Source organism: Miniopterus natalensis, chromosome 11, assembly GCF_054644295.1.
Source record: "Miniopterus natalensis isolate mMinNat1 chromosome 11, mMinNat1.hap1, whole genome shotgun sequence".
Taxonomy (NCBI): Eukaryota; Metazoa; Chordata; class Mammalia; order Chiroptera; family Miniopteridae; genus Miniopterus; species Miniopterus natalensis.
This window is the reverse complement of record NC_142091.1, coordinates 59,826,252-59,970,430: the sequence shown is the minus strand read 5'-3', so window position 1 is coordinate 59,970,430 and position 144,179 is coordinate 59,826,252. Positions and strand designations below refer to the sequence as shown.

At 39.3% G+C, this 144,179-nt stretch overlaps 1 protein-coding gene across 2 annotated transcripts; it reads right to left on the bottom strand.

Moving 5' to 3' along the window:
- Positions 1 to 52,989: 52,989 nt before the first annotated feature.
- Positions 52,990 to 123,711, bottom strand: HIPK3 (homeodomain interacting protein kinase 3). Of its 2 annotated transcripts, XM_087821805.1 has the most exons (17): positions 123,513 to 123,711; positions 105,136 to 106,231; positions 74,147 to 74,270; positions 70,602 to 70,721; positions 69,888 to 69,974; positions 69,199 to 69,383; positions 68,105 to 68,264; positions 67,379 to 67,502; positions 62,956 to 63,077; positions 62,568 to 62,692; positions 62,317 to 62,478; positions 62,098 to 62,160; positions 61,516 to 61,809; positions 61,093 to 61,233; positions 59,385 to 59,623; positions 57,981 to 58,108; positions 52,990 to 57,151 (listed from the first exon to the last, which is right to left on the bottom strand). In XM_087821805.1, the coding sequence occupies exons 2-17, from the start codon at positions 106,227 to 106,229 to the stop codon at positions 56,675 to 56,677; spliced, it is 3,645 nt and encodes a 1,214-aa protein (XP_087677931.1). In that variant the 5' UTR covers positions 106,230 to 106,231; positions 123,513 to 123,711; the 3' UTR covers positions 52,990 to 56,674. The 2 variants fall into 2 exon arrangements, with proteins under 2 accessions (XP_087677931.1, XP_087677930.1); XM_087821804.1 differs by lacking the exon at positions 62,098 to 62,160 and having other exon boundaries at positions 123,513 to 123,710.
- Positions 123,712 to 144,179: the final 20,468 nt, after the last annotated feature.

The following is a 144,179-nucleotide window of genomic DNA, read 5'->3' as shown; positions in this document are numbered from 1 at the left end:
AATTCCCACAGAAAAAGTTTCAAGGCAGGTGAGTTCACAATAAAAAAAATCACTAAAAATAAGAGTAAGTCACTATGAGTGAAAGTTATCAGAAAACTTCAGATTTTTGCAATGATCGGATATAGATGACTGTGTGTAAAGAAATAATAGAGAGAATTAAAGATATGATGAAGACAACTGACTACACAATTTTTTAAAAGAGCTAAATAGTTTCTTAAATATAAAATATAATAATAAAAAAAACCAGGTATGTAACATTGGCTATAGCCAAAGACAGATTTTATGAACCTTCAAGTAGACTTGAAGAAATTACTCAGAATGTAGCACAGAGAGATAAAAGTAAAATACCTGGAAGAAATTAACCTGCTCACTCTGGAAGCACAGAGTGAGAAGGTTTAACATTTGTCTAATCAGATTTCCAGGAGAAAAAAACAGGGACACTGAGGTAGAGGCAATATTCAAAAAAATAAGGGCTAAAATTTTTAAAAATGAAGATGTGAAGTATGAGATTGAAAAAGTACAATGAATCCCAGGTAGAATAAATAAAAAGAAATCAGTATCTAGGCATGAAAAACTTCAACCGTTAGTGAAACTGAAGAAACAAAATCATGATGAGAATAGCAGCAGTCAGAGAGAAAGAGCAGGTCACTCACACACACAGAGCTCACTTCTTAGCACCAAAAATGAAAGGAAAATTACATCTCCAAAAAGTGGAACAGAAATAACTGTCAATTTAGAATAAGCTAAACTAGTTCTCAAGACAAGGCTGAGAGAAACATTTTCAGGCAAACAAAAATGGACAGAGGCCATTACTAACATTCTCACTACAGGCATTTTAAAACAATGGACTCAGGAAGAAGGAAGGGGATTCAGAGGGAAGCTCTGAGATGTCAGGAGGAATTTTAAGCGGTCAAGTGTGAATGCCTACAGTTGAACAAGTCTTCTCTGTGAGTCCACCTTGGTTGTGTTTTGAGACTTGGCCAAACTATGCTAGTTGGAAAGGGAGGGGATCTGGGGGCTTATTACTCACACTAAAAAGATAAACTCAACATGGCTAACCATGAATTGCTCAACTAAGAAATGTTGGACATAATTTAGTCTTTCATTTCCATGCAAGCTGTAATGCTGTAATTTAATATAACTCCACAGTAGAAGGGAATTCTATTTGCAAATGAAAGCAAACTCTTCAGGGAAAACGCCTAAAACTTAACATTTTCAAGGGAACAGGAATTTCACCAAATCCCTTCTGCGAGATTATCATTAGGCCCCTTTTTGTTAGCACCTTGTTCAATGACTTCCACCTTTAGCTGAGTCTATCTGAGACTGGTTCTCTCCCAGATGCATGGCACATGGTGACTCGAATTGCGCAGGCCCACGAGCTAACTCACCAAGACTCTCCTTCTCAGGATTAGGATCCATTTCAAAGAGCAGGGAGAGAGATTGGGAGAGTCAGAAACAAAACCAGTGTATAGGACGGCATGGAGATTTTTTTCAGCTCTAAATCACTAACTGACCAGGACATGTTTAGAAATGACCAGTGACCAGCGTATGGTGGCTCTGACGGTTCTATGCAAAACAAGAACCAGTGTCTGGAAGCCCCAGGGTTTCATCTTTAAAGGACCTTCAAATCCCTGCACTTTGATCACAGAGATGCCGAAAGGGGAAAAGTCAAAGCAGAAGAGCCCTTCTGACCCCATATAAGGTGCTCTCAGGAGCTACAGCAAAATAGTGTCTTCTGACTGACAATGGAGACTCATATACCCAGGTCTCGGAGGGATGTTTCTGGAACTGAATCCAGATCTACTACCTTTCTTGAAATAGTATAGCTCCTTCTAAAATGATTCCCATCTTACAGATGAGGGAAGGTTCAGAGAGGTGATGCAACATGTCTCTGGTAAGCAGCAGAAGAGTGAGTGAAACTCGGAATTGCCTGGCCTCGGCGCCCACAGTGTCCACGACTCCACACCTCCTGGTCCATGGCTCTTCGGTGTCCATCAGAGCTGCCTGGCAGTGATCATGCCAAGTTACCTAGTAAGCACCCTTTCCTCTTCTCACGCGGCATCTTCTCATGCGGCATCTTTTCTCTTTTAATCTTGGCTAAGGAGATAAAAGCCTTTTTTCCATTCACATCCACAGAAGGCCACCACCCCAGAGTAAATCCACCTTGTCAAGCTAATCCATTTTTTAAATAATACATATATATAAGAGTGCTCTAAAAATTCTGACGTGCTTTAGAAACAGAACATAGCATTATTAAAATACCACACTCGTCTATGCGGGCCAACTCATCGGAGAATAGTTCAGGACTAGAATATTATAGACACAAATTTTAATGCTGAGAAGGTAAGACAGCTAGAACTACTCTACAGAGGCTTAAATCAACAATTCTGGTGTTTAGGTAAACCTTTTTCCTTTCACAAGCAAAATGTCCATTTTCCAGAGGATCACCATGCTGGAGTGGAAGGATTCCTGGGGGGTGGCAGGTGTTAAGAAACCTGGGCTCAAATCCCAGCCCTGCCCCTAACTAGTTGGCTGTGCTCAGGCTCGACAGCAGACTCCTTCGCTTCCTTCCTTTCCGTCCTTCCTCCCCCATCTCAGTTTCCTCCTCTGAAAGGCAGTTTGCTGAAGCAATTAAGAGTGAGGGCTTGGGGGCCAGGCTGCCTGGGTTTGTGCTCGGCCTCCGCCATTACCAGCAGGTGACCTGGGACAAGTCACCCCGCCATTCTGCACCTCCCTTCCACCATCTCTACGAAGTGTGACAACACTACCTACTGTGGTGGTTAATTTTACACGTCGACTTGGCTGGGCCATGGCGTATCCAGGTGATTGGTTAAACATTATTCTGGGATTGTCTGCGAGGCTGTCTCTGGGTGATATTAACACGTGAATGGGCATCCCCCCACTGTGGGGGGACACCATCCTATCCTTCCAAGGCCTGAAGAGAATAAAAGGCTGAGTAAGAAACAATTCCCGCTCTCTGCCTCGAGGTCTTCAAGCTGGGACACGTCTTCTTTCTCCTGCCTTTCGACTCAGACTCAGACGGGAACTAAACTAGCTGCTTTCCTGGGTCTCTGTCCAGCTTTGTGACTGCAGATCTTGGGATTTCTCAGCCTCCGTAACTGTGTGAGCCAATTCCTTAGAATAAATCTCTCTAGGTATGAAGGTGTAGGTTTGGGTATAAGGATAGGTATAGGTATGGATATAAGCACAGGTATAGAGATATAGAGATATCTCCTATTGGTTCTGCTTCTCTGGAGAAACCGACCACGGTTACTTTGGAATTAAATTAGCTAATACTCTGGCACATCATAAGACCTCAATAAATATAGTTAGCCACTAGACATTCAGCATCCTAGTCCTATGAGTCTTTTTAAAAGAACCATAAAATGTGTAAAAGCAAGAGCCTTATCAGTGGGAGGTGGGGAAGAGGGTTTTTAAAAAGGTAGATTTTTAATTTATCTTTCTTGTTGAAAGTTTTGTAGATGCCCCCCCGCCCACTGACCCCTTCAACCCCCTCCCGCCCCTTCCCAGTCCTTTACCACATCATTGTCTATAGCCATGGGTTATACATATATGAACATAAGTTCTTTGGTTAATCTCTTCCCACCACCCTCCCTTTCCCTCTGCTATACCTCAGTCTGTTCCATGCTTCAATGTCTCTGGGTCTATTTTGTTCATCAGTTTATTTTGTTCATTAGATTGCACATATGTGAAATCATGTGATATTTGCCTGAGAATTGTAAAAATTTAGGTTACTTCATGTGCAACACAAGTTTCCTCATTTTCCTTACTGGAACAGACGTGTGATTTATAGTGACACTGTAACTATGGTGATTCTATCAAAAACTACAAAAAAAGAACTGATGCGAGGGTCTAAATTACAGCCCCATTTGTCTCCTCACCTTTGGTCTTACTGCCTCTTTCTAAAGCAAATGTCTGTCCCAATCCTGTTCAGGTGGCCTTTGAATTTGCTGAACTTAATTAAAACAAGTCAAGACACTAATACTCACACATTAGCACTCAGAGTTAATTGGCCAGATACAATGCAATTCTTTTTACTGGGAAAATCAGATAAACACCCTTAGAAAAGCTAAAAGGAAGGGCACACATATTCTGTGGTTAAGAGAGCAGGTTGAAAGATAAAAATCTTAGGCTTTTCCAAGTAACCTTTTATCTTCCCAGTTTCCGGAAATAGCACAGCTTTTCTTTTGGCCATTTCTAGGAAATGAAACGCCAAACCACCATCTGCGTTACAGGCTGACATCGTTCCTTGGTTCTTTTCAAAATCAAAAGATGACATGGGCAGTTCATCAGAACGACCTTCTTCCGGGAACCAATCACACAGACTGCTTTTATACATTTTGGTGGCTTTCAAATTAAATGCCCAAATGGAATTTTTAAAATCTATTTACCACAAGCTATTCAAAGTACCTAAAGAATCTTTTCAAGAGTCCATATTTTCAATGTCTATAAGCAAAGATCATAAATATAGAAGGAAAGGTACTTCCCACTCAGTATCTCAGCAGCTTTACAGAGGACAGAACTATCACTGTGCCCACAAAGGACTGCAAAAATATTTTCCAGTTATGAAACTCACTAGGACTGTATTCTCAAACATCTTTTTAAAGAAAAGTCATTGAAGGTGGACTCTCTAAGTCATCATGAGGCAAGGTCGAGTGGAATCAGATTTCCTTGGTGCTACCTCAAAAGTTCATTCAACAAATATTAATTGGCCACCAATTATGTGTCTGGGTCTACAGTGGTATACAAAACAGGAATACCCCCTGCTAACTCAGAGCTGCTTCTGACAGGGTCCAGGTAAGTCTGATCCTATAACATGGCAGAAGCTCCTATGGGACCCTGCAGGATGCTGACATCCCAAAGGGCACAGCAGAAATCATCTGGAGAAACTGAGACAAAAACAGAGAAAGGCAGGTATGAACTGTTTCAACAGCTCTAGGAGAAACTGCTCCCAAGTTACAGCACAACTTGCTTAACATGAAATTATGCAAAAATAAATGTAAATGTAAAACCACTTCTCAAAATCAAAGAAGAAATAATTGGCTAGATCTTACCTAACAAGTTATCAAAGTACACCCTTGGGATAAGTTCAGGCCTTTTGGAGGTACGCTTTTCCTACATGCTGAAATATTTTATTAATCAAGGGGAAAAGTCTCAGTTACATAACATTTATCCCACCTACATCACTCCAAACATGGCTTCTTATAAGTAAGAGTCTGATCTGCCATTTCCCAAAACTGTTTTGTGAAAAATAGGTGTTATGGGTGAAAACAGGAAGAGAGAGACAGACAGAGAGACAGAGAGAAAGGAAGTGGGACAATATGGCAAAAATATTCTCTTCTTAGAGATTTATAATGAACATTAGCATATTACAAACTAAGAGAAGTCCCAAGTATCTATGTTGCTGTAGTTGACATATTATAAACACTGAGACTATAGCAGTGAACAAAAAACAAAGTACTTGCTTGTATGGAGTTGACATTCTAATAGGGGATACCAAGCAATAAATAAGTGCTAAGGAGAAAAAGTCAGCAGAGTAAGAGAGATCGGAAAAGGGAGAATATTTTTTTATACAGAGAGAGTGGTCAGCAAAAACCTCATTGACAAAGTGATATTTGGACATAGACAGGAAGAGTGAAAGCCATGTGGCTTTCAGAAGGAAGAGCACTCCAGGCAGAGGACGCAGTATGTGCAAAGGCCCTGAGGCAGGAGTATGTTTGACAGGTCTGAGGCACAGCAAAGAGGCTGATGTCGGCTGGAGTGGTATGACCAAAGAGGGGAGTGATAAGAGACAAGATGGAAGAGGAAGCCAGGGCTAAATCATATAGAGACTTTGGCTCAAACTTGGAGTGTAATGAGATGCAATTGGAGGTTTCAGAGCAGAACTATAAGATGATCTGACTTACAATTTAACAGGATCTCTCTTGCTGCTGTGTTTCACACAGAATAGATGGTGGAGGCAAGGGGAAACCACTTAGTAAGCTACGTCAAATTCCAGCTGACAAATGATGGTGCTTTGGATCAGGGTGACTGCAATGCAGGTTGTGAGACATGATCAGAATCTGGACGCCTGAGAAGAGAACTGGTCAGGTCTTCGGTAGCATGTCCCCTGATCTGGGTTTGTCTGATACTTTCTCATGATAAAGTGTCTGTGCATTTTTACTAAAAATCCCCCAGATGTGATGTTTTGCCCTTCTCGGTGCATCAGAAGAGGGGGTCCATGTCGATACACCTCCTTACTGATGCTGTCCCCTTTGATCACTAAGTTAAGGTGTTGCCTGCTGGACTTCTCCACCTGTATCACATTTGACGCACACTGAGGTAGAATTCCAGCCTTTCCCCTGATCAAATGGAAATAAGTAGGTGTTTTCATCCACATTCCCACATCTGTATTCCACTAAATGTAATGGATCTCAGCATCCAATGGGTTTATTTTTGTTTCTTCTTTTAATCATATTGTAGAGTATTTTATCCCCAAATATGTTTAAAAGAGAAGAATTTTAGCTCTATCCTCAACCCACAGCACCGGCTCCCTTGCTCATTCAGCCACATTCAGCATCGCTTCACCCCAAGTCCCCTATCAGGACTCAGGTATCAAAATAACACTGACAAAGAACATCAACCCCATGATGAGCTCTGCGCACAAGGCTCTTTACAAACATTCTCTCTCTTTCTCACGACTTTGAAGATATATGTTATTAGCTGCATTTGAAAGAATGAGGGAAGCTCAGAGAGTGTCAGTACTTTGCCCCATATCTGAAAACCAGTAAGTGGGAGAGCAGAAATTCACGCCCAGGCCGTCTGAAGCTCAGCCTTCTGACGCAACGCCAAACTGTAATATTAAGTCTGATCAGCGTGGGAGGAAAACAGCTTCCCCGCGGCTCAGCCCCAAATGCTAACCAAAAAAATGTAATCCCATAATAATGACAACTACTTTTTAAATGGGGTGTATGTGGTCCTTCTCTGGATCTTTTCTTTTTAAATTCTGTAACAGCTCTGAGACAGGCAGTACGTACCCCATTTCACAGAGGTCAGAAGGAGCAAATCACATGCCTAAGAGCCAAAACCAAAACCAAAAACCTAACCCAAATCTGGCCATGCTCCTAAATTACAGAAAATACAACACAAAGATACAGTCAGCAAAATCCAAACTAAGAAACTCTGTAAGACAAACCACCGAGTTTCCAGAGTAGTAGAGGGTGCTACAGTTGAAACAAATTGGCCATTAGTTAATAAATGGGGGGGGGGGGGTGTGTATTATACTATTCTGCATATTTTTGTGTATATTTGAAATTCTCCATAATAAAATATTACCCAAAAAATGCCCAAGACCACACATACTATAAATGAGGGGCAGTCAGGAGTTGAACTTAGGTGATACAAGTTCAAATGCCACTTTCCTCCCACTCTTGTTCCTGCACCTGATGTCTCTCCCATATATTTATCCCATTTCAAACCTTATGTTCCAAAAGGAAATGCCACAACAAATCATTCATATAAGCCCACAGTTTCTTCAATGAAAGCTACAGTACAAAGTACAAAATATAGCTGTCAGAGAAACAAGTTCTAGCAGGAAGATCCCCTGATACATGTGGTGACACACAAACACTTTCAACACCTGCACTTCATTTGCTGCGAACTCAGAGCGAAAATCAGCAGAGAATGAGCCAACCAAGAGAACCAAGAGTCCCCTAAGTGACAAATCTTTAAAACAGACCTTGAGAACCAAGAAGAGCTATTTGTAAGAAACACAGAGAAGATTCTCTCTGCTCTAGATAATAACACCTATGTAACACTTTAAAAAGTACCCTCAGGTTAACTCATCTTAGGTTCTCAAAAGTTCTTTGAGATAGAGTTAGATCACATATTAACATCTCTGCCCTACAACTGAAGCAAATGAGATGTAAAGAGGTCAGGAGTTGATACCTGGACAGGACTCAAAGCCAAGATTTCATTCATTCATTCATTCAACAAGCACTGACTCCCTACCTGTTTTCTATTCTAAGTGCTAGGTATATAGAGATACTGGAGATCCAAGTGGACTAGAGGAGTTTAAACTTTCCCCATGTCCTGTATACAGAGTTCGAGAGAGAAGCACTTTCCCCAGCCCCTTCTCCCATCCAATCCCCAGCCCCTTCTCCCATCCAATCCCCATCCTGAGTCCCACAAACATCCAGGATTCTGCAAAAGCAGGTTGGCTCTGGATGGTTCCTAAGGGGCACTGTGTATGTAAAGCTTGAATGAAGATCATTGTCCTCTGGGTTGAATCTCTTCTGTCTGCCCTTCTCATCAGAATCCAGAGCAGGGTATGTATTTCCACATGTAATAAAAGACCAGATCAGAAAAGGAATAGTGTCAACTTCACCCACAGATAAACGAGTCACATTTATGTCACTCAACTAATAGTTATTGAACATATACTATGAGCCAGGTACATGGGGGACCAAACTGATGACTATAAGTCTCAGCCGTCCAGGAGCCTACATTGAGAAGGAGCTATAATCACATACTTAATAGCCAAAGGGACAGTGTTGTTTGTGTACCATTGGGTTTTTGACACTTAACGATTTTGAGAAGCCGCAAGCTTTTCTTATTCTTTTCCTTATTTTTAATGGCAATGTCCTCTGACCTACATCTCACAATAAGCCACATGTGCCTAATATATTGTAAATTTAACTCAGAAAGAGGACGGGGCATGGGGAGGTTGAAAAGGCTGTCTTACGATTGATCAAAATATAAGGACTGGCATCTTATTTTTTTTAAAAAGCTTATTTTAAAAGAAAAGCATGTTTTAGGGATCACATCCAGCTGGGGGGAGGGGTAGTCTCAAGGCAGATGAAGCTTCTGAAGAATACCTGGAAGGATGAAAGCATCCTAGCAGGTAAGCAGGTGTCGGAGAGCATTTCTAGTGCAGCAGTGGTCCAAGCAAAGTGACAAAGGGCCAAGAAAAGGGCAAAAGATACCCTAGAAACATAGGATGCAGTGCATTTGGGAGGAAGCACACAGAGAATGGTGTTTATCATGTGTGTGACTAAGGGTCACCTGGGGATGTTTATGGACCATCCTGTGACTCACTCAGGGATTCTGATTCAGAAAAGCAAAAGGGTGGGTCCTGGGAATCCACAGGTATAGGTGGACCAGGATGACATTCTGAGAATCAGTGGTACAAGAGGCATGGTGAGAGACCTGGCAGGAGAGGTGGCCACGCTTGGCTCCAGAACAGGTACGTCACAGGGTAGGGATTGCATAGACAAATGTCATATGATTGCTGTGATTAGAATTATACCTGGAGTGTGATTCTCAAAATGTGGCCCCCTGTTTAGCAGCACCAGCAGCACAAGGACCTAGGAACTTGCTAGAGATGCAAATTCTCAGACCCCACCTCAAATCTACTAAATTAGAAACTCTGGCATGGGATCCAGTGATCTGTGTCTTAACAAGCCCCTGGTAATTCTGATACCTGCTCAAGTCTAAAAAGCACCGCTCTGGGTTCATACTGGCGATGGTGTGTGATGGGGAAAACTGCATGAAAATTCTCACCAGTTCCATTCCCAGTTAACTTCACATTATTACTGTTATCACCCCTTCCTCCCCTAAAACATGGAGGGCAGACTGCAACCAGCTTGCATTTGAATGACTTACTAATCTGCTTTATAAATCACTAACATTCAATGTTTGACCAAGGGTCTGTTAATGTATTAAAATGACGGTGTTCAGTCAGTATTTCTCACACTTGAATGTATATATGAACCACCTGGAGATATTGCTAAAGTGCAGATTCTGAATCCGTAAGTCTCAGACAGGGCCTAGGATTTGCATTCCTAACAAGCTACTGCTACTGGTCTACAGCCCACGCTGGGAGTAGCAAGAAATCGTATGATTGTAGCAGTTTAAAAGCCCCTGTGTTAGGACACCACCTCCCCAAGTAGCTGGGCTTTCCTCTCAGATCTGGTCCCCCCTCCCTGTGGTCTGTTGCAACAGCCCCTACACACACACACACACACACACACACGCTGGGCTTTCCTCTCAGATCTGGTCCCCCCTCCCTGTGGTCTGTTGCAACAGCCCCTACACACACACACACACACACACACACACACACACACACACACACACACACACACACACACACACACACACACGCGCTCTCTGTCTTCCCTTTCTCCTGGTCAGCCACTGAGTCAGTACTTCCATGGGCACAGTCTCCTGAGTGAGAAGAGGGGCTTTTTGTGTCCCTGATACCTAAGGAGGGAGTTAACGTGCCTCCCCTGGTGCTCTCCATGCGCCTCCAGAGGGGCTTCGGCAGGCAGCAGGCCCTGGCTCATTTGTTTGCAGAGCTAACTATCCATTATTTACAACATAAACTATTAGCTTGAGCTTCTTTGGTGGTTGCAAATCAAGTCATTCCTCAGGGCTGGAGGGGCCCATCACACTCCCACGAGTTCCATCAGTGGGAAACAGTGAAAATCCCAGCTGGGACCGCTGCACTAGCTCAGCGAAGGCTCGGGGCGCCTGCAGACAGCACACCGCTAGCTGGGGGGCGTGGTGTCAGCTGCTGCACGCTGCTCCAGGCGCTGCTCCACCGGCTCATCAAATAGTTCCTGGTTATGAAACATTTCTGCTAAAAAACTGCAGAGTTGCGGCTCAACACTTCACTGTAAATATCTGTTAACCGCAACCATCAAGACACAGATTCTCTGTTACTTCAGGGTCCATTTTCTGGTTTTCCCTGCTGAGCAGCTCAATTCCCACTCCCACCGTCTCTCCCCAAAAAGGTATTTCTTACATAAAACTGTTTTATGAAGACCTACATGACCTCTGTAGAACAGCTGCACTAAAATTAATAAAAGGTTTCTGAGATATAAATCAGGAGTCAACATTTGAGCTGGATGAGCGGGGAGTAGCTTTGAGGATGCTCTTTCTGTGCACGAGATCGTAAAATGATGATTTAACCACTAGGGGATATTTATCACAAATACTGTCAGATGATGTACTGTAAAATTTATGCATCTAAAAGCTCGAGTGTACAATATAAAGAGATTGCTCAGATGGTTTGGACGTACTGGCCCAGCTCCACTGTTTTATCTCATGGAGGTTTAATATTATAATATGTTCTCTTTGAAGACTTCCTGTTGAAAAAAAGCCATTCGACAAATTATATTTAATGTGTACACTTAACAAAGGAGAAAAAAATCACACCATCCCGATGACTCTAATGAAGGAGGGAGAAAGTCTAAGGAATAATAAATCTGACTGTAAGGAAAAGATGAGGGAAAATAGGCTGAGAATAGAAACACTTTGTGCCTTCAAAATGGATTCAAAAACCACCACCATATCCGTAGTGTAAGCAGAAACCATCAAGTATAAAGATGGGCTAATAAAAATTTCAAGGCATAATTATAATTAGATAGCTATCCACCAAACCCATTACTCAATTCTCACAAAGCTTGCCACTCAGCACTGAAGCAATCATAATTTGTTTTTTAGATTGGCTGTTTTTATTTCTATATTGAGAGGCAAATGTAAGAGAAAGCCGTCAAGGGTGTAGGGAGAGCTCCTGACATGGAAGATAGGAGACCTGAATTTTAGTCTCAGACTCGCCTACAATAGAAGCTAAGACGGGGAACATGGCCAGTACCCCACTGCTTCATGTTAAATTCCCTTTGCCATTGTTTTCCTGGACCTTCCATGCCGTGCTGTCCCCGCCCCTCTGCAGCCCTACTAAGAGCTGCTTATCCTTTGCAAACATACAAACTCTCCACATGAGTCCTTTCATCTCTGAGTACTGACCCAGACAACCTCCAGCACAACAGTCCTGGGCCCATACACGGCAGAGGCCCAACAGCTAATTAAACCTTCCAAGAAGACAGAGGTGTCTACCCTCCCCCCAGCATATCGATCCCACGTCCAGAGTGCAAGCTGGGCCACTGGTGTGAACTTGGTACCTCTCAGTAACAAAGGAAAGATTCCGCAAGCCACTCGGCGCATAAAGCCACGGTGAAAATTCTGAGAGGTCACGGGCCATGTCAGTTCATTTATTCAACAAATATTTACTGAACTCCTAGTGTGGATGTTGAGATATACCAACAAACAAAATAGTCCCTACCTTCAATGAGCTGGGAAGGAAGACAATAAACAGCATATGTCAGGTGGTGAATGTTGCTACTCTAGAGAAAAGCAAGGCAGGGTAAGATGGATGGGTAGCTCCCTGGGTAGGGTGGTTATAGGAGGAAATCTCTGGTGAGTATTGGAGCAGAAACCTGAGAATGTATGAAATGTAGACATGAGATGTTATAGGGAAAAGCATACCAGGCAGAGGGAACAGCAAATGCAAAGACCCTGCAAGGACGTCAGATGCAAAAACAGCAGGTAAGGTCGAGGAAATGGCCAGAGGTAGGGAGCAGATAGTACAAGACAATGTTCTTCGAACTGGGGGTTACAACCCATTTGTAAGTCACAAGAGCAATTTATCAAAGTCACAACCTGCACCTTTAAAAATGAAATAGGACAGAATCAAGTAGAAAGTACTAGTGTGCACTGCCTGTAGTAAGGCTAAGTACTGTTCGGTGAAACTTTGGTGATGTGTGTGTTTTTGGTGATGTGTGTGTACGCATGTGCTTACACACGCATGCATCTGTGCTGTGGTACAATATGAAACGTGCTTCTCACAGTGAGTTAGTCAAAAAGTTTGATAAACATGCACAGTGCTTTACAGATCTGCACTGTGCAATATGCTTTCCACTAGCCATGGGTGGCTATGTAATTTAAATTAACAAAAATGAAATAAAATTTAAAATTCAGTTCCTCAGTCGTACTAGGCACATTTCCAGGTGCTCGGTAGCCGCATTGTGGCTAGTGGCTAATGTGCTGGACAGAGCAGACATAAAACATTCCCAACAGAACACAGAAAGTTCTCCTGAAGAGCACAGTTACAGCTCATTCCATCTCTGAATCTGTGACCCTCTGTCCCGATAGAATTGCAAGTGTGTCCAAGATGATCAGATGAATGGGTTTTCTGAATAGAAGGCTGTGGATTTGTATTGTCTCATAATCCAGCTGGTATCCAGCTGGAGATAAAACCAAATATACTGAAAGTCACCCTGACCCCCACCAGCCATATGCATGGGCTGGTGAGAACCAGTCTGCCTCCATTTCCTTCTCCACAGAGCAACAATTAATAAAGAGCCACCTGTTGTTTGTTTTGAATTATAAGGCCTTACTAAAAGGAAAAAGAAACTACAAAACCCCAAAGGAGAGCACTTCAGGAATGGGCAGCTGACCAATTGTGATACAACAGTGTGATTTTTAAAAATTCATTTCCTGGCTCTGAAAAAGGGCTGAAACCAAATCCAATGAAAGCATAATACTCCCACATGGGACTCTAATGGTTATCAATCAATGTTATCCGAAGAGGCAGGGACACATCACGTAGAGGGTTTTCAGGACACCTAACTCAAGTATTCACTGCTTGATAGTGTCTTTTAAATGCAGGAGAATCATCCGTGTTTGTGGCTCCTTCCTTCTGGCTCTCTCCCATGGCAACAGCGGAAAGAGACCTACTGCTGCAAGAGTCTTATCTCGGGCTCTGACTTATTATGTAGCTTAGAAAGGCAAAATGACTATGCAGGCATGAGCTGTGTGGTCCAGGGAGAAAGGACTGGGACTGGGCTGGTCCGCTGGGTACCCCAAACATATGCTGCTCCCTCTTGGAACGAGCAGGAGCAATGCTCACCTTACGGTCACACCTTTCCTTGCAGCAGGGCCTTGGCCCTTCCAGCTGCATTCTGGACGATGTACTTGCCTCCTGGGTCCAGGTATAGGCAGGCAAAGAAGGGTCCCCAGTGAGCATGCTACACAAGGATAATACATCCATACATTCGAGAGCCAAATTCAGAACAAGCAGTCTGACACCTAAGACTGGGAGTGGGGTGGAATATCTGAAATTGAGACTGTGTGAAAATCCATCCTGTATGGGCACCACATTCAGGCAATTCAGCTGCATAGTACGCAACCCAGTGTCTAACTCAGTGCCTAGAATATGGGGGGCACTCGATAAATATTTTTAAATGAACAAATGAATGATTGAGTATAAAATGTATAGTGCTCTGTACTAACCTAACATGACTACAACTTCATTTGTCTTTCTGAACTGGAGCACGAAGCAGGGAAAAGCAGACTTGCCTTACATAAAATTTCACCAGTCTTATCAGTATTGCACAGAGGAAAGAAACTGTAAAGGAAAAGATTCATTGATTTGACTATATTAAATGTCAGATGTAAAAAACACCATAAAATTTAAAAGGCAAATAATAAATTGGGGAAAATACCTGCAACAAACGATAAAGACGGAATATTATGACTCTATAAAGAGGTCTTGAAATTGATGAGAAGATATAAAGTACCTTAGTAGAAAATGGGCAAAGGATGTGAATAGATTCTACACACACACACACCCCACAAATAGCTAATAAACACATGAAAAAACAAAGTTCAACTTCTCTACTGGTAATTCACATTAAAACAACAATATAAAACCATTTTCAACTATCAAATTGGCAAAGGTCTTCTGTTGTTTTGCTTTTTAATGACAATGCCTAATACTGGCAAGAGTGTGGAGAAATGGGTTTCCTCCTACACTGTTCATACACTTATGAAAGATAATTTGATAGCATGTGCCAAAAGCCTTAAAAATGTGCACTCCTTTTGATCCAGTAATTCTATTCCAGTAATTTATTCTAAGGAAATAATCAGAGACATAAGCAATGATTTATGTGAAAGACATTCATCAGATGTTTCTGGTAGGGGACAACAGAAGTCACCTAAAATCCATCAGTAGAAGGGCTGTTAAGTGAACTATTTCACGGGCCTATGATAGAAAATATGCATCCTTTTTTTAAAAGTCTTTTTACAATTTTCACAATAACCGAGAGTTAGAAGAAACCCAAACATCCATCAAATTGATGAATGGATTTTAAAAAGTGGTGTACACATACAATGGAATATTATTCAGACTTCATAAGGAAGGAAATCTAGTCACATGCTACAACATGGATGAACCTTGAGGATATTACACTAAGTGAAATAAGCCAGACACAAAAAGACAAGTACTATAGGAGTCCACTTATATGAGGTATCCAAAGTATTCAAATTCATAGAGACAGAGAGTAGAACAGTTGTTACCAAGGGCTGGTAACAAAGGGGAGTTGTTTAATGGGTACAGAGTTTCAAATTTGCAAGAGGAAAACCTTTGGAGATCAGTTTCACAACACTGTGAATATACTTAACACTACAGAACTATCCACTTAAAAAGGGTCAAGATGGTAAATTTTATGTTGTGTCTCTTACCATAATTTTTTAAAGCCCTTTTACAAGATTTTCTAATCATCCATGGAGTATTCATTTTATAAATTGCCACACTATAAAATATACTTCATGCTAAATCCATACTGCACATAGCTTAATTTTTGTGTGATTCTGAAGGCACTTAAGGATATTGCAGAATTCATTTATAATGATGATCTTCATAACTACCAATTACAGTTTTAATAGACTTCTTGGCTTGTGTGCTAATTGAATGTGGCAGTTAATAAAAATACTAGGTAGTAGATTTGCTGAATTAAGAAATTTTAATGTCACAGATGCTTTGCCAATGGCCACCTCAGAGTTTTCCAAGGCATTTCCAGGGAATTTCAAATATTCTGTTTCCAGAAACACCCAGATCCCGGAGATTATATGTTCTTATACACAGATTCTTTGTCAGACCTTTGCTCCGCCTTCCTTTTTGTAAATGTAAACACCCTAACAAGAGACACTAGACATATGCACGAATTCTCACCCTCTACAAGGCAGGCTCAAAAGACAGCCCTGCAAAGATGAATGCAGCGTCTGGACCTTGGTATGGCGCAGAAGTCCACACCAGCAATTTGTATAGATGAGCTGTTAAATTTTTCTATATAATTGTCATTTCTTTGTTTCCCCAGTGCCTGAAAATGTTCCTGGCCTGTTAATTAGGAGAGATTAAAATTTATCCAATAAATAAGTGAAGATAATTAATTACATAGATTGTACTAGACCATAAAGTAAAAAGACTAAAAGTCATAGGAAATTTTGAATACCTACCTATTATGCTAAATGACAGCGTAACAATCCTAGCTGCACATTGTTAAGTGAACACATTTTCTCCCAGAATTAATTATTCTAAATCCAGGTCATGTTCCATGGGCCACTCACTCTGCAGAATGTTAATAGGTATTGATAAAAAGGATTCCACGTTGGAATAAGTTTGGAAGATCCTAGGTAAATAAAACAAAACTGGCTTCGTTGCCACCAAACTTCTAAGCTCTAGAAAGCAGGTGTCCAATGCAGCGTCTCCCTAAACCATCTGCAAATGAAATGCTTTTAAATGGGAAATCTCATGAGATTCATGTTCCCCAGAGTCAACTATGGAAAATCTTCATATTCCCTCTTGGAAAGCCTTCGGTGATGCCAGGATTATGTATGACCCTGGCAATGGAGTGTATGCATTAAGACTATAACTAGAATTAGATTACCTAGGTTCAAATCCTGTCACTATCACTCACGAGCTGGGGCAAGTCATTTAACCTCTCTGTATCTCCATTTCCCTTGTTTGTAAAAAGGAGAGAATAAAAACCCCTATCTCACAGCAGGTTACTATGAGCAAATGTTAATACTAATACTTAATATTTGCATATTCAATAAATTTCAATAAATTAAGAAATCACAATAACAAGTCGAACACATATCAATAGACTTGGGAATAAGTACAACTGACCCTCCCCTGGTGGGAGAAGCCATCAGCTCCCTAACCATGGGTGATCTGCCTGCCATGTCATCAGTCACAGGGCAAATGACCAGCACTGATTAATACAGCCAGCTGATTAAGTGGAGGCTTGTTAAGACACTCCTTTACTATACAACACTATATACTTCAGTACTAAAACTAGAGCAAGACAGCACCCAGAAACACCATTTCCTGCCTGATGGTAGAGCCTAGCTACTTTCCTAGCATAGTCCAGCCCACACGGTCTTATTTATAGCAAGTCTGCAAGGATGTTAGTAATTCAGGGAATGCCTATATTAGCAAGATTTAGCCAGTACACTTAGTCTGCAAAACAAGCTCCAAGAACAATACATGTAATTCTTTTTACAATCTGGATATAAATAATAGGAGTTATTCATATAATAACCCAAGAAGACAAGTTTCCAATATCTACTGGACATAATGTTGGATAAACATATAGACTTTTCTTTCTGTGCAGTTCATATAAAATATTCATGTAAGAAGTAGAACATTAGCTGATTCAAATATCATCACTTTTACTGGCTATAACACAAGCTTAGAAACCTTTAACTTTAATGGAAATTAAAAGCTTTGCATTTAAGATGTTTTCACTCGGACCTTTCAACATTAAATTAACAAGAAGCACCACAAAGCAGGAATGAGAATGCTTTACCTCCACGACGCCACGTTTCAGACCTGCGACTGCAGGGCAGACGGTGTTTCACCTTCAAGGCCAGAAAGGATCGGGCAGGACAAGACGTCCTGGGCAAGGCTCGAACAGAAGGTATGGTAGAAGCTCAAGCAGAACCTCTGTCCCCACAAGCAGCAAGACAAGACTCAAATGGAGGAAGTTCTGTGGGCTTTCCGTCCATCAAACCTAAGTGTCCGCCTTGATTTCTCAATAATTCTCAGTGATGCCCAACCTGTGCGTGAGAGTGAAAGTGAGCCTTACTCCATACAAATGCAGTGCTCTGGGAAATGGGAATTCCTGAATGGGGCCCGAAAGCCCTGACGAGAAGACCTGACTCTTTAAAAGAAAAACTGTACCCCAGCCGGGCGTGGCTCAGCGGTTGAGCACCGACCTAGGATCTAGGAGGTCACGGATTCGATTCCTGGTTGGGGCACATGCCCGGGTTGCGGGCTCGATCCCCAGTCGGGGGCGTGCAGGAGGCAGCCGATCAATGACTCTCCCATCATTGATGTTTCTCTCTCTCTCTCCCTCTCCCTTCCTCTCTCTGAAATCAATAAAGATATATATTTTTTTTTTAAAAAAAGATCAAATACTTTTCAAATGAAAGGGATCCTTAGTCACTCACACACATACATTTAAAAAAAAAAAAAGGAAAACTGTAACAAACTCTCCCTTGTCATTGAAAAAATTACCTGCACTTGAATCCCTGCCATTTGAATCTCACAAATCAGTAGAATAAAAATTAAATATAAGTAAAAATGAAAACAAAACAGAGTTGGACAATCAACTAAGAGTTTATAATTTTTAATGTTGTCAAGTAAAGACATCTAAAAATTAAAACAAAACAACAACTACTAACACAAAAATCCCACCGTCCATTAGCAGAGAGGATCGCAACCCTGGCTGCACAAGAGAAGCCCCTGGGGAACGTGGACCCCATCCCAGGAGGAGGCCTGCCCCAGGACTCTGATCTGTCATCTGAGGAGGAGCCAGGACATTACTGTTTCTAAAAGCTCCCCAAGTGTTCTAATGTGCAGCCAGGTTTGAGAACCATCATTTCATAAACAAACGGACATTTTAAAACCAAAACAAAGTGAGGCTATAATCTCAGGTTATGGGATGGCTATTAAAAGTAAATAAAACTGTTTGCCACCTGGCCTGGCAAACAATTCACTATTCCCCAAACACATCTTGCAAGCCCTGGCTTCCTGTTGCTCCGGCTGCTCCCGTTTCTTGGAACTCCCTTGTGCCTTCTGCATAGGCCCAAGCCTACATCCACTTCAGGGACAAAGTCAGATGCTACCTACTCGTACACCCATCCATGTTCCATGCATCGGTCCACAGGGAACCCAATAGAATTTAAAACACAGTATTAATTTCAAGGGGTGAGATGAGGTCAAAAACTGAAAAGCCAACTTCAACATCAAAAGCCATGAAAACTGAAAAACCTCGGAAAGCAGAGCATGAAATACGTTGAGACAGGGGTTTCAGGATCAATATGGTTAACAATGTCCATTACAGTAAGACATCTGTAACCAGAACTAATCCAGGCACTACCTCTAACTACCTGGTGATTATCGTTACCATTTGGGGGGCGATTTCCTAGGCACTGCCCAGGAACATGAAATTCATTATCTCATTTAACCCTCACAACTCCAGGAGGAATGTATTTACTGTCCCCATTTACAAATGCAGTCCTCATCAGTAATGCAGTTAAGATACTTGCCCAAGAGCACCCATCTAGTCAATGGCTAAACCAGAATTGGAGCCCACTCCTTTGCATTTCCAAAGCTTGTGAGAAATCTCTCTGCTACAACCCACTGCTTCCTTTAACAGTAACTTCTCTAAGCATTAGCTTCCTTTTCCAAGAAATGAGGGGGCTGGTCTTAGTGATTCCCATGGTGCACGCTCCAAATCTAATATTCCACAGTTCTGTGAAACAGGACTGAGGAGGCAGAAGTAAAGACACAGCAGAGGGCCACGAACAAAAAGAAACAGAAGACAGAAAAGCAGCAATAACAGACAGAGGCACCTGAGAAAAGACAAAATGGCTTTTGTGGCCCCCACTAGCCCAGACTCCCTTGGGTTTTTTCCTGGCGGTTTAAGTCTGTTTCCTACTCTGAGATGGGTGTTAGGTAACTTTATCCTCTATTGAGTTTTCCTTCCCGATCTCATCCCAAAATGCCCTAAGGATTTACAGAAAACCACTATGGAAATAAAAGTACAGGGAAGAAGAAAAAAAAGCTGTGAGAACACACTAGTAAAGCTAGCTTTTGGGGTTTTCATTTAAAATTGAGAAAGAGGATTATGATAATTATCAAATAAAGTCATTCAAAAGGGGTGTTTTCCAAAGAAGGGGAATAAATGAGTAAGAACAGAAAGGGAAAGGCAAGCAGAATGACCTTGATTTAGCAACTGATCTTTATTGATGTTCTTTCACCTTCTTGATTCTGGGAAAAGTCACAATCCAAAGTGTGTGACACTAGAGCGTACCCTTAATGAAATTAATGGATTAACAAAAATGTCAGTGAAGCACAAAGGAGGAGGGAACTATCTTGGAAGAAATGCTGCCTCCCCTAATCGTCAGGAAAACCTGCAAAAAAAACGAGAACACGATGGAAGCCTTCAGGATGGTAAATATCATCCATTTTACTTTCCTACAAATAGCCCTTTAGAGAGCATTAAATTATGAACCACCTTTCTGACCCCTGATAAAGAATTCTGCAAAGCCACCAAACCAATACTTTAGTGCGCCAGGACGTTTAAAAGTCTAGGGTTTCACAAGTGTCCAAGTTCACACGATTTGTATCATTGAGGGAGGCAAACCTAGGCCAACAGCTGACAATCGGCACTTTGCTTCCAGCTCAGAATTCAGTGCTCTACTCCCCTTTGCCCTCCGACCAGTTACGGTTAAAATAACTTCCCTCCCAGCTCCAGAACATACTAGCTCAGTTATTACATGTTTTGGTGAAGAACCTGCTGTAAAACACACTTCCCAATCTTTCTATTTTTGTATATAACAAATATCTGTTCCTTACTTAGAAGAGCAGAATTCATTGGGGGATTTTTTTCCTCTAGAAGGACATAATTAAGTAACTGAGTGAAATTTCTATTATCTTAACAGCCCTTAAGAAGAGAACTATCTTGTTTAGGAAGCGGGAAAATGATGAGCTTCCTGGGCGTGGAAGGTGAGACCCCACAGAAAGGGATCATTGAGAGTAAGAAGTGACCAAAGAAAGCTCAACAGCTCCGACTGGAAACTGATGAGGAGTTTCCAAATCAAGGATAAGAGCGGGGGGGGAAAAGACAGAGAGACGGGGGCAGAAGGCTAAAGGTTTTTAGAATTGGCCGAGGAATGTGCAGAACTAGGACAGCATGAACTTTTTAAAGCCATTTGCCCTCCTATAGTGTTAATCCTTTGGGCTCCCCAACCATCATGTCTTCTTAGCAAAGCCAACAAAAGAAAAAACAGACAAGTGGGACTACAACAGGCTAAAAGCTTCTACACAGCAAAGGAAACCATCAACAAAATGGAAAGGCAACCAACGGGAGAAATATTTGCACACCCCATGTTTACTGCTTTATTATTCACAACAGCCAAGACACAGAGACAACCTAAGTGTCCATCAGTGGATGAACAGGTAGGATGTGGTCTGTACATACAATGGAATATTATTCAGCCATAAAAAAGAAGGAAATCCTGCCATTTGCAACAACATGAATGCACCTTGAGGACATTATGCTAAGTGAAATAAGTCAGAGAGAGAAAGACAAACAGTGAATGATCTCACTTATATGTGGAAACTTAAAAAACTAAACCTGTAGAAACAGAGAAAAGATTGGTGATTGCCGGAGTCAGGAGTGGGCAAAATGGGTGAGGGTGGTCAAAAGTTACAAACTTCCAGTTATAAGATTAAAGATCTGGGGATATAATGTAAAATAAGACTTTTAAATAAAAAATTAAAGTCTTCGGTGTCCTTGGAAATGCTGAGTTCAGCTGGGTTGTTTGAGGGAATTAAGAAAAAGGACTGAACTCATTATCTAGATGGATATGTGAAAAGCAAGGGTCGAGAGCCCCTAGATAAACTGGGCCATTCGTGGAAGCAGAAGCTCAAAGGCAGAAACGAGAACCTAAGTCCCTGAGGAAAGCGCATTATACTTCTGCCAGCAGGCAAATAGCAGGGCTGGAGCCCATCTAAGTAGAGCTTACGGGGCAAGCAGACCTAACCTGACACCTGGGTATATGAAAGCAAAGGCTAACCAAAGAGTTACAAAATGAATGAATGAATGAATGAATGAATGAATGAATGAATGAATGAATGAGATTCAGAAAAAAACAGCAGCACAGTAACTGCTTCCTGGAAGGTGCACTGATCCTTTCCAGTTAGATCTGTGAAGAAAGATTCAGTGAGAAGTAATCCCTTCGGTGCAGCTCAAGGTGAGGGCCTTAAGAAAAAAGCTTGCAGGGTGGAGAGCAAATGTCAGGCCTCCTGGAGTTTCAGGGCTCTGGAGAGCTTTGCTCGCTGCCAGATTACAACACAGCATCAGTGAGGGTGAGCTTGTGCTCCAGCCCCCCCATCTACATCCACCTGTCTGTGAGACATTGGAGGTCATAGGATTTGGATCAAAGATCACTTGAAAACAGAAGACACCAAATGGAAAGCCAAGGGGTCCGGCAGCCGCCCCTCCCCTGCACATGCACATCCGTGTGGCCATATGGCCTGTGCACGTGTGAGGCTTAAGTGGGAGCCCGCAGGAGCCCCCCTCCCCCCAGTCATCCTGAAAGCGAGCCCAGCAAATTAAAGCAACACTCAGTTACTAACAGAAACAGGAGCAGCGGGTGTGATGAGGTCCTGGGATCCTGGATTATGTTTTTCCCTCTTCTCTGCAGGCGAGTTTTGGGGGGAGAGTAACATGGTTTTCTTATACTCCCTACCCCCTGACACACGCACACAAATTATAATAAAACTGTAACCGTGTTACAGAAGTAAAAAAGGAAGATTCATCATAGTGATCATTTTTCATTCTTTGACTGGTATAGTAATGAGTTAGTTTTGCTCCAATTGCCAAGATCACTCAAAGAAATGGTACACACGGGGAATGATAAATCTTCCCACTTGGAGAAGCCACCAGCCCTCCCGAGAGCAGGCAGGTCTGAGGCTGCCGACTCAGAGCCTTCCTCCTCTAGAGCCTGGAGAAGATGCTACTCCTAATGCAACCTTTGGTTCTTCAGCAAACCAGATGTGCAGGCGGATAACAGGAAAGACATTAGCAGAGGGGATTTAATCTGGAACTTTTTTGGGTTTTTTATGGCAGTTTCATTTGAATTCTTTGTTACTCAAAGCCACTGCTTAATAATTCTGTAAAAAAATAGTAATAATTCTGTAGCTCAAATCACTTTGGCCATCTTGTCATGTCTTTTCTGTTATCTTCCTACCCACCCCTTCCACAAACCTAATTTAAGTTCCCTAGTACACATTTGGCACCACTGCATTTATGACACTTATTCATTTTATAGCAATGCCTGAGTGATAGTCTATTTTCACTTCTCATTCTTTTCTGGATTGAAAGATGCATGAAGGCAAGAACATTATTCTGTTTGCCACTTTCTTCTTCGTTCCTAATGTCAAAGGCAACTATTAAATAAACGACTTGATATAAACCAAAAGAGAAAAAAAAAAAGTTTTCTGGGTTATTTTTTCTGACTTTAAATGAAGGTTTTATTAAACCTCTTTCACCAACCGAGTAAATCGTTTTTATGGTGCCTCACCCAGCTTTTCACCTTCCCAAGTGTGCAAGAGATTTAAAGGATCCATTTCACCTTCCCCAAGAGTCTGCAAATATTAACTTCATTTAACAACAAACAATACAGGACATGTCAGAGAGCTGACACAAAGGGCCCACATTCGAAATAATTACCACTAATTTCTATGCTTGGGTGCATGAAACTGGTGATGTCACACCTCAGTGAAAATAAAATATTTAAATCAGTGTTCATGAAATCCATGTTCGTCGGGCCCCTCAACATGAAGGAAATTCTTTTCTCCCAGAGAAGCACAAGCAAATTTAAACATAAAAGTTTAGGGATTTACAGACACACTTCCCCAGGGCAGTATGTCTCAAAGTGTGGATCATTAGTGGATCATGAAATCAATTTAGCAGGTCCATGACCAGCTTGTACAGAAAAAGAAGAAAGGGGGGAAGGAAAAGATGGAAAATGGAAGGAGAAGAAGCGGAAAGGGGGAAAAGTAAGAGGCAACAGAAAGTATTGTTCCCTGGAGCTTTTTTTGTTTAGGTGCGTGTGCGCTCACAGGCGAGCGTGGGCATTCGTTCGTGTGTGTGTGTGCGTGCGCGCGCGCTGCGTCAAAATGTAAACTGTAGTTGTTATTGTGCACTGCCATCCAAACAAAGTAGAAAAGAATACTCTAGCGGTTCGTGGACCTCTATTCCAAATGATTAAGGATGAAACTGTCCCCTTACTTCGTTGCCAAGATTCTCAGGGAAGAACACTGCCTCTCATGGGAGTTTTAACCAGAAGAGGGACATGCGCCAAGACAGAGGTGTGAGACAGAATGCCGAGTTTGAGGAAATCTAAGAAATTCAGCTCGATGGGCACAGGGTACAAGGGCTGCAATGGGGCCCTTGCATCCAGAGGAGGCCCAACTTCATGCCTGCTTTCCCCCCACAGTGATGCTCGGGGGCACTGCTCCAGCCAGGGTGTGGTGGACAAGACTCAGGACACAGGGGCTCTGAGTCTGAATCCGTCATTAACCAGCTGAGTGGCCACAAGCAAGTCATTTCATCTTCGTGTGCCAGAGGTCGCTCATCTAGAACATGGGGTTTATGACACTCACTCCCCTCGCCTCTGGTTGGCTGTTTGAAAAGCATGAGAGCCCAGCCAGAGCGGCTCAGCTGGCTGAGCACTGTCCTGTGCACCAAAAGGTTACCAGTTCGATTCCTGGTCAGGGCACATACCTGGGTTGTGGGTTCGATCCCCAGTCAGGCATGTATGGAAGACAACTTGATCGATGTTTCTCTCTCACATCCATGTTTCTCTCTCTCTCTCAGCATGTTACTGAGTGAGGATTAAAATACACACACACACACACACACACACACACACACACACACACACACACACATATGAGAGAGTCAAAGCCAGAAAATGTTTTAAGGGGCATTTTACTCTTTAGTTCTATTTAGCTTAAAGCCAAAAAGGTTACCAAATTCTAAAGTGAAAACTTAAATACAGGGGTGGGCAAAAGTAGATTTATAGTTATAATATAAATAATTAATAAATAATAATACTAGAATAGACTGTTTTGAACACTCACAACTGTCAACCTATTTTTGCCCACCTCTGTATTATTGGTTACCTAATTTGACCAAATAATTCTTCTCTGAGCCTCAACACCTCTGTAAAATTAGATGGAGTAAATGTTTGTTTACCTGTCATCCAGTATTTATTTTGTTTTTTATTTGTTTGCTTGCTTCTGAGGGATTCCCCCTGTGCTCCAATGCCTGGTGGCATCTCTTGACCAAGATTCCCCTGCCTCGGCTTACCATATTATAGATACTTATGACTGTGCCCTAACACCTAACAGTCCCTGCAGATAACTGGCACCCAGCAAATGTCTGATGGACAGGCGAGCGCCAATGGTCACTCAGAGGCAATTGGCAGCTACCCTGACAAGTGGACTGGACACGAGTAATAGTGAGTCTTCAGGTGAAGGCAAGCAGTGTACCTCGCACTCAGTAGGCACTCAATAATTACTGTTGAGTAGATGAATGATGTAAGAAATCTACTGGAAAATTTTAACTGAGTATATAGATGCAAGAAATTCTCAACAGCCATATCAGAGCCAGCCCTCTGGTATAAATTTATGTGAATTCCATAAAAGGTAGCTGCAAACCAAAACATTATTTTCAATATTGCCAGCCTGAGAAATGTAGTGGTCACTGAGGGCAAGGAAAATGACGAGTCCCCCAGACAAATTCATAACTCACCGAGCTCAGAGGGCAAATTCAGAACCATATCCCATGGCATTTAATTTTATTTAGATGCAGCCACAGTGTGACTCAGGCCTATGCATTTTTAAAGGGCTGAAACAAGACCAAAAGCACAACTGGTTCACTCCCTGTGTGTGAGTTTTGAAGAATTCAATAAAATGTTAAGAATTCTTGCCAGGATACTTGAATTTCAAACACTGTGGATGTCAAAACATAATCTATTCAACTCTCATTATCCCCAACAATAAGAGTTTGGAAATAAATGTCATTTGGTACGCATCTCAAATCTGAAAAGAGGAGACCCAAACATGGATATCCTTGTGGCCATAGCCATGCTAATACCCCCTTTGTGATCAGATCATACTAGGAAATAGCAGTTGTAAAAAAGGCTTCTGGAAAGCATACAATATGTGCCTATCAGGTAAAACTGTTTTACGGAATCTGCAGACCTGGGATGTGGCTCGCTGGGCAGAAAGGAGTAGGTAAAATCATGCACAGCAATTAACATAACAGTGGGCAGAGCACAGCCTTGGGTTCAGAGAGACAAACCCAACATCATTATGCTGTGTGGTCCTGGGCAAATTACATCACCTCTCTAAGCCTCAGCTTCCCCATCTGTGAAATGGAAATAATTATAGTCACGTCTCATAAAGTGGCTGTGCAGATTAAATGCCATAATAAGCGCATCAGGCACCCAGCACAGTGTCAGGAACATGACAGAATAAATGGAAACTACTACTTTCATGTAACTTACACGACGCAGAGTTGTCCAGTGAAGACAGTCTACAGTTTCAGGCAATTCAGCTAAGAACAGTTTAAGGAAAATTTTATTCCACAATTTCCACCATGTGTTGTGGTAAGAATATATTTTAGGAGCAAAATGCCAATTACACTTTTAAAGATTCTGTTGCTGCTACATGATTCTCTAAGACTTGCTCTGGTAAAAATCAACAATTCAGAAGTTCCCTGAGGACCTTCAGCACCCTCTTAGACAAGATCACAGACACTCAGCAACTGCTGCCTTTCAGCCAAGTTCTCAGCATTGGGGACCCACTAGTCCATTCCAATTGAAACCCGGAGTAAAAGAGACACTGAATTTGACAGCCCAGTCTATGAGGAATAAAAATGAGATAAATTCTTTTAACATTTATTCTCTATACCACTTATTTTGCACCTGGATACCTTACCTTCCATATTCAATTAGCTATTTTCATGCAATCATGACCTTGTGTATTTTCCTTAAAAGAACTCTCGGTACCACTTTGGAAACCTCACCTAGCATTGGCCTTACTTAGCTCATTGTGCATGTTGAGTACATATTTGATTGGTTGATTTCTATAAATTTGCAAATATCACTGACTCTTAAAGATGTGGAGTACCTGAAAGGCTAGAAACTAACAAGACTGTCAAAATTACTGTTGAAATATATGACACTACTGTCAAAATAATAGAAACTCTTTTTTCTGTTAATTAATACTAAGTTCAGAGCAGATTGTTGAACATCCTTCTTCGTGATGGCCTGAGATAAGCAACTAACTAGTGAGGAATCAAAAGTCAGTCTCCTATCAGCATGGGTGAAATTACCTCTCTCCAGCAAGGGCTGGCTTTATGATATTACGAGCCCAAAAGCTGATCCCACAGGCAGATAAGCCACAACAAAAAGAAGCAGGAGTGTCACATCCTGTGACCAAAACATGGCCACAGCCTTCTTCCCTCTTCATCTTTGTCATTCTGAATTCCCAAAATTCAGTGAGTGCAATGTGGAACCATTTCCAAGGTTTAAGAAGAGATTTAAAAACAAATCATAAGATCAAGGTGGATTCAGGTGACTCAGAAGAGATCTCATCCATCAGCATGCAAAGCCAAAATAAACCCTGGGGTCAAGGAGAACAGATGGCCAGTGGGCAGTGGACAGACCCAGGGGGATTCAGACGATGACCCTCGGGATGGCATTCCACCGTGGGAGACGCCTATTTGTAGGAGGTGATATCCATTTCACCAGATGGCCAGCTCACTGCCTGGAGTCTCAACCACCAGGTAAGCTTGGTGACTTGTGAGGATTTTATCTCACCTGAACAGAAAAAAAACTAGCAGAAGATAAAAACTGCATCTTCTGCAACCCTTGGGTTTAAAAAGTATAAAATCCTGTAAAGGTAAAGACGTTTGAGTTGTTTTCTAGTTGTTCTTTGGCTTCATAATAATAAGCCAATAAAATTTAGAATATAGAAATGTTCTCTTAACCTCTTTCTCCCCTGTCTGCCCCCCAAAAAATATCAGGATGTGATAAACACTAACTGGAGCTGAAGGAACACATCCGTTGAAAATCACTGTAGTAACAGAATTAAGTACATAATAAGCACTAAGTAAATGGTAGCTTTTATTGTTGCCCAGGGCAGAAGGGGATTCATTATATAATCAACAAAGGCTTATGGAATACCTACTGCATGCCAGGCACTGAGTATATAGCAATGACCAAGAGATTAAGTTCCTGTCCTGCTGGAAATGACATTACAGTGATTTGAACCCAGGTTTCCTTATCTCCAAGACCCGTTGCTGTTAAACCAGGGATTGCAAACTCAGATGCCTAAAAGAGCCACACAGGTAAAAATAAATGAGTTCTGTCAGATACCAGCTGGCTATTCTCCAAACCTGTCCTCACTCCACGTTTCTCAGTCTCTCTGCAGGTAGATGTGGCCAAGTGACAGAGCCACGTTAACCACAGAATGTGGCCAGACTGACGCATAGTCCTTCGGACCTGTTCCCCTTTCTCTTTCCCCTTCCATCTGCTGGATGCAAACAAGCACAGCAGCCTTGGAAGTCACAGATTGAGGATGGCAAAACCACAAAGAAAGGATCCTGGGTCCCTGAATCACCTCTTGGCAGAGAGCTCCCCACCAATCAGGAACATTCATCTAGTCTTTATATGAGCAAGAATAAAATCCTATGGCTTTGAGCCATTGTAGATTTGGGAGTTAGACTGTTACCACAGTAAACCCACCTCAGCCAACACATGACTGAAGTGACCCAGTGTGGTCAAACTTCTGATTGTTTCAAGAGAATGTGGAAATCTTAATTTTTATGGGAAAGTTCCTGATTTTTAAATGATTTTTATTTCTGTTTGACAAGTATCTAATTTTCAAAAACACATCTGTGGTCAGAAGTCACCCCTCTGGGTTATGACCCCTGAACTCTTAATCCACAGTAGTAGCTCTGTAAATGTTAGTCCTCTCATTCAGAAGTCAACAGATCCACAAACTAGGACAAATCTCCAATGAAACATAAAAGAAGAATCTTGTACAATTCTTCTCTTGCTACATCCCCAGGGAAATTAAAAGAATAAATTAATTGTGCTAATTTTATAGGGAAAGACACTGACCTTCCATCAGGAGGACACTTGGAACTCCATGTCTAAGGAGAGAGCTACACTGTCAACACTCCCTCACTTGGTCTCCCAGTGGCGAACACCACCCTTCATGTGAACTGGCCAGGGTTGGTGACACAGTCACATCAGGCAGAAGATGGGGAACATCGGCAGAACTGTCAGCAACACCCTAAAGCCAAGACTCTCAGTCCCCTTCCCAGATGTGCAAAAAAAAAAAGAACCAACTAGTTGGGCCTTGAGATCTGTGAAGACGTCTGACATGCTGGCAGAGGTGGTAGTCAGGAGGCTGTCTTGGCTTTTAGCATAATTACATGAACTGAGGGTGGCCTTGTGATCATAAATAAAAGCCTCCAATCAAGACAAATAGTGTATATTCAACTGAAAGAGGTCTAACAGGCGACCATGTGGACATCGCACCTCTAGGTTTGTAAGGTGGAAAAAAATGACAAGACCAAATGAGAAGGAGGTGGTGACGTCTGGAAGCAAGAAAAAAATTACACCTTTCAGTGTTGGACAACAAAAGTGATGCCCCTCCAGAAAATGAGGTCTGATCTTAAAATTGTTGAAAGGGCTAATTATGTGTCACAAGTGAGACCTTACAGGCAAAGGAAATTGCAATGCTTTAGAAAGCATCTCTATGTATCCACTAGATTGCACACTCAGGAGAACACACCTCAAGCTCTTCCAGGCTGCTTGTGCCCAACCTCCACCCACCCTTCCCTGACATCTTACTCCCTTTCAGCTAGTTATTAACGCACCTGGTTGGCTGGCCTCATAAGCCTAAAATTCAAACTCCTTGAGGACATCCTGCAATTACTGCGTCAGCTGCCTTGCATCCAGTCCATACATGGACAGGATCGTATCGGCGCTGAGCCAACGCTGCACATCTCTTCCCAACTCTGTGGCCACACTGGCAGCCTGATCTTCCCTCCTGGGAAATACAGAACTGGGACTGAGCCAAAACGGGATGGTGGGGTGGTGGGCACATAAACTGAAAAGTCTTGCCAACTCTGGCTGCTGTGAGCACCACAGTGAGCAAAAGCCCCACATAAGGTCTAGTTATGGGGGAACCAAGAAGTTACGGGTAAGCAGAGAAAGCCAGTCTGAAGAAGGAGGCAGAAGGAGGGACCCAGCCGGCAGAAAAACGGAGAGGCAAGAGGCCACCAGGTCCGTGACACACACAGTCAGTAAGTAACCCCAGCCTCTTAGTGTTGAAGCAGGTTGAGGACTGTGGAATCAACTTGCCTGGGGTCAAATGCCACCTCTGACACTTAACTGTGAGACACAGGGTGAGTGACTGTTAAATTACTCTGTGCCTCAGTTACCTCATCTGAAACATGGGGATTGTAACTGAACCTACTTCATAGGGTTGTCGTGAAAATCCAATGAGCTGACACAAGTAGTAAATGCTCAAAAATGTTAGCCATTTCTATCAATTAATTAGTGTCCACATGGCCAGTTATATTTCATTCCTATACTGAATATGTCACCTGCGATTCCCCTGTGGCCTCAGGCTCCACACTTGAGCTAGTTTTACTTGAGTAGTTAGGTAATCTGTCCCCTGAATCAAAGAATAATGTGAAAATCCCTGGACCACTGTGTGACCTTTAGCAAATTACTTCCTCAGCCCTCTCTCATGAGTGAACTGAGATTCAAGTAAGAAAAAAGAGTGAAAACTGCAACTACTGTGAAGTGCTATGGCAAACTCTGGGGCCTAGTATCACTGTAGGGAAAAGTAACCCTATTACATTAGCCCTAAGAATGGAAAAACACTTATTTAAAATGTCATTTTTATTGCTGGACTAGAGATAAGAAATTCTCCACCCCACTGGAAAAAAGGTTTCGTTTTTGTAGGATTCACCAGGTTGATTTGTGTAGTCACTTCCAGTGTTAATAAGATGATAACAGGAAACTGCCAAAGACAGCTCTATGCTGCTGATTTTTTAATATACTTCCATCCAGTTTAATTATACTCAAAATAATGCTCACAATCCAGATCTTCCTATTCTGTTCAAAACAAAGGTTCATTATTTGATAATGACGTCTCTAGGTTTGGAGATATTTTTGCACACAGCTCTTTCCGACAAGGACTTATAAGCTGTGCTATTAATTTCAATGCATTTTCTTCTCAGACTTCAGAGCTTTCTTCAGCCTTCCTTGGTTCACTCTTTGACATTTGGCAAATAGAAAGATAAGTGATGGAGGAGCAGCATTGATTAGCAAGGACAGAGGCAGAGGGGTAGGTCTGGGAGTCCTGGTTTCACTCTGACACTTAATTCCATACTTCACATCAAAAGAGCGAAGTTAGAAATATTCGAGACCTTCCTATTTACTGGTACTGCATAAATTCCAAAGCCATTTTGTGTTTCTGACATCAGGAGATTTTAAATCTAAGAATAGATTTAACATATATAAATCAAAATCAAATTCCCCGCTCGCGGTTAGGATGCATTAAGCAAAGTCTTGCCTCTGTAGACAGATGGCAGGTGCAGCAGTGACCTTGGGCTAAATGCTTGAGGCAGCTCCTTGGCCTTATTTACATCTACATCAGTTGGTTTAAATATAGTGTTTACCCCCATTCTGGCTGGTGTTTAAAAGGGTCCATGAGCCTGGCCAGCGTGGCTCAGCAGTTGAGCATCGACCTATAATCAAGGAGACTGTAGTTTGATTCCTCGTCAGGGCACATGCCCAGGTTGTGGGCTTGATCCCCAGTCGGGGGCGTGCAGGAAGCAACTGATCAATGACCCTCTCATCATTGATGTTTCTATCTCTCTCCCTTCCCTTCCTCTCTCTGAAATCAATAAAGATATATTTAAAATAAATAAGTAATAAAAATAAAAGGGTCCATGATTTTCCTTAAACATGTGTAGGAGTATTTCCCAGGGAAGGAAGCCCAAGAGTAGAGAAGAGAAGAGGGATGGTCAAAGGAGATATTTTAACTCTGTAGGTTTGAATACAATCTGTGGTTTTAAAACTATTTTCTTATATAAGAAAGGCTTTTTTATGATTCAGGGAGAAGTTCAGATTCTCTTATAACAAAATATAGTTAGCATGGAAAGGGGGCCATAATACAGTGTTAAGTGAAAAAAGCAAGGTACTAAATATAGTAGCCTTTATCTCTTAAAAAAAATTAGTGAAGATATGTATATAAATATTTGTATGAAAAAAAGGTCTAGAAGGACCCATCCTATGTGCTTAACAGCACAACTCTAGTAGAAAGTCAAGAGGGCCTTTTGCATTTTACTGCATATACTGTGTAGTATTTGATTTTAGTAAAGTATATATTACTTTTATAATTTTTAAAAAGCCAATGAAGATTAAACATAAGCCAATATTTACATGTGCTTCAAGTTGGAACTATGTCAGCAAAATATGGGAAAACTATTCCCTTTTCAGAATGAGGATCCTTGCCTGGGCTTGCAATTAATGTAGGAAGAGGTAAAAAATGCAGCTGGTCTAACCCACCAAAACATCTGCTTAGAACTCATAAGCACACAGCCAGAGAAATGGGGGGAGGGAGAGATCCTGAAGCTCTGATGCACAAATGAGAAAACTAAGACCTTGAAAAGTGAAGTGACTTGACAGACAATAGTCAGCCAGGGGAGACCTGTTTCCTGAATGTATCCAAGGTGATTTCCCCTCATCCAAGCCATTCTCTACATCTGAAACCAGCCTTCTGTCATAATGTCTAGGAAGTATCCACTGGCAACGCTGAGAATGAGGAAATGTACTAGAGGTACCTGATACTGTTTATTTTACTAAAGAAACCCTTGAGCAATCTTCAATCTCATCTATAAAACCACAGGCCTCAAGGGAGAAATAATACTAATTCTACAGAAACACTTCCATGAAACAGAAGAGAAAGCATTCCCACTATTTTTTAGAACAGCATCACCATTATTAGAAAACACTGCAGAAAAAACAAAGCTACAGACCAATATCCTTCATGAACATAAGATGTTAAAAATTCCTAACAAAAAGATGAGAAAATTGGACCCAGCTGGAACATACATCACGACTAAGTGGAAATTTATCCCAGGAATACAAGGTTGGTTCAACACTGTAAAATCAACTAATATCTTTTTATAGACAAAAAGAAAAACCTTGTGATGATTTCAAGAGAGACAGCATTTGACAAAATTCAATACCCATTCATGATAAAAACTCACAGCAGACTAGATAAAGAGGAGAATTTCCTCAACTGATACACGGTGTCTACAGAAAAACAAAACTAGCCCAGTCAAGCCCTGGCATCAGCCTGCACACCAGAGGGTCGCAGGTTCAATTCCAGTCAAGGGCATGCACTTGGGTTGCTGGTCTGATCCCCCCCTCCCCCCAATTGGGGCGTGTGTGGGAGGCAACCAATCCATGTGTCTCTGTCGCATTGATGTTTCTCTCTCTCTCCTCTCTCTCTCCCCCTCCTCCTCCCACTCTCTCTGGAAAAACTATCCTCACTCCTTGGGTTAGGATAAAAAAATAAAAAATAAAACCCATCCAGTCAAGACAGCAGTTAGGTAAATGCAGTACTCATATCCTCTCACAATCCCATCAAAATTACAACTAAACTACAGAACAACCGTTATTCAGAACCACATGAAATCCAGCTGAGCAGAAGTCCGATAACTAAGGATATACAGAAGAAGCCACATCGAGACTGGTAGGAGGGCGGGTAACCTGGAACAGGCTGGTCCCACACCCACATGTGGCAGTTAAAAACTGGGATGGATATCTCAGCTGCAGTAGAGGTCCCCCCTGAGGAGCAAGGCCCAGGAATCCCAGCCCAGGCTTCCAGTGCCAGGAAGAGAAGTCCCCATAACTTCTGGCTGTAAAAACCAGTGGGGATTGTGGCTGAGTGAGACAGAGGGCTGCTGGGGTCACAGGCTCTTCCTCTTAAAAAGCCCGCACATGGACTTACTCAGACGCACTCTCTCTGAGGTCCAGGATTGGGGCAGCAGTTCAAAAGGTACCAGGGACATATGGGGAGGAACTGACTTTTCTGGCTTTGGGGCAAGAGTTGGAGAGGCTGATTTCTTCCAGACAGAAGTGCTGGCAGAGGCCACTGTTCCTTTTCTGAGCCGTCCCCCAACAGACCCGACAGGCGGGCACCATCAACCTGTCTAACACTGTACACCCCACCTTGATGATTCCCTGAAACCCCACCCACCCAATTTGCAGGCCCACCCAAACCTTTTTGCAGTGGCTCTTCCATACAAATGGCCTGTCTTGGCTCATGCTTTAGACTTTCCTAAAATTTCTCAAAGCTTCACATATGCTGAAAACTATATAACACTGATGAAAGAAAAGAAAGAATACTTAAATAAACAGAGAATGATACATTCATGGATCAAAATGTTTAATATTGTTAAGATATCAATCTTCTCCAACTGAGCTACATTCAATAAAATTCCAATCAAAATTCCAGCAAGCTTTTTTATAGAGGCTGACAATGAGATGCTAAGATCTATATGGAAAAGCATTAAGACCTAGAATATTCAAAAAGATTTTTAAAATGAAGAAAGGAAGAAGATTCACACTACCTGATTTCAAGAGTTACTATAAAGCTAAAGCAGTAGAACTCAACCAGGAGCAGTTTTACCCCCCAGGTGACATTTAGCAGTATCTCGAGACATTCTGGTTGTTACAACTGGGGTGGGGAGAGCTATTCACATCTACTGGGCAGAGACCAGGCATGCTGCTAACCAACCTACGATGCATAGAACAGTCCCCAACAATGAAGAATTATCTGGCCCCAAAGTCAACAGTGCCAAGGTTAAGAAACTGAACTAGAGAAAGGGGCAGGAGGTGATAGAAATGTTCTAAATCTGGATTGCGGTGGTGGATCCACGACTGTACACTTCTGTCAAAACTCAGCATGCAGTACACCTAAAAAGGGTGACTTTTACTGTATGTAAATTATACCTTAATAAACTTTACTTTAAAAAAGGAAAAACTGGTGGCTCATGGGCATGTTCTCTTTGTAGAGTATCACATTTCAAAACCCTGAATTAGTTGGTGTAGTTTGAAAACAAGATTTTAAACAAAGATCCCTCCTTTCTTAAGAAGTAAGAATGTTGCAACCCTGAGCCCCACTCCCTCAGAAGGCTGCAGCTGAGTGGCCACAGCCTCTTTGGACGAGGCAAGTACCTTTTGTCTTGCTACATTCCCAAGCTCAGGAATTCACAGAGGTGGTTACAGATCTGCTGCTGCACCGGCTGAGTAAAGGCTTCCCGTCCTGGGCTACAGGCCACTCGAGGGAAGGGGTTGAGCCTGGCTGGTTCTCCACTAAACCTCCAGTATCTAATAAAAAGTTTGGCCTGGCATATGCCAGGTGCTTGATAAATATTGTCAGATAAGTACGAGTCCTTTGCCACCTTCCCACCAGCTACAATAACTGACATTTACAATACTCAGATTACTAGCTGTTCCTTTGGTCCTGGAGTCCCCAAAGAAAGTCACCGTCCAAGTCAGTCATCCCGTGACCTAGAATAATGTGTCCCTCTGTGTGTTTAGAAATCCCCTGTAATATGTTGTCAAGCAACGAAAATGTTTTAGGGTCATTCCAACTATTCACTTTTGTCTAGAAGAGTAGAGATGTTTGTTTTTAAAAAAAAAAGAGGAAAATCACAATAAGGGTTTGAAGGTTAATGAAGATGAAAAAAGGAAGCGTGCACATTCATTCTGAATATTCTCAGATCATATTCTAATAATTTAAGACTTGACATTAGTAAGCTGAGAAGTGCTCTGGTTGTCATCAGAATTTCAGTTTCTCTAAGTTTCCACAGTGATGTTCCATTTTAAGGAGGGATGTGGGGCAAGAAGGGGATATCTGACTTCTGTCTGATGTCAGTATTAAAAGTATGGTGTTTCTGTACTTTGTGTGTGGGATGGGGAAGGAAAGGGAAGCAAGGTTTGGGACATCTTGCAAATATTTCGAAGTACTAGTCATTAATATTGAGAGTAAAAAGTGCAAGGATATTTTGCTGGCTTGTCTACATCTGGAAAAAACACACCAACAAATCAAACACTCTTCATGTACGTCGTTAATGTCGAAAAGTGAGAAAGTACATAATGTAATTATATCCCATCTTACCCCTTTCCTGACCCACCTCCCCCATTACTCTGCTTTCCTTGGTAGATAAGACTTTACGGTTTGGGTTTTTCTGTCTCTGATTTATCTTCTTCCTTTCTCTCTTGAATCCACTGCACTAAGACTTTTTTCCTACCGCCATCTAACCAACATTTATTTGCTAACTGTCGCTTGCTACTCAAAGTGGGGTCAATGAACCGTGGACATCATCACCCCAAGCTTTTTAGAAATGCAGAACCTCAGGCCTGATTCCAGACCTACTGAGTCAGCATCTGCGTGTTAAGAGGATCTTCCAGTGATTTACATGCACAGTAAAGTCTGGAAAGCACTGAGCTAGTTCCTAAGTCCCATGAGAATGTGAGCTTATTTTCATTCATTATTCTAACCTCAGAAAGCTGAGGTACTCAAGATATATGGAATGAATAAATGAATGAACAAATGCACTGTGCACCTGTTTTAAGTGGGACTCCCAGCTGATGGTGTGAGCAAGGTTGGAGAGGGGCAAGAAAGACATCCCAAGTCAAAACTATCTCCCCTATACACTGTGCTAAGCTAGAGATTCCCTGGTATCAGCAAATCCTTCTTTCAAAATGCATATATATATTCCCCAAATAACACAGTTATTCACAACTTACTGTGGATTACTTAAATGACATAATTATTATAACATGTAACAGACTCAGCCAAAAAGAGGGAACAGGAGTGAAAGAAAGCTGAAAACGTAGTAAGTGCCTACTCTGTGCTGGGCATTGTAACAGGCAAGAAGAATACAAAGATAAATCAGGAACTTAGAAGTTGGTAGGAGATGCAGAGGACCCTTCAGGGGAAAGCCAAGAGGGTAGAGTGCCCTGAGAGGAGGGCTTGGGAAAGCCCCAAGACAAAGTGTCCCGGGCACTCCTCCCTTTAGCAACCTGTGTTCTGGCCACAATTAGCCCCTTACTATTCCTCTGTCTGAAATGTTACCATCAATCCTGCCAACACCTACGCATCCTTCAAAGCCCCCGCTCTTCCAGAATTAACTGCTCTCTCATTTTATTAGACCTGATCACACATATCAGAGTCCAAGGGCACATATCACCCTCTTCATGAGGGGCTTCTATGAACTGCCACAACCTTACTCACCTCTGTGTCCCCTGCCCCAGCACAGCACACGGGCACAGTAACTGTTTGGTCAATTTCAGAAGAACACTAGTATTCGCTGAGAATTTGCTCTGTACCAGCACTGTTTTATTAAACACTTTAGATGTATTAACTCATTTAATCCTCACAATAACCCAATTAGATTGGAGCTATTATTATCCCAACTTTGCAGATCAGAGAACTGAAGCCCAGAGAGAACAAGGTCACACAGAGGAATGAGCACTGTACCTGCACCTCTGGGCAGACAGATGTTTACTGACATGAACTGAACAGGTGATCAGCAGTTAAAAAGACGAGCAAGTCATATGTGAACTTTACCCTTGTGCCTGGAGCTGCAGAGGGCAGAGGAAAATACAGAGTGTCAGAGCTCGCTGCTATAAAGAAGCTTCTTTCCCACACTCACCTCCCACATCCTAAACAGAAGTGACTGCCTGGGAGCAAGGGTTCTGTGGAGATGGAAGTTAGGAGAGCAAGTCTGAGGGAGGACACTCAAGGCAGCAGCCTTTCCTTAAAAGAAAAGGACAGAAGGAAGCCCAGTTCCTCAGGAACAGTAATGCAAAAGAACTTGGGGTGCAGTGGATGGAGGTGGGCTGGGAACATACTGCAGGGCCCAGGACACGAAACTGCTACAGCATTTTCCAGAAACAAATCTAATTTTACCCACTTTTCAACAGAGGCAAATGTCTAGCTTGGCTTGGCTTAGAAAACAGTGATGCAAATGACAAGACTATGTAGCAAGCTAGCACCTGCAGCAGGATCTTAACATCGCAGGTTTAGCTACTCAGCATCCAACATACTCTGCTGTGAGGCAGCACCAACCTGCAGCTGCTCCTCAGAAATATTTCAAAACCCAGGTTGTTTGCTGAAAGCCAAAGGTCCCAGAAAAATGTCATCCATTCTCTTCCTGCCTCCCTCCTGACACTGCTTCTTCCCACGAACCCCTTGGGATGCCCTGCATTAGGTCCAGGCCTCGCCACTCTGTCATGAAGCAGTCTCAAGTGGAAATCAGAGAACAGACAAAAGCAGGTAGGAGGCAAGACAGAAAGCCCAGTGTTTACCTCTTCCACTGAGGGAGAAACATGTCATGCAACTAAATCAGCAGCGAACACACCGGAAGCCATGCAGCCCAGCAGCCGACTCTGGATTCACAGGTGAGCTTCACCACTGGGAACTGTTCATCGGGGTAACAGCACCAAGGGCACCCAAGAAGTACAGAGGAAGCAACAAGTTGCTCCAAGGAGGAGGGGGAAGACAGGACTTTGGGGAACAATATCAACTTCAATGATTGTTATCATCACTTTAAGCATTTTTCCTAGTGATCCCCATGATCACCATACTAAGAGAAAAACAAAAAAGGACACCCAGAAAAACCAAAAGATACAGATCGGAAGTCCTCTGAGTCTGACAGTATGAAAGAGGAACCAAGTCATGTCACAGGGGTTCAGAAGGTCAGCCTACAGAGAGGCCAGAAGGGGGGTCAGAAATTCAAAACCAGAGGAAATCATCACATCGGGCTGAACAGGAACAATACACACATCCAAATTTCACATATTACAGACAGTTGGACAGCTTTTGGTATCTGCACTCAAACGAACAACATCCAAAAGTTAATGTCTCCCAGTTTACAAAACTATCAAGGGTGTGATTCATTTTAAATAAAAATTCAAAGTATATTTCTGAGCCAATGAATACTAAATTATTTACATGTGTCTGACTCAGGACTTACCTCTTAACCATGAACCAAGTTCACTCACTGAAAACCTGCTAGAAGCATAAAAATTGAGGGTTAAAATTCATCAGGGGCTTTTCTCAGGTCTTAGGCACACAACCAAAGATTACCAAACTTCGTTACCACTATTAATCACAACCGAAAATTCCTGGACAGTCACTTGCACACATAGACACTTCATGCCAGTGGCTCTTTACATGAATCAAAGCAAAATGGGCTTTGAATTAAGCTGTTGAAGATAATAAATATTTCTAACCAGAAACCCTCTTATCTAAAAGTTTGAGCTCCTTCATAATTTAACCTAATTTGGGGGAAAGGGCACGCTGGGGGTTAAAAGCAATCCACATTAATCCTTGCTAAAAACCACAAAACTACAGGATCATATTGGCTGCAGTGAGAGCTATATTCCTTGATAAACAGAATGTACCAAGAGCCCAGAATTTCATCACAAACAAAAGCCTGCCCTTTACAAGCGCGGTGGTAATCACTCTTATTTCAAAGACAATTGCTGACTGCACAGTGTAAATTTTCAAGCACATTAGCAGAATAATCCTCCCCAAACAGTCACAATGGATTTCTTTAAATCGTCTAAGGAATTACAGAAATCTATTTCCTGAGGATTCTTGGGAGTCTGAGAGCCAAGGGTAATTATTAACTAACCTGTAAACAGTGGATCACATATACCTGATCAGTGCCTGGATCCCTTTGTAACATGCAAGCAATCATCTAAGGTACCTCTATCCCAAAAGAAAAGGCATCTCCTGTCAACGCAATGGGGAAACGCTATTTGGGAAGCCCACATGGTAACTGCCTAAAACTCTGGCCATTTCATGCCATTAAAACAAAGTGGACACCCAACAGGGGGTCCAAAATATAGTGGCCGTCCCCACCCTGAGACGCGTCCTACTAAAACACAGCCCGGCTACGGCGTCCTGCCCACACCATGCCTTTATCTAAGAAGCGTGCCTGCGGGACCACTGGGAAGGACCTGCAACTTGTCCAGAGAGAAGATGCGAGAGCACCTCTGTTTCCTTCCCCGCCCAGCGGTGCCTTCCCGGGAGACACGCTTCCGTCAGTCCGCCGGCTGTGGCGGCGGCACAGGGCGGAGAAACCCGGCGCCGGCGCTGCCAGGACCTCTCCCTCCGCCGCCGCGCCAGGTGCGGGCCCTGAACGGCGGCCCGGCCCCCGCAGAGACCTCCCGGGCGCGAAGCGGCGCGCAGCGCTTACCCGGGTGGGCCCGGCAGTGCCCGGGGAGGGCCGCCAGCAGCAGGAGTCCCAGCAGCAGCGGCGGCGGCGGCGGCCGGGCTTCCCGGGGGGCGGCGGCCCGGGGCCCCCGCGCCGGCCCGGAGCCTCTCACCGCCCGGCAGCACGCGGCTCCCCCGCCGACCCCGCGCGCCCCGGGCCGGCCCCTGCGCTTCCTCGCCGCCGGTCCGGCTTCCCCGGGGCCCGGGGGCTTCGCCTCCTGCCGAGCCATGGGGACGCTTCACACATCCAGGCCGCTGCTTCGCTCCGCACGGCGCCGGGGAGCCCAGCCTTCGGCGCCCCGGTCCTCACCGGGCATCTGCGGCCATGGCCCGGGCGCCGGAGGGCGGGAGCGCCGGGCGGCTCCACTTGCTCGCTTGTCCTGCGGCGCCCGGGCGGGCTCGGGGAGGCGGCTTCACCCGCGCAGGGGCCGGGGCCGCATGGAGCCGCGCAGGGAGCGGGCCGGGGTTCCCACGGTGCTGCCGCCGCGCGCCGGGCAGCGGGGCGGGAAGGGCGCCGCCCGCGCCCCCTCCCCCGGGCAGCTCCTACTGGCTGAGGGGGCGAGGCGGCGAGGAGCCCGCGCTGGCGGCGACGGGGCGCACTCGCGACCCGCCCTTCCCACCGCCCGCTCCGGCCTCCCGGCCCCGCAGGCTCGGGCGGGCTCGGGTTCCCGCTCCGGCTCCCGGGCCGCCGGCGCTACTGCAGCTCGGAGCGGTGCCTCATTGACAAAGAGAGCACGTAGCCACCGGACCCCGCGAGGCAGGCGAGGCAGGCGCGCGCGCGCATCCCCGCGCCAGGCCACCGCGCGCCCCCTGCTCTCGCGCGCCCCGCCGCCCGCGGGCGGGGAAGAGGACCCCTCGCGGCCGATCCTGCGCCTCGGAGTCCGCATGGGGAGTGGGGACTGGGCTTCCCTCCCTCCCATGCCCCTGCTGGCCCCCCATCTAAAGGAGGGAGATGGGCAGGAGCGACCATCCAGTCCGGAAAAGGGAGGTAAATGGTCGTGGTAAAAGTGCTGAAGAGGCCAGAAAGCTCCCCAGCCTGGTTTCGGAAAGCCCTTTGCAGACGGGAGGGCGCGCTTTGTGCTGTTTGTTCCGACTTCTCTGAGGGGCCGGCGAGCATCTGCACGCCCGGCTTACCTCTGAGCAACTGAAGCAGCTGTGTCCTAGTTGCAGTAACATGCTGGTTTAAAACACATTATGTAAATATTTATTGCAGCCACACTGCGTGCAAAGCAGTGCCCTGCGCATTGGGGAAACCAGGAAAGTCATCTCATAAAAGTCCCTTTCTTCCAATAGGAGAATTAAGCAGTCACTACCCAGTGGGACAAAAGGCCCCCCGAGTTAGCTGAATGGCTTCTTTGCTCTTCCCTTACCAGACTAGACGTCCATAAGCAAGTCACCTAGCTCATCAGTCGATAAATATTGAGTGCCCTCTGTTTGCCAACTACTGGACTGAGCACTGGGTATCAAAAGCACACGTGCCTGACCTGATGAAGTTCAAACTCTATTCATTCAGCAATGTTACTGGCTGCCTGTTATGTGTCAGGCACTGTTCTAGACACTGAGGACAACAGCCATAAACAAAACCTCTGCCCTCCTAGTGCTGATGTTCTAGTGGAAATAATACGGGCGTGAAAGAAATAACAGATAATATGTCAGCAGTGATCAATGCTATGGAGGAAAATGAAAATCGAGGGTGCGGTGTTTCAGTGTTAAATAGGGTTGAAGGAAGGCCTCATTGAGAAGGTGACCTTTGAGCGAAGACCTCACTTTGGTGAGGGAAGAAGCAAGGTAGGAAGAACTTTCCAGATAAAGGAGACAGCAAGGGCAAAACCCAAAGGCAGAGCGTGCCTGGTGTGCTCAAAGCATAGCAGTGTAGGAAAGAAGTAACACCGTATTTCATCGAAGACACATATCTTTCACATATTAACTTTGCAGAAGTCAGGTGTGTCTTATAATGCATCCAAGACTTACTGAAATGTATTAACCCTTTGTTGGGTTATTATTATTTAAGCTTGCTGTTCAATTGAATTAATTATGTCGTTTCTAAGAAACTTACAGTCTAGACGAGGCAATAAAATGACTCAAAAAGTCAGTTTGAGACACTAATGAGAAAGCCAGTTGGTGGCCATGATTCAGGCAACATCACAAGACAGGAGGAAAGGCCCTGGAAGCGAGCCAGCCTCCATCCCAGAGACAGGGAGGTAAGGGTGATGGTGGCAGGCTGTCCAGGCAAAGTGGGACTGAAACAGGACAAGGTTTGGAGCAGCTTAGGTGTTGAGAAGCGAGGAGCGCTGAGGGAGATGAGCACTGTGCAGAGGTGGGGAGGGAGTCGGGAGAAAGCATGCTTGGAGGCCTGTGGCTGCTGGTTTGAAGCCTAGAACTCTGTTAGGGAGAACTGCGAGCTAGAGAGAAGGAATGTTAGGACCCATTTGGGGAAAGCTTTGGACATAGTTGGGCTTTTTCCCAAAAGAAAGGGGTGGGAGAGGGGAGGGAAAGTCCCTCAGGAGCACCAATCATGTGCCAGGCTCGGTTAGTAGCAGCTAAAGACACAAAGGTGGGTGTGACCAGAGAAAATATAAACCCTGTAGTGTCCCGGCCTTCCCCCACATCACCCCATACCCAGTCCTTTGCACCTCTTAGTCCATGAGGTGTTGAGCGGACAGGAAGCTGGAGGGGCTGGCTGGATTCACATGGCAAAGACAGAATGTTCCTGGCCTAAGACGTGGAAAGATCCAGAAGGGGAATGGGTTGCAAAACAAGAGAATCGAGATTGACGGCTGTGTTCTCATGAGTGTCTAGGGAGAGTGGGGAGATATTCGGAGCAACTACCATGAAGTTGAGAAAGAGCAAATGTGTATCTTAAAAAGGTGTCTTTGTGGTAAATGGGATCTTCCCTTTAACATTATTTGTCAGACTTAGACAGGACGTAAATTACTTTTCAGTGATTTTGGTTAACTGGTGTTTCACTTAATTTTTCTCCCTGATGAGACTGGCCTCAAGGTCAGACACAGTCCTTTTCCTCAAGAAGCCCACAGTCTAGTGAGGGGGGCAGACACATACACGGCAACTGAGCGCAGCCACAGGGTGAGTACTGGTGGAGGCCTGTGCGGATGGACCATCAGATGGCCCATCATGGCCCATCATCGTGGGAATGTGGGGAGAGGCGGCTATTTCTGTCTGGAGGGGTATGAGAAGTGGAAGGTAACACTGGAAGTTGGAGTTTGCCAGGTAGAGCAAATGGCAAGGTAGAGAGGCATAGATGTTTGCAGCATTTTGCAAGGAAGGGTGAGGCATCTGGGGAGAGTGGCACAGAGGGGATTTGGGGAGACTCTGCTTCGGGGCAGGAGACCTAAGTTGGAGGCAGATGTGGGGAGGCCGGGGTTGTGCCTTATCTTCATCCAACAGGAACGACTCTGGGAAGTGTTTCTGCTGGAACAGGAAGCTTGATGAGCTAGATCCCAGTCCTCGATTGATGAGTCTGGAACTTGACTACTTCCATTTAAATTCAGGTTCGACCAATTGCTGGCTGTATAACTTTGGGCATGTCACAGATTCTCTCTCTCTCTCATCTATAACATGAAATGATAAGAGTGCCTACCTCACTGGTTGCTTTAAGGATTGAGTAGACACATGTCAGGCCTTTAGCAGTATAGTTGACACATAGTAAGTACTCAATTTTATGTATAATATAACAATTACAAGCCTCTTAAAACATTAACCTTTTTGTTAATATTAGTCAGTTAAAACTAGAGCATCATCAGACTGACAAATCTCAGAAGGATGGAGGAGGGCGGGTGGGTGGAGGGGGAGAGAGTAACGAAAGAATTTATATGCGTATATGCACAACCCAAGGACACTGACAATGGTGTGGGGAGGGACTGGGGAGAGGGGTGGGACAGGGTGGAATGGGTCATTGGGGAGAAAAAGGGACATCTGCAACATTTTGAACAAAAATTTAAAAATTTAAAGAATAAATTAAAAAGTAATGGAAAAAATAAAACTAGAACATCAGGACTTTCCCTGTAAATTTATTGCTGTGTAGCTTTAAAAAGTCAGTGTCTTTTGTGCAAAGCATTTTGTTAGGCAGGGGAAATAACCAATCTCCAGGCAGTAGTTTCAGACCAATTGAAATTTCTGACATTACCATAGCGGAGGAAATACCTGGGCCTTTCATTCTTTTTTGCAATAAGCGGAAGAGTCCTAATTTCTGTTACCAATACTCCTTGCTGGTACAAAGCCCAAGTGAACACTGAAGACCTTCTTTCTGTGCCCAGGATGGTGCTAGGTCCTGGGGTTCCTATGATGCACCAGGCCCTGCCCGCCTCACTGAGCTCAGTACTTGTCATGTGAGGGAGACCAGTAAACACACATCTATGCTGCACTGGGCAAGTGCAGTCAGAGGTGTGCTGGATAGTGCTGTGCGTATGCACAGCTGACAGAGGAGCTGGAGAGGCAAGCTGGGGACATATGCCATGTTGAGAAATTAAAATATATCTTTATAAACCATGGTGGCCCCTAAAGTGCCATATTTCAGACATCTTAGATTCCTTTAAAAAAAAAAAAAAAAAAGGCAGTAATTTAAAATGAAACTCTAAACGTAATTTTCCTTGCTTTCGGTGCCCTTGAAAAAACACTTCACAGTGTTTATACAGGATGGGACGTCTACAGGGCCCTTCCTGCATCTCACTGTGGGGACCCTGAGAAGAGTGCTTCATGTAGCATTGTAAGTGCCCTGCAGACAGGAACTGCCCTGGAGGGCAAGGAGATGCAGTTGAACTAACAGGGCCAGGGGACAGTAGGAAGCTGTGGGATAGATTTAAAGCAGAGTGAGTGGTGTGATCAAATGTGTGTTTTGGGAAGATCATTCTGGCCACCTCACAAAATGGATTAGAAGAGGGGTGAAACTAGAGAGAGGAGGCCAACTACATGGCTGCTGCAGAATTATAGGTCACCCTGATTTCCCTCATCTCTCATTTTCCTAAAAAAAATTTCCCAATCTCACTCCAAGGACCAGCCCAAAAAGTGGTGCCAGCACCCACTGGGACAGCCCTGAGTGCCCAGGCGGGTGAGGCTGATCACAGTCCTTGCTGTGGCCCCTAGAGCAGCCTAGGGCTTCACTATTTGTCAATTTGAACTGTTCTTGTTGATGACACTTCAACTCCCCAGGTACTGCCTAAGTGTGCTTCAAATCCTCCAGTGGAAGAAGGCAATTCTTTAACCATCAAGGGCTAATTTGTCTTGTTAGTATTTCTGTCCCTTCTGGGGCTCAAGTAATAGCAGAGCAGGGATACAGTCCAGGCTTTGGCACTATCGTACCAGCTCATTTTTATATTTTGTTCCTTGTCTGCCTCTCCAGGGGTGTCAAGGGTGGACTATGTCCCATGAACATTGATAATATAGTGTGAAAATATACTGTGGTACCAGCTCATTTTTGTTTTTTAATGCTCACCCAAGAATATTTTTTCCATTGCTTTTCAGAGAAAGTGGAAGGGAGAGAGAGAAAAAAATATGGATGTGAGAGAGACACATTGATTGGTTGCCTCCCACACTTGCCCCAACTGGGGCCAGGGATTGAGCCTACAACCGAGGTACATGCCCTTGGCCAGAATCAAACCCGGGACCCTTCTGCCTGAGGGCCCATGCTCTAACCACTGAGCCAAACCAGCTAGGGCTCAATAAATTTTTTATGTTATCTAGTCTTCTTAAGCACATAAAGGAAAGGATATTTATATTTAAAATTTCATTATAAAATCTATTATTTTTGAAAGATCTATAAGAAGTATAATATAAACAGTGCCGTCTATTGAGAGTATTAACCCACTATCAATAAATGTCACCTCTCCCAACCAACCAATGCCCTTTTTTATTTGCCAAAATACTTGTTTTATTAGGAAGTCCAATCAAATGCATCTTCAGACCAGATGAAACCATCACCCCTTAGAGGCAACATGCACTATAATAATATCTTCTATTCTTAAGTACCTGTTCTGTGCCTGACAGTAGACATTGTCTGCATATTAACCCAATCTGATCTATCATTTCCTCACAATGTCTGATTTAAGTCATCATTTTCATCTTTACTCCTACATTCATCAATAAACCTTTATTGAGCACCTATTATGTGCCCAACACTGTGCTTACTGGGGCTATGAAAATGAGTAAGACAAAATCCATGGCCCTCAAGAGTCTCCAGATACAGAAATGGAAAAACGAAATTATAAAATGATTATTCCATAGGTTAAAATGACATAAAGGAAGAGATAGTCTCTTCCTGGGTCAGGAGAGGCTGACAGAGGTGACACTCGAGCTGGGACATGACAGGCTGACAAGATGGGGGCAAGAGCGAGAGCATCTGGGCCATGCCAAGGTATGGAATTATATACTGACAGGTACCTTTCAGACAACACCAAGCAGCTGATATGGCCGTTTAGAATGAAGAGGAAAGCAAATGAGAGATTCTATTGGCGAGGCAAACAAGGAACATACCAGAGAATTCAACATCCTCCTAAGAGATGTGGACATTATCCTGAAGGCGATAGTCAAGAATGTAAAGCCTGCTTGCATCCGGTGTGACTCCAGGATTGGTTTCCACATGAGGAGCTTTGCAGAAACTGGTCAAACTCTCCTTGAAACTGAATTTCATAGGCAGAACTCTACTTTCACACAGATGCTGGTTCACTCACTGTCTCCCTCGCCCCAGGCATCTCCTTGTCATCTCCAGCGCTGCTGTCTTCAACATGAATTTTAATAAAACCAGATGGGAAGTAATAAGGAGAATGGTTGGAGCTGGGAGAGGAAGTGGACTGGTAGCAAGGAAGTGAGATCAGAGCATCAGTTTTGACAAGTTCCTGGGCCTGAACCAAGGCGGCACAGTGGGGATGGCGAGAAAGGGATAGTGACAATATTGTCGTGGATCCAGCAGGGGTAGCTAATGAGTGGAGGAGGGAAAATTGAGGACATTCCACTTTTGGATTGGGGTGAACGATGATGCCATGAACCAAGATCTAGGAATATAGGAAAAAGATTTTGGGGGTGGGGGGACAAGAGCTAGTAAGGGCACCCAGGTAGAGATGTCCATTAGCCAAGTTTCACAAATTTTAATGTGTACACAAATTTGTAGATCTTGTTAATATTAAGATTCTGATTAATTACATCTGAGGTCACCCAAGAGTCCACATTTCTAAAAAACTACTAAGTGATGCTGATCCTGATCCATAGACCACACTTGGAGTAACAAGATACTAGGTCATTTTAACACAGGCTTAGATCTTATCTCAATAAATGATTTTAAAAAAAATAAAATCCCTAGGCTTTAGTGGTTTTCGAGAAGCTATTCCTGTCTCTTCACAAGTAAAAACACAAAAAACAAAACAAAAAAATCTTTGTTTCTATTCCTCACTTCCCTATAAGATTGTATTTCCCTACCCATCACTGTCTGACTTACAATGTCTTCCTGTCCTGATTAATTTCCCCCCCCCCCCGACATTAGGCTTGGCAGTGTCACTGTTTTTTGGCTAGTGGAATGTGATATTAGTGACAGAGGGCCAGTTCCATTCATAAGCTTTAGGTGCATTGCAAGGTCCAACTCTGCATCTTCCCCTTCTTCCATTAGAACATGTCCAATATTTATTACTCCTTCAGTCCAGATATAAAAACGAAGACCTATGGACTATACATGGCCTTTGGCCAGGAGCAGAGCTGCCACCAACCTGGGACCAACATATAACAAGAGCAAGAGAGAAGGTGGTGTTGTTTGAGCTACTAAGATTGGGTAGGGGTGCATTTGTGACTCCAGTATAATCTAGCAAAAGCTGACTAATAAATTCTCTTGGCTCTTAATAAGGCTAAGTAGTAAATAGAAGAGCTAAAATAAATGTGTATATTTTAAGTTATTAGATTTTCTAATATATCCTCTTTATGGAGACCAAGAACATATAGAATGAGGTTGTAGACTTATAGTAACCCTTGAGATTATCTGAATGCAAGTTATCAGAAGAGTTTAAAGAGAATATCAGCCTTGGAATGACAGTTCTAGCTATGCTTCTTCCTGTCAACTTTTATTAAATTTATTGGGGTGACAATGGTCAATATAAGCATCTAGATTTCAGGCATGGGTTTCTATATTACAAGATCTGTATATTGCACCGTGTGCCCACCACCCAAAGCTGTATCTTCTTCCATCACCATATGTTAGGACCTCCTTCACGCCCCACTCCCTTCTCTCTTGAACAAGTCACAGCCCCTCTGCGGTCCATGTAAAGGGCAGTGGAAGTACTAAATGCTTTATGGGGTTTTGTAGTGATTTGCTGAATCTGGCTTGTAGCAGTGTATTCGAGTCAATCGTTAAAGTTCCAGGAATTATGTGAACCAGTTGTTAAACACTATTAAGAATTGAATTACATAAATTTACACAAAGTTAAACTGCATTAAAAACAAAGGTAATAAATACAAGCAGCCCTTGCTTTATGTGGTTCCAATCTGCACAGGTTTCAGTTAACAGTTAAAATTACACCAGTCTGCCAACAACATGGTTGAAATTTTAATTACCACAGGAAATTTATTTTACTATGAGTGATTGCATAAAGTACAAACTTTGCCGTTGGCTCTTCAGTCCATAAATCACTATGCAAATAATAAATGCACTTCATGATCAGTGACCAATCGCATCACTTCTTTCAAAAACCACTGGTGATTGATCACCGCTCACATATTATTTAGTTCATGCAGACAGAAGTTTCCTTTGCTGAAGAAGAAATGATCCACACATTTTTTGGACTATGTGGCAAGTCTATATGGCAGATAGAGGGATGGATGTCTTCCTCTGATTCTATGATAAACCAGTCAGTCAGTCAAAGTAGTACTTCAAGGATGCACTGAGGCTTGGAATCCTTTCTCACTTTTTCAAAATCTATTTACAAAAGTTAGAAACTTTTCACACTATATTATCAATGTTCATGGGACATGGTCCACACTGCCCTATTTCCACTTTTCTTTGAAGTTCTTATAGAACTAAACTTGAAAAAAAAATATTAGAGAACTCTTTCTCCCCCTGCTGGCCATTCTATAATACAGCAATACTGCAAATGAACAAAATTATCAAACATCAAAACTGGAAGAAAACTCAGAGAATTAAGCAGATGTATGGCTACCCCCACAATAACCCTGGCATGTAGATGACTTATGTTTGGCCTGTACTATATTTAAAACAAAACTTTCACTTTTAATTAGTTGGCAATATTTCACTGACATCCACATTTGTTTTCTCAAAAAACTATGAATTGGTTCACCTTGGGCCCACTATTGGTACATGCATCTCCTGCTCCCACTCGGTTTCACTCACTCACTCAGCCTGCCCAGTCCTTGCTGCTGCTGAGTCTGCAACCCTAAGCTCTCAGTTCACCAAGGAGTAAACTGAAGCCCAAACTTGCTCAGAATCACACTACCTAATGAGTAGCAGAGCGGATAAAATTTGGACCTCCTCAGCTCCATTCAACAGAATCTTGTTCATTTTCATCCATTCATTTAACAAATGCTTTAGTGCCCACTATAGCGAGGCACATAACAAGTGTCAAAGATGTGGAGTATACGAGATAAAAACGGTCTATGAATTCAGAGTTTAGTTAATGGGAAAAGCAGGCAGGTGATTACAAGAAATATGATGAAAAGTGATGAAAGGATATGGAGTCTATGGTGACGCAGCAGCACAGTCCTGCTCTCGCCTCATCACCCAGTTCAAGTTAATCATGATCGAGAATACAAATGTTTCTAAGATTTACTAAAGAACGTCCTCAGACCCTAGGGTCCACATTTATTCAACAATCATTAAGCATAAGTGCTAAACAATGGGGAAACAGCAGTAAAAATAGCACTTATCAGATGAATTCTTCCTCCATGCATGAGCTCTAAAATAGTCACTCACCCTCCTCCCTGTTCACCTGCAATCAATGTGCAAGGCTAAGAGGGACTCAAGATCAGGAAGAGTCACAAGATTGTTAAAGGAGGTGGGCAGTAGTTGCCTGGCAAATAACACCTCCCCGCAGAAAACAGGAGGCAGATATGAGCTTGAATCACCGGGCATAAGGGAGCAAAGCTAAACTCGGGGTAGAGACTCATCTTGGTCAGCCACCCCCTTGACACGGTAACGGGACAGCGCTAGAGAAAGGAATTACCTTTGTATCGGACACAAACTGCTCAACTGGATCCTTTTAAACTTAGGCTGTTTGGAGAAATGACCAATTCCAGATCCTCAACAGGAAAAATACAGGGGAGGCCAAGACATCTTAATTGGGCCAGAAAAAAAGGAAACATTGAGACTAATGCAGTGACGCTGAAAGGATTCAGGAGTGATGAAGATAATTAGTAATTTTAACTTACTGCATAAAAGCAGACTCCACGAATGCAGGATGAGTGAGCGAGCGAGCGAGCGAGAGCAAGCAGGCACAGGGAGAAAGCCAGACAGCCTTACTTTATTGAATGATGCCAGGTAATAAATGTAGAATGATAGAATTGAAAATCGCACCATTTTGCAGCCCCCAACGTAACAACTGATTCAGACAACAATCAATGGGTGCTAAAGCCATGAAGGAAAATGTTCCTGATCCTGCCAGCACTACCCCACAGAAGAGAATGGGGACATTTGCTAATAGCCTCTTTATACCCTAGTGTCACTGACAGTAGACTTGACATTATGTCTCGTGACATGAAGCAACAAGGACATAGCTACTCCTGTAATTCTTGCAAATGAATAGTGACTCTAATCAGGCCATTAGACCCACCTTGTACTTTACAGAATCCTTAGAGAAAGGAATACAGAGGTAGTTTACCAAATACAGAGAAAGGATCGTTAGGTTAACGTGAAGAAGCAATCAGACAAATTCAGAACGTAGGATATTCTAGCTTGAACTCTTCAAAAACGTCACTTTGAAAGAAAAAAAGGATTGTTCTACATTAAAAGTAGTCAGAGACACATAACCAAATGCAACAGGTGGATCCTGATTGGCTCCTAGCACGTGTGTGGGGGGCAGGGGGGAAGAATAGCTATAAAAGACATTCTTGAAACAACTGGGAAAATTTTAATATGGACTGGAAATTAGATGTTATAAAATTGTTAATTTTCCTAAGTGTTATAAAGTTTTGTAGTTGGTTAAAATGTCATTCTTATAGATGAATACTTAAGTATTTAGGGGCCAAGTGCCATGATTATCCACAAATGGTTTAATTTAAAAAATACATACATGTAACTATAGAGAGATAAAGTTAATGTGGCAAGTGTTAACTGGTGAATCTAGGTGAAGGTTGTATATGTGTTCATTGCACTATTTTTTCCTGTATTTTTAAAAATAAAAATTTGGCCCGGCCGAGCGTGGCTCAGCGGTTGAGCATCGACCTAAGATCCAGATCGGGGTTTGATTCCCGGTCAGGGCACATGCCCAGGTTGCGGGCTACGCAGCTGATCAATGACTCTCTCATCCTTGATGTTTCTCTCTCTCTCTCCCCCCCCCTTTCCTCTCCCTGAAATCAATAAAGATATGTTAAAATAAATAAATTAAATTAAATTAAAATTTGACTTGCCCTGGCCGGTGTGGCTCAGTTGGTTGGGCCTCGCCCATGCACAAGGTTGCCGGCTTGATCCCCTGTAGGTACAGGAAGCAACCAATTGATGTTTCACTCTCACATCGATGTGTCTCTCTACTTCTCCCTTCCTCTCTAAGAATCAATAAAAAAAAATTTTTTTTTTAAAGTCAACTTGAAGTATAAAATTTGATGTGATGCCCTGGCCGGGTGGGTCAGCTGGTTGGAACACCATCCCGTACACCAAAAGATTCCAGGTTTGATTCCCAGTTGGGGCACATACCTAGGTTGTGGGTTCAATCTCCTGTCAGGGCATGTGAGGGAGGCAACCAATCGATGTCTCTCTCTCTCTCTCTCTCTTAAAATCAATAAAAAAAATATCCTCCGGCGAGGATTAAAAAGAAAATCCATGGGGTAAGAAAAAAATGTGAGCTATTTGGATTCTCCATAGTCACTGAGGAAACGAGCAATGATTGGAATAAAATTCATCACCTCTAAATTTTACATTTTGGCATTTGAAGTGTTTCTGAGGCTTGTAAAAACATGCACAATGCTCATGTTATAAATTGAAGTACTACAACCACACTTTTTTGAAGTCACGTTTTATATCTTAAAAATTCATGTGAATTCCCTATTTTTCCTCCATGCATCCTTAACAGAAATATTTACCTCAAAAATATTTAAGAAAATAATATTCAAATGAAATGGGCCATGGGTACCCAGTGGCTGCGGTACTCAGGCTTCAGTTTAAAAAGAACTGGTGGAGCCAGGGACAGGGTGGGGGTTAGGGGACTGGGAGAGAGAGGTGAAGGGATTGAGAAGTACAGATTGGTAAACTGGTAGTTACGGAATAGTGACAAGGATCTGAAGTACAGAATAGCAAATATAATCAGTAATATTGTGATAACTGTGTAAGGGGCCAGGCGGTGCTGGAATGATCAAGGGGAACACTGTGTAAAGCATATGACTGTCTAACCATCAAGCTGTATACCTGAAACCAATACAAAATAATATTGAAAGTCAACTGTCATTGAAAAATAAAAAAATAAAAAGAACTGGTGGAAAGCAGATTTACAGTTAAATAGCCTGGTTCACATCCCAGATTCACCACTTGCTAGCCGTGACTTTGATGGACTTACCTAGATATTTTGAGCCTATTTCCTCAGTTCTACAATGAAGATAATAATTCCTGTCTCACAAAAAATGGTGCTGAGAATTAAGTGAGATGACATAAGTTAGGTACTAAACACTACTAGCCAATCTCTTCCCTACCCTATAAACAGTACTGGTATGGAAAAAAAGTCAACAAGCTGTTTGCTGCAATATATATATTTTAATTCAAAGTGAATCGACAGTAATACACCATAAATTCTTATTTTGACACTCACCAAAATAGTCACCTGGAAAACCCGCTTTTTGTGACAAAGTACAGAAGGCTTGGTCACATTTAAATCACTGAGAACTAGAGAGAAATACTATCGCAAACCGTAATAGACATTACATCCATAAAAATTTTCCCAGTCCTTATTGTAATATTGCACAGTGCAACTGCTACATGGCAAACTAGTGTAGCATAGAAGTAAAAGCAAAAACAAACAAACCAAAGAAAGAAAGCCACAAGTCTAAGATTGTTAAACAGCTTAACAGTTCAAACTTAGTAATCAAATCTATCATTGGATTCTTTAAAACAAATCCTCCGCCTGGCCGGTATGGCTCAGTGGTTGAGCGTCGCCCCATGAACCAAGAGGTCACGGTTCGATTCCCGGTCAGGGCACATGCCCGGGTCGTGGGCTCGATCCCCAGTGGGGGGTGTGCAGGAGGCAGCCGATCAATGACTCTCATCATTGATGTTTCTCTCTCTCTCTCCCCCTCTCCCTTCCTCTCTCTGAATTCAATTTTTTTTAAAAACATATTTAAAATAAATCCTCCTACACCTTGCAGTGTATGATTTAACTTTTACTTAACACAAACCAAGTTTAAAATTAGTAGTAGAGATTTTAAAAATGAAAAGGCTTTGCTACTACAGTAACATACTTATTTAAACACCCTGAAGAAAAAGTAAACTAAGTATCAGGATATTTGATAAAAAATAATTTGTAAATTAAAATAGTATGCAAATATGCAACTTGAAATTCATGCAGTGTTTTATTTAAGAAAGCATTAAAACCAAAGAAAACTGGTAAAAATGGCTTTAAAGAAGGTAAATAAATCCAGATTATTTTTGTCAATATGCTTTAGGATTCAACAGGACTTTAACATTTTTTTATTTTTAAACACATAAAAAGCCCATGATTAGAATCAGTTCAGAGTGATGTACTTAACTGGGGTATGCGTCTATCTAACAGTACTATTTTATTATGAAAACATTGAAGTTTACCATTTACTGCCCACTTAACAAGACCATCTCAGTCTTGGAACTGAAATATAGAAAATAAGACATTTCACGGTAGTGAACATGGCCCTGAACAAAAAGGAAACTGCGCCAGTTTTGTACCTGTTGTGGCACAAACATCAATCGGTCCTTTGCACTTGTTTCTGAAACATCCGCTGCCAGCACTGATTCTTTTCCAAGAAGTGAGCAGATACCAGTCATCTGCTGGACCACATAAATAAAATTAGAAGGCTGTGGAGGGCAACGACCGTTACTTAAATAGTGACTCCATAAATTCGCCATCTGTAAATAATCTTTTAAATTAATCTTAGGCTACTCTTTTATGTGTAATATATATATATATATTTCTATTTATATAAAATGCATAGAATTGATTACTAAAAACACTGAAACTTGTGGGGAAAATTAAGTCCTTCATTTTCAGTGTGACTAAAAATGTACTGCTGGTTTTTATTTTATGATCTAATACTGTAAATTTTAAAATCAATCTTAGGCACATTTATTTCATTGATGATTATTAAATAAAACACTGCTTGTGTTAATGGAGTAAAGAAAAGTTTGTCCATCATTAGCTTATTGTCAACGCTGTACTAGAGCTGTACTAGTGGTATGCAATTCATTTATCAAAGAAATGCTATAAATCCAAAACATTTGGAGAGTTTTACACTCAAATGCTTTGTACTGTTTATTCCAGTAAATGCTGTAAGATTATATTCCAGATTTTTAAGGAAAAAAAGTTAAGTCAAGCCTGCAAGATACAGCTTTCTCAAGTGTCTACAATGCCAGTATGAAAATAAAAAATTAAGTTACATTGATACATCCAAGTTTTTTATATGCAGTGATGAGCACAAACATTAATAGAGATAAAATACTGATGCAATTAACACACCCAAAATAACATATGCAATTATTTTCCATCATTTACAATACAGTAGTTACAATGACACTCCAAACAGAAAAGCAGAGTAAAAAATCAAAACCCCAACTTCTATTTCATGTAATTAGACTTATACAGAAATTAGAAGGCTAAGGAACAACTAGTTAATCACCTAATTTCACAGCTATCTGAAGTGGCAGTCGTTACATAGCAGCTTATCTATGATACATTCAAGATAAATGATACAATTTATTACTTGCCCATAAGCTAAAACACAGCTTGTTTAATACCTTTCCTTACATTCCACCTCTATACTACAATATACTTGAGGTCTATGCAAAAAAGTAGCTACCTTTTATATAGGAAATGGATGATTAAGTCTTTGGTGCTGTAAAAGCAACTTCATTTAAACATCACCATCACCAAAAAAACGAAAGAGAGAATAAGAAAGGAAAACCCAAGACACACTTCCTAGGAAGAAAAGCATGTAATTTCTGTCCCTGACGGAATGTATTAAATAAGCAAATACCACCAACAAGCAAAACAAGTACTACAATGTAAAAATACTTTAAAAAAACACAACCCTCTCACATGCATAAATGAAAAATTGCACACAAAGAACTCACATCTTTTCAAGCTTCAATAGTAAATATTCTGCTACTACGTATTAAATACTGCATGGTTTGCCCAAGCTAAGATGAAACCACATCATGAATCAATAAGCAATTTGCATTTTCTTTCATTATCTACTCAAAGTCATGCCTACTGCACCTCTAAATATTTTATTAAATCCAATTATACAGCAAACACTCCCAAAATAAACTTAGATTGTATTGCAGTTTTACTTAACAGTATATAAAATGCTGTGTTGTGACAGATATTAACTACCCATTAGATACTGAATCAATTTTTCTTAAGCACTACTAACTGCTTGCTTTTCTTGAAGCTAGATCATTCTGAAAAATTAGACAGCAGAATTCAGCTATAGCAAACATGCTGCCCTCTTAGGAAAAAACAGCTACAACCTGAAATCATACCACACAAAACCAAAAATGAACATTACTCTATCAAAAGAAAACTAAAGAGTAGGTCTGATTTTTAAGTGCTGCAGTCCTCAACATTTATATTATAGGTAATAACATTAACAACCTCAAATATTTAAGGCACTATGTGTGGGAACGGTTTACAATGCAGCTGAGATTATTAGAACAACATTTAAGAGCAAAGTCTAGGCAATATTTTGCCCATGCAAAGACACATGCAAATGTAAAGAACAATAGCTCAGTTTCTTAGGTAAGTGACCCAACATTTATACACTAAGACACAGATTATACAATTCACTTGTATGCTGTAATTTTGACATATGTGCATCTGTTGCTCTAAGTCTGTACACAGAATGGCTTCCCAAATGTGGACGTGTCTTGCACTAGTTAGAAGGCAATTTTATAAAAAATAGCAGGAGCAAAACTGGACTTCTGCTCCCATAAGTCACCTGTCTAGAGTTACTACATAAGAAGATAACATGACCAAAGACAAGTTATACCAAATGTGCAAAACACATTAAAAGTGAGTTTTTTTTAAAGCTCAAAGTTGTTTAAATTGCACCCAAGTCTACATGATTCAAAAATAATTTTCTTGTGCCATGGCTAATATTTATTAAATACCATGTTTTTATTTTTAATCAAATGTTTCTATCATTGAGCTTCCTCAATATGCTCCTTTTGAGTTTTCACATATATGGATACTGGCTGAGTTTTGTTGGACTCAGTGGAAATCCAGTATACGCAGGTGATGCTGCAATATAAGAATGTGGTGGGAAGATTGGTTTGTACTGAGTCTGATGAATGGTCGGGGATGGTAACAGGCGGGGATTTATGCCCACTGGGACCTGGTGAACTATGCCACTAGGATGGGATATATTGTAAGTTGGATGCTGTAACACAGGTCTTGAGGTACATGGAGAGGCTAAGAGGTGGGCCACTGGGGCAGCACTACTGAGAGTAGCTGACGATGGGTACGGAAGGAGAGCAGGCTGTCCTCCGAGGTGCGCACTTCCAGCCAGGTGGGCATGCACAGCTGTGTGACTGGGGCTTCCATGAGAAAGAGTGAACGGATTACTCGTAACACTAGTAGGGATATAAGCTTGCTGTCTTCGATGTCCGAAGTTTCCATTCCACTCTTGATGCCCAGATCCGAAGTGCTGAACCTATCCAAAACAAACAAAAAAAACTAAATACATATTTATAACTTAAAAAGAAGAGAAAAAGGGAAATTGCAATAAACTCTGTCACTGATAACTCATAATCTCTCAGATCTTAGATTGTACTAAGTATAAAGAGGAAAATAGTGATTTCATATATTAGTATCAACAATATTGATTACTATGTATAATACTAACATTGCCACTGCCACTGCTAGTGGTATCACTGTGCTCCCACCACTACTAATAGCTACCGTTTGTGCAGCACTTATCAAATGTAGGGCTAACTTTTTACATACAAGACATTAATTCCAAAGCAACCCCTTGATACAACTATTATTCCCATTAACTGTGGTCCAGATTTGCTGAAGAGACCTGGCCAAGGTAACATATATAGTATTTGGCAAAACCAGGATTTGGACAGAGGTCCTACTCCAATAAATGATCTTTCCTTTCCCCAAGTGGAAACTCAACTGCTAAGCATCTGGCTGCATAGATGGAAAGTACTCAATAAGGCATCTCTATCACCACGACTAACACATAAGAAGTGTAGCCATCAATCCATTAATGTGCATTTTTATTTAAAGGGACTAAGAAAACAAAAACACTAAAAATATATTTCAGAGAATCTAAGAGCTTGACTTTTCTGAAGCATTCAGGTTCTAGGGATAATCTGCTAATTACCCCATTACCAGGCTTATCACTCTTTAGTCACCTGGGGTGATGAAAAGGGTAAAATTTAGGAAGACCGCACCCAGTTTCAGAGCCTTCATTTCCCCAAGTGAGATACTGCCGAACCTGAATTCCAAAGACTCTGACAGATCCACAAATGTACCTGACTGAAATTCAAATGCTGCTGCTGGAATGCTGATGTCAATTTTTGCTGACGGCTACCCACTGTGGAAGGCTGGTTCAATCTCCCAGGAGCAGATCGTCCTTTTATTAATGGCTGGCATATAGAATCTGGTAATGAACAAAATATTAAAGAGTTAATGCTTTTTCCTTCTCATATAAAAATTAGAAAGGTCTTTAGATATTTTACACAATAATGATTTGAGAGGCTTAAAATTTAAAAAAAAGAGCCTGGCCAGCGTGGCTCAGAGGCCGAGCATTGACCTAGGATCCAGGAGAGCAACATTCGATTCCGGGTCAGGGCACATGCCTGGATTTCGGGCTTGATCCTCAGTGGGGGGAGTGCAGGAGGCAGCGATCAATGACTCATTATTGATGTTTCTATCTCTCTCTCTCCCTCTCCTGTCCTCTCTCTGAAATCAATAAAGATATATTTAAAATTAAAGAAAAGAAAAAGAAAAAGAGATCTCATGATTTCCAAGCACTGGATGATATAAGAAGAGATTTCTTTTGTGCAATAGATTTGGCAAGATCAAATTGGAAATTCAGAAATGACTTTTGTCAATGCTGTTCTGTGTTCCTAAGTTAAAACCACAATGAGGTTATCACCTCACACCTGTCAGATGGCTCCATCAATATATCAACAAACAACAAGTGCAGGCAAGGATGTGGAGAAAATGAAGCCCAATGCAGTTGGTAGGAATGCAGACTGGTGCAGCCACTACGGAAAACAATGTGGACTTTCCTTGATAAAAATTAAAAATGGAACTGCCTTTTGACCCAGTGATCCCATTTCTGAGAATATATCCTAAGAATCCCAGAACACCAATAGGAAAGAATACATGCACCCCTATATTCATAGCAGCATTATTTACAATAGCCAAGATCTGGAAACAGCCCTAATGTCCATCAGTAGATGAGTGGACAAAAAACCTGTGGTACATTTACACAATGGAATACTAGGCAGCTGTAAAAAAGAAACCTTACCTTTTGCAACTGTATGGATGGGCCTGAAGATTATTATGCTAAGTGAAATAAGACAGTCAGAGAAAGACAAATACCGTATGATCTCACATATATGTGGAATCTAATAAACAAAATAAACTGACAAACAAAATAGAAACAGAGGCATGGATCAGACTGACAGCTGTCAGAGGGGAAGGAGGAAGGAGAGGGGTGGAAGAAGGTGAAGAAATTAGCCAAAGGACGTATATGCATAACCCATAGATACAGACAACAGTGTGACTGCCAGAGGGAAGGGGGCACAGGGGCTGGGTGGAGGCAAGCAAAGTGGGGGAAAATGGGGACACCTGTAATAGTGTCAACAATAAAAATTTTAAAAAACCTTTCAAGGGACTACCAAGGAAATAAGGAGAACTCAGCTTACCTGTGTTTGCCATATGCTCATCGGCATTTAATCCATTCTCTAGTCCCACTGGTGGCACCACAACAGCACAGACAGCTGGTTTGGTTTCTGTGTTGGCAGAGGGAACCAGTTCTGTGTTCTGATGAGTGTCCTCTACAAAACTGCTCTCTGCAAATGGACTATCATGTCCCGAAGAGTCCGATGTTGTTGGAGAGCCATCCACAGTATCACAACCACTTTCCTGCTCTTCATCTGACATACTACAGCAAGAAAGTACTTTTATGAATAATGTTTTTCACATTAAATCTAAAGTTAAATAACATCCAGACTCCAGCAAATTGGTAACAAATTTATTCAATTATTTCATATCTAATTACTACTTCTTCATTGTACAATAACAATTCTTTCATAAATTTTCTAGACTTTCAAGTTAATTCTCTCTTCTAACCCTAATTCTGTCCTGTTTAGGAACATCCTTTTAGCACTGAATTTTCTCTCCTTTCCTTTCCCATTTGATCCTTCGTAGCAGTTCACAGATCCCACTTTATAAATCCCACAACACTTCACCAAGATACTACAAAAGAAGAACTCTCTGGATAATTTAATTGACATGTACAAACATTACAGATACCTCAGATTAAATTCCAATGTTAAGATATTTCTCTTTAGTGGTAATTTGGGTCCTTTTAATTAACCAGTTATCTGAAAGGTCTTCCCCACTCCTCTGAAGGCCTAGCTAGAGTCCCGTTATTTCTCTTCTCTTCCTGACCATCTCGGGCCCTGACAATCTCTCTCCTTGGGATTTCCATAGTATTTATTGTTTGTCTTAATTATTCATTTCATACTTAGCATTTTGAAGCGTCTCTTTCTATATGTATATTTTAGCAACATTTTTATTTATGTATCTTATACATTTATATATATGTTTTTATATGCATGTGAATATTTATGTATATGTGTATAGTATCAACTTCCAAATCACATTATAAGCAATTTATAAGGAGTTGTGTTAAAATTTCTTTATATCTTTACAGAGTTTTGGTTATGGGTATTCAATACCATATTTCCTGACTAAGGAAAAAGAGGAGACAAACGTATAATATTAAGATCTAAAACTTATTCAAATTTTGTTTCCACTAAAAAAAAAAAAATTCTGAAAGCTAAAATCAAATGTATTTCACTGAAATTTTTGTGGCCGATCACTTAATGTGTTAGTGCATCATGCTGGTTAGGAGGAGCTGACTACTTTAGTGGCAATCTATGTTCCTGCGCTACAGGAAGGGTAGGCAAGGAAATAGGGATGAAACGAATCAGTCACCTTTGAGTGAAAAGAGTCATAGCAGATATTCTACTGACACTGGGGTCATCACTTTATTATACAAAACATTCTTTTTTTATTTTGCTGAAGTGTATGTTCTTATTCAAAATTTAAGTTATAATAGTAGTCTGTGAAGCTGAAGTTGAACATGTAGCTTTTTTACCCTTTCAAAAACATGTGATTCTTTAAAAATCATTGAACCTCAATTTTTCATTTAGATCTGTTCTAGAACAATAAATAAAATCACTACTTAAAACCTGAATATATAAAAAGTGATCTAGTTCAAAATTATGTTCAAGAGAAGCCACTGTGGTAAAGTGGAAGGTACTTATTAATTTAAACTACAAAAGAAATCATAGGCTTTTTAGTTGACTTAGTATTTATTATATACCACTATTAAAATTCCTTTACCTGTTAGGTCTCTTGCAAGGGGATGGGCTGGACTGCCCTGAGGAGCTGGTGCTCAGAGTACTATCAGGACTACTTAATGAACACATCCGATCGATATTCAAAGTGCTCTGGCAAGCTTCACAATCTAGACTACCTTTACATCTAGTGAGAGAGGGAGAGGAAAAAACAAAAAAATGAGAAGATACTCCCCAAGTAGCCAAAAATTAATGTATTTAATTAAGAATATGAATCAGTTAAGAGCAACTTACACAGACAAAAGCTTATAAATACAGGGAAAATGCAATAAACACGTTAAATACCATTTAGGAAATTTACCCCAAAGGACACTAAGTTACAGAAAGTTATTTTTCACCACACCAGGGGGCGCCATCATTATCATTTAAGAATGCAGCATAAACACAGGAAGCTGCTTTTGGCACTTACTCTCTGAGCGAATGTCTCTGTGTCGTCTCTTCCTCATCAGTGTCACTGCTGATAGTGATCACACTCACTGCAGGACTTGGGGAGTCTGCGATGATGATCGTTTGCCGCTGTTTGTCTGAAACTGATGAATCAGAGTCCTGCCTGACAGATGTTTCACAACAATTTCTTGCCTCTCCTGAGTTATGATTGTCCCGTGTGTCTATACAACTTACTTCCTCGACATCTTTCCCATTTACTATCTTTGGAGAAATAAATGCCGAATGTGGGATATTGGTATTCTGTAATGCATTACTCCTGCAATCAAAGACATAATGTGTCATTTCTATAATCAAAATATGAACATGACATTTTTCTAAGAAGTCTTGTTAAAATGAACAATGTGAACTTTCACTTGGTTCAAGATCATGTATATAATGCACTAACTACAGATCATAAGTTTTGTGAAATATAAAACATTATCTATAGAAATATCAACGTAGATTGCATTTATTACATTCAAATGGACTTTTTTTGTAAATGTGATATCTGTGTCTAAAATTATAGGTAGACAATAAATCAAAAGGGCAATAAAGACAGTCTTACCAACTGAAAGCATTTATTTCCTCTCTTCCTGGCTCCCATTCCATTAGTTTTACCAAAATACCTCTGAGAAATTGAGAAGGGAGCTGGCTTAGTGTTTGTTACAAAGCTACCAAAGAGGTCATTTTGAATACAACAGAGTGACCCTTTAGTGTACATGCAAACTTTATCTTAAAGATTAATTCTCAAAATGCAGATCAAAGTTAAAGTATCAACACCAACCTGTTCTGGCACAGTTTATTCTTCTTGGTAGTGGCAGGCTGAGGCCAGACAACATGTGCAATGCCCACACTAATTGGCTGAGGAGCCGATAAAGTTATCTGATTGGTTAGAAGAGGTTGAGGCATCACTGAGCTATAATGATTGCTGTGTGAAATCATTTTCCTAGGGAGAAAGTTTAGAAAAATTGAATCCCTTCTTTACCGAGATCTATTTTGCAAACTACTCACAAAGTACTTTTGTTTTTAACTTACCCCCAATCTCCAAGCCTTTGTGAACCAGCCACACCCTCAGAAGTTAATGTAGTGGTCGCAGGAGCCAAGGGTGTTACCTGTTGCCAGGCAGGTACCAGCATCTGCTGTGTTCTACCAGACCATGTCTAGTGCACCAAAAACAAACAACAAAAAAAGAAAACCTAGTAAGTTATAAGTGATTCATCATTACCAGATCTTAAAATAGAAAAATACATTAAACAACCATCTAATAATTTAAAAGTTAAAGTCAATAATCTACAAAGGCTTCCCACCCAGGTCATTTTCATTGTTTCCCAACATTACAGGCTGGTATTTTACAAATGGATCAGTACCCCTACCTGAGTTAAAGAGGGCAGTACATATACAAAAATGATGAATCATTACCTACCTGAGAGAGAACTCCTGGTCGGATCTGGAGTGGCTGTACAGCTGCAGCCTGGGTTACAAGTGGAACTGTATTATCTACCCTTATTGAATAACTAGTGGGTTTACCATGTGTTGCAGGAATACCTGTGAAATAGAAAAGAATAGTTCTCAAACATATGTTAACACAGAGAAAGAATTTTTTTCTTTTAAAAAGACTCTTTTAAATTTAAACAACTGCTAAAATTCTGATTAGGATTATAAAACCATCCCTTACATAAAATTTCATGACACTAACGAAGCAACCTATTAGGAAAGCGAGGTGTATTTTATCTACCTTGTGGCACGTTATTCCATAAATCGCCACAAAGCTACTCTTTCTACTGTTTTAAAATGAATACTACAAAGTTGAATCATTTATCTTTCCTGAAACTTCCAATTTCTTTCAAAGTGTACTGTGGTAGCTTTATTTTTCTTTTCAAATCCTTCTGCCAGTATGATAAAGGACCTGGAAAGGTGAATTTGACTCAACATCCTGATCCTCTAAAAGGTTTATCTTTTCAAACAAACTGTTAGCTATCCTTAGTATTCTCTTCTTCAAAACTGTAATAGGATCTTACACTCTTGGCACCAAAGGGAGACTATCACAACTTCACACTTCAATGGCCATGATGGTTTACATGATTCACGAAAATTCGGAATGGCACACTCATTTCAACTTCCAAAGGAAAAGCAAAAAATAACCTTTTCTGCCTCATACGATGATACAACTAAGCTTTGGTCTATGAGGTTTAATCTACTAGTATTTCTAGTACAGAGCTGCTAGAACTCCAGGTCAAACATGTTTCATTTTGCTTATCAGGTAGGAAAATTAGAAAACAGGGTTATCAGCCATGTCAATCCTGTTAATGTTAATATTTCTATGCCAAGCATTGCAAAGGGACCTTGGAAATATAAAGTCTTATGCTATTAAGCTTTGAGACGGTAAAGTAGTATCACTCCACCTTAGAGCTTTGACTGACAAGATTTTAGGGACATCCCACAGACCAGAAAGTTCAGTTGCTAAAATAAATTCACTACTTCGTAATTCCAGTCTGTTGCATCAGATGCTTTCAATATAGGTTAGCAGATTATTTAACATAATCAATTTTAGATAAAAATGACCTTAGGTATCTCAGATTGGCCATAAGAGAAAAATACAATTGTTTCCTTTTCCTACTGAAAAGTAAGTTTACAATTTTTATTGCATGAATATATTTTAAGTGTTAATCCTAAAGAGGAGGATACTATGCTAAGTGAAATAAGTCAGAGAGAGAAAGACAAATACCAGATGATTTCACCTATATGTGGAATCTAAAGAACAAAATAAATGAACAAACAAATTGAAACAGGCTCACAGATACAGAGAACAGACTGATGGCTGTCAAAGGGGAAGGGTATTGGGGGCTGGGTGAAAAAGATGAAGAGACTGAGAAGTAAAAATTGGTACTTATAAAAGTCACAGGGATGTGAAGTGCAGCATAGAAAATATAGTCAATAATATTGTAATAACTATGTATGGTGCCAGGTGGGTATTGAAAATATCAAGAGGATCACTTCGTCAAGTATATGACTGTCTAACCACTATGTCATACATCTGAAACGAATACAAAATAATACTGAATGTCAACTGGAATTGAAAAATGTAATTTTTAAAACTCTTATGGGGAAAGTTTATTTTGTTGTGTTTATTTTCTTCACAGAGGAGTCTATCCTACTGCCTGGGTGTTCTGCCCTCTGATCTCCGCCTAAAGAACTAGATATGAATTAAGTTTAACAAAGATCTACAGATTATTTTTTAAAACTGACTTTCTTACCCCTTCCAAAAAGCACCTCCTGATCAGCAAATTCTCCAAGAAAAGGAATATAAGCACACCCAGGCAGTGTAGATCTACTGCAGCAACAGACAATCTCATAAGAGAAAAAAGCAGAATTCGCTTTGACAGGGATTAAAGGACAGAGCAAATTCTCAAATCCCAACAAAACTCACACTGCTCTTAAATTTTCCTCATAATTAGTATCTTAAGATGAGAAGAATTCTCCTATTATCTTCTCTCCTCAAGAGGTCTAATTATTTAACAAATTCAAAAGTATGGATGGTTAAGATCCCAATCTTCTATTATAGTTATGTTAGCTAAAACTTTTTGCTTGATTAGATTTGCTTTAATACTTGGAGAGCAGGGCACACAAAGCTTGAGGATTGTTCTAGCACAACAAAGAAAAATTTTCCTGGAATGCATTTGATTCTAAAATAGTGATTTTTACCCAGAGGGGACTGAATAACTAACTTTTCAATTTGCCAAGTAATGTTAAATGCTCATTTAATAGATACCACCTACACTCATATTTGTTAAATAAATGCTTGGCTAAGTCTTCTATACTTGAAAAAGGCACAATATATGGAAACAGTATCTACCTATTTATACCTACATATTAAATCTATATTTAAAATACATGAAATGCATGATGAACCTAAACAACAGTATCTCTTTTTTCCTGTTATCCTTATTATGAACCACTCACATAGTTGCTAACATATCTACAGAAATGTTACTAATCTTTTATCAATTATAAGCCATATAAAGATAAAAGATCTAACTTCTTTGTGTGTTTTAAGAATGATGCTTAAGTTAACCTGTTTGGAAATTTGTCTCAAAAACCTCTCAATTTTTGCTACAAAAAGAAGGTAGGCTCTGAAAAAAACTGCTATTCCAGAGCTTGATGTAATACACCACACTGCAGGTGGGTGACTCTCAAACTGACTTTAGCACATGGAAGAGATTATTAGAACCTACAAATCTATTTGTTAGTACAGATTAAAATATCATCTAAATGAAAATGTGTTTGTCAAGATACTACTTAAAAAACTAATTTAAAAAAAAAAAAAAGCTTCGGTCTTTCATGATCAAGTATTTAGAACTAAAATGTCCACCACTTGTTATCAAATGTTATATGTATGTCTAGATAGATTGACAGACAGACAGAGCAAATATGACAAAGTATTAACATTTGTTGAATCTAGGGTAGAACGCATTATTTTTTTAACTGTTTAATATGTTTAAAATTTTTACAACAAACAGTTGAGAAAAAAACAATAAACACAATAGCATCTTTAAGACTACTGACAATATAATAATGTGGATGTTTTTATTAGGGACCAGCCATGGGTCACTGTCACAGACACTTATAGACCACCATTTGGACCATAATTTCATCTTGAGAATCAATCATCTAAGTTGTCGTTTTTTTATATTTTTAATGATACAAACTTTTTTCTCAATGAAACCTTATGTGAAAATCCAATATATAAAAAAGATGAAAGTAAAGCTACACTGGTAACACAAAAGTGGCTAATGGGTTGACACATTTCCACATCTCTTGTTGTCAGCCAACAAAGGCAACAAACATATTACTGGTGCTTCGTTAGACATTGAGGTAGATTTTATTTTTTTACTTTTTTAATTGCTTAAACCCTTAAGTAAAAAATTCAAATAACCTTCAGAATCCAGGAATATTAAGAGCTAGAAAAGACTAAGACAGTATCTACTCAGTTTGTTTCCTTCAACTAAGGCTCAAACAGGTTAACAGATGTGTCTAGGATAATACAGCCAATAGGAGAACTGTATCCCACGTGTCTTGACTTGGCATCAACTTCTTTTACTTACACCATACATACAGCATTACCACCATGCTTTTAAAGAGTCAGGTAGGGCCCCATTTGTAATTAACCTCTAGCCTTAAGATATAACTAGATGATAATCTTAGCAAGAACAAAACACTATGATAAAGGACCTAGGAAGTAGGGTTTTATTCTGGTTATTCCAGTCACAAAATATGCTGCCATCGCCCTCTAAGAACCTCGAAGAAATTCCAGTTTAAGAATTTATGGCCTCTTCAAAGGAATTCTACCACCCTTTGCACTTGAGGATTTAATCTGCTATTTTTATCTAGGTAAGGGACATAACCTAATTTAGTTAAAATCAATCCTTTAAAAACAAACAAGAAAAAACTAAGGTATAGGTAAAGAACAAAACTGTAATATTTGGGACAGAAGAACTTTGATCAAAATTTAAACAAGTGAACTCTTGGTCACTTTAATGTTTAGTGATGATAGATAATATATACTTACCTTAACATCTGGAACAGTGATACTCAGTACAGGACAACCCACAGTTTTCAAGCGCATTAATTTCTACTAAGGTATTTTATAGTCCTAGACTCTACAGGAAACACAACTGTCATGTGACCCGTTTTGTTGATGATTACATGGAACTCCGGTCAAGAAATGAGTATAACTAGTCTAAAGGAATGAAGCAAAAACTATAAAATATATTTAATAAACTGATACCTAAAGCTGTTTAAAAATAATGCATGCTTAAATTCAAAGTATAATTTAAATGAAAGAATACCTTGAATAGCTGGAGGACAGATAATCAATGTCTGCTGAAAAGCATCACCACAACCAAAATGCGCAGTTCCAGCCTGCAGAGGAATTCCATGGTGCACGACCGAGTGCGCAGATGTAGTTAATGCCTGAAATGATCAATGTACATGGCATCATACAGAGCCGTCTTCCAATTGCTTCACACATGCTTTATAAAAAAAATTAAAACACATTTCTGAAAAACATAACTCCACGATAAAAATGGGTCCAGCCCAGCCGGGCGTGGCTCAGCGGTTGAGCGCCGACCTAGGATCCGGGCAATCGGGGTTCGATTCCTGGTCGGGGCACATGTCCGGGTTGTGGGCTGCAGCCGATCAATGACTCTCTCATCGTTGATGTTTCTGTCTCTCTCTCTCTCCCTCTCCCTCTCCTTTCCTCTCTCTGAAATCAATAAAGATATATTTAAAAAAAAAAAAAAATGGGTCCAGAAACTGACTTTACTGAACTCTACTTTTCAGAGAGTTGTGGTACAGAAGTACAGGAGAGGATACTGAAATGAAAGGTGAGAGGAAACATAAATTTGGGTAGATCTGTTCCAATCATTACACTGAAATATTAGAGATGTAATAGAATAGCCATAGAAGACTTCACCAGCACTGTAACTTCTAACTGCTGACATTAGACTCCTGTATACTTCAAAAGGAAAACAAGCAATTATTTTTTTAAAAAGTATAAATTATTAAATTCTTACCTGACTTCTTAATGTGCCAATTTTAGTAAAATTTGCTGTCAGATTAGCTGTACTGTTTGAAGAAACTGGTCTTAAAAGTGAAGTTTTATTGTGATTATTTGTGTCACAAGAATTTGGGTGGGACTTACAAATATCCATAATATGAAAACAGGACTTTACACTGCAAAACAAAAACAAAAGTGGTGGGAGAGGGAATTGTAATATTATTTTAAATGTTAGAATAGGTTTAAATTAATGTACATTAATTTAAAAATTATTTCCAAAAGAAAAGATTCTATGAGTTGCACTTAATCTGCTTATTTCCAATACTATTTCTACCAGGAAATCATACAAAGTTGAATTTTAAAACAAGTAGAAGTGTATCTTATATCTGCAGTATTTTTTAAGACATCAAAGCAATAGTAAGCATTTTTTGGTTAGCACACTATAATTTTATGACCCCCACCCGAAATAATTTTTCCTAAATGTCTAGATCTCCACATCCCTAAATTAATGGTCCCTACAATGGAGTTATCGTGTTATGTTCAAAGTGCTTATATATGGAAACCATTAGACATTTTTAAGTAGTGGAGAGGTAAAGATAGTAGTTCAACTTTATAAAAATACCAATTTTAAGGGTAACTCACAATAACAAGTATCAGTTTATCCCTATACCTTAATTCTCAATCTGAGTACACATTTCTCTCTACTATCTCATTTCAAAAACCTCCTTTCCTTCTGCAGCACAGAGAAGAAAGAGGGGAGGAAAGCAATGGTGTGAAGGGAAATTGAAAAAGAGTATTCGGGACTCGAAAGAACTGTTAACATTTCCTTCTAGTACATATATATGCTTGGTTATTAAGGTAAGAATATCATATTAAAACGAAATCACTCAGTCATTTCCAGTATGGTGTTTTGGGAAAAGAACACTGGAATGCAATTGGGATTTGTGTTCTGCCACTTACTAGCCTATGTGACCTTCACCATGTTAGTGTGACCTCTTTTGACTCACTTATATTTAATGAAGAAATTGAATCATTTTTCTAACACACTAATTTTTTATAGACAGTATTATTTCTCCAGAAATTGTTTTAAAAGATTTTAAAGTCACATACTGGTTGCTATGAGGAAAATCTAGAAGATGTTTCATATTAACAAAAGGATGGTTCAATGTTTCAACTGGAGTAATTCTTAAATCTGCATCGATCAGCAACATTTTCTTCAACAGACTAACAAATTCTCTTCTATCAGCTTTCTCAGCCAAAAGATCACTTCCTTCCAAATCCATCACTGTGTTCACCTACAAAATCAAAATTTCAAGTCATCAAATAAAAATAAGCCATAACATATGCTAAAGTTTCACAGTTAAAAAAACACACCACAACATAGGAAAGAACAAAGAACTACAATTATTTTGAAACAAGAAAGAACAACTGAGTTTAACAAATTCTCAAAATATTTTCAAGCATCAAATAGCGTTCAAAGTGGGGGGGGGGGGGAGTTTCACTAAACAAATATCCAATTCTAATGAGATATAAGGAAAAGAAATTTGTTTGCTAGGATTTTCCCTTAAGAAAATGTTTTTTTATTAAAGAACAGGATAGTATAAATTAAATATTTAAACAAAGACAAATGCAATTTAGTTCCTGAAAGGTTAAAACCTCATAATCAACTTCATCTGAAAGGTTAAAAACAGCATGCATTCTATGGTCATTTAGAAAACGGTAACATGTTTTCCCATCCTTGGCAAGCAAGCCCACCACCTTCAGCATGTAAGATTCACAACCGTGACTGTGGTACTCACATGCACTATATCATCCAGACTGTTGAATATGTACTTTCTGGCTTCTTTAGACTTCATTCCTGTCTCTGCCTCATGTTCTTCGAGTGTCTTATTAAATAAAACAAAGAAGGAAAAGAATATATTATTACCCATCACTTGTAAATCTTTTATTTCTTTAATTCTGCCACATTTAGTCTAATATACAGAATATTCTAAGGCAAGTATTAGTTTCAAAAGAATAACTATCATAAATGTATTTTTTAAAAGTACAAAAAAATGAGAAGAGCTTGGTTCAGGTAAAAAAAAATTACAAATATAATAAGCTCCACAAAATAACTATAAAGTTAATCATTGAGGATTTATTGATCCCCAAAGATCCGGGAATAAATTAGGTACTTGGGTTATGTACTAAGTGGTTAGATTCAGTCCCTGTCCTATAAAGCATAATAATGTACAACTGGGTAGAGAAGATGAAACACACAACACAAAAGTAATTATACTCATAAAACTTAAAAAGCCATTTAAGATGGATTAATAACTATGTGCCAGGTTAGAGAATAAGCTAAGTCATTCAAAAAGGGTTTTTCTCATTAAAAAGGTGGGATAGGGTATCAAAAATAAAAATTCAAAAGGAAAAATGCAATAAAATAAAAATAAGCATGGCGGGTATTATCCATGAACGAATCATCTGAGGAAATGTTTTTCTAAATATATATGTGTTTTTAAATGAATTACCTTTAATCTCCAACCAGAATGAGAAATATCTGTTTCTCTGCAAAAAAATCTTGTGGATTTTGTACCCACATTTAGCAACTGTTCTCCTGGTAAGCCTTGAGTCTGAGAAATATATCGAATCTGAAAAATAATTTACAAACAGAAGAGTTTATTTTTTCATGCAATAGATATTAATTGTATGAAATACATAATATTATGTATCAGACACTATGTTAGATACCAGGTCAAGAATTAAATGATATAGTCTGCACCCTCAAGAAATTCAGTCTAGTGGGGAACACACAAGTCAACAGTTATAATGAGGTGTTATAAGTACCAGGGAAGGGATACCTAAAATAATTATAATCACATGAAGTTCCAGAAGAGGAGATGCTCAAGTTGGGTCTTAAAGAACAAATAAGAGTTTGTTAGCTCTGGAGGCATGGGGAAAACCTAATCTATTATGATCTATCTTAAGGTTATAATATGAGTAAATATGGAACATAGGAGAAAATGCCCACACATTCAAAGACTGGAAGCACAGAAGTCACTGAGGAAAAAATGGCAAGAGATGAAATTGAACCAGAAGGCAAAAGGATTTATCAGTAGGATAAAAAGTTTGGATTTTACTCCAGCAGGTAATAAGAATCAGAAATCACTGGAGACATCTAGGCAGGAAACTGAACATGTTACATTTTTGTAATATGTCCAAGAATAGTGAGAGGATGAGCCCAGAGGAGAGATAAGGAGGGCCTGAACTGAGAGACTGAGGAGGGATAGAAAGGAAGGAGTGGGCTTAAGAGAGGCTTAGATTGACAAGAACACTAATAAGACAGTATATCCACAATTAAGGCAGCCTTCTCTAAACACGCACACTAAATATGTTTGTATACAAATGGAAATGAAATGCATATATGAGAAAATATAACATGATGAATTCTCAGCATGGTCAGTGCCTACTTATAGAATCCAAAATTCAGAGGAAACTGCCTTGGAAAGGCTTTAAGAGACAAATGATAAAGATGATTAAAGGGTTAGAACAGCCCAGCCGGGCGTGGCTCAGCGGTTGAGCATCGACGTAGGATCCAGGCAATCGGGGTTTGATTCCTGGTCAGGCCACATGCCCGGGTTGCAGGCTCGATCCCCGGTCGGGGGCGTGCAGGAGGTGGCTGATCAATGACTCTCTCATCATTGATGTTTCTGTCTCTCTCCCTCTCCTTTCCTCTCTCTGAAATCAATAAAGGTATATTAAAAAAGGGGGGGAGGGGAAGTTGGAACAAAAACCCCATAATGAAGAATTAAAATAATCTGAATTATTTTTCCTGGTGACTCAAATTTGGCTTTTAAGCAAATAATAATTATAGGTTTAATGTTAATTCTTTGTCACCTCTTGAAAAAAAAAAACACCAATATTGCATTATAAAGTTAAGTAAAGGTTAGACATAAGACATCAACAATATAGTTTCCTCCTTTGTAAAAGAGAGGCAATAATAGTATATACCTCGTAGGGTTATTGTGAGCATTAAATGAGTTGATGTAGTGTCAAGAACAGTTCCTGGTACACAAAAGAGTTCAGTAAAGCATCAATTAGTAATACTAATATTGCCCACTGTACTGCCACTGTAAGGCAAAAAAGTTAAAAATAAATAACAACACCCAAACTGGGTATCCAAGTATGTAAGGGCAGCTGATGATTGGAAATAGGAACAGATAACAGAAGGAAGCGCACGCTATGGGCGGTCCTTTCACATCCTAATGAGATGATCATAATTGAGATAGTTGGCAAAAGTTTATGAAATTAAACTGCATTAATAAATAGACTTAAAGTACAAAACAACAACAAAAAACATGAACATATTAATAGATGCAAAAAAAAAAGCATTTGAGAGTCTAAAACCAATTCTGGATTTTAAAAAAAACAACCTTTGAAAATTAGAAATAGAAAGGTGCTCCCTTATCTTGAAAACAGACATTTATCAAAGCCTAAATAGCAATCACCATATTTTCAAATAGTATAAAGTCTAAAATTGCAGCCAAAATTAGGATATTCATACCATCACTCCTATTCATTTGTATTCACATATTTTAGAAAATAACTTCTAAAACACTGCATTGATAACTATGCAACTATCAATGCTCTATGCTCGTAACTTTTTTTCAATTACTGTACCCCTTTGGAATGAAAATTATATACATTCTGAAAATATTGTTGATCTGGCTCAAAGTAACAGTTTAAATTCTATTATAGAATTTAGAAAAACTGAGTTTTGGGCAGGCCTTTGTCTTAAATTACCATTGCAACTTTTGACAAGTCATTTAATTTTCCTAGGCCTCCATTCTCTTCTTTATAAAATTGGAAGTAGCAGTAACTAAGTAATCAGTGGGGCTGTTTTCAGTACTAACATCAGTTGTCCAAGACTAGAACTGTATAGTCCAGATCCAGAATGTAATAACAAATCAACCTGAAGCTGCCACTAGGTGGTGTCCTGTTCCAGAGTAGTATGCATGTCATAAATTGTGGTACACAGGTCAAAGGCATATTTCTAGCATTTGACTGGCATCTCAGAACGTGAGCAGCTAAGAATTATGGAACTTTCCAACTAAATCATCAAGTCTTTCAAAACTACAGTTCAGCATCTGCATGAAAGTCAGTGGCTGGGTAAAAAGCTGAAGGCAACCAGTATGTATGGAAAATTTTACAGAAACTTGTCTTTTAAGAGGTATGCTGAATGGAAGAAGGAAGGCAGAGACTATTAAAAACCTGGCCTAAAGAGTTTTATGGGCCCGGCCGGGCGTGGCTCAGCGGTTGAGCATCGACCTAGGATCCAGGAGATAGGGGTTTAATTCCTGGTCAGGGTACATGCCGGGGTTGTGGGCTAGGCAGCCGATCAATGACTCATCATTGATGTTTCTATCTCTCTCTCTCTTCCCCTTCTTTCCTCTCTGAAATCAATAAAGATATGTGTGTGTTTTTAGAAAAAAGAGTTTTATGGGTACAAAGTCATTAGAACAAGAGATTAATGCTAATAATTACATCTAATCTAATAATATTAAAAGACTTAGAGTCATCTCAGCAACATTTGTCACCAAATTAGCGATCTCTCGTATCTGTTTTGATAAAGAATGCTACACCCTGAAAATCAGAAATAAGGCACAACATTTTAGTTACAATTCTATCACGTGTGCTTTAAACTGTTCTACTTTTTTACGACTAAAAGATAAGTAGTATATCATTTAAATAACAACTATATTTATCTACTATAAGCCAAATACAGAAAGATAGAATGTAACCATCTTGTTAATCTTGACTAACATTTTCCACTAAAATGAGCTGGATTATAACTTTGTTTATAAAATTTACTTAGTGTTATAAAAGAGTTTTTAAAAATCAAATGCAGTTAATTTTGAGATCTTGAATTTAAAAATCCACAAGATCTCAAGTTTAGCCATTTTATTTTTAAGATTCTTCACATGTATTGTGTACCTAAAGAAATGTATTCCTATTAGTCTATTATTTTTCTTTACAATCTACCAGTTCTACTAAGTGATCATGACAGTTCTGTTACCTGGTCATATTCCAAGGCTCCTGGGTAGAGCGGCCATCCAAGGAATAATTCTGCAATCACGCATCCCAATGACCACATGTCTATGGCTTCACAAAATGGCAACCCCAATATAATCTCTGGAGCTCTGAAATAAAAAAATCATGAGTGATTTTCCTTTAAAAGTGTCTGATTTTATCTGACATTCTAAGGAAGGTTAGCAAATGACAGAAAAAATACTTTCTATTTATAGTAACTTCACTTTTCAGAATTCTTGGAAACCTAGCCATAATCCTGAATTAAGCTTTAAAAGGTGCTGTAAGTACATCATTATGATAAAATATCTACACCTAATCTTCATAGTTTTATTAAGATAACATTAAAAAAGGAAAAAGCACAGACTTGTTTTTGAGACAACAGCAGATCAGAAATAACACACAAGCAAGAAGAAAACTGGCAGACTATTAAATACATGCACTATGACATCAACAGAACTGAAAACCAGACGTTGAGAGATAAGACCAAAACAAAATAAAACCCCAAAGGCTAGAAGTGGATCTAGACCTAGATAATATTTCAGAACAGAATAATAAATTCACATAATCAGGGCCATTAGTCATCCAAAAGAGACAAGACCAAGTTCAATGTATCTGTTTTAAAAGTAGAAAAGTAGAGGGTATATCAAAACAGTTAAAAAGCATTTTAGCACTTAAAAAGCTTTGATAATTTGGAAAATGTATTCCATGAAAGATATCATTCCCAAATAAATTACGTTACTTCTTCACGTGGCTTTCCCATGAGAAGATTAACATTCTAAGACAGGCTCCACATACAGCTGTGTAATTCCAAGTCATACAATCATAGTTATACTAGATTTGCATGTGAATGAGTGTATTTCCTACCTCAAACTTAGGGAGTTGTAAGAATAGTATAATGAAAATTTTCTTCCTGAACCACTTGAGAATAATTTGCCAAATAACTGTATACTTTGTATTTCCTACAATAAGAATATTCTCCTAAATAACCATGATACAATCATCAAAATCAGGAAATGAACATTGACGCATCTCTACATCTAAGCCTCAAGCTCAAAGTTTGGCCAATTATATTAATAATGTCATTTATGGCAAAAGGATCCAATGCAGAATCACACATTGCATTTAGTTGTCTTCTGTCTTTTAGTCTTTTTCAATATGCAGTAACTCAAGTCTCTCCTTGATTTCTATGACCTTGACTAAGATATTACAGACTAATTATTGTAAAATGTGCCCCCTTAATGTGCGTTTGTCTGATGTTTCCTCATAATTATATACGAGTTATAAATGTTTAAGAGGAATATTACGGAATTGGTGTTTTCTCATTATATCTACCAGGTGGCACACAATTTTGATTTGTTCCATTACTGACAATGTTCACTTTGATTACTTGATTAACGTGGTATCTACTAGATATCTCCACGATCTTGTTCCCCTTCCCCCTTTGTAATTAAGTATTTTGGGGGGATTTCAACCTGAGACTATATGAATAATCCTTTCCTTATCAAACTTTCAATTTACTCATTTATCTGCCTATGTGAATATAGACTAATGGAGTCCTATTTTATTCAATGTGTTATAATCCATTATCATAATTATTTATTTTGATTCTCTAATTTTTCCAGGCTTGACCAGTTAGAATTCCCTCGGTGAGCTATGGGTCCTTATTACTACTGGAATGGCACTGTTCCCAGGCTCTCTCAGCATACATATTACATACAGTTACACAAAATAAACCTGCTAATTTCTTTCACTGAGACTGCTGACTGTCATTATCACCTAAAGCAGAGGTCCTCAATCTTGGCTGCACATTACAATCACTTGGTCCTAGTCACACCCCATACTAATTAAATCAGAAACTCTGGGCATGGGATTTACGTGTCAGTATTTTCGAAAGCTCCAGGGGTGAATCCAATACATGGCCAAGGAGAAGAATGAAAGCCCAGACCCAAGTAGTGAGGCCAACGGGGAGACCAGTCCAAATCCTCCTGACAGCACTTATCAGAATAAGTTCAGGGATCATAAGCAAGCTTTCTATCATAGATTTGCGACCTATCCAGTGACTCTTCTACTCCTGGGCATCTCTGCTATAATCAGTAACTAAGATTCAGTAGACCCTTAGTCCACAAGCATTTGTTAAAAACAAGTTAAGTGCTATGGGGAGACACTCTCAGGCATCAAAGACCTTTAAAACATAGGTATAAAAGGTTTCCATTCTTTTGACAAAATAAGTGTTTATGTAGATGTATACAATTATATTCAGACATAATCAAATGCTAAATTGTGTTGTAGAAAGAGGAAAAACTCAAGTTACACTAAGTTATCAATCTTATATATTCAAAATATAGAACAAAAGACAGAGATCTTATTTTTGTTGACTATTGTATATGCAGAACCTAGCAGAACATATGCACTCAGTAAATATTTCTCAAACAAGTCATTCCACCACAGGTTGGGTCACACAAAGGGAAGCACCAGAGTAAAGTCTGGGTTTAAACCAGGTCTGGAAGAATACAGGTCTATACAGAAAGAAAGAGAAATGGGCACAAGAGTTTATAAAAAGTACCTATTAACCTATACTAAAAAAATTTAAAGCAAAAAAGCAGTTCGTTTCCAAAGCAGGGAGTAAGAGGGGATTCACTAGTGATATTTAATCATGCACTAATCTGAATGCTAAAGTATTATTAAGACTAATGGAGCAATAGCTATGTGTGTAAAAGCTTTATGATTATTTTGAAATATTTAATATAAAAAATTCATGGGCCCACCCAGTGTGGCTCAGTGGTTGAGTGTCGGACCCATGAACCAGGAGGTCATGGTTCCATCCCTGGTCAGGGCACATGCCCAGGTTTCGGTCTCAATCCCCAGTAAGGGACGTGCAGGAGGCAGCTGATCAATGATTCTCTCTCATCATTGATGACTCTCTCTCTCTCCCCCTTTACCTTTCTCTCTCTGAAATCAATAAAAATGTATTTTTAAAAAATTTTCATGGGATTTGAAACTGGCTGTTTAGAAAACTTCAACATCACATTTGGCAATGTACCTAGGATATACATTTAAAGAGATTGAAATAATCTGAAATTCGGGTAACAGTAAGAAAGAAGACTGTCAGTTTGATAAAGTGTGTTGGATTCCTTCATTTAATGAATAAGCCAAGTTTCTAATTGACAGTGATAAGAAAGTGGAGGTATCTTTTTAAAATCTTGCCCAGGAATTGCATAAAGCCACTAAGATAATCTTTTTTAAACATAAAATCTAAGATACAAAAATTATACTCCTAAAGAAAAGTCCTTCCATCTCCTTTTTAATCTACCTTAACTCCTTTCTGAGCACCAACAATGTGGCAGTGCTAAGGATGCAGAGGGAATCTGCAGAACAGGCAAGGCGGTGCACATTAAACATGCCTACTGAATGTCGAACATAAATAAACCTGTTGTTTACCATTCCATCACAATTAGCAGGCAGGTGTCAAAACCACAAACAAACTCAAAAATTTAGGTCATATGCTAACAAAGGCAATCTCTACCTTAAATGCTGTATTTCTTTCTTTCTTTCTGCCATGTGCTTTTAATCAAATTTATCATTATTCATTAAGACAAAATCCTTTCTACTTCTCTAAAACCTTGAAACACTGATATAAAATATAAGGTGGGTAAGCTGGAAATAATTTTTTTTAAGTGGGAAACTGAACTCTAGATGGTTTGTAGGACTTTTGCAAGACCCCAGAAGAGAATTTGGCAGTAGATGCCTCAAATAAGAACATAGTGAAGTACTGTCACTCAGAAAAGAGGACTATTAATGGAACATTTTATTTGATTTATTTCATTTATTTACTTTTTAAAGTTGAAAATTCAACTACTGACAGAAGAAACCCAGCCTTGTTAGGAAAAGGGGTTTCTCAGTTCAGGAACTCAGTATGTCCAGTTTTAGAAACACTTGTGTTCTTATAATAGAGACACATGCCTTAGGTTACCATGACAAATGCCATTAAACTAAGAACCCACGTGATGATATCATGGCCACCATAATATGGCTCCTAACTTGGTTTTTCTACACGCAGAGAACATATCAGGCCAACATGAATATCAATATAATGCTGCTATTCTTCAGTTTCTTGTGACTCTAGTAGCTGTGACAGAACAACACAGGTCTGGTCAGGTCTAGCACACTGATTAAACAATTTCTGAGATGACAAAACTGATGGTTCCCTCAGGCAATGTCCCTCAAAAAGACTGCAAGGTGCAGCCATGTAGGCTTCTCTTGGTGATTCTCCTATACAAATATATATCTACATATTTCTCTCTGCTTTTGACAATAAGATACCAGAGAAATGCAGCAGAAACTTGAAAGTGGTAAACTGAATAAAGATAAAAATACTAAAATAAGGACAGTCCTCTCTGAGGTAGAGAAAGATTCGGAAGGCATTTTTTAAAGTAACCGTTTTATTAAGATGTAATTCACCCATTTAAATGGTAAAATCAATGATTTTTAGTATGTTCACAGAACTGTGTGACTATCACCACAATCAATTTTAGAACATTTTTATCATCCCCGAAAGAAACCCTATATTCATCAATAGTCACACCGTATTTGTCCCAAACTCCACCATCCCTAAGTCACCACAAATCTACCTCTCTCTCTTTAGATTTGCCTATTATGGACATTTCATACACAGGAAATAATACAATATGTGGTCTTTTGTGACTTGATTCTTTCTCTTGGCATAATGTTTTCAAGGTTCAACCACGTCGTAACATGTATTAGTACTTCATTTACTTTTATTACTGAATAGTATTCTTCTATTGTATGAATATACCACATTCATTTATCAATTCATCAGGTGATGGACATTTGGGTTGTTTCCACTTCTGGGCCATTATGAAAAATGAGAAGTTAAACAAAGGAGGCCATGTCAGCTCATCAGCCTACTGAGCAAGAATATGCTCCAGTGCTGAGCAGTCTATATACCAAGTACACACTGCCTGGGACAGAAGTAGCCAGTACAGAAAGAAAATGCCTTTGATGGAATATACAGTGTATCCAAAAGGGACAAGAAGGTATTAGTGTTAAAGGAACTACTGATTTTCCTATTTTGTTCAATGAAGCAGGCCTTATGACTGAGTTAATCTTGTATGGGTATGCCCTTTATCAAACCTCTAAGGCACTAAAAGAAAACAGCAAGAACCCCTTGCCCATATATTGGCAGTCCAATATAAAAGAGCACAGGTCATGGGTGCAATTCCACTTGGGTAAATTTCGTAAGAACTTTTTGCTAAACTGGTGCTAAAATATTAGGAATCTATGCAGAAAAGCTCTGGGAAGACAGATTTTGGAGTCTGATAAGGAAGCACTGATTTAAAATAATAAAGGCCATCTACATAGAGCTATATTTGAAACACTCAAGAGTAGATACCTAGCTCTTCTCCAACAGCAAGTAATTTACCTGAGCCTTAGTATCTTCATTTTTAAAACGGGGTTTTACTACCTTACATACTCCAACAATTATCTAAAGGACTACGTAAGAGGATGTGAGTAAAACGTGGAACAGTATATACATTCCCCTGACTCATGCTCCCACTTTCCTAGTTCACACCTCTCCTCTCAACCACCACCTCCTCCCCCATCCTCACTCCTGTTTTCCCTGCATCCTACTTTACTGAGAACAAAAAAAGATGGAATTTGAAAGAAACGTCTACATTCTCACCATGTGTACTTGCCCACTTGCATATGTCAGTGCTTCTATCTAAGGCATCTGTGTTCACTTACTGAAGTATACTCACAGATTTCCCACTCTCTCCTCAACCTCTCTCTGTATACAGGACCACCCCACACCTGCCATCTTGGGGAAAAATCTCGTTTACACTCTCCTTCAGCCATAACCATTCTCTGTTCCCTTTACACCAATACTTCTTGAAAACACTGTTTAGTAAAGATGCTTCCAATTCTGCCTCTAACTTGAACTCACTCAAATCAGGCTTTCATCACCCCATCATTCCACCAAAATAGCTCTCGAGGTCACCATGAGCCACTGCATCGCCACATCCTCAATTTTCTTGTCTTGTAGCATCAACACAGCTGATTATGCTCTCCTGCTTTAAACACTGCATTTGATTTCCAGGACACCACTCGGTTCCTTTTACCTCACCATCTCATTTCCACCACCTTTAAATTCTGGAGTGTCCCCAGGCTCAGTCTTTGGATATCTATCATCATGTACATTCACTTCCCTTAGGGGGTCTTATCCAATCAGTTTTATATACATACCACCTCTATTCATAAGACTCCCAAATGTGTATCTTCAACCCAGACCGCTCTCCTTAATTCCAGGACTTATGTATTTATTAGACATCTCAAATCAATCATGTTCAAAAAGAACCCTAATTCCCAATTTCCCCTAACCTACGCCTCCCCCGAACTTCCCCATCTCAGGAAATGACAACCCTATCCTTTTAGCTTCTCAGGCCCATGATTTGGGGGAATCAAACCTGACTTTTCTCCTCTCGCTTCCCACATCTATCAACAAATCCCACTGACTCTATCTTCAAAACAGATCCAGAATTTGACCACTTTACTCCACCTTTACTGCTACCACCCTAGTTCAAGCCATCGTCTTTCACCTGGATTACTGCAACAGCTTCCTACCTGCTCTTGCTTCTGCCCCATCTAATCTCAATTTAGCAGCCAGAGTGATCCATTTAGTACACAAATCAGACCATGTCACCCTTCTCAAAATCCTCCAACAGCTAGCTTCCTACCACTGAGTAAAGTCAAATTCTTTACAAGGGCCTACAAAGATTGTATATGATTCAGCCCTTAGATACATTTTAAACTTCTAGCCCTAACCGGTTTGGCTCAGTGGTTACAGCATCAACCCTCAAACTGAAGGGTCCCGGTTTCGATTCTGGCCAACGGTACAACCCTGGTTGTAGGCTCCATCCCCAGCCCCAGTTGGGGGGTGCAGGAGGCAACCAATCAGTGTGTCTCTCTCACATCGATGTCTCTCTCTCTCTCCCGCTCTCTCCGAAAAGCAATGGAATAAATATCCTTAGGTTAGAATTAAAAACAACAACAACAAAACCCTTCCAACCATTATCCAACTTACTTGCTCCGATCCACTTTCATTGGCCTCCTTACTGTGTGAACCGTAATTCCTGCCTCAAAACCTTGACACTTACATAGGAGAAGAAGGTTCCAGCCAGAGGGTACAAGAGGACTTGATCCCTTCACTCTTACTTTGTGTTTCTGCTCAAAGCTCACATTACAAGGCTTTCCTAGGCCATTGTAAGTAGATGAGTAAGCCCCCACACCAACACAGACACTTAGCTTTCCTCCTTTATCCTGCTTTATTGTTCTCTATAGCACTTTTGTCACCAACTGATATGTTTGCTTATTATGTTTTTCCCCTGCCCCATTTATATTTATAAAATATAAATTACATGAGGAATTTTTTTCATTGCTTTCAATGCTATATTCCCAGCACTGAGAACATAGCCTGGCACATAGCAGGCCACTCGATCATTATTTGTTCAATGGATTGATCAACCAACGGAAGCTATTAGCATTCATTCATTCATTCATTCATGATGCTAAGAATAGCTTTGCTAACCAAACACCTTATCAACCAACAGACTTTTACATGTTAGACACTTTGCATTTGGGACAATCAAAATGTTTTGAATACATAATAAAAACAAACACAATTTACTGAGCTTCAGTGGGCCAGTCATCATGGAAATAACTTTTAATGCATTATCTCACAAAGAACATGTTCTGAAAACAAATTTCTGCACTGTTCTTCTGTTCCAAGATTAAAAATGGACCCAGCCACCGTGGCTCAGCTGTTGAGCACTGACCTATGATCTAGGAGATCGAGGGTGGATTCCCGGACACGACACATGCCTGGGTTGTGGGCTCAATCTCCAGTGGAGGGTGTGCAGGAGGCAGCCGATCAATGACTCATCACTGATGTTTCTATCTCTCTCTCCCTCTTCCTTCCTCTCTCTGAAATCAATATTTTTTTTTCAAAATGCTAGTAAATAAAATGTTAAAACAGAAAAACCCCTCACTCAATCCACAGAATCATGAAAAATAATAAATCATTGTTTTTGAAGCAACTAATTGTCACATAGGAACAAATAACTGATACACTGCCCAAAGTACCCAGAAAGTAATGTAGTAATTTGAGATTTCAAACGCCTGATTCCAAAAGCCTTTCTCTGTATCATACCATCTCAAATTATAAAATCCTGTATCCAAAAGAAACATAGAAAGCCAAACTAACAGACACCAAAGTCATTTTTAGCAATTCAGTTAAAGTTATGCATTAGTTTTATTTTCCACAGAATAGGAAAATACTAAATGACCTACGTTTTCTAATAATTTTATAACATGCCTTTTTTGATTAACTGGTCTTTAGCTTTCTAGGACAATCAAAAGAATAAAGTATATTGCTGCCTTTTTTTAAAATTTATTTATTGCTGAAAGTACTACAAATGTTCCCCTTTTGCCCCCATTGGTCCCTTCCACCCTGTACCCCTCCCCCCAGCCTTCACCCCAGTATTATCAACTTTTCATTCTGCATAATTCCTTTTAAAAATATGTAACAGCAGCATCAAGTAGTTACATAACACTAAGAACCAGGCAATCCACTAAATGCTTTATAAGTATCAACCCATTTGATATTCATGTCAATCCTTTTCATAGATAAAGAAACAGGTACAAGGATAAGTAACTTGCCTAAGGGTCACAAAGCAAGTACCAGGCGCAGCTGGGATTCAAAGCCAGGTTTTATAGCTTCAGAATCCATACTTTTATCTAGTACATTTTAAAATAATTCCTAGTATTACTAAGTCTACCAGACTTCTATCTTACTGGAAGTTCTCCAACTCAGATACTATACTTATTGTGGCCCGGCTGGGCGTGGCTCAGCGGTTGAGCGTCGACCTAGGATCCAGGCGATCCGGGTTCGATTCCCAGTCAGGGCACATGCCCAGGTTGTGGGCTCGATCAATGAATCTCTCATCATTGATGTTTCTGTCTCTCTCTCTCCCTCTCCTTTCCTCTCTCTGAAATCAATAAAGATATATTTTAAAATAAAAAATAAAAATATATATATACTTATCATTGTGTTCTTTTTCTCTTTAAACATATCATCTTTGACTTTAAGACTAACCAGGAAATACGAAATATAAATATACTTATGTGAAAAGAACTCTAATTGACATTGTACCAAGCCATTTTCCTGATCTTTAAGCATTTACTCATCTTAACCATAAATAATCCTTCCCATTAAATACACAGACATCTGCTGGATACCTCTTAGTTAAAATAAGGCTCTTATTTTGGCAGTTACTGTGTTCCTAAAGATGACTGTGCAACATCCTTTTACAGAGGCAATTAGGAAATGAGCTCAACAGTGGATGTGACCATCTACTAGCTGTAGGTGTGATTACTCATAAATTTATAAATAATGCATTCAATAAATTCTAACAAATCATAACCCTATACTTAGCAAAAGACGGCAAAGACCTAAAGTAGTTGTAAAATGCAGGTATACATAAACAGTGTTTGTACAAGCACAGCAAATCTTGGAAAGGTTCCACACCCAAGTTTTATTGGCAATTATCTTTGAATAATCGACTTGACACGGAGGAGGGAAAAGTATGCATTTCCACAACACTTATTACTAAAACAAACATCTCATATAATAAAAGATGAATGTTTAAAAACTGTCAGTCACCTGTATTTTTTAGGAATTTCATGTTTTCTTCTAATATTGTCATCAAATTTACACTAAATGGCCAGGGATTGGTGAATATTTATTTTCTTTCATTATAAAGAACATTTTTCTAGTGAAAAATTTTTTTCAACTGTCTTTAATGGAGTGGCATTGGTTAGTGAGAATTTTTGACGTGGAAATGTACTGTCCCGGAGGGAAGGAATACTGGAGGTGTCCCCCTTAGAGGTTCGTAAGCACCATGCAGGAGACTCTTCTAAGCAGAAAAGGAGAACATACACTGGAGGACCTCCAAGAATCCTTCCAAATGATGATGCAACTAAAATTTATAGTACTAAAGAACATTTTGACAACTGCAACGTTAACAGGATGACTGTTAAAATATATTAATGAGTTTATTTGCTGCTTAATCAGCACTCTTTTAAATATCCTGCAGAATGGTGCTTCTTTAAAACAACCAACAAAACCTCAACACTCAGGCAAACAGATTTCAAAAGAGACAATCAACCATTTTTAGAAATATTTTTCTTTTTTAAGTTATGAATGTTTTTAATGTGTTAAGAAATGTGTTGCTTTAGGCAATAACATCACTACAAAACACTGGGTATTCACATAGATTGTATTTTTATAACTAACTGCAACTACTTAATATGTTGAAATGTAATCAAAGTACACACTCTTAAAATAGACACTCATTCAAATGTAGCTCGAGTCACAGGCTAAAAATATCACAATTAAAAATATCCTTATTGCAAGGCCACTTAATCTGTTGAGTATGTAGAACAATGATCCAGATCAAAACACCAAGTACAAAGAACAACAGTAATATCTTCAAAACCTATTAAATGTTAATTCTGAGAGGTGGAGGATAGGAGACAGCAAAGATTAAATATGCATTACCAATATCCAAATGTACAGCTTAGAGCCCTATGCCCAAAAAGATGGATACATCAATAAGCGGCATATGTGATTAATCAATAGCTAATATTTTGTAAAGATACGAGTGAGAAATATATCTCATTTATAGACAGCACTACTTATTTCAAGTTTGATATACCAAGAACAGTTACAAGATCACTCAAAATTATGATATGAAAGAGAAAACTGTAAGAAAATTGTTACTGAAAGAAAGCAAGAGCTGGATTGGTAGGGGAATATGAAAAGTATATGTGGAAAATAAAGGAAAAACATGTCAGTAACTGAGGCGGAATGTGTCTGTTCTTTATATGCTGGTTTATATACTATTAGATGTAGAAAAATCACAGATCATATATATGAACTACACTGTTAATATCTTACATTCGTATTGCATTTGTACTTTACCACCTTTTCAAATATTTTATTCTAAGAGATAACAAAGATATACGTTATTATTCTTATTCTACAGGTAAGAAGAAAGTTTAAAACAGTCCAGAATTCCTTAAATTTGACTGTGAAATACGTATATTTAAAATTATAATGTATTTTCAGTAGATGCCAATAGCTCATAATCTATAAGGTGTGCTTAAACAAAATTTGCAATTAGACACAGTGCTCCCCAAAATACATTCCATTTAAATACACATTTAAAATTAAATTCTCAGATATTTAATAACCTACAAAATGGGCAACTACATTAAGCAACTTCTGGACCTAGACCAATGAAATTTAAGAGAATATAAACATATGAAACACCCACACATATTTTCTCCCAAACTAACCCTGAATAATTTCCTACCAGAACCATTAATCCCAACAAATAACCAATCTAAATAATTGCCAGGAATCACTGAGAAGCTTTCAAATATATTGAATTACATTCTCCCTAATAAAAGAAAATGGAAGGTTACTTAGTAGCAGGTATCACACTGAAATCCCCAATGAGAACAACTATAAAAGCTGGATAAAACACACACACGCACGCACGCACGCACGCACGCACGCACGCACGCGCGAATATAGCTGTAAGGCCTATAGGTGATAATGGTGAAGTCAATGTAGGTTCATCAATTATAACAAATTTACCACCGTGGTATGGGACGTCAATAGTGAGGTAGGTTGTATGTGTGTGGAAAGAGAGCGGAGGGGGCATGGGAACTCTGCGGTTTCTGCTCAATTCTGCTGTCAACCTAAAACAGCTCTAGGAAATAAAGTCTATTAAAAAGAAAAAGGAAAAAACAGCTGTGTGAAGTCATCAGAATGCGGACAAGACAGCTAGGACTTAAGGGAACAAAATCCCAGAGCAAAGAAAAAACTTACTAAACTGAGCCCTGCATTTCCTAGAGGTAGTCACCAAAGGATAGTGAGGCATAGAGGCTGAACAGAAAGCAATGGCCTAGAGCCTGCAGCTGTCCCACTGGGCTGGGAAAACAAAACTGGAATTCAGAACCTGCCAAGGAAGAGGGGCCTTGGCAGACACTCCAGGTTTTTCAACTGAAACCACAAAGGTCTACAGCCTAGGAACAAGGACAGACTGAAATAGACCAACCTCACTTGGAATAACATGATCTACCTACTCCACCTGACTTCCAGAATGAAAAAGAATTATCTCTGGAGGAAGATATTATCATCCAGAGTTCCTTGCATAGCAATGTCCAATGTTCAAGAAAGTAGATGAGCCCGGCCTGGCGTGGCTCAGCAGTTGAGCGTCGACCTAGGATCCAGGCGAGCCGGGTTCGATTCCCGATCAGTGACTCTCTCATCATTGATGTTTCTGTCTCTCTCTCCCTCTCCTTTCCTCTCTCTGAAATCAATAAAGATATATTTAAAAAAAAAAAAAAAAGAAAGTAGATGAAATGATAGAAAATTTCACCATAAAACTGGAATCTACTTTTTAAAACAACAAATTCTTCATTTCTAGATACCATTTCCCCACTAAGACTTCTTGGAACAACGGCTGATTTTATGGCTGAAGCAGGGAAAGTATAAGGTGAGTCTGGAAATCTTCTTGTGCCAGAAAAATTACTCAGTAACAGAAAATTTTTAAAAAATGATCTACTGAAACAAAATATCAGTAACAAAATTATTATGTTGAGAGAAATAAGCCTTAGACAAAAGAGTACATACTGTATCATTCCGTTTATAGGAAGCTTTAGAACAGAAAAAATTAATTTGTGGTGAAAAGTTCAGAAGGGACATGAGGGAGCTTTCTAGGGTGATGGTAATATTATATCTTGATAGAACTTTGGGTTACACAGGTGTATGACATTTGCCAAAACTCACTAAACATGCATTTCACTGTATATAAAATTTAATTCCAAAAACAGAATAAATAAACACTAAGCTATTTTATGAAAGACATCCTTAAGTACTGATATCTACAACTTACTTTGAATTGCCTCACCAAATAAAGATGAAATGAAAAATGGATAGGAAGATATCTATGATAAACCCAATGTAGTATATGTTAATTGTAGAATCTAGGTAGTAGGTGCATGTTCACTGTACAATCCTTTCTTTAAAGTTAGTTGTAAATTTGAAAAGTTTCACAGTAAAATATTGGGGGGGGTGGTATTTAAACATAGCAAAGCAGATTTAACAGACATACACACGTCCCTATACACGGAGTCCACTGATTAAACCAAACACAAAGGAAAAACCTTAAATGCAGTCAGAGAGGAGAAAAAGGACATGTTAACGTCAAAGGAGCCAATTTTCTATACATATAATGGAAGCCAGAATATAGTAGAATGGTATTTTTAAAGTGTTGAAAGAAAATAACTCCCAAAGCATACCTAAAGGACAACCTACTTAAAAAGTAAGTTGATGGGTTTTGTGTGTTTTCCTAGAAATGTAAAAGACCAGAAGCAGTCCTTTGAAGAATGAGTAGAAGGGCTTATACTATCAATTATGGTAATGACACTGTGAAACTGGTGCAAGAATAGAAAAAACAAAGGGGAGATAAATGGTGATGGAAGGAAACTTGACTTGGGGTGGTAAACATACAATATATGGATGATATACTGAAGAACCGTATACCTGAAACCTGTATAATTTTATTAACCAATGTCACCCCAATAAATTCAATTAAAAAAAGAGAATAGACAAAACAATGAATAGCAGAGTCCAAATATACACCTACACTTATAAGGTCAGCTGGTCTGACAAAGTTGTCACTGCCGTGGAGTGAAATAACAATATATGATGCCCAGATGGTGTGGCTCAGTGGTTGAACATTGACCTATGATCCAGGAAATCAAGGTTCGATTCCCGGTCAGAGCACATGCCTGGGTTGTGAGCTTGATCCTCAGTAGGGGGCCTGCAGGAGTCAGCTGATCAATAACTCTCTCATCATTGACGTTTCTCTCTCTCTCCCTCTCCCTTCTTCTCTCTAAAATCAATAAAGACAAACTTAAAAAAATAATAATAATACTAATATATGGTGCTCAGTTAAGGGATTCCATATGGGGGAAAATGTACCTTAATCCCTACCTCATACCACGCACATTAATCAATTCCAGATTGATGGCAGATCTAAATGTGAAAGGTAAAACTATAAGAAAACATAAAACAAAGAAAACATAGGAAAACATCTTAGTGACATCTGAATATGTGAAAATTTCTTATAACACAAACGGTGTTAATTATAAAGAAATTTTTTGAAAAATAAAATATTAAATAGTAAACATTAAAGTAAGACCATGTATCAAACTAGTCCATGTATTCATCTAAGTCAGCTTTTAAGAGAGTGCAAAAGCAAGCCACAGAATGGAAAAAGATATTTCTCCAGAAGATTTCATATTGAAAATATACACTTCAAAAACCATAAATGAACAATAAGACAGCCAAGCAAATGGAAAATTAGGCAAAAGAAATTTACAAATTAGAAACATCCAATTAGTCAATAAACTTGACTTGGGTAGGGGTTATATGGGTTAATTCATATTGTAACTTATCAAGATATAAACTTAAAATCTACATACTTATACTATTTATCCTTCAATAAAATAGTTTACCCCCCAAAATGGCTGCATTAACCATGACGTATTAACACAAATTCAACTATTTTCTGTAAGCATTCAAAGGTTCTGCTCTGAAGAGTAACAGCAGTACATCTACCTAGTTCAGGCCACCAGGGAACAACTATGGGAGACTCACTGTTACCCTGTTGCCACTGTATAATTTTCCAATAAACCATACCATTCATTTTTTTTAATATAGCTTCTAATTATAAAGTATATGCAATGTCCCAAGACTGTATTAAGCGCTTTACATTCTTTATGGAGGTTAACCTGCACAAGGACCTTTGAGGTAGCTATTATCATCATTATTTTACAGATGAGTAAACAGGCTCAGAAAGGTTGAACAACTTGCTCTAGGTGACACAGTAAGGGGCAGAACTAGAATTAAGAACCTGTGAATAAATATAGAAACATAATTTGTTACTTGGCTTTATTCAGCACCAAGAGACATAAGTATATTGTTTTGATTGTTTTTACACTTAAATTCAATCCGTCTTTGAAAATACTTTGTAACTGATGCCCATATAAACCCAATAAAGGAATACTACCATATCCAAAATGCTAGTGTTTAAGATTCAGGCACATATTTCTGTCAGGTTATACAGCTTCACCACTGTATTACTCAAATATAAACTCTCAATGAGTTTACTCCCTCTAAATACTTCTAGAAGTATTTTGTTTGAAAATTATATCCTATTTTTCAGGTGACTTTCATAGTCACTGAATGTCAATTTCTAAAATTACATTTTAGCACATACAAAAGAGTTATATCTTTAGGTTAAAAGGATAATTTCATTATTACTTTGCTATTACTCAAAATCAAATACACCCACAGTACATACATATAAAAATTAAGAGTTGTTTATTCAGGGATGTGATGTACAGCATAGAGAATATACTCAATACTATTGAAATAACTACGTTTGCTGCCAGGTGTGTATTGGAAATATCTGGGGGAACACTTTGTAAAGTATATGACTAACCACTATGCTGTATACCTAAAACTAATACAAAACAATACTGAATGTAAACTGTAATTGAAAAATAAAATAAATTCACTAAACTAAAAAAAAAGTTATAAATGTTGATTTATAAATTAAGTTCTCATTTAAGTATATTGGATTTCAGTTGCCTCTTCTATAAAGTTAAACTAAATATCTATGTAGATGTTTCCAACTCTAAAATTATTTGATTTTACATCACAAATCCTTAATACAAATATTTCATCTTTAAGAACTGTTGATTGCCCTGGCTGGTGTGGCTCATTTGGTTGGAGTGTCATCCCATGCACCAAAAGGTTGTGGGTTTGATTCCCGGTCAGGGCACATATCTAGGTTGCAGGTTCAATCCCCAGTGGGGTGCATACAGGAGGCAACCAATGTTTCTCTCTCACATCAATGTCTCTCTCTTTCCCCCATCCCTTCCCCTCTAAAAAAAAAAAAAAAAAAAATCAGTAAAACATATCCTCAGGTTAGCATTTACAAAAACTGTTGATGATTAAGTTAGCCTTGAGGAAGGGGGGAAAAAACAAAACACCACATTTACAACACGAGGGAACATTTTGCTACAATATAAGGAGCTCCCTAGCAAAGAGACAGGAGACATTCAGATACTCCTGGACATAAGAACAGAGATACTGGGCTCATGTTTTCAGGGGATGAACTATAAAACCCACTGAGGTTACCAATGCTTCCTAAACACAACATTACTCACACATTTTTTAAGTGTTCTAATCCCTTTTTTATTAACTTTGTTAGCCTTTTCCAATTCAAGGCCCAAAGTATGCCATAATCTTGATGCCACTGTAACGGTTTCCAAGAGGTCATCAGTTTGTGACATTCTTATTAGGAAGTGAAGGGGTAAGAAAGAGCATAGTAAAAATCTTCCCATATGTACATGTGTGCACAATGTGATCTCTTAAACCAACTTGTCACACATCTCTAACAACACAGGAGAAAAAGCAAGAGAGAGACGACAGGTTAAAAAATGAATTACTAACCTAGCACAGAAGTCCAGAACGGGGCAGTGAGGAACGTATGGCAAAACTGACACGTGAGGATATTCCTGAGGTAAAATCCATAGGCTTCCACCACATAATGATTAGATGTGCAGCAGAAAAACAGTCAAGCCAAAAACCTCAAAAGTTTCCAATACTGAATAACTGGGAAAATGGTTCCTTTTCTAATTCTGATGTATAATCACAGAGGAAAAGGCAACTTTGGGAGAAAGATAAAATGTTTAAACATGAGTTGGTAACATCCAGAGACGGTCCAAAGAGACAGCTGGAAACAGAAACTGGGTGTTCAAATGGAGATCAGTGTAAGTGCACCATATTAAACAAACTGAAGTCATGGGAGTAAGAGCTCCAAGACGAAACTAAATCGAGAAAAGGGTACAGGACTGAACCCCAAAGACTGCATGCATTAACAGCTGTGAAAAAGAACGAGATGTCAGAGAAGAAAAATAATCTGAGGGTAAAGTGTTCAGGAAGCTGGCAAAGAAAGTGTCAATAAAATGAAGCACTAACACGTGTGGCTGGATGATAGAGGTCCAGCTGCATGTGGACTTTAAAAAGAAATTCATCAAGTTTGGTGAATAGCAAACAGGAGCTTCAGAAAGGTGAGGGGAAATCCCTGGAGAGGGGGCATGGTGAAGTGGGGAGGCAGAACTGAGCTCAGACCATAGCGCTGCAGTCTACTAGCTGTGTACCCCTGGGGAAGTTGCTTCCCACATCTCAAATTCCCTCTTTGTAAAATAAAGATGTTATTAATTATCATGGGTAAAGGGTAATTATGAAATATTTCTAGCACAGTGGCTAGTATTAAACAGTCGAAGTGTTACTACTATATGAACTCTGTTCATTTTTACATTCTCCTTTCCCACATAAAAAAACAGCTACCAATGTGACCTATGACAGAGAAAACAAAAGTTTTTTTAAATGTAGTACAGAAGGTTGGGGAAGGCCGAAGAGGGTAAAGAGGGATAAATAGTGACAGAAGTTGATGACTCTGGGTGGTGAACACACAATACAATATACAGATGATGTATTACAGAATTGTAAACCTGAAACTTATGTAATTTTATTAACCCCAATAAATTCAATTAAAAAATTTTAATGTACTGCAGAGTAATGAAAAAATTAAAACTTGATTTTGTTTTTTGCCTATTTACAGCCAACAATTTGAAAGGCCAGAAATATCCTTGTGATGACAACAATGTGAAGAAAAGGGTAGTTTCACACACTATTGATGAAATTATAAATTGGAATTGTACATTTTTGGAAGGAAACTTAGCAGCACCCATCAACAAATTGTGCGTATCCTTTGACCCAACAATTTTCCTGGAAATGTTGTGAAAATGTACCTACAAGTGCCCAAGCACGTACAAGAAGGTTCCCTGTGGTATTATGAGAAAACAAATGAAATGTACATCATAGAGGACTGTTTAAATAAAGTATAAAATATATTATAAAAAACTATAAAACACAGTCACAGTATACAGGGGAAATTACTCCTATTTTGCTTCATAACTTTATCATTCAGTTTTTCTTACAGTGAGCATTCATTACTATTACAATTTAAAAAACATTAAATCAAATCATTTTTCATCTAGTACACTGGTTTTTGGATATATTCAAAAATTTTTGTAATTCAGTGTTTTCTTACAAAAGAAACACTTGTTCTTTAATGTCAAAGTTTAGCACATATTAGATTCTCTCTTCTAAGTAATACAATCTCATCACACCAGCTGATACCTAAATTATTCACTGGCCACTGAACTGGCACTCTTCCATGGCAGCAGGCACTCTGTGAATAACATCCAGGGTGCTGAATTCCATTCACGGGAAAATTCTAAAGACTCAGAAACAAACAGGCACATACACTCTGAAGTGTGTGAGGTCAGGACTGACATCTAACCCATGAGATCATTACATTATATTGCAGTACATTCATGAGACCATATGCACCTTTAAGACATAGCCATATAGCTCAAGGAAAAACACTGATAACCTATAAAATTCCAGGCTTTTACTCAATGTAAAAAAAAAACCAATTACAAATGTGTTTTTTTAACCTCTGAATAACTATTTAACAGTTAAAAGCAATTTTAGAATATAGTCCTTCAAACCTGATATAAAATTACAAATCAGTCTAGTTTATATGGCATTACATATATTACATATTTCACATCTACAGAATTAACAAACTTGTTTTTTTAAAAACCCTTGCCCAAGGATATTAATTTTAGAGAGAGGGGAAGGGAGAGTAGGCAGAGAGAGAGAAACATCCATGTGAGAGAGAAACATAGATCGACTGCCTCCCATACGCACCCCCACCGGGGATCGAACCCACAACCTTTGGGTGCATGGGACAATGTTCCAACCAACCGAGCTACCCGGACAGGGCAAGAAACTCATTTTGACCAATCTTTTACAAATGTTTTTGCCCTATGCCTGACTAGTATTATTTAGCATTTCTATATTATTATCTTACAACCTATTATCACACCTATAAGGCAGGACCACCACATAATACCATTCATGTACAAACATACAAACTTAAGTTGCCTCCTCACAAGTCATAAATATATACTAAAGTCAATCAAAAAAAATTCAGAGCGCCTAGTCTGCTGGTTCTACCCAAATCCTATCATATTGTTCATGTTTTTTTCTTCTGCATAATACTGAAATCATGTACAGAATCATAAGCACTGGTTTGTCATTACATTAAAAAAAAAAACTAAGTAAAAAATTATAATAGGGAGAATAAAGTATGAACTATTTAAAATATGGAAAATTATTATATGGGAAACACATTGTTTAATTTCATTTCAGTAAGGATAGAAGAAAATGAGGAAGAAATTGGGAGGGAAGGAAATTAGAATTACAAGTGCCTTGGCATGTATGAATTGTAGAATTTTATAACTAAAAGGGTCTTAGATAACCTTTAGAAGGTCTAATACTTAAAATAATTCCAAAGCTGTTTCCAAATGGAGAGAATTTAGTACATGGCAAAGTAGTTGTATTTTCTCTCCTCTCCTTCTTTCTAAGGAGTTTAATTCCTTAGGTATTTAAGAGACTTTTTCTAAAATATAGTCCCATGGCACAGAGCCCAAGGACAGTGCTCTAAGCAAAATACTACTACTACACTTAGTACTAATACTTCAGAACTGTAAACATAAATATGCTTATGTTCCTCAGATAAAACACAGGCACCTAATCCACTAGTTAACCAAGTTTCTTATGGTTAACAGAATCACTTGTTTTATGTGAATGAGGGTGAGGATATGTTACATTTCTGGTTTACGAACAGGGAAACTTTTTAACAATGAAAGATGCCTGAAAAAAGGGGAGGGGGGTTACTTCATATTAATTCCCAAAATTTTCCACCAATACAGATATAAAGAAAAAGCTAGAGAAGAATAAACTCATGGCCCTAGAAAAACACCTGATTTCACTAAAAAAAAAAAAAAAAAGCTGTAACATATTAGTTATTATTTTGGGGGTCATTCTATGTACCTTAATTTTATTACAGGAGCACTGTCTTTGAAACTTAAGGATCTAAAAAGGCATGAGGGGGTGGGATGCCCTGAACAAAAATTGATAAGCCTAAATTGTTTACCATTATATGCCTTTCTGTCAGCTATTACATGCAAAATAGAAAGCAGTTTTCCTTCAACAACAACTATGCTAAATTACTTAGTACAGTAGCAAAGAATACAACTGTTATACAGGTTACTTTACAGCCCGCTTTCTCATCTCTGTGTTCTGAAATGACTCAAAACCACAGGCTAAAATCTATATTTTTTTAAAAAAGAAGATATTCATGACCTGAATGTTGCCACCACACCTCATAAATACAGCACCTTCTGCTGCTAAAACCTTTTATGCATTCAAGAGCCCTACGTGTTCTTGACGGAAACCACACTCAAGCAGCTGAATTTAGAACATGCTGACCTTGAGCAAATCAATGCCCTTAGCATGCACTTCTGGCTTATATCACCACAAGAGCTAGACAGCCTCACCATCTATAGTAGTCAACAATTTCTGGCCACTGTCCCTTGTCTATTTTAAGATATCCCTACTACATTTCTGTGTTATACAGTTCAAAGAAATAAAATAACACATGAACCTGTGTTTAAACACAAATCATTTACCTTGGAACGTGGGTTATGTGTGTTCCTACTGTGATTAGCTCAAAAAATATTTAATTTGGTAAGTTTCCATTTCCTGCTTTCACTTTTAAAATACAATATATTTTTAATAAAGAGTAAAAAAATTAAGGATAAGACACTTTTATATTACCCAATCAGATTTATAAGTAACCTCACTCATAAACTAAGCCAGATTTGGCAGTGCTTCCAAATATAAGCTGCAAAAAAAAATTTTTTTAAATAAGTTACCTGCTCTTTTCATGCAAAATTACACTGCATATTAAAACAGTATCTGACTAAGGACTATATTGCATTTTCACCAATCTACCTTAATATTTACTAACTCTTCAAATTCTTGGATCTAAAAAGTCCATTTTAAATTGTTTTTATCAATCAACATCAGGCAACATCAAACAAAATGTTAGCACTAGTCTTTATTACAAATAAAAACCTCATTTTTTTCCTAGTTCTAAACACAACATGTAATTCGGCTTAGCAACTGTATAGCTTCCAAAATTCAAGTAAATTATTTACTTGAAAATTTTATATAAAAACAAATTAGAAACTACTAATTGTACTTAGCAATTATTCACAGCTTTTTTTTTCATTGCCAACAGAGGCTAATATTTGTGCAAAGGCCTAATGCTAGTAGAAACCAGTAACATAAAATATTTAGCGTTTTAGATTGCTTTTTAGAGGATTTTCTTTAATCTCTTGAAACATTTTATTAAAAAAAAGTAAAGTATAAAAATTAAAGAAAGCTTTTTTTTTTTTTTTACTCTGATCCAAAAGATTTCAAATAAAGAAAAGGAATCTAGGTATCACATGGACTAAATCTGATATGCAGAATGCAGGACTCAAAGAAAATGAAGTCATTTACTAACAAATGAACTAAATATAGAGCCAAGCACTGGGGCGTGGGGGTTTATATAACATGCTAGCTGACTACTAAAAGCTCTTAAGACAGAATTCATAGAGTACAAAGGGAAGGAAGAAAACCTGACTATTCTTCTCATGCTATTAAATAAGATTTTAAAATAATCTGCCCAGAAAAAAATTCACTAAAAGCTAATCTTGTATCCCATTAAATTGAAAAATAAAAAGTTTGTCAGGGGAACAAAGGATCAAATGAATCTAATTATGTGAGATATTAAACAAGACTTACTACCCTGCCATAACTTTAACAACTTTTTAAAATATTTATCTTTATTGTTCAAAGTATGTCCCCTTTTTTTCCCTCACTGACGCCCTCCACCCCACTCCTGCCCCCTGCCCCCTGCCCAGGCCTTCATCGTACTATTATCTATGTCCATGGGTTATGCACATAACAATTAAAATAAATTTTAAACTATTGGAAAGGTTTTAAGCACAGTATTTAGCACTCTAATACTAAAAACCATACAATCAGTAATATACTGATGGGTAAATTAGGCTATATTCCTAAATTGTAATACGTATTTTAATAAACTTAATAATCACATAACATAAATTAATGTGATGATGACACACATTAAAAATGACATAAATGTGGAATTCTTCTAATGATCTACTAGTAGGGCATATATTTGGGGTTGATTTTTTAAATGTACTTTTTATTTAAGTATAGTTGATATACAATCTTATATTGGTAATTGGTTTCAGGTGATTCGACATTTTTATACCTTACAATATGATCACCCTACTAATTTGAATAATGTCACCATATAAATTTACCACAATATTATTGATTATATTCACCTTACCCTTTTCACCCACTTACCCCCCTCCCTTCTAGTCTCTGCTTCTGAGTCTGTTGTTCTGTTAGATTCCACCTACAAGTGAAATCACATGGTACTTGTCTTTCTCTGACTTACTTCATGTGGCGTTAACACTCTCTAGATCCATGCATATTGTCGCAAATGGCAAGGCTTCATTCTTTTTTATGCTGCATAATGTTCCATTGTGTGTGTGTGTGTGTGTGTGTATTTATATACCATATCTTCTTTATCCATTCACGTATCGATGGACACAGGTTTGCTTCCATATCTTGGCTATTGTAAAAATGTAGCAATGAACATAGGGGTACACATATCTTCAAATTAGTGTTTTCATTTTCTTTGGATAAATACCCAGAATGGAATTGCTGGGTCTTATGGTACTTCTATTTTTAGCTTTTTGAAGAAGCTCCATTCGGTTTTCCTTAAGGGCTGCACCAGTTTGCAGTCCCACCAAGAGTGCAGAGTGGTTCTTTTCTCTACATTCTCACCAGCACGTTTATTTGCTGACTTTTTGATAATAGCCATTCTGATGGTGTGAGGTGGTATCTGTTGTTTTGATTTGCATTCCCCTGATGATCAGCGATGTTGAACATATTTTCATGTCTGTTGGCCACCTGTCTGTCTTCTCTGGAAAAATGTCTTTTCATGGCCTCTGCTAATTTTTCAATCGGACTGCTTCTTGTTTGTTACTGAGTTGTATGAATTTCTTGTATGTTTTGGATATCAAACACTTATCAGATATACCATTTGCAAATATATTCTATTCAATAGTTTGTCTTTTTGTTTTACTGAGGGTTCCTTCACTGTGCAGCAGCATTTTAGGTTCACATAGTCCCACTTATTTATTTTTGCTTTTGTTTTCCCTTACTTCAGGGGACATATCCAAAAAGATATTACACAGACTGTCAAAAAGTTTACTTCATGTTTTCTTCTAGGAGTTTTATAATTCCAGGCCTTACATTCAAGTCTTTAACCCATTTTGAGTTTATTTTTGTACATGGTGTAAGACAGTGGTCGTTTCATTTTTTTGCATGCATCTGTCCAGTTTTCCCAACACCACTGTTGAAGAGACTGTTGTTACTCCAGTGTATCTTTTAGTGATTTTTTTAAATTTGTCACTAGAGGATATGTTTTTATTGATGTGAGGAAGGAGGGGAGAGAGAAACAACTATGTGAGAGAGAAATATCGATTGGTTGCCTCCCTTATGTGCCCTGACCAGGGATCCAACATACACCCTGGATATGTGCCTGACTAGGAATCAAACCTGAAACCCTTTGGTGCACCAGACAGCACTCAACTGAGCCACACCAGTCAGGGCAGCAGAGTATATCCTTACTTCTTTTGTTATAGATGAGTTGACCATATAAGCAAGGGTTTATTTATGGGCTCTTTGTCCTATTGATCTATGTATCTGTTATTGTGCCAGGACCATATAGTTTTGATTATTATACCTTTGTAATCTAGTTTGAGATCAGAGAGCATGAGATACCTCCAACTTTGTTCTTCTTTCTAAAGATTGCTTTGATTATTCCTGGTCTTTTGTGGTTCCATATAAATTTTGATAGGAATTTCATTGAATCTGTAAATTGCTTTGGTCAATATGGTCATTTTAACTATTTTAATCCATCTAATCCGTAAGCATGCTATATCCTTCCACTTATTTGTGTCTCCTTCATTTCTTTCTTCAATGTCTTACAGTTTTCAGAGTACAGGTCTTTCACCTCCTTGAAGTTTATTCCTAGGTGTCTTATTCTTCTCGGTGCAACTGTAAATTGGATTGTTTTCTTCATTTCTCCTTATGACTGTTTATTATTAGTGTACAAGAATGTGACAACTTTCTGTATATTAATTTTTATCCTGCTACTTTACTGAATTTTTATTAATTCTATTAATTTTGGTAATTTTTTAGGATTTTCTGCATATAGTATCAAGTCATCTGCAAATATTGACAGTTTTACTTTCTTTCCTATTTGGATGCTTTTTGTTTCTTTTTCTTGTCTGGTTGCTATGACTAGGACTTCTAGTACTACATTAAATAATAGTGGCAGAGTGAGCATCCTTGTCTTGTTCCTGATCTTGGAGAAAAAGTTTTCAGCTTTTCACCACTGAGTATGATGTTAGCTGTGGGCTTTTCATATACAGCCTTTATCAAGTTAAGGTAAATTCTTTCCATACCCACCTTATTGAAAGTTTTTATCATAAATAGATGTTGAATACTGTCAAATGTTTTTGTGCATCTATTGAGACAGTCATGATTTTTTATCCTTGGTTTTGTTGATGTGATGAATCACAGTTTTACAGATGTTGAACCACCCGTGAATCCATGAAACAAATTACACTTGGTCATGCTGTATAATCCTTTTAATGTACTGTTGAATTCAGTTTGCTAATAGTTTGTAGAGAATTTTGGCATCTGTGTTCATCTGGGTACTGTCCTGTAGTTCTCTTTCTTTGTAGTGTCTTTGTCTGGTTTTGGTATCAAGATAATGCCAGCCTCATACAATGAGTTTGGGAGTGTTCCTTCCCCTTCAATTTATTTTTTGGAATAGTTTCAGAAGGTACTAATTCTTCTTTAAATATCTGGTAAAATTCGCCTGTGAAAACATCTGGTCCTGGGCCTTTGTTTGACAGTTTTATTACTGCTTAAATTTCATTGTTAGTAATTGGTCTGTTCAGAATATGTTTTCTCCTGGTTTAGTCTTGGAACACTATATGTTGCTAAAATTTTATCCATTTCTTCTAGATTGTAGGATTTGTTGGCATATAATTGTTTGAGTATTCTTTAATGATCCTTTGTATTTCTGTAGTGTCAGTTGTAATCTCTCATCTTCATTTCTGATTGTATTCTCTCCTTTTTCTGCTTGATAAGTCTTGCTAAAAGCTTGTAAATTTCATTTATTCTTTAAAAGAATCAGCTTAGTTTCACTAATCTTTTCTATTGTTTTTCTGTTTTCTATTTCATTAATTTCCACTATGATGTTTATAATGTCCTTCCTTCTTACTTTGGGTTTTGTTTGTTCCTCTTTTTCTAGTTTCCTTAGGTGTAAATTTAGATTATTTGGGATTTTTCCTGCTTCTTAAGGTAGGCCTGTATAGCTATAAACTATCCTCTTACACCTGCTTTTGCTGCATCCCATTGATTTTGTAAGGCTGTTTTCACTTTCATTCAGCTCAAGGTAGTTTTTTATTTCCTGTTTGATTTCCTCTTTGGTCCATTGGTTGTTCAGAAGCACACTGTTTAATCTCCATGTATTTGGTTTTTTTCCAGTTTTTTTTATTTCTAGTTTCATGCCATTATTGTCAGAAAATATGCTTAATATAATTTTAGTCATCTTGAATTTACTGAGGTTTGCTTTGTGACCCAGTATGTGACTGATCCCAGAAAATGTTCCATGTGCACTTGAGAAAAATATGTAACTATAGGTTTTGGATGAAATGCTCTGTAAACTTGTCTAATGTGGGATTTAAGACTATTATTTCATTATTTTTCTGTCTGAATGATCTACCCATTGAAGTATTCAAGTCCCCAACAATTATAATATTACTGTTAATTTCTGCCTTTATGTCCATTTACATTGGCTTCGTATGTGTACTTGAGTGCTCCTGGGTGGGGTACGTAGATATTTACAACTGTTATACCCTCTTCTTCTATTGAATTATATAATGTCCTTCTTTGACTCTTTTACAATCTGTTTTGAAGTCTATTTTGGATGATATGAGTATTGCTGCCCCAGGAATCTTTTCATTTCTATTTGCACAAAATCTTTCTTCATCCCTTCACTTTCAGTCTATGTGTCTTTTGATCAGAAGTTTCTTCTAAGCAGCATATTGTTGGGTCATGTTTTTTATCCATTCTGCCACCCTGTCTCTTCACTGAAGAATTTAGTCCATTTACATTTAGGGTAATTATTGATATATATATGTTTATTGCCATTATATTAACTGATTTGGGTTGTTTTTGTGTTCTTCGCTCTTTCTCCTTCTCTTCATCTCTTTCCTTTTGATTTGTTGGTTTCCTTTAGTGTTTTGATTAGATTTTTTTCTCTTCATTTCTTTCTGTATTTTTTCTATGGTTTTGGCTTATGCTTACCATAAAGTCCATATATATCCATCTATATCTATAGCAGTCTATTTAAAGCTGATAGGCATTTAAGTTCAATCACATTCTAAAAGCACAACATTTTGCCCGGCTGGGCATGGCTCGGCGATTGAGCACCGACCTAGGATCCAGGAGATTGAGGTTCGATTCCTGGTCAGGGCACATGCCCGGGCTGCAGGCTCGATCCTCAATGACTCTCTCATCATTTATGTTTCTGTCTGTCTCTCTCCATCTCCTTTCCTCTCTCTGAAATCAATAAAGATATACTTTAAATAAATAAAAAAATAAAAGCACAACATTTTGCCTGGCCAGTGTGGCTCGGTTGGTTGAGTATTGTCCCATGCAACAGGTAGTTCCCAGTTCCACTCCCAGTCAGGGCACATGCTCAGGATTTCGGGCTCAATCCTCGATGGATGTTTCTCTCCCTCTCCCTTTCTCTCTCTCAAATCAATAAAAACATATTTTAAAAACATAATAAAAATAAAAGCACTACATTTTTTCACTCCCCCAATCTTTATTTTTTACATCACGTTTAATGTCTTTTTGTTTCTCTATCTCCTTATTTACTGTAGTTAATTTTACTACTATTGTCTTTTAACCTTCCTATTAACTTTTTAAGTGATTGATTCATCGTGATTCTTGTATATTTGCCTTTAACAATAAGATTTTTTTCCACTTTCCTGTATTTTCTTATTTCTGGTTATGGCCTTTTCTTTTCTACATAAAGACCCATTAACATTTCTTGTAAGGCAGTTTAGCAGTGGTGAATGGTGGTGAACTCCTTTAGTTTTTGCTAAATCTGGGAAACTGTTTCTCCCTCAATTCTAAATGATAACCTTGCTGGATAAAGTATTTGTAGATTCCTTTCTTTGAGCACTTTAAATATGTCTGACTTATTTTTTCATTCTTGCTGCCTTTAAGATCAACTCTTTATCCTTAACTTTTGCCATTTTAATTATAAAATGTCTTGGTATGGGTCTCTGGATTCATCTTGTTTGGCACTCTCTGTGTTTCCTGGACCTGGATGTACACTGCCTTCCTTAGATTAGGGAAGTTTTCAGATATTATTTCTTCAAATACTTTCTGTTCCTTTCTCTTTCTCTTCTGCTAGAATCCCTATAATACAAACGTTAGGATGCTTTACGTTATCCCAGATATCTCTTATACTGTCTTCATTATTTGAAGGATGTAAGACAGTTTAGCAGTGGTGAATGGTGAATTCTTTATCAAGCAAATTATCTTTGTTTTATTAGGGTTTTTCTCTAGGGTTTTTCCTTGTTCCTTCATTTGGGGCATAGTCTTCTGTCCATCTTGTCTGATTTTCTGAGTTGGACCAGTCTTAAAAGAGAGGTTTCTGAGTAGACGAAGTGTTGCATAGTTTTGGCAGGCTGCTTTTAGGAATGCCTGGTGTGTCACCTGGTCTTAAGGGGTGCGATTGGGTGGGGGTGGCCTGGTGTATGCTTGCTTCTTTGCCCTTCTAATATAAGTGGGGTTGCCTGACACACACTGGGCTGCTCCATGTGCTCTTGGAGTGCCCTATCACATTAACTGTCTATGATTCCAGCTGGGTCTGGGCAGGGTTGCTTTGCAAGCTTGTTTCTCAAGGCTCCATCAGCTCCTCCCCTCTCCTGTTGGGGCAGGCCTACCTGTGTGCCCACAACTCAGCACTTTGCTAGTTCTGCTCCCTTTCCAGGCAGTCCAACAGCCTACACACTGGGCTACTCCCCACTCACTCCACAGGCAGACCTGGGGGCTTGCCAGTTGCTTAAATTATCCATAGTCAGGGAAGGGTCTAGGCAAAACCACTCTGTATGCCTGCATCTCAACACCCTACTAGCTTGCACTGCCCCTTCTCTGACTGAGGCAGACTTGCAGGAGCAAACACAGCAGTATTTTGCTAGTTCTGCCCCTCTGTCAGTGGTGCAGCAACTCATGAGCTCAGCCAGGCTCCTCACACTACCCCACGCAGGCCTGAGTGCCCTGTTGCTTTGTCTGCAGCTGGAGTAAGGTCTGAGCGGAGCTGCCCTGCACAGCTTCCTAGCTCCACCATTTCTCCACATGGGGCATCTTTACGTGTGCACACAGCCATATTTTGGTAGTTCTGAACTCTCTCCTGGCTGGGAAGGGGGTGGTGATACTCCTGCACATAGGATACTCCTATCCACAGGTCTGCCCTGCTTGCATGGCCTGCAGCTTTAATTGTCCACAGTCAGAGTAGGGTCTGGATAGGGCTAGTCTGCATGCCTGCCCAGCTCCACCCTTTTCCCAGGTGGGGCAGCCTTAAATGTGCTCACTCTGTGGGCGGGGGCAGGAGCTCCTGCACAGGTGTGCACCCAGCAGCACCCCACTCACTCAGGATGGGGCAGCCCAGAGTGTGGGTACCACAGTGTCTTTCTAACTCCCCACTTTTTTCGGGTTGGGCAGCCACACTTATGCATGTGGCAGCGCTTCACTGTCTACACACTTTCTCTGGACTGGGCAGTCCTGCATGCAGTAGTGCATTTTGTTAGCTCCCTACTGTTTCAAGGAGGGAAAGCTCCATATGAATCCACAGTAGCACCCCACGGTATCCACACTTTCCCTGGACAGGATAGCCGAGGGCAGGTACTGCGGTGTTTGTTAGCTCCACTCTCCCCTCAGGCAGGGGAGCCCATTACGTGCATAGCTCAGCGAGAGCAGGAAGCTGCACCCTGTTGCACTGGCTGGATGAACCTCCAAAAGGGGACCTTTTTACACACACTATGGTGCTCTCCTATTTCTACTGGATCTAGGTCCAGTATGGGTGGCTGGGGACTTGCTACAGCACCATGCAAGTCGGCCAAAAAGCCTGGATGGAGCACCCACCTGCTATCTAGGTTCAGGGGAATCATAAATAATAACGCTCTACAGTTCCTCTGGCCCTGGTTTGTTCCCTCAGCTCTTGGAGGACTCTTGTGGTTCACCGACCTTCTCTATGTAGACACTCACTCTTGCTTGTTGTGCAGAGGCTGTTCAGTTGGCTCACAACTGTCTCTCAGGAGGATTTGCTCTAAACACAGGTGTGCATGTGATGTATTCTTGCAAAGGAGCAAGCTCAGTGTCCACCTACGCCATGATCTTGGACCCACTCCTGGAGTTGATTTTTTTAAAATGTGTTTTTATTGATTTTTGAGAGAGAGAGGAAAGGAGAGGGGGAAAGGAAGAGAGAGAAACATTGATTGGTTGCCTCTCATACACACCCCAACCAGGGATGGAACCTGCAACCTGGGTATGTGCCCTGACCAGGAATCGAACCAGCCACCTTGTGGTGCATGGGACAATGCTCAATCAACTGAGCCACACCAGCAAAGCCAGAGTTGACTTTTGTAGCAGCTAATTAATTTCTTTTATCTACGCCTTGTTGGGACTGAATTAATAATCCTCATGTTTTTGCAGTTTCTAACAATGAACTGCATGTGTTCATCTATTTACTAACTTACTCATGGGCAATACTGACAGATCCCATATATGCCCACTGTGTTGGGACTTGTAGGGCTCTAGTGTATACCAAGATCATAAATTTGTTCAGGCTGACATGAAAAAAAATTTCTCAAAATTATAAACTAAGAATTCAAATCATTTACATACACAGGAACATATTCTGAATCTTGGTGATCATGAGCTAACCCTTAAAACTATATACTGCACTAGAGGTGAGCATTTTATTAATCATAATGCTGTAGCACTTTATCAACATTTTCATGAAAATTACTTTCTTCTCTAAATTCCCCCCATAGCACTAAGATGAAAACAGCACATAGGTGGGAAAGAACATAATAAAACTTCTTATGAAAAGGTGGCCTCAACATTCATGGCAGCCATGGAAGTGTGTTTGAATCTTAATATTATCAATTAAAATAACTTTGAATTCTTATATATAACTTTTCTAAATGTTCAGTTAACACCTGATTATGTCTTTATTAAACTAGTCCTCTAAATGCTGAAATGCCCAAAGATATATACAAAAGGTACTATAAACTCTTCCCCAGCATATAAAACCTGTTTTCACCATTAATCACCAGTCATTCCTTCAGGTATTCTATTAACAATAAAAGTAACCAAAAGTCTTTGGCATTGAATAGTAAATATTACTATTCTGCCTGGGCAGATTTTATGCCTAAATTTTAAAAATCTTTTTAAAACCTCAAACCTAAACTGATCTTGTCTTTATTTATCTGAAGCAGTCTGTTTTCATCTCACATACACACACAAAAGTACTTCAGTTAGCATAAATTCAACATTTATTTAATAACCAAAAAGTAACTGTCACCTACCTGTAGTACCGAGATTGTAGATATGTTGAACAAACAGTCTTTGATACATGACTGGCCGACCCAAAGTCTATTACTTTAACCCTGTAAGGCTGCCGAACAGGATCCACCAACATAATATTCTCTGGTTTGAGATCAGCATGAATTAAACCAAGACTTTTCAATTTTTTCAGTGCAGTGGCCACTTGTTGAAGAATGGGTCGAATGACTTTTAGTGGCAGGGGACTGAATTTATTTTGTTTCAGAAAGTCATACAAATTTTGTTCCAGCATCTCAAAGACTAAACAAGTATGGTTACGGTGCTGAAAGCATTCATAAGCTCGTACAAAATTATACTCATCAGCATTTTCAGTACTGAGTCTTGCTAATATGCTCACTTCTATTTGACCTTGACGTGCATAAGAAGGATGATTCTTCAAAATTTTGATTGCTACAATTTCATTTGTCCCTCTTTTCCAGCATTTGACTACCTGGCCAAAAGTGCCTCGACCAAGAAAATCAAGGACTTCGTAAGTATTTTTCATGGAGCATAAAACTTCATGCTGTACTAACTGATAGTCACCTTCTCCAGTGGTGCAATTCTGTTTTGTTCCTGTGGTAGTTGTCACAACTGTCACTGGATTCCCCATGTTGGTTTGCAACATTGCAGGAAGTATGGACAATTCATCGACAATCTGCATTGCGCTATGATTATCCAACTCCTCACTCTTGCGCTTCAATCCACATCGCTGAGGGCCTCCTAGGAAATGTAACCTATGTCTCCACGCCCCAATCTGAGGTGCCTCCACTTGAGCTTGCTGCGCCTGAGCTGCTATTACCTTTGTAGCACCCGCAGTGTTTTTTAAAACAACAGCACTTGTCTGCAACGAAAAGTTGTGTCCTCGAGGTCTGTTAAATGCTATCTTTGTCTGAAAAGCACTACCCTTTGTGAGAGGATGAGGATTTCCAACGTTTCTACCATTCACGTAGGTCCGTGGGTAGTTTCTTTCCTGGAATACACAACTGCTTGGCTCTACTTTGAGTTTCTTCACACTACAAAAGGCACTTGACTGAGTTTGATAAACATATGGTGGGTAGACCAAAACTTGTGAGGCCATACCTGCAAAAGAAAGAGCAAAACGACATATTAATTAAATCTCATGAAGAAAACTTTTAAGGGTCAAATCCATAATTCATAAAAATAATTCTAATTCCATGAAGATTTTTTCCCTTGGAGAAGATAAGCATTTTCAGTATCTCTACTTTAGTTAATGCTTCAGCTACTTTGAATGTTGCATAAAAGTCACTCCTATACCGGCACCCATAAAAATAGATTCAAAAAGACAGATAACAAAACTCACAGGTAAGAATTTCTAAGCCCTCGCCGGGTGGCTCAGTTGGTTAGAGTGCTGTGCTGTATACCAAAAGGTTGTGGGTTCAATTCCCGGTCAGGGCATATGGCCAGGTTGTGGGCTCCATCCCCTGCTAGAGGCAGCCAATCGCTGTTTCTCACATCAATATTTCTCTCTCTCCCCCTCTCCCTGCCTCTCTCTCTCTCAAATCAATGAAAATATATATTTTTAGCATTAAGTTATAACATAAGATACAAATATGAAAATATGATCAGCACTGAAGATTTATAAAGACCTACAAGAAGAAATAAGGATTATCACAGGGAATATTTTCACTCAACTAGAAATAAGCGAACAGCTACATTAATTCAAAGTAAAACTTTGATTCTATTTACATAAAAACCTTCATTCAGATTTCTTTTCTGTACACACCTATCAACTATGCTTCCAGGATATATTAAAAATAAGTAGACACAGGTGCAGTTCACTATCAAAAGTGAACATTTTACCATTCTTTAAAAGGAAACAGAATGGAACAGGAAATGAAAAATACAGGTAAGATTGCTATATCAGGTAAAATGTACCAATGCTTCTTTAATCTGATGGCTTCAAAGCCAACAGAGCTAGAGGATCATGCTATGTGAAAAACGTAATGTTCTCCACAGTTATAGGAGTAGTACTAAGTTTACTAATGAAAGGATGTGTTTTTTCAGTCAAATTACACAAGTATAAATTATAGACTATAATTGACTTCAGCATGCTATGATCAGCACCAGAAACAAAAAGACTGAAAAACATTGGGTAAAAATCAGTGAGAAGAAAACACCACTGTGAGTGCGTGTGCACATGCTTCTTAATCTACTACCACTAGGTCCCCATCCTATTCTGGTCTTTACCTGGACTCAGTCATCTCTCAGAGCTGTCTCTTGAGTTTCCTCATCTAAATTAAACCCCAAGATCTGACCTGCCCATATCGACAAGGAGCTTTACACTCTATCCTCAAAATATCATTAATCTCCTTCTTTGATCTACTGTCTTGCTGATTACCTCCTACCACACAAACGCCCAATATTCTTTACTAAGTTCTAGTTTCTGTCCTTCTAGTAAAATATTCAAAATTAACACTTTTCTTATGTAATACAGAGGGTACTTTTAAAGATGCTTAGTAGCAAAAAGATCCAAAATTCTAAATCTGATTTCAGTGGCTCTCAATCTTTTTCCTGACACATCTCAGGTATGATGAACTATGAAGAAGTGAAGCACTTTATTTAGGGAGGTAATATTCAAGAGCAATACTACTGTCAGAGAAGTAACCCATGTTAGAGAAGGTGGTCTTCACCAAAGCATTTTATGTACATAGCAAATGAATAATTAATTCAATCATACCAGGAAAGGGCTTTTCACATCACCGCCATGACTTTTAACACTGCAGGATACCTTTTTGAAAATAAAAGGGCCAACCTATTTCACGTAGCTAAGGGAACCAAAGAGAAATTATGCTGTTCCTAAACTACTTTTGAATTCCTCACAAAGCCTATCAGAGTTAAATAAAAAAGCCTCAAACTATTCTATTGCCTCACATCTTTTCAAACTTATTTTTTATAGGAAACTACAACATCAGTTTTACCACAAATCTAATTTTTATACAAATGACTACATCTTAGTTTCACGAGGTCTGACAAAGAGATTTTAAAGAAAGTATAAAGAAGTCTTCATGGTATACCAATACTGTCTATAGTCTAGTTTCATGCAAATAATAATTATTCTAGTTTGGTTTATCCATAGAGTTAAAGATTTCGCTTTCATGAGTATACTTAGGAAGAAAAGGTTCCACTTCTCCCATTTTAAAAATATTCTCAGACACATGAATATCTTTAGGCACAAAGAATATTAAGACAACAATAAAGTTTCATTCAGAATCATTTTTATATTTGTACCTGGATATCAAAGCAGAACTTCACTTCTGTTTCAACTGAAAATTTGTCAACATTTTATAGAGGCATAAAGGGACATTTTTCTTAAGAACTTTAAAACCGTTAAAATATCAAATACAAAGAAGAACAGTAAAAACACCACTATTTCAATTATACGGTGACTGATGAAAGCAATAAATTACACAACTAAGTATTTGTTATCATAATGCCAATTATGAACATTTTATCTCAGGTTATCTCAAATATATTTTAATTAAATTAATATCAATTTGTTGCATGTAGTTTCCAAAATCGAGTAACAGCCTCTGAAAGAATTATTGTCACATCACAAATTGAAACCGTTAGCTAAAAGCTGTATTTATCTAGGCTGAAGTTTAAACTTCTACTAATTGACTTAATTTTCAATTTATTTTTCAAATGATAAATGAGCTAGTAATCTATGAAAGTTATATACTAAATTCACTTTTTAAATGTCTTATAGCTATATCTACTGTGAATATTATCAAATAATGTTTTAATGTTATTATTTTTTTTAAATCCTCACCCAAGGATATTTTTTCCATTGCTTTTCAGAGAGAGTGGAAGGGAGAAACAGAGAGAGAAACATCAATGTGAGAAAGACACATCAACTGGTTGCCTCCCACATGCACCCCCGAACCGGGGCCGGGGATGGAGCGTGCAATGGAGGTACATGCCTTTGCCTGGGATAGAATCCGGGCCCCTTCAGTCCGCGGGCCAACCCTCTAACCACTGAGCCAAGCCAGTCAGGGCTTAATATTATTTTAATTCTACTTTTATCATACTTATCCCTGACAACAGATGGCTGGCCTAGTTCTCGAAGAGTTACCAGTCTGAAGTTTAAATATTCAATCACTTGAAAGAAAACAAAGTTTAGGTTCCTCCGCTAGTACTCAAACTTTAATTTGTGACAACAAAACACACATGAACCTATCAGTGTTTTTTCTGATGGCAAAAAATGGACCATATTTTGTGGAAGAACTGCTAAACTGTTTTATGAATCATTTTCATTTGTAAATTCAAATTTTGGTGTACTATTTTTTTAAATAAGTCAATTTAGCTAAAATTTAATCACTCCTGCATATCTGTACACTTTAAGATGTACAAACTACAAAGGTAAAGCAGTTTATAACTCCTTTATATTTTGCATCTACTGTATTTTGTAGCTGCTTCACTAAGATATGGTTATCCACCTCACCCTACCCCATCCAAAAAGTTCTGCAAAGCTTTGCTTTAAAAAAAAAAATCTTTCTCCAGTTAGTGATTTCTCAGATTTTATCATATAGTGACCACCTGTGAATTTATCATAAGTTTACAATGCTATATTTGTCCCTCAACACATTTAAACAGTTTCACACCTACATGCTCTAATTATTCTCCAACTAAAATGCTAAAATTTCCTTCAAGATGATAAATACCAAGAAGGGGGGAAAATCTTCAATTATACATATTTCTCCCTTTCCATTCCAAAGACTTAAAAAAGAAAGAAATTGAGTATAAATATCTCATATCACAAAGCATACCCTGGTCAGCCTATACAGATGATTTATATTTTTTAACCCCTTTCAGTTTAAAATTACTGTTACATTTTTAACAAATCACAAACCTCTAAAATAAGAAATATTTTCTTTTTTAATTGCCAATAGTTTTTATTATATATAGAAGTAAAGTACTCAAAGCAAAGCACAAATTTACCACTATATAAAGTACAAAGTAAAATGTATAATATACTTAAATATATGAAATATGCAAATATGCTATCTAGATAGGTAGATAAATATATTCCTTTTCCTAAAAGCTTCAAATTACTTAAGATGCCTGATAGCTGGAAGAATCTCATTTTCTTCCTTTAAAAAAATATTTATAAGGTAGAGTTGGTAAGCTACCTGCTTCAGCTTCCGATTTGTCTTCTCTAATTAGAAAACTCTCCCTCAGGCCCCCCTGGAGTCCCCAGTACTGTTAACTCCAGCCCACGAGCACAATCTATTTTGCTTTATGGGGAATGGATCTCCTATAGCACAGGCATCCGAGTAAAAATTCCACAAGAAAGCTTTTCTTTTAACAAGATACAAATGGACAAATTCTACGAGAAAAGATTGGAAATTCTGACTTATATGGAGAAGATGTTGGCAATACATAGAACTGACAAAAGATCTAAAGAAACCACACTGCTTGGCAAAACTCAGTAGAAAAATGGGTAAATGATATAAGCAGGCAATTTACAAGAAAGGAAATACGGGCCAAAAGACTTATTAAAAGAAAATTCTCAGCCTCACTAGTAATAAAGAAAATAGTAATTAAAACTATAGTAAGATGGCATTTTAGACCCATCAGACTGACAAAAAGGGGGGTAATACCCGATGTTGAAGAGGAGCGAGGCAATGGAGACTCTTACACACCAAGGTAAGCAGTACAAACACTGTAGAGAGCCAGTCTGGGAACCGCCATAATCTAGCAGTTCTCCTCTCAGGTACACTTTCTGCCTAGACACTTTCGCACATAGGTACAACAGAACAGGCAAAATAATGTTCACTGCTACACTGTATGTAGTTACAAAATTTTGAAATAACCTAACTGTCACAAAAGGAATGGGTAAGTTGTGGCTTTTTCACACAACACACACAATACAACTGTTTTAATACCACAATCATCATATATTTATTTATGTACCACAAAAAAGAAAAACTAAAAAAACCACCAACTGTAAGGGCAAAACATGGATTTAAAAATGTATCACAATTTCAAAGCAGTTAAAATGTGGGAAAAGCTGTGCATGTTAGAATTAATCATGTGCAGCAACATGAATTAACTAAAATGACACCTATCAACATGGATAAATCTCAAAACAACTATGTAGGAAAAAAATAAGTTCAGAAGACCATCTATCATTTTTTATAAAATTAACAGCAGGCAAATCTATACTGTGCTTTTATATATAGTGTGTGGTAAGGTATAAAAACATGCTTAGAAATGATAAAAATGACAGAAAGAAAGAGAAAAAGAGACTTCAATGATATGTACTCTTATTTTGCACCCACCATGGCAGTTGCACAAAAATTACTTCTATTACTCTATACTTCCGTAGCCAAAATTTACATTATTTTTAAATGAAGGGGGGGAATCTACCAGATAATGGAACAACCTCTTTAATTGTATTTTTTAAATTTCAAAAATATAACGAACCATTTTAGATATTTTATTAGCATACTCAATTAGCCATACCCTATTTCATTCCATTTTTATTTCAATTTTTAAAATTTTCTTTCAGTTCAAATCAAGTAAAGACATTCAGGAGCAGGAAGAATTTAGCAATAAACAAACGTTTTTTTTAATCAATGAGCTCTCAGCAAGAGGCAAAGATACGTACATATATAAGTACATCACTAATGAGGGAAGTAACATAAGGTTGCAGGTAGCAAAGAAAAGGGGATGATTCACATATGCCCTAAAAGAGCACAAAAGGATTCAGTAAGAAGTTAACCTATAAGCTAAATTTGGAAGGTAGTGGGAAGAAGCCTGCTATATGCAGGAGAGTATATTCCATGCAGTACAAACCAATAGCATATGTAAGGGCAGAGTCTAATGAAAAATACAGCGTACTGGCTACAACAGGGCCCACAAATTATGGTTGGTCAAATCTGACGCAGACTATTTTTATATGGCGCACAAGCTAAGAATGGTTTTTACATTTTTAAAGGGTTATTTTTTAAAAAAAGTATATAACAGAGACCACATGTGGCTTGCAAAGCCTAAATTATTTGCTATCTAGCCCTGTAAGAAAGCTTGTCAATATCCACACTAGAACAAAACTTGCCAGTGGAGAGGCCAGCTAGAGAAAAAGATGATCCTTGAGAAGACAGACAACCTTTAAAAGACAGATCGTAAAGAACCCTGTCTTCCAGGCTAAGGAGTCATAGGGGATGGGATGCCTCTGAAGGGTTTTAAACTAAAAAACAGAATCTTGTCTGTATTTTAAAAAGGTTACTCAGGCAAATCTGTGAAGGATAAACTGGAAGGAACAACAATGGAAACAGACGACTACTGTAATAGTCCGGGTAACAGCTGATGAGAGCCCGAGCAAAGACATACTAAGGGAAGGAGGTAGAAAGTGCTGATCACCAGTGGGTAGGTTGAGGGAAGAACCACAGAACTTGGTGAGGGATGAAGGAAGGAAGGAATTGACACAACCATGTTTTGGGCTTGAAACCCTAATCACCAAACAATAGAAAATGTTTCTGTAAAAAACGGGAGAATTTAGAGGAAAATTTGACCTCAATTTTAGACATGCTGAGTTAGAGGTGCCTTGTGACTTAGCCTGAGTACCCTTAAATGTAGAATCTTAAAGAAAGGCCTGTATTCAGGGAGTTTACTTGGGAAGTTATCCCAGAGGGCAGGAGTGAGGGATCTGGGGAATAAGTCAGGAAAAAGAAAAAAAAGCAAGTAATAAATGTAAAGGAATGAATGAATTAGAAATTCACCACTTGGCAACAATCATAACTGATTCAAACAAGAACGATCAATGGATGCAAAAACTAATGGGTGGAAGTTTGAATAACAAAGCTTGTTGGGGGACAATTCACTTCGAGTCTCTCATGCTTCTCCATGTCTTACAAGCAGGGACACTGCCTTTGTTCTGGAGTCTCTTCTGAAGGATATTTGTATACTGAACAGCCTTGGAAGTAGAAATAGTGTTTTCCTCCTGAGCAAAGGGCAGGTTGTTTAATGTCCAGTATGATAAAGATAATGACTCCCTCTTGGGCAAATGTCAGGCAGGCTTACTTGCCCCTTATATAAGATTCCAGTTTCCTAAGCCTGGGTTCCTCTCCTATAATATGACTCCTTTTGTGCAGGAGTCACTTGGTCCTGCTCACATAACCTTATGGGAACAGAGTTGGGGAACCAGGCAAATACTGACAGACTACTGCTATCACCATGAGTAAGAAGGTCCCTTATCTCTGACCCCCCCCAAAAAAAGTCCTTTATCTCCTATCTTCTGCCAGCATCCATGGCTAATTTGTTATCTTGCAAGACCCTTCAGTTCTTGACATTTACACAGCTTCAAAGTACATCCCCATATAGTATGTATTAATCAAAAGGAAGAAACCAACAGATGCCGCCTTAACCAAATGATCGGTGTTAACATCAGGTGCCTCCTGATATGAGAACTAGCAGGAATACTCTTCACTGTGATATTTCCAAGCACAAGAAAAGAAAACAAACAAATCCAAATTGAGGGTCATTCTACAAAAAAAAAAAAAAAAAAGTACTGTTCATCAAAATGTCAATGTCAGGAAACAACACAAAGACTGAGACACTTTTCAGATTACAAAAAACTAAAGAGACATAAAAACTTTTAGGAAAAAATTGGGTGAAACGATATCATGTCTGCAACTTACTCTCAAAAAGTTCAAGGGGCCCGGCCAGGCGTGGCTCAGCGGTTGAGCGTCGACCTAGGATCTAGGCGATCGGGGTTCGATTTCCGGTCAGGGCACATGCCCGGGTTGTGGGCTCAATCAATGACTCTCTCATCATTGATGTTTCTATCTCTGTCTCTCTCCCTTTCCTTTCCTCTCTCTGAAATCAATAAAGATATTTAAAAAAAAAAAAAAAAAAAAAAAAAGTTCAAGGGGAAAAAGTAATACAATATAAAGAAAAAAGGTAAGTGCAAATGGGGTAAACTGTTAACATTTAAAGAATTTAGATTAAAGATAAAAAAGAATTCTTTGTACTATTTTGGTAACTTTTCTGTAGGTCTGAACTTTTGTCAAGTGATAAACAACAACAAAAGAATATGAGTGACAGGCATTAAACAATGTTTTTCTTGCACAAGACTGATCTCCAAGGGTTACACATTTGGGAATGAACTGCTGAGTATCTTAGACATGGCCCAGATCACCTAAAATCTAGAATGACCTGGCATACAATGAGTCCCTAGGATCATCTGCCAGCATTAATTAAAAAGTATTCATAAGCAGTGAAAGAAAATCTTTTCATTTAAAAGTATTACTTAATTCACAGTTTTTAGAACTTTTAGTTATTATGTAATTTCTTCAATCAATAGAGACTAAAATTAGAATTTCACTATGTGGTCCAATAACTTTGACAATAAAAAGGCCTTTTCATTCTTGAAAAGAGAGAAAACCCCAGTACTAGTCTATACAGGGCTCTACAATAGAAATTAGAAAATGGAACTACATACCTAGTAAAAAGTAGTTTCTAGTCAAATTATTTTATTTCTAAATTTCTTTGTAATTTAAGTGCATATTTATAAAAGACAATAACATGTCTTCTTAGAACTAAAAGATAGAATACATGAGAAAATAAGTTTTTAGTGTGAAAAGTAAATGAGTTTAACTCTTCACTGGCCATTTAAATCTCATTATTTTAAATACCTATACCACTGACAGGTTGTTTTACCAGTATTCTATCCAGGAAATTACTTATACTAATACATTTCACATAAGAAACATTTTCACATAAATGAACCACCACATGCTGTAAAACTACATAAAATAAAACTGTCAATAAATAAATAAATAAAAATAAACCTGCAATCTGAGATGTCCACAAAACATTTATTTGAAAACACTAAAGTCTTGGGTATTTTCCAGCAGTATTGTGAACAAAGCATCTAGGGAATGTGTCGACTATAACACAAAATCAGCATGTTGAATAACAAGCTTCATCTGACTTAGCAAAAAATTCCAACTTTTGGAACAGAAAATGACCTGTTGGACATTTCAAAGCTGCTAGAAATCACCCTGCCAATATAAATCTTTATTTTAGAAAGGCTAGGAGTTAACTTAAAATAGTATTTAAGGACTATTCTTACTAAAGCATGTAATTCTCTAGATTTTTTCAAGCTATATAAATATCAAAACTCGGAAATGGAAATACTGACTGAAAAGCTGACAAAAAATATAAAGTTCACCTGAAGGACTCTCTTTCTTGAAGTAAACTTTAAACTTAACAATTCAAATCTGGTTTATAAAACTTAAGTACAAAAGAACATTTTGTTTCAATTCATCATACAATATTTATGGATACCAATTATTTAAACAGGAGGGGGAAAAACATGAGCATGACTGCTTTGAGACATTTCAAATAAAATAGGAAAGGGATGTTGCTTTCCTTGAAAGAGTAATGAAAACACTATGTGTACTGGTAGAAGTTCTGCTCAGAGGTAGAGGGTTGGAAATCTGGAGGAAGTTCATGCCTACTGACCTCTATGTGGGAAACAGACTCATCTGCTACAAGTAAAAGAGGTGAGGGGTAGAGTAGGTTTGGAGAAGTCAAATGTGTATATGACACATTCACAAGTGCCTGCCTGGTCAGGTACCTGTCAAGCTACTCAATAAAGATGCTATAGTTTGATTAAGGGATATAGGTAGAATACAACATGCCTGTATTTGATTACTTTTATAATAATAATATATTTGATTTCCCAGTGTCTATTAGGCACTTTAGGGATATAGAAATCTTTAAGATATCGTTTCTCACCTGAAGAAACAGTCCAGATACTATTTTATTTTCTTAAATGTAACCTTTCCCTAAAATGTAATACTGTTACCTTCTAATAGGTTATAAATTGAGGTATTTCATTTTCTTCCAATCAGAGTAAAGGGAAACAATTTCAAGATAAATACAACTTTAGATGTGAGACGCTTTAAAGAGATTCTGCAGGTTACAGAGTAACCACTAGAAACCCATTCAGAAATGCCATGCTAGGCTTTTAGACAGGGCAATTTACAAGGCAAACATTTCAACTATTTTCTACTCAAAAGCTATTGGTAAACTAATTGTGTTGCAGTCCTTAACACCCTAAATAAGTTTCCATAACAGAATTCTATTTTAAATATACATGTACAAAACATGAAAATGTAAACAAATTGTCAAATTTCATTTACAATATATCATACACAATTATAAGGGGAACACAATATACAATACTTGCCCTTTGTATACCTCTGCTTTAAGAACCCCAAGTTAATGTACTTCTGATTTACATATAATATACAAACAGTATCCCTTTTGTTTATTGCTTTCAAATAAGTTACAGCTAGCAATTTCAGTATTCTTTTTTTTTTTTTAAATATATCTTTATTGATTTCAGAGAGAGGAAAGGAGAGGGAGAGAGAGAGATAGAAACATCAATGATGAGTCACTGATCGAGCCCACAACCCGGGCATGTGCCCTGACCAGGAATCGAACCCCAATTGCCTGGATCCTAGGTCAACGCTCAACCGCTGAGCCACGCCCGGCCGGGCAATAATATAGTTTTAGAAAGGCAAACCTATTAGAATTTTCTCAGGCAATGCAAGATTTATGCCCAGAAGGAAAACAAGAGAACTGAATTATGAACTATATATGAGAAATATGACCTTTCCCTTATTTTTTTAAATTTTCATTTATTGATTTTTAGAGAGAGAGAGAAAGGAAGGGAGGTAGGGAGACAGGCAGGGATGGAGACAGGGAGAGGGGGAGATGGGGAGGGAGGGAAGGAGGGAGAGAAGAAGAGAGAGAGGGAAATATCAATTTGTTGTTCTACTTATTTATGCATTGACTGGCTGATTCTTGTATGTGCCCTGACTGGAGAACCCAAGACACCTTGGTGTATAAGAACAATGCTCTAATCAACTGAGCTACCTGCCCAGGGTGATCTTCACCTTGATTTAAATTAATATACAGCATGTCTTTATAAGGTGACTGTACTATTAAACTGGTTAGACTTGATGGAAAGGCTTATTACCAAAATAAAATTCATAGAATTTTTGTTCATATTTTTAAATGATTTTTTGGCCCTAGCCAGTTTTCAATTCCAGCCAAGGGCATGTACCTCAGTTGTAGGCTAGATGCCTGGCCCAGGTCAGGGCTTGTTCGGGTCTCCCTCTCCAACCCCCTCCCCCCACACCCCCTCCCCTGCTTCCACTCTCTGAAAAGCAATGGAAAAAATATCTTCAGGTGAGGATTAAAAATAAATAAATAAAAATAATGACTTTTGGCTTTGTGGTAAGAGTAGTGAACATTAACACACAACTTTAAGAAACTGAACTATTCCTGGTAATTTAAATATCTTACATTTAACAAAATGAAATGAACAGTCTTAAGAAACATGATTGTGCTATATTTAAATCAGTTTTTTTCAGGCAGTGTTTTCCAACTCATGCACACATAGGAATGTAAAAGAAAATTTACAGTACTTAGCTAATTTCACTTACTATTTGCTCAAAGCAGGGATCATGTCTTAACTCTCTTCGTTCATAGCACAGAACTTTGTACTTAGTGGACACTCAAATATGTACTAGATAAAATAGTTTTCATATGAATATTTTATCATTGTTTTACCTGATGTTAAAAAAAGTTTTCATTTGTAGTCAGTTTGTGTCCCAGCTATAAAAAAAAATTTAAAGTATGTTCAACAGATTAAAACTCTAATATTTTTTAACCCAATACTATTCTTATCTAACTAAAATAAACAAAACTACAGCCTTGGCCTGTGTAGTTCAGTTGGTAGGAATGTTGTAGGGTTCGATTCCAGGTCAGGGCACATACCCAGGTTGCACGTTTGATCCCCAGTTGGGGCATGTATGGGAGGCAACTGATCCATGTTTCTCTCTCTCTCCCCTGTCCTCTCTCTCTAAAATCAATAAAAACATATCCTTGGGCAAGGATTAAAAAGTAAATAAACGATACTAAACTACAACTAATATACTGCAGGGATACTTGTACCTTCATTGAAACTGATTATAAGTTGGCCCAAAACATGTTTTTGTCTTGCTTTGAGAATGTAGTGAAGCATAGCATCATAACCTGTAATTTTCATTTTGTCACTGTACCCTATTTAATCTCAATAGAAATTGTAACAAATTACATATTTAAGCCCTCAAAAGTATTAATTTAAGTTTTACGTTAGAAGAAATGTCTCTAGAAAGTCAGGTTCAATTTTCAATATGTTATCACTTTATCCAACTTATTAACTATTTAAGACTGTAGCATAATATATCTAAAGTCGTATAGTTTACCCAACCTACAAGACTCTCATTGTATTATTAAACAGATAACACAGTCAAAATACATGCAAATAATTTTCAGGCCTTTAAATAACTGCTTTCTAGGATAGGAAACATTTTCTAAGCAAGTTACTTTCTACAAATGTTTCATTCAAAGTTTGCTATTCTTTTTTTCAAAAACCGTAAAACAGTTTTTAATTTATGGATAATATGCAACTAAGTAGGGGAGAGTTAAAGAATTTGAAGTTAATATAAGTGTTTTGTAGTAAGTCAAATACTTTTTTTTAAAATTCTAACTGGAATAATTGGCTAGTCTAATACAGCCAAGTTTCACATTGTTTATCAAATCCTAAACACAAATTTCTTGGTAAGCCATATGTAGTCAAATATAATTAATAATAAATGGCTATACAAAATTTTAAAGGGGGAGTGAGTGATTCATATTATGTTTCACGTTATTTCAATATCTTCAATAATTTTTTCGTATTAGAAAAGATGCTTTAGCATTCACAATTATGCAAAATAAAGAAGAATTTATCCAACCACCCCTGTCAATCCTTTATTTTCAAGGTGACCAAGAGCTATACCCTAAAAGATCTATCTTTCATAATTTAGGTCCCTACCTTAAGGAAAAAGTGTAGCTCAAAGTACTACATTTCCCTTCATTATTACGCTCTAAATCTCCACTCCTTTTAGATGTAACCTTTTTGTTTTTAAAAAAATGCCAAAGCAGCAAAGAAAATACAACATAAAAAGTGTATCTGGAAACCTAATCTTTAGAAGAAATGTTTATCTCAGAAGGTAAAAATGGACTGTGTGACTGATATCAGAGAAGTCAGGGTTTTAATTCAGTTTGAAAAACCTGGACTCATACATTATGTGCATCTTAGTTTTATTATTAAGGATCTCCATAGACAAAAAAAGAGTATTCCTATAAATCAAACTCTTTTTAATAGCAATAATATGTTCTATGCTCTTCACACTTCTGATTTCAAGTCAGGCCTATACCTTTTACTTGGATAAAAAGTTTATATTCCCTAAATTCTACATTAAGGGAAAAAATCTTTTAGATTGAAAAACAAAAGACACAAAGAGGAAGGGGACAGGATTTTTAAAAATGGGGGGAGGATGATAAACACATGCTATTTCACTAGAAGGATCACTTAGCACGTGTCATAGCATATTTTCTTTTTTTAAATCCTCATCTGAGGATATGTGTGTGTTTTTTATCATTTTGTATGTGTTTTAATTGATTTTAGAGAGAGAGGAGGGGGGAGGAGAGAGAAAGATCGATCTGTGGCCTCCCATGGGTGCCCCAAGTGGGTATCGAGTCCACCACTTTTTGGTGTACTGGAGGATGCTCCAACCAGCTGAGCCACCTGGCCAGGGTGTCACAGCATATTCTTAATCTTTCCCCCAAGCTACCACAATATTTAATTGACTATAACTAAGTGAACTTTGGTCTCTAGCAACTTCAACAATTAAGTCAAAACAGGTTTCTAAGCCTCTCAAATCTAACCATACCAATCTCTTTCCCCCACTATGGCCCAGCTGCCTTCCGTGCCCGCTACCTCCCCTCTCACTCTCTCACAGGAAGAAAAAAACTCTCACTGTTAGAAAATTAGAGAAATTGCTTGGGTCAAAGTAACAAAATACATTTAAGGTAAAAAAGCAATACAGCTCGGCCATACGTGACTCAGCGGTTGAGCATCAACCTAGGATCCAGGAGATCGAGGTTCGATTCCTAGTCAGGGCACAGGCTGGTGTTGCAGGCTCCATCCCCAGTCCGGGGCGTACAGGAGGCAAGCCGATCAATGACAACTCTCTCATCATAGATGTTTCTATGTTTCTACCTCTCTCTCTCCTTCACCTTTCCTCTCTCTGAAATCAAAGATATTAAAAAAAAAAAAAAAAAAAAGCAATACAATATACTGGTGATTTCTCCATTTTAACCAAGTTCTAGTAGTTTGTCTACAAGTAACTTCCAAGTTAAATATACCACATTAGAAGTCTCAACTTCACACAGTAGGAAATTAGGACAGCTGCAAACCCAGAAATTTTACACGAACATTTCTTTTAGCAGCAACAATATAATTATATAGCAAGTTATTTTGTGTGCTCCAATAGTTAAGAGGCAAGAAAAACTCTAGAGAGGTATTTTAAATATGGAGAATTTCAAAGTTCCTTAGAATAAACACCCTTAAATCTAAATATTGCTATCTACAAACTCAAATGTAAAGTTGCAATGGAACAACAATTTTTATGCCTTTGAATTAACCACCAATAATGCAATTCTAACCTACCATATATCATCACCCTTAGTGAATTGCTGGATTGAGAAGAGCATATTAAGAAAATTAACTCCCTTTACCTTGCAAAATTAAGTTAACTTCAAAAGTTACCAAAGTAAGTCATCTAACATTCAAATGGAAAATAACATGCAAACAAGCATCCCATTTAATGGGTGGGAAACAGTATTTCAGCATTCTGAAATTTACAATTGCCCCATACTCACTTCCATATATAGTGTATCCACCCACCCCCCGCCCAAAAAATGTATATCCACACATTTTGAATAATTACAATGCCAGTGTTTATTAAAATACATTTCATATTCAAAATTGAGCATTGGCTGTTAGTGTATACATTTTTTTGGGACACCCTGTCTGTGCCTTCAGTGTTCATGTATGAAATTTTAAAAACAAAAGCTGAATAAAGAAGTTCATTTGACAACTGTTGCTATTTTAAGTTGCAAGGGGGCTTTCAATTCCTTGCATTAAACAAATTCCTATATGCCCTGCCATACTAGCTACAGCAACCTAACTCTGTAATTTGCATCTTATTTATGGTATCCCAAGACAGAACCTCCAAAAAATTAAAATAGTATGGTCTGAAGCTTCGTTTCAAGCATGTTTACAAGAAGAATTATCTCATAAAAACCATCCACTTTTATGTGACTCTAAAACTCCATGCCTAGAAGCCAATGACTGGTTTATAAGCAAGATAATGACTAGTTCAATGGAAAAGGTATTATGACAATAAACTAAGACTGGCTCACCATGTTATGATCTGCTTGCCTAATATGTATGTTTAGCTACTGTAGTCAGCAATGTCCAAATATAAAATTGAAACATTTAATGGCTGGTTCTGTTCTAGATTTCAAGCTTGTCTTACCTTTTTAAAACAAGGTTTTAATCTAAGAATTTTTTTTTTAGAAAATATTTTCCCTAGAGTAGAAAAAAAATTAACAAATTGTTATTCAATTTTCCTATAATGACAAAAAATGAAATATCCAAAATTTCAACTATTTCAACACACCTCTACCTTAACACAATTAAAAACAAGTAAGTTTCAAAAATAAAAATAATCCTCAAAAAGGTTAAACATTATATTCCAAAAATAAGAAGCTCCCCAAAATTTATGAATGCACCCGTAAATATACCAAGAAATGCCTTGTTGATTTAAAAGTAAAGAACTTTATTTGGTTGGTTACATTTCAATTACTGTTAAGTGGCATGAAGGCATAAGGTACAAACAAAACTATAAAAATTATTTTTTTTAAAAGGGTCAGTCATATTTTGCTTACTTAAATACTGTTTAATCATGACCTATCAAAACCTTATCGTGGCTCATTGTATAAAATTAGCACTGCGCTTGCAAACATAAGCAGAATCTAGACTTATCAAACATATGGTGAGGCTCGCCCAGCTTCTGAAAAATTAAACGAGAATGCAGGATTAAACTGTTTCAGTTGGGAACAAACAAAACCCACCCATCCCGCTCAAAAGTTTTCTTCAAAAATATGATCAAAGGGGGAATCTCTTACAATTTTAAAGCGCCCAGCAATTAAAACTTTAAAAAAAAAAATTGAAAGGGTTCCACTTCAGAAGCTACATAGAACAAGCAAACACCTAAAAATTTTTCAGAAGCTAATTCAGCCGATCTTCAAACTACTAGAAGGCACACACACATAAGCACAGGCTGGTTTACCAGCTTACTTTCCCGGCCCTGTCTCAGAGAGACATCCAAGTTGACAAAAGAATTAACCATAAGATTTCCCTGTAAACTGGACGATAATCTGAAAAACCTCACTGTTGCTAACAGAAGCTCTTTATAATTAGAAGCAGGGAACTGACAGGTGGGAAAATAAATTCTAACCAGGGCAGCAAGAGGTTGTGAAAACACGGTTCAAGGACTGAACATGTTATGACTACTCTGTAACAGGTCCAAGGTAATTTACACACACACACACCCTTCAGAGCAATTACTCAAGCAGAAATAAGGCTGGAAAACAACAGGCTTCGCTGAGAACCACATACCATTTTAAAACAGCCTTCTCCCTCCCGGCGGGAAAACAGACATTCTCCTCCCAAGTCCTCCCGCGACTGCTCCCAGCGCCGCGAAAGGACGCGGGCGGCCGCCGCCGTAACGAGAAGCCGGCAACAGCCCCGCCGCGCGGCCGCCACGCCTTCCTCGGGCCGCGGCGGGGGACGCGGAGCGGCGGATCACATTTCTCCTCCCCAACAATCACACGCACTCACGTCCCCGGAGCTGACACCCTCCAAACCCGCCGCTCGGCGACGCTGGTGACTGGGCCACAAAGCCAGGGACGCAGCCATCGGCCGGGGCGCTCGAGTGGCGTGCGTGCGCGTGTTTGTGTTTGTTCCCCTTAATGAAAGACAAGAGGTATCCGTAGTGACGGCCTAGGGCTGCGGTGGGGGGAAGAGACACCCTGTGAGACTAAACAAAACTTCGGTTGCCGGGAAGTGCCGTTGCGCAACCTTGGCAAGGGGAGGCTCGGCCCAAGCGCGGCTTCCCGGAGGCTGCGCCACCGCGCGCGGAAACCACGCGCGGCCCCCTGGCCCCGCGACCTCCGGCCTCGGGCGGCCCCCGCTCGGGGGAGACGCCTGGACCCGCGGGGGCCGGGCGGGAACGGGCAGCACCAGAGCGCAAGGGATGCAGATGGGGTGCAGAACGCGCGCCGGGCGCGCGCCGATCTGGGGGTGTCGGGCCCGGCGGGGTTCCCGCTGAGGGGCCCCCGGCCCCGCGAATGAGCTAGCCCCCCACACCTCGCCCTGCTCCCTTACCTTCCTAGAGGCCTGCGCTCTCCCCTCTTCGGGCGGCCGCAGCCCTGAGCATGTCCGGGGTGGGGTGCGGGGCCGTGCCGGGGACAGGGAGCCAGGCGCTTCAGCAGGCGGCACCACCCAGCCCGGGCTCAGCCCCTCTCCGCGGCCGCTGCCATCTTGTCCTGGCGGCTGAGAGGAAACGGCGAAACACCCTCCCTCGACCACTGCTGCTGCTGCTCTGGCTGCTGAGCGCCGGGCCCGTCTCCCTCATCTTCTTCCCGGGGATTTGGGGTGGGGTCGGCTTGGCTGGGTTTGGCTGGGGCGAGGGGTGGCGAGAGGCCGGCCGGTCGGCCTCCGACTGCTGGGGCCTACGGGAGGCGCCGGGTGCGGGGCCCGCGGCGGGTGGGGCCCATTCCTGACGCCGCTGCCGAGAGGCGGGGAAGGAGGGCAGCGGGGAGAAGCGAAGACGGCGGGACCCGCCGCTCGGTCTCCTCAGGTCGCCGCGCCGCCGGCAGTCGTCACCCGGGCAGCTGCAGCCGGCCGCCCCAGTCTCCGGCCCCTCCTCCGCGCCCGCCGGCCGCGGCCGCCTCCGCAGCGCCACCGCCCGCCCGGCCGCGCTGCGCGCTGAGCCCGGGCGGCCCGCTCGGCGGCGGCCGCGGCGCCTCGGCGAAGCCCCTCCCCGGGCCCGCCCGCGGCCGCGCCCTGGTGGAGCCGACGCGGACTCGCGCACGGCAGCCGCCCGCACAGGGGGCATCCGTCAGCTGTCCTGAACCTCCCTTTCCCTAGGCCCAGTCCGCCAAAAATATGTTTTTAAAAAGATCCTAACCCCCCAAGAAAGGATGAAAATGCGGAAGCAGGATTTCCACAGGCCCTTCGAGATCCTGTAATCATAGTTTCCCCTTCCACCCCTTTAGGATCTGTTTTTTGGCGTTGGGTTTTTTATGTTTTGTGTGTGTGTGTTTTTCATTTTTTAAGGCCCCAAAATAAGGAAAGGGGAAATGCTTAGTCAAGTGAACAATCCCAATCTAACATAGGTCCTCCCGGCTTCCCCATCCCAGAGTGTCAAGAAAATTGTACAGTCAGGTTAAAGAACAGGGGAAAGGCCCTCTTGGAATTTTTCAAAGAGCATCTCCAGTATCCAAACGGCAGTAAATGTGACGTTCACCCGCCTCTGCGTCGGCTTTCTCCATCCAGTTGTCAACTCCACTCCCAGAGATTGGTCACCTCCCTCCCGGAGCCTGGGAAATCAACAGAATGGCCCATCTCGAGCAACGTAATTATGGAACTGTAGAATTTTAGAGATGAAGGAACCTGAGAGCTCTTCCGTCCAAACTCAGGCTAGGACGGGTTCGAGGACGCGTAGGTGACCTGCCCAAGGTTACTCAGCAAAGCCCTGGGCCGCACTCCCTTTCCCTGTCCTGAGGTCGACTGGCCTCCTAGGAACCAATCATCCCCAGGGTTGTTTTTTGTTGTTGTTGTTTTTAACGCTGTTTCCTTTTGTTCTGAATTAATGTTTAACTTTTGGGGAATGGAACACCTCTGAGCAATGGAAATGCCCTTTGCCCGCTTCACTATCTTCACCAGGAGGGTTAAATGCACCACGTGCCTGTTTAACCCCGGACGTTTCCTCCCCGCCCCCACCCAGATATTTTGTTGGACTGGGCAGGGCGAAGGGAGTGGCAAATTGCTGCATATTTAACACCGCAGTTCTATTCTCTGCAGCGTCTCAAACTGGGAGAAGAGTATTTTGGAGGATGCCTTTAAAAGAGAAAAGCATGCCCCGAGGCAGTTGCAAATAAGATTTCCGAGTGACAGTTGTTTTCTTCAAGTTTGGAAGGATAACCAGTTGAAAAGGCTTCCAAAATAGAAAAACAGTGAGTGCCTCTCAGGCACAAAGCAGCATATCAGCCATTCCTTCTTACTTAGTATTATTTACTTTTGATTTTTTTAAGCAAATAATTAAAAGAACCAAAAAAGGATAAAAGCATTCCCCAAAGGACAAAGTTACAGAATAGAAAATAAGTCGAACAGGAACAATATTCCACTAGAACCTCACATTTCCAGAAGTTTTGCAGAACATTTCTCTAGCTCGCCTCTCACGGGAGGCTTCCACTCTCTCAGTGTTGTGGCATTGCTACATCTGTGAAGACGCTGAAAATGGGAATGTTTTTCCCCTTTCAGTCCCCAACATTGGTACCTGAGACACCAAGACAGGTAAATTCCAGGAAGGGATTCTGTCATCATTTTTTAACCACTGCATTGCCAGTGCCTAATGCAGTGACTGATTTAGAGTTGTCTGTAGTAAATGTTGCTCAATAAGTAAATGAACACTTAATTCAAGTAGTCCTCTATACCTTTTGTCTCCCAGCAATCTCTTTATCTCCAGTCTCTCTGCTCTTTAATCCATTCTCAACATCAACATCCAGGACATTTTTCCAAACCCCTGATTTAACCATTTTATGAAGTTTGTAAACAAAGAAAAAAATTTTGGCGATCTCACTCCCAGGATCAGGCCAGTGCCTTTCCCCTCCCCTCTGATCCTCCCTGCCCCCCCCCCAGGCTCTTTTTTTAGGACCCTTCATTTGCCTCTGTAACTTTCTAAATAAACTTTATCATAGTTCCAAAAAAAAAAAAAAGGAAAAGTTTTTATAGTGTTTTAAGGTTGTTTTTTTAGATGCAAAAGCCCTGGGGGGGGCATAGAGAGTAGAAATTTTGAGAAACTGAAAGACAGTTTTTAGTCAGAGGACGAATCAAAGCAGATGAGGGTAGAGGGAGAAGCAAAGGCCACACTGGGATTTATGAATTCTACCGGCAAAGGAACCTATTGATTTATGAGGGACACAATATGAGCAAAGAAGACATTGGCGCCATGGCCGGTGTGGCCCAGCTGGTTGAGCATGGTCCCATGCACCGGGAAGTTGCTGGTTCCATTCCCCGCCAGGGCACAAGCCTGGGTTGTAGGCTTGGTCTCCAGTGGGGAGAGGGGTGCAAGAGGCAGCAGACTGATGGTTCCAGCTCATCGATGTTTCTCTCTCTTCCTCTCTCTCCCTCTCTCTCTAAAATCAATTTTTAAAACTTTAAAAAAAAAAAAAAAAAAAAAACGACATTGGCTTTGGGTGTGGGAAACATCTATTTTTCACTTTTTTGTATTTAAAAATTTTTTTCTCAGTAACTTCCAGTCTTACTCAGAGCAAAAGCTGAAAGCCTTACAATAGACTTAAAATGGTCTATGAGACCCTAGACAGAACTGATCCAAAAGGAACTCCCCTACTCTTTGTCTCCTTACTCCACACCTTTCCTCAGACTCTAGGATCTCTCTGACCTCAGGTCCCTGGACCTCTCTTTCTGCTGGAACATACCTAAGTATCCACCCACCTCCTTACTCAAATGTTACCTTCTCAGTGAAGAATTCCTCAGCAATAACCACCTATACATACACATAAACTCTTCGTTTTTATCTTTATTTTTATCCTTAGGGCTTACCACCATCTAAGGTACTATGGTATAGATCTTCTGTACCCTCTGCCCCCCAGAAGGTAAGCTCCCTGTGGACAGAATTTTGTGTCTGCTTTGTTGGCTGCTCTATTCCCAGAGCCTAGATCACTGCCTGCCTGGCATGCATAGGAACTCAATAAATATTTGTAAGATGAAAGAATGGATTTTTCTATGTAAGCAGCATGAAACCCTCCATAAACTCAGACTTGCGAGCAGTAGTTAATTGCACCCAGAAGTGAAATCCAAGACCTCTCTCTCTAGGTCTTTTGCCAACCTCCACACCCTAAAATTACTGTCCCAAGGCCAGTCCTCCTTGCACTTACCTTGTCTTTGCCACTGCCATTGTTCCTTATTGTACCACATACAGATGTCAGTATAGAGAAATGGCCCTCCACAGCCTTAGCAGACAATGCTGATGCTTCTCCAAAGAAAAATGTTGGAATTTTGTCACAGAGCCTGAATCTGACCCCAGGCTCCCCTTTCCTCAAGGAAGTTGGAGGTTTGTTTTTTGTTGTTGTTGTTGTCCTCCAATCCCTAGGTGTCCCTACCTGCCTCTGGTGGGGAGAACCTAGTCAACCAAAATGAGCTTCCTAACTACAAATCTCCAGCAGGAGAAGTTCAGCAGGGGGCTTCTGGTTCCTTCACCCCAGGAGATACTGACCTCCTTACCCAAATAATTTACTTTCTCCCTAGAGATCAGTTTTGTGTACCTGGGCCTCAGGGAGGGGCAGCTGGAATGGAAAAAAAAAAAGTTCAGGAGTGTCTCACTCTTACCTACATTTGCATAACTGAAAGGCCCACTCAAGTAACTCTTTGTAGTCCAAAGATCTGTTTCTCTTCTTTTGAAAAAAGAAACTTTCCCTTTAAGCTCATACAGATAAATATAATCTCATCTGAATCTGGAAATGCACAAATCTTAATCTAAGAGTTTTATATCAGTCAACAGAGAGCAAAACTCTTGTATAGTAAAAATCATCCTTGAAAATTGTACAATTTGCCCATAAAGTATAGTATACACTATTTTGTGTATATAACCTTGTACAGTAATATGTACATATATATGATCTGCTATTTGTCAGCAGTCCAAAGTAGATTTTTTACATTTCACCTCTTAGAGCACTTCAGAAATTCTATGAAGGTTATAACTTGCTGACTTTTCCTGATTCATCTTAAGATAGAATCTAGTAATCACGACAGTTTTTTTTAATTAAATTTATTGGAGTGACATTAGTTAATACGGTCATATAAGTTTCAAGGGTACCTTTCTTTTTCTTTTCTTAATATGTTTGTATTGATTCTAGAGAGAGAGGAGGGGAGAGAGAGAGAAACATCAATCAGCTGCCTCTTGCAAGCCCCCTACTGGGGATGGAGCTGCAACCCAGGCATGTGCCCTGATCAGGAATCAAACCAGTGACCTCTCAGTGAATGAGACCATGCTCAACCAATTCAGCCACACCGGCCAGGGCAAGTGTAACTTTCTATGACACATGATCTGTATATTGCATTGTGTGCCCACCACCCTCAGTTAAATCTTTTCTTTCTCTAGGGTGTCAAATGTAAGAAACGTCCAAACCTATAAGAATTTTGGGTTTTTTGGTAAGAATTTTTATGAGTTTATTTGAGCCAAACTGACAACAATTGCTGGGAAGCAAAATCTCAACAGATTGAGAAAATGCTCTGGAGAATGGCAGTTTTACCACTTATTATACACATCAGAATCACAGGGGAAGATGTAAGGGGGTTACATAAAATCCACTGGCGATAGATTAGGGAGGTGGGAGGAAAGCAAAGCAGGGGGTGAGGGGTGGGGGTGGGGAACTCAGGGATTAGATAAAAAATAAAATAAATTCCCTGGCTGGTTTGGCTCAGTGGTTAGTGCTTCTGCCTGAGGACCAAAGGGTCAAAGTTTGATTCCCAGTCAAGGGCACGTACCTTGGTTGCAGGTTCAATCCCTGGCCCCGATTGGGGGTGATGCAGGAGGCAACCAATCCATGTGTCTCTCTCATGTCAATGTTTCTCTCTCTCTGTCTCCCCTCCATGCTCTAAAAATCAATGTAAAAAATATCCTCAGGTGAAGATTTAAAAAAAAGTAGCCCAGCCAGTGTGGCTCAGCTGTTGAGCATCAACCAGGAGATCACGGTTTGATTCCTGGTCAGGGCACATGCCCAGGTTGCCGCTCTATCCCCACCAGGGGGCGCGCAGGAGGCAGCTGATCAATGACTTTCTCATCATTGATGTTTCTTTCCGTCTCCCTTCTCTCTGAAATCAATAAAAATATTTTTTTTTAAAAAAGAAAAATGAATAGACATTTGAAATCTTCCCTGTCAGAGCTGGTGTTAACTGTAGCATCAGATCACCTTTTACCTACATTGCTGTTCCTTAACGTCTCTATGCCTTGTTTTCCTCATCTGTAAAATAAAGAAAATAGAATGATACGTACCTCATTAAGTTTGTTCTAAGGATTAACGGCTTAATGACTATAAAGCACTTGGACCAGTTCCTGGCACAGAAAATGAATTAACAAATGTTGGTTATCATCATCATCATCATCAATCTTGTTTTTTCTGTGCTTGCCCCCTATAGTCCACTCTCCACACAACATCCAGAGGATTATATAAACATATAACCCAACTTATGCATCCCTCCATTCAACAAATATTAATGGATTACTGTGTTAGTTTTTAAAATATGTCCACAAATTCTTGGACACTTCTCCCTCCAAGAAGTGAGCCCTAGTTTTCCCTCATTTGAGTGTGGGCTGGACTTAGTGACTTATTTTTACAAAGAGAATGAAGAAGAAATAATAGCGTGCAACTTCAGACACTAGGTCATAAAAGGTACTGTGGCTTCTGTCTTGATCAATCTCTCTCTCTTTCATCACTTTCCAACTGCTAGGTTGACAGCAGCCCAATGGAGAAACAAAGGAACCAAGGCCTCTGGTCAGTAGCTACATGGAAAAGCTTGGACGCAGACCCTCCAGCTTCAGTCAAGCTTTCAGATGACTGAAGCCCTGATCAACACTGACTGCAGCACCTTGAAGACCCTAATCCACAACCACTAGTTTAGTCCCTCCTGAATGCCTGATCCATTAAAAGTGTGACATAATAAATGCTTGTTGTTTTAAACCACTAAGTTTGGGGTAATATGTTCCATGGATAGCTAATTAAGTCACCCAGTGTGTGCTAGACAGTGGGGAGATAATGATGTACAGTAGAGACAAAATCCATGTCTTCGTGATATTTACATTTTAGTGGGGCTGACAGAACATAAACAAGTAAAAAATTTTTTTAAATTAAGGTAGTAAAAAATACTCTGAAGAAAAAATAAAGCAAAAGAAAAATATAGTGCATCCCTGGGGACTGGAGAGAAGAGGTGATAGGGGTGGGGTGCAGCATTTTTAGATAGGCTGAGGGGTGGCTTTAAGCAGAGACCTGAATGATGTTTCGGTGGGAGCCACATCATTATGAGGACTAGTCTTCAGCGTGTGCCTACTATGCATGGTAGAAAAATATCTAAGAAACATTGTTTAAAAATGTTAAGTTACATATGATCTATTTCTGTAAAATAAAAAAATAATATATTAATGTTTATATACTTAATACATATATATACATGTGTGTGTGTATGTGTGTATGTAGGTCTGTATGTGTATTTTTGGGGTGTCCCAATAAAATGTATACACACTTTAACAGCTGAGAGCTCAACTTTGAAAATGAAATGTATTTTTTCTGTCCAAATTTAATACTAATATTTATTTATCATCTTTTTGAAATTTATCTTTATTGTTGAAAGTATTACAGATTCCCCTTTTTCCCCCCATTGATCCGCTCCACCCAGCATCTGCCCCCCCCTCCCCCCCGCAACACCTTCTACACACTATTGTCTGTGTCCACAGGTTAAGTATATATGCAGGTAAGTTCTTTGATTAATCTCTCCCACCCACCCTCACCTTCCCACTGAAATGTGTTTTAATAAACACTGCCTTTATAATTATTCAAAGTGTGTGTATACATTTTTTGGATATATACATATATATAAAATATAAATTGTTCATAGTAACTACTACTGAGAAGTGGGATTATAGTGCACTTTAACTTTGTTTTATTTGGATTTATGAAAATAAACATGTTTTACTCACATAATCTATAGACTATATAAATAATCAGGGAAAAAACCTTATGTTAAATCTTTGAGTAAGGTTAATAATTATCCACTGGCAAAATTTCTTCATTTAAAAAATGATTTTAAGCAAAATAGTTAATTGTATCAGAAACAGTTATAGGTGTTTTCTCATGTATTCTCTTAACTAATAACAAGAACAACAAAAAAAGCTGATTAACCATTTATCATAGATATTATAAGGGAAGTTCCCACATAGAATAGAATTTTGAGCTAGATCTATACAATTATTTATAGTACAGTTGTAATATAAGTGATAGGCAACTATTAAATATTTAAAAGACTGTACTACTATGTACCTCATCTTAAAACACCATTTTAGGGCATACCATGCTCCTATTAAAAATATACTTATTAATGAACCTTAACTCAAGGATAGAACAGAAAAATACCATCACTTTTTCATTTAAGGGAAATAAGTTAATCAATGGCTAAAGAAAAGGAAATGTGCTTAATAGAACCAGGTGTGTCCTCTTTAATTCAGTCTCTCTGTTGGTAGCAAATGTTTAAAAAATGAATTGACTTTCATACTATTTTTCTAAAGTCCTCCATTCCATTACTTATGCATACTCAGACCACAAATAACCTCTTCAATGTCATTGTTGCAACACTACTTAGCTAGAGTTGACATAATTCCAAAATATGTGAGCACCAATCTAAGCAAATCAGGAAGTGTTGCTTTTCCTGTATTTGCAAAACAAACCCAACATTTTTAAAATACAGCCTAACACTGTTTCAACTTTTGAAATGAGGAAACAGATGACAAGCTTAAGGAAATCCTAGACTAGATATTTATAAGTTCCAAAGATACAACAGTTGTTGTGCTCTTTAAAACAAGCCTTTTCTAAAGAATTATGACTAATTAGGTGTGAGTACATGAGCATATACAGGAAATTGTATTAAAATCCTACAAATCAGGAAACAGTCCAGAAAATCTCTTGGTGATTATGTTTCTTGCAAGTACATCTTTCAAAATGCTAACATTCTTTAAAGCGAGTAGATAAACATCTTTCTAAATGTTAATGTTCTTTAATGAGTTCTCCAAAATTGGCATCAGAGTAAGATGGCACCATTGAATACGTGACATTTTTGTTTCCTTTTTTGTCAAAATGAAAAATATTTTGAAAAGCAAAGGAAATTAATTTGTAAACACTGAGTGTAGAACGGTTTAAATTTTTTTATCCTGAGTCACAGGATCAAAACTAATTCATTAGTATTACTTAATTTGCTACAACAAAAGTTTGCTTTAAGATTTTGCAGGTCACACTGCTGTAATGCCAACAAAAGTATCTATAGTTCAGTAGGGTTTCACTTCTTATCAAATGTAGCAGAATAGTTGTATTTGCTGCTAAAATACTGGGTTATATTACAGTTTTGCATCTGTCTCTAGGAATTATGTTACAAAGGGCCCAAGTTTGCTTATGTTTCTCTTTGTTTCTGTTTTCAAGTTCTTAATGTAACATGCTGTTAAGGATGGCATTGAGGAAAAAGATAAATTACTGAAGATGACAAAGCATCCAGCAGAAAAGAAGTTTGCTCAGGTAGTGGACAAATACTAAAAAGACTGTTTTATTTCACAGGATCATCTTTGTAAAAATTTTAATACATCCTTACAGAAAATAATTCACTCTATTTTAAAGAAAAAGATCATTTTAGATAAGTAAACTTCAACCAGTAATCCTCACCTGAGATTTACTTCAATCACTTCTTTCCCTTATACTATGTACATTCATAATAACAATTAAAAATTTAATATAGAAATGTGCCAACCCACTTTTAACATGAACTTTTAAAAATTAGGGACTCATACATAAAATACTAGTTTCCTTTATAGGGCTATGCAGCTTCTACAAATCATTAAGAAAAAGACCAACTTGATAAAAATAAAAAATAAGACAAAAGTATCCTACAGATAAGCTCATACATTTGTGAAATAATGTATATATAAGTATATTCTTTGCAGCATTATTTAGAATACCAAAAGATGGCAACAACCTAAATGTCCATCAGTAGGAACCCAGTAAGATAAATTATGGCATAGCCATACAATGAAATACTGTGCAGCCATTAAAATAAAATTAAGCAGCCCTAGCCGGTTGGCTCCATGGTTAGAGTGTCGGCCCTCGGGCTGAAGGGTGGGGGTAAGATTCTGGTTGCAGGCTCAATCCCCGGCCCCGGTTGGGGCATGTGTGGTGGGCGGGGGGGGGGGTGGGGGACAACCAATTGATGTGTCTCTCTCACACCGATTTTTCTCCCTATATCTCGCTCTCCCTTCCACTCTCTCAGAAAAGCAATGGAAAAGATGTCCTCGGTGAGGATAAAAAAGAATTTTTTTTTTAATTGAGCAGATTTCTATGTACTGATAAGGAACAATCGCCAAACTATACTGTGAAAAAAGCAAGGTCTAGGTTGTGGTTAACATGATCCCATTAGTGTAGAAAATAAAGATTTATAAATACAGGAGACGTGCAAATACACAGAATATCTCTGAAAGAATAAACAAGAATCTAACAGCTGGCCCAGCCAGGCATGGCTCAGCGGTTGAGCATCGACCTAGGATCCAGGCCATCGGGGCTGGATTCCCTCAGGGAACATCCCTGGGTTGCGGGCTCGATCAATGACTCTCTCATCATTGATGTTTCTAACTCTCTCTCCCCCTCTTCCTTCCTCTCTCTGAAATCAATAAAGATATTAAAAAAAAAAAAAGAATCTAACAGCTGCACTCTCTCCAAGAAATGACCTGGGTGAGTAGGGACCAAAGGAGGAAGGAAGGCTTACTTGTCACTGTATACTCTTTTCCATCTTTGAGGCAATTGCTAAGAAGGATATGCCTTTGATTTCTCAAAAGACTGGTGGCATTTATTTAAGGGTTGCAGGAGAGACTGTCAGCTACGATTCTCACTTACAGGAGAATCCCACTGAATTATGGAGATGGGATATGGCGGTAGCTGATGGCTTAAAGAGAAGCAGGCAAGAAACCCATCAGTTTCCATTTCACCTTCGCGGAGCTTTCCGCTTTAATTTTGCAGTATTTTCTATTGCCTAAAGAAACTTCTACCCTCTATCCTACTCCCAAGAAATGCATTCCTTTAATACGCAGTGTAAAAGGGGGGCTTTCCAAATTTTAAAATTGTAAAAATTCATCTTACGTCAACATATTTTGCAGAATAAATTTAATTTTCCATATACATTTATACTGAATTTAGTTATCTACATTTACCTTTATCAAGTCAGTTAAGGGGAATAGTGAAGCCATTTTGATGAATGTGAAAAATAGAAATCAGAAGTTATGTACAACCATTTGTCTTATAGCTGCCTCTGCCTCCAATTCATTTTTATGCTTTGTTTTGGTTGTATAGTATCACAGTACTCATCACACAAATACATAGTTACAGGGAGTAGTAGAGTTTTGTTGTCATTGTTTTGTTATTTTAGAGAGAGAAGAAGGGAGAGGGAGAGGGAGAGAGAAGCATCGATGTGAGAGAGAAACAACAATCAGTTGCCTCCCAAATGTGCCTCAATCTAGGACAGAAGCCCTGACCGGGAATCAAACCCGAGACATGCATGGGGTGACGTTCCAACTAACTGAGCCACAGTGGCCAGGGCCCAAACATGTAATCTTCACTCACCTCTTTTTAATTTTCTTATGTGACCTTTGCAAATAATATAACAGATAGTCTCAGTGATATGTTGGTTCCCTTTCTGCCACTCAGTTCATTAAAAGGACACTACCTGTAAGCATTTGCAATTTGAAGAATCATTTCCCAAATAGTCCACTCCATCTTACCATCACTCCGTAGTTCTTTTCTTGGCAAAAGATACCTAAAACACTATATCATTTTTTATCATGAAAGTGATACAGCCAAGATATCCAATTAGCAAAAAGCTTCTTACCATTTGATACAACAGTCCAATTTGTTGAAACAAGCACTTACTGTAAATTCAAAATGTTCATTACTGTTTTTTAAAATGTTGGACAAACTTGCAAAGATGGCCTTTTTATTTGTTGGTTGTGAATTCTACATTCTAAACTGTCAAATATTTAAGATTCAAATAAAAAACAGAATGCGAAAATCAGCAGTAATTGAACCAATCTAGTAAACATTTATCAGGACTGCTTACCAAGCCTCTACTTGAAATAGAAATTCCCAGCTCTTACAGAAACTGCACATGATCAGACTGAGGCATCCCTGTGAGATCATCAGCCTGCCACGCTCCTTCTCACCAAAGCACACATCTGGGAAACGGCCTCATACAGCTCTGAAAGCACGAGAAAGGAAAAGTTATAGCATCCTCTCAGTGGTACCCTACCAACAACTCAGAGATAAATTTTACTTGAGTTTGTTTTCTTGACTGTTGAAAATAGGCTGGTTGCAACAGAGGTGTCAGATTGCTTCTCTCTGTGTCAACTTCAAGTTCAAATTTAGGAAGTCATTCTGCGATCAGAACATGTTGTGCAAATTAACAATAGATTTCTAAGCTGAAAATACATTTTAACAGGTCTAAATTTTGCCTGGGCTGTCCTTTCCCTCATCTCATTATAGGTGCTTTGTAAAAGTGATCGTTACTCCCATGATCCACTGGGGATAAAATAACTTACCAGAGTCGACATTTGGAAGAGAATTCTCCAAGAATGACAAAGTATTCTTGGTTTTCAATGTTGTGAATACTCCTAGGAATAGGCCGTCTTTCCAGCAAAATACTGGAGGGAAGCAATTGTTGATTCCCTATAACAATTATTTTATTAAATTAGGCACCTTGTGTAGCAACACACTAAAGGACTAGGACAAGGGACGGATAAGTTTTGATGAGCAGAAAGCGTGAGCATGCAGCAGTACTTGAAGAGAGGAAGAGTCACAAGGCTGAGTAGTACCCACAGTGGTAGAAAAGCTTGGGAGAATGAGATGGTTCTGGAAGCTGTATGAACTCACTGGGAAACTTAAATAGGGCAGAGTACATTTTTTAAAAGCTGGAACTTTTTGACAAAGGGTGTAGCAATATGCTTTCTCTGTTTCACAACGTGTGTGGGCCTGATCCTAGGGATTAAATTTGAGGACAGGTCATTTTCCCCATGTAAGTGGTTTGGTGACAAACAAGGTAACACCACCAAACGGTACCCCAGGGGCCTGGAAAAATTCACGCTTTTCCCTAGATTACTTAGTTTCCTAACTTGCAAAGGCTGAAGGCAGCCTTCATGGTTGTAAGAGGTCTTTTTCAGCTTTGTCTCTTTTTGAAATTATATTATGAAGGGTTGTGGTATGTCACTGCCTACTGAACACTAAACAGAACTTCTAACAGTATCTTCAATGATTTGGAGCATCTGTAATTCTGATGTGAAGCCTGTATCAGTAGGTCAATTATTCTTTCTTCAGGTGTATGACAAATTCAAGGAAATGAGTGAAGGGAGGCATATCCATGCTGAGAAGTCATTAGTAGCCAGTAAATAAGTTTGTTCTTCAGATCTGAGAGAACTGTAATTAAGTACTTACCATTTAATTGGATTTTCTCTAATTAGATTGTGTTATTTATAAAGAAAGTAAGCATCTGAAACAAATGCAAATATTTTATATAAACAAAATAATCAAAATAGTTTTATATGAATGCCTCCCAAAAAAATACTCAAATAAAAAGTGTTTGTTCAAAGCTGCTTCTGTTTTATAAAAAGGTCCTAGGTTAGTATCATTACTCATTCTTTAAAGCCCAGTGCAGCCTGGCCAGCGTGGCTCAGCGATTGAGCATGGGCCTAGGATCCAGGCGATCGCCGTTTGATTCCCAGTCAGGGCTCATGCCCAGGTTGTGGGCTTGATCCCCAGTCGGGGGCATGCAGGAGGCAGCTGAACAGTGACTCTCTCTCATCACTGATGTTTCTATCTCTCTCTCCCTCTCCCTTCCTCTCTCTGAAATCAATAAAGGTATATAAATAAATAAATAAATAAATAAATAAATAAATAAATAAATAAATAAAGCCCAGTGTAGGTTTTACTCCCCATAAAATCCCCACCATGGCTCTGGCTGGTGTGGCTCAGTTGGTTGGATGTCATCCCGTGCACCAAAAGGTTGTCAGTTCAATTCCCAGTCAGGGCACATGCCTGGGTTGCAGGCTAGATCCTGGGTAGGGGGTCTGCAGGAGGCAGCCGGTCCATGTTTCACTCACATCAGTTATTCTCTCCTTCCGTCTCCTTTCCTCTGTCTCTAGATATCAACAAAATATCTTTAAAAAAACAAATCCCCACCATGAACTTCAATCCCAGAGATTTCCCCCTACTCTGAATTCATTCTGAACATAGAGATGTTATCTCTCAGCTCAGCACCATATTATCCTCATGCAAGTTGGTTTAAGATTTCAAACTCTTGGAAACTGGAACCATTTCCCTCACTCCTCAAAATTTAATACAATGTTAGGCACAATTTCAAAGGATTTACTTTGTGTCAGAGATATGGTGCTAAGCATTATGTAATGCAATTCTCACAATCACTTTCTAAGAACAGATTTAACTCTCCTCTTTTTAGCAATAAGGAAACTGAGGCACACGGAATTGAAGCCACAGCACAATGAGCAGACAGTAAAGCCAGAGCTTCCAACAAGGCAGCAGATGCCAGAGTCCATTCTCTTAACTACAGTGCTATAGAAATACATATAAGTACTGGTAGCTTGAAAAGAAAAATAAACAAATGGTGTTTTGTTCTATTCTGATTGACAAGTACTCAAACCAGACACTTTTAAAGAACTAGATCTTTGAATAATGAATACAAATAGAGTATTTTCTGAATCATTGCCTGACATGAAACTTTACCGGAGAACATACAAGACTATGTCTAAATAAGTCTCTTTTTAAATCCTCACCTGAGAGTATATATTTTTTAATATATCTTTATTGATCTCAGAGAGAGGAAGAGAGAGAGAGAGAAACACCGATAGGTTGCTTCCCATGCACGGCCTGAACAGGGATCAGTCCCACAGCCTGGGTATGGGCGCCGACCTGGAGTAGAACTCAAGACCCGAGCCTTCGCCGTAGGGAAGGACACTCCAACCAACTGAGCCACACCAGACAGGCCTTAATGAGTCTTTTGAAAGCTTGTGTTTATTCATATTGATAGAGGTTAAAAGTCAAATCACAGACTCTCTAGAATGTGTGTTTGTGAGAAAGCACTACTAAGTGAGAGAGAAATAACTTATGCTCAAATACTATGAAATGAAATGCCTAAACTGACCTTTGTTTTCAGAGTGTTCATGAAAACTTAAATAAGGTGAAATTGCAGTTCCATGTGTGTAGTTATACTGTGGTTATTGGTAGAAAGGGTAAAAAAAAAGCATGACCCAGGATTGCATATTTCCAGAAGTTTGTTTCTGCAACACATTTTGGTCATGTTCTATTTTTATAAGAGCCTCAGGGAATCAGGACCGGGAAATATGTCTCTAAGGACACATATCAGAGTAAGTTTTTCAGAAGTCAACACGTACTTATTAGAGTCTTTTGTGAGCCAAACACTATACTAGGCACTTTGGGCTTTACAAAAAGAAGCCTAAAACCTAATTTTAGTTAAACAAACAAACAAACAAACAAAACCCAGAAATTTATGGTTCCTAAAACCTAAGTTCCCTTTTCATCAGCTGCCTCCCATGTTGTAAAATTTCCCTCAACATATAAATTTGTTGCTGTGTTTACTAATGTTGAATGTTACGTAACCTTATGTGGCGGTCACTACAGGCCAGTGTAAAAAATGGGGCCAGAAAGGAGGCCCTGCGATCGCTTTGAGTGCTGAGATTCTAACTAGTATGGAGTCACGTAAAATTTAAATATACATAGCATATGACTTTACAACACTTCAGAGAACTGCACTAAATATGTTACATGAGAACCACCAGTGCCCTTACTACTTACTATCTTTGAGTCCTCAACACTTCTTTCAGAAAAAAACAAAAGTAATTGCACAACTTTGTGGTTTGATAGAAAACATTGTTATATGGTTTTAAAATTCCCTCTTCTTATTTTCTTCCTTTTTTTCTCTCTTTACATTTATAATGTATACTCAGCAAAACTGAGGGCAACTTAAATTCTAGTCTATTGTTAAGGCAAAATTCAGAGGAAAACCCTTCCCTCAACCAGTTATTAGTCTTGTGGACTCATCAGGAGTTATGGGAAGTTCAGGCTTCTGTTTAAACTTAGTATTTGCAACATAAGCCCCTCCCAGTAGTGCTCCCTCCCCACGCTGGGCTGCCTGCCTTGCCTGGACAACCTCTTCAGCCCACTTAGGCTCCAACATCTCACTTGACGCTGCTCCTCTGCTCCTTCAGTGAGCTCTGATGTCCCACACCAGGCCCCCTCCATAATGGATGCTCTCCTTGTCCACTTGGGCTTCAATATTCCCCACCAGGCCACACTTCCATGTGAATTTCCTATTCCCTTTTGTAAGGAACATCACAGACGTGATGCTGGGTTCTTCCTACCTTGTTTTGTCCAGTAGCACCTGACCTCGGTTTGTCTGTTTCTAATAATGTTAACTTGATTGCTTGATTAAAGTAGTATCTGCTAGGCTTCTTCACTATAAACTGATTCTTATTCTCCAAATAATTGATATATATTGCATTGAGATATAATACGTAAAATTCACCATTTTAAAGTGAACAATTCAGTGACTTTTAGTACCTTCTTTATGTTGTCCAACCATTACTAGTATCTAATTCCAGAACACATATACATATATATGTACATATATGTATATATTTCAATATAATATATTTCTACATGTGTAACATATAAATAACTGAATATAATTCAATTACATATATAATAATATATTAAAAACCATGAGTTCACATTGATATTTCTAACTCCAATCCAATAATATAGGATTTATTCTAGTTTTCTTCCTTTCTATATTTGTTTTTGGGTTTTTTAAATATATCTTTATTGATTTCAGAGAGAGGAAGGGAGAGGGAGAGAGAAAATGGAAACATCAATGATGAAAGAGTCGTCATTGACTGGCTGTGTCCTGATGCCCCTGACTGGGGATCAAGCGGAGCCCGCAACCCAGGCATGTGCCCTGACCGGGAATTGAACCGAGGTCCCCTGGATCCAGGACTCTGGATCCTGGGTCCATGTTCAACCTATGAGCCGCGCCTGGCCGGCCTTCCTTTCTATATTTGTACTTCCCTTTTCCAACAGCAACAAACCATTCTCCCATTATCTTTATTATCATTATTTTATGAACCCCATCTCTGCCACCAGCCCCTCCCCTATGAGAAGTTCTTACCCCACTCAGGCTTTGACTCCCCAGGCAGACATCTCCTTCACCCTACTCAGGCTTCAGCAACCACCTTGGTGAGACCCTGCCCTGGCAGCCCTGGCTTCCCCAACTCAGCCAGGCATAGGTGTCACCTTGCTCAGCCCTGCCTAATGGCTTCAGGAAGAGGAGGGAAAAGAAGAAAAGGGAAGGGGAAGAACAATGATTGGGGATTTAACCACTTAATTTGGGGGTTAGTTGGTTAAGTAGCATTATTGTGGCCTGATATACTGAAATACTGGCTTTTACTACTCCTGCTCTCCTAGTGTTACTTCAGTATCCAACTTCAGACATGCCTCTTTCCATCCTTAAAGAGAAGGGAGATTAGATAGTCAGTTAATTGCCAAGGCCAGTTAATTTTACCTCTTAAATATCTCTGAACAGCTAACTTAGGCTATGGTAGTGGAAATGGGGCCAAAATAAAACCTTGATTATCCCTTGGTGCATTAAAAGGGCTGAAGTCAGATCAAAAGCTAGAACATCTGAGTAAGAGAGTAAGGATATAAAGGGGGAAATATGAGTCTTTTAATTACAAAATGATTTTTTAAATCAATTCTCAGTATAAGTAGCAAAAAGATTATATCAGAGCATTCATCATACCTAGCAGCAAGCAAGTCCTAACTCTGGCTAAAATGCAAGTGTGACATAGAGATCAAATAAGCCAAAAAAATGAGCTGATGCTGGGTAGCGTAGCTAAAAACATCAATGGGTAGAGTTTCATTAAAATGGAATCAGGAAATTTATTTTGTTAATTACTTTGTTAATAAAGTCATGTGTTTGACTTTATTCTTTGTTCTCCTTTTTCTTATGAAGAACATCTAACCTTTGGCATTATAAATTGGGACAACCCTTTCACAATTTGGCATTATATATTGAGAGTTTTTTAAATGTTTATACCCTTTGACCCAGTAATTCTGCTCGCTCTTGGCAATATATTCTAGGAGGGAAAAAATTGTAAGTGCATGAGACTGCAGCCCTAGTTATGAGTGCTAGGTTAACAGTGTAAACAAGCAATAGCAAAAGGCACAAGTAAAAATGGATTATTTTGCAACCATTAAAAATTGTAAATATGGAAACTATGTAGCAACTTGGAAAAATAGCTTATGAGATAATGTTACTTGAAGTATCCAGGATACATATGTATATATACACCATGATTCAACTATTTTAAGTTATATTTTCAAAATGAGACAAAAGGGAAACACATAGAAAAATAAAAACAATATGATTAGATAGTAAGACTATGATGTTTTATTTTATTTTTTAATTTTGCTCTATTATTGCACTATTTTGTTTGTGCTGTATATAAAAAAAGGTGGAATAGTGGAAAAATCAACTTTATTTCAGCTGAATTAAAAGGACAGGATGGTTAAATTGGGAGTTAGAGTGTGCTCAGTGGTGAGTAATGAAAATTATCATCAGCAGCACTGTAGCTAACATAATTGAGCATTTACCATTTTCCAGGCACTGAATTAAAGGCTTTTACATGCAATTTGTATCCCTAGTCAAGATCTATCTATAAAACTATAGAATATAAACTACCTAGTTGTTTAGGTAGTACCTCTTCTTGAATAGCTTATAGGCATCTCAAACTTATGTCCAAAATGCAACTTCTGATACTCGTTTCCAAACCTGCTATACCCACAGTCTTGCCCGTTTTCGTTGATGGCAACTCCATCCTTCCAGTTGCTCAGGACAAAACCCTGTCAGTCATACACCCAGTTTATCAGGACATCCTGACAATTCTACCTTCAAAATATGTTCAGTCTTTGACCACTTCTCATCAACTCCACTGCAAGCACCCTGGTCCAAACCACCTTGTCGTTCCCAAATGACTACAGTAGGCACCTGATCTCCCTGCTTCCACCCTTGCCCTTCCTTCAGTCTATTCTTAACACATGGAAAATATTCAGAGGGATCCTTTTAAAATCTGTCAGATCATGTCTCTTCTCTGCTCAAAACCCTCCAATGTCTTCCCATCATGCTCAAAATAAAAGTCAAAGTCCTAACAACAGCCAACAAGGCTCTGTGTCATCTATGTTCCCCTCACCTGTCTGACCTTATCTTTTTTTTTTTTTAAGTATTCTTCTTCCCTCTTTATTTATTTTTTAAAATATATATCTTTATTGATTTCAGAGAGAGGGGGAGAGAGAAATAGAAACATCAATGATGAGATAGTTGTCATTGATTGGCTGCCTCCTGTATGCCCCCAACTGAGGATTGCAACCGGAGCAGGTGCCCTGACCGAGAATTGAACCGCCATCTCCTGGATCGTAGGTCCATGCTCAACCGCTGAGCCACACCCAGCCAGGCCTGACCTTATCTTTTACTCTTCTCCCTTTCCATCACTTCACCCAACCACAGCGCGTTACCATCTCTGATGTTCATAAAAATACCAGTCATCCTCCAGTCCTAGTATCTTTGCCTTAAGACCCAGCTGTTCCCCTGCCTGGAATAACCTTCACCCACATGGCTCACTCCTTCATTCCCTTCAAGTCTTTGCTCACATGTCACCTTTTCAATAAGATACCCCAACCATCCTGCAATACTGCAGCCTGCCCTATCCTTCTGATATACAAGATCTCCCGTATTCTTTCTTTTTTCCTGTAGCAATCATCTTTTAACATAAACATGCTACATACTTTATTAAGTCTATTGTATACTGCTTACATCCCTGTTACAATATAAGCTCCATGAGGGCAGAGATGTGGGTTTTTGTTTTTTTTCCCAGTATCTGTAGATGAAGAAACTTAACTACATTGCTGCATAATCCAGAGCCCCGATGCTATACTATGACTACTCCAGCTCAGCAGCCTGGGAGAAAAAGTAAAGCCAGGGCAGACAGAGCAAGCATGAGCTGCAGACATTAATCCTTGTCTAGAGTGTGGCCTGTGGGAGTCCCGGTCATTAGTCCTCATGCTGTTTTCTTCTGAAGTTCTTGTTGAATCCAACTGATTATAAAAAATGGGAACAGAGTATGATGAATTAAGGGAAAAGCAGTAAGTCACTGAAACTTTAGTCTTTTCTAGACCACAAAGACCGCCTTGACAGGGAAGACAATTCTGTCTTTCTCTTCAGTCAGGAGGTCTGAAGACATTAGAATACCAGTGTATTTTGTGGATACTATGCAAATGTCTCATTCCTCAGTATACAGACCATAAGTGTCTCCATCTCAGAGTTAATCGCCATCTTAACATCTAGGTGAACTCAGATCCTTGACCCGCTCCCCTCCCCCAGGGTGAACCCTGGAATATGTGCACAGAGCTCTGGGCTGATCACAGGGTTCCCATTAATTCTATCTCTGGGGTAAGGCACCTTCGGTGTTCTTAACTCTGGCACCAGAGCCTTCCAGCACCTGGTCCCTTTGATCATCCACACATTCTCACTGTGTTTAGCTATAAGACACAGAGTCTGGGGGTGGGGGTGGAGGATGGAAGGAATGGGGATCCATTCATCTTGCTGCTGCCCTAGGCTGGTTCCTGTATGTAAGTTCCCTATTAAACTCTTCCAACTGACAAGCTGGACTTGTCTGCCTCTCAGCTCCTTCAGCATTGAGGGGGGCTGCTTTGCTTAAGTGGCCCTTTCACAAAGCATTCATCAAACTTTCAATTTATTCAATAAATTTGACTACTCTGGATACTTCTATAAGTGGAATCATACAGTATTTGTCCTTTTTGTGACTGGCGTATTTCACTTATGGTAATGTCCTTGAGATTCATCCATATTGCA

Coding starts and splice junctions, on each gene's coding strand:
- HIPK3 (XM_087821805.1), bottom strand. CDS start 106,229: ATGGCCTCACAAGTTTTGGTCTACCCACCATATGTTTATCAAACTCAG. Junction 68,265..69,198: donor GATTTTCCTCATAGCAACCA/GTATGTGACTTT, acceptor TTTGTTTTGCAG/TGTAAAGTCCTGTTTTCATA. Junction 61,810..62,097: donor GAAATAAATGCTTTCAGTTG/GTAAGACTGTCT, acceptor CTTTGATTGCAG/GAGTAATGCATTACAGAATA.